This window comes from Giraffa tippelskirchi, chromosome 1 (assembly GCF_054371585.1).
Source record: "Giraffa tippelskirchi isolate mGirTip1 chromosome 1, T2T-mGirTip1v1.2.pri, whole genome shotgun sequence".
Lineage (NCBI taxonomy): Eukaryota > Metazoa > Chordata > Mammalia > Artiodactyla > Giraffidae > Giraffa > Giraffa tippelskirchi.
In genome coordinates this window covers 188,459,299-188,563,682 of record NC_137275.1, presented here as the reverse complement: position 1 = coordinate 188,563,682, position 104,384 = coordinate 188,459,299, and the positions used below count along the sequence as shown (strand labels likewise).

Sequence of the window (104,384 nt, the reverse complement as noted above, 5' to 3'; positions counted from 1 at the left end):
TCAAGTGGGCCTTAGGAAGCATCGCTACAAACAAAGATAGTGGAGGTGATGGAATTCCAGTTGAGCTATTTTAAATTGTAAAAGATGATGCTGTGAAAGTACTACCTAGACTTACACTGTCTAAAAAATAGTCACTAGCCACATGTGGCTATTAAGGTTAATACTAATTAGACTAAATATAATTTAAACATTCCGTTCCACTGTCACAGAAGTCATATTTCAAGTACTCAATAACTATGTTGCTGGTGACTCCCATGTTGCAGGGTGATGATATAGAAGACGTCCATCAAACAGAAAGTTTTCTAGGATAGAAATAAATCATAGTTCTAAGTTCTTTTCCTTCAATATTTTAGAATTGCTATTGTATTTTCTTCTTGCATCTATTACAGCCTTTGGAAAATGTGGTATCAATATAATCTTGGTTGTTTCTATGTGATATACTATTTCTCTTGGAATCATTGGATTTTTTTTCTTTGTTTTAATGTTCCTAAATTTTCTATAACCAGCTAGGGGCACAATTTTTTTTAAATGTTTTGTTTCTCTTCTCCTTTTGACTCTCCATGGTTTTTCTCATACCATGCTCTTTTCTCTTTCTTAAGTCTGGAAAATTCATTTCCATTATTCAAGTTATTTCCTTATCTCTACTTTTTTGAATTTCTGCCATTTGGGGATTTCTATTATTTGGATTTTAACATTTCTACTTCTGCCCTCCATAATTTTTGGCTCTTACTTTTTAAAAAAATATCCTTTGTTATTTTTTAGTTCTTTCTGGAAAAATTCTTTATTGATCTCTGCAATTTACTGATTTGTTTCTCAATTCTATCTATTATTTATTCTATGTTATTCAGCATTTCAACCATTAAGTTTCCCTATGTTTCATATTTTCCCCTGATCCATTTCTTTATGTTTTCCTGTTCTAGTTTCATATTTGAACTATCTTCCCTTCTGCCTACTATTAATAATATGTTTATTATTATTTTTGTCCCCTCTCTTTTAATATTTCTGCCTAGGTTGGAATCTCTAGTCCAACATATCATTTATCTTTTGAAATGTTTGCTTCCTTAATGTGTTATTTGGGGATCAGCTACCTCATTTTTACACTGTTGCTTATTCTACTAAGCAATACATGTAGAGATGGACAGCCTCAGATGTTGTCAGCTAGAAAAGCTAGAAAGTGGGAAGTTGATGAGTCTCCCACAGGCTGAAAAACCTCAAAGACCAGGAAACAAATCAATTACTCAACACTCACAGACAGTTCTCAGATCTTCACCTTTTGCACATAGAGAAATAGCATTAGTAAGAAAAAGTCCTTAGTTGTTAACTTCCTCTGTCAGTTTAGAGCTGGTGGGGTGAGAAAGCAACTTTCGGGGATTAGTCTCATTTCCTCTGAATTCTTACTGCTCAGGGTTTCTCTTTTGCCCTGATTTTATCCCTAAGTCTGCCAGGACTTATCCCAGTTGTATAGTAGACAACACTGCGTAGTCAAGGCAAAGCTGGCAAACAGCCAGAGGAGCACAATACATCCTGTTCCTCTCTTGCTTACCCTCTCACAGACTTGCCCAAGCTGCCTCCTGATCCAAGCCAAAACCACACACAGAAATCTAAAAACAAGCCCACAGTCACTCCCACATTATCCAGGGAAGTCTTCCAGTTGTCTTAAGTTCTTCTTGGACTAAAGAAATAGTCAGCTGAGCCACATCAGCTCTTTGCTCCAAATCCCTGGATGATTTTTAAATATAAGTAAGATACGTACGTTTTCTTCCCTCACTAAATTTGCTTAGAATTAGATCATTCTGTTGAATGAGTCCCTCAAAACCCCTTTCTAGTTATAAAACTGATTCGTATTAGTGTTGCTTCTTTTTTCCTATTTGCTTCTCTGTTTAGTGTTTCAAGAAAAAAGCAGAAGCCTAAACCAAACAGCTCATGTATCTTTAGTTGTGAGACCCACACATTGCTAATGGAGGTGTTATTTGCGGTCACTTGAGCGCATGTGGAAGATTTACCATCTCAAGAGAAATTAGAAGACTCAAATGTAAGTTTGATTATGGCATTATCTTCAGTTACAAGAAAATAAAAGATGCCTGGATCAGTTCAAAAGACTATGTCTGGCAAATAAGCATATGAAAATACTCAATATCATATATCATTAGGATTTGCAAATTTAACCAACAATAAGTTACCACTTAGTTTTTGAATGTTGAGTTTTAAGCCAGATTTTCCACTCTCCTCTAGACTGTCTAGTCCAAGCTATGGTTTTTCCAGTAGTCATGTATGGATGTGAGAGTTGGACCATAAAGAAGGCTAAGCGCCGAAGAATTGATGCTATTGAACTGTGGTGTTGGAGAAGACTCTTGAGAGTCCCTTGGACTGCAAGGAGATCCAAGCAGTCCATCCTGAAGGAAATCAATCCTGAATATTCTTTGGAAGGACTGATGCTGAAGCTGAAGCGCCAGTACTTTGGCCACCTGATGAGAAGGGCTGACTCATTAGAAAAGACCCTGATACTGGGAAAGATTAAAGGCAGGAAGAGAAGGGGACAGCAGAGGACAAGATGGCTGTGGCATCACCAACCTGATGGACATGAGTTTGAGCTAGCTCTGGAAGTTGGTGATGGACAGGGAAGCCTGGTGCGCTGCAGTCCATGTGGTCGCAAAGGACTGAGTGACTTAATTGAACTTAGCTGGCTGGCTTTGTCCTGTTTATGTAATTTTATTATCCTTGTTGATAGTACATTAATTTTACTTTATGGATGCTATAAATCTCCTATCAATCTTGTTTACTTCTCTTGTTTGTTTGCTTTTTTTTTGTTTTCCAATAGTTTGGAAGAGAACTTGGAGCACACTCTTATCAACCATGTAGAGCTGTATGTTTTATATTTCACTGGTCTCATCTTACCCATGGCTTTATGGTTTCTGGAATCTTCTTGCTTTTTTTCCCTAAGTGAGATTTTTTTTTTAACTTTTTATTTTGTACTGAGATATAACCAAGTAACACAGAATGTTGTGATAGTTTCAGGTAAACAGCAAAAGGACTCAGCCATATACACTCATGTATCCAGTCTCCCCCAAAATCCCCTCCCACCCAGGCTGCCACTTAACATTGAACAGAGTTCCCTGTGCTATACAGTAGTTCCTTTTTAGTTACCCATTCTAAATATAGCGGTGTGTACATGCACATCCCCAAATCCCTAACTATCCCTTCCCTCCATCCTTTCCCCAGGCAACCATTGTAATATCTTGTTTTGCTGTCTAATTTTCTTGTTTCTTTTATGCTTTTTGAAACCCGCTCAATTTGTGTGTGCAATGTATATAAATATATAAAAAGATTCAAAAGTAAGTAAATAAAATGCTTTATTTCAGTTTAACCTTGATAAACCTGCTGAGCCATGACTTTATACATGCTATCGTTGAATCTCATTATCTTCCTAGAATGTCCGTTTCTTTTTATTTCCTTTATAGGCCTGACAAACCTACTATTTTAAGGTTTAAATGGCACCTTCCTGAGAAACTTCTTATTCCCTTCTTTGACAAATATTTCCCATGAGCTCCCTTATGCTGTTATTTTAGCAATGATTATATTTCCATATTTATTTATGTCATTTTTTAAAATGAGGCTGTGAACCCTGGGACAGCATGGGAAGAGGCTAATCTTTCTATCCTCAAGGTCAACATAATATAAATAAACTGGCATTTTTATAAATGTTTTAATTAAAGAACAAAAAACACAGGTAAATTTAAGTTGCATAATGCATAAATCTAGAATCTGGACAGAAGACTTCTGTTAAGGACTTGTTGAGTATATAACATTTTCCAGACTCTTTGCTAATCACTAGTGGCCAGAATGGAGAGAAAAAATAAAAGGTACTTTCAGAAGTAGTGGACAGCCAAGAGACATAAGATTTGACTTCAACATCAGACAAATTTTCACTAGTAATATTGTAGAAAAGAAATGATAGCTGGAGATAAAATGGAATTTCCATACTTAGTACTGTAGCATTAAATGTGCTTTCCTGTGCAAGATAGTTTTGCTGTAGAGTTTGTGTACCAGGAACTAAAAGCTTAGAGTCAGAAGAGTTGGGTTTGAGTCCCTATTTCAACACTCCCTAGCTGACTAATCTAGAGAAAAATAATCTAGTCTCATTTTATCTTTGTTTTCTCATCTGTAAAATGCATGCTTGCATGCTTAGTTGCTTGGTCTTGTCTGGTTCTTTGTGACCCCATGGACTATAGTCCACCAGGCTCTTCTGTCCATGGGGTTCTACAGGAAAGAATACTGGGATGGGTCACCATTTCCTTCTCCAGGGATTATTCCGACCCAGTGATTGAACCCAGGTCTCCTGCATTATAGGCAGATTCTTTAAGATCTGAGCTACCAGGGAAGGCCCAATGAAGACAATGTTAGAAGAATTAAATGAAGACATCTGTGCACACATATATACACAGACTTGTATAAATCATGTTGCATTCCACAACTGTAAACTTTTACACTACCCTATGGCATTCTAACCTTTTTAAAATATTGCCAAATTTACGACCAGTTTTAATTTTGTTTTTTTATAAAAGTTTTATGCATTCAGTGCTTGTGGATTTCCCCCAACTATCATTTCAGGGTCGTTTCACATGGCAGCCCCAAATCTAGGACAGTGTTCAGTTTAACCCAGAAGTTTTGGCTGAGATTTAGATGTAATGGAAGAAGAGGAATATGAATGAGGATATGAAGCAAATTCTAAAAGCACTTCATAGGCAGAATAAGCACAATGAAAAATAGAGTTTCACCGATGAAATATCTACAAATAATAAGTAACTCGGCCCTACTTCCTGCTCAAAGACATGTGAAACAGTAGCCTGTACAGAGAAGGCCATCCTTTTGACAAAGACAAGAATGCAATTATCTTATGGGTAGATCCTTGACATATGAACATTATCTGCCCTTCTACACAATGGACATTTGTCTTCTTTTCTATTTTTCTTTTTATGTTTTCATAGAAAAACACATGTCTTAGAAAATCCTATTTAGATATTGGCAAGTTATGAATTGTTCATTGCATTTCATAGGGGTGGAAATTTAAAGATGCCCACAGAGTTCAAGTGATTTACTAAATCTAAAAGGTTACTTAATGGTAGAACCGGGGGAACTGTCTCTGCTTTTATCCCTGTGTGTTGTATAGTTCCCCCATATAGCATTTTTGTTGTTGTTGTTGTTCAGTCACTAAGTTGTGTCTGACTTTTTGTGACCCCATGGACTGCAGCATGCCAGGCTTCCCTGTCCTTCACCATCTCCTGGAATGTGCTCAAACTCATGTTCATTGAGTTGGTGATGCCATCCAACCATCTCATCCTCTGTCATCCCCTTCTCCTTCTGCCTTCAATCTTTCCTAGCATCAGGATCTTTTCCAATGAGTCAGTTCTTTACATCAGGTGGCCAAAGTATTGGAGTTTCAGCATCAGTCCTTCCAATGAATATTCAGGGTTGATTTTCTTAGGATTAACTGAGTTTGATCTCCTTGCTGTCCAAGGGACTCTCAACAGTCTATGCCAGCACCACAATTCAAAAGCATAAATTCATTTTTTTTAACTTTTCCTTCTTCTTTTCTGTACATTTTCATTCAATTTTCTCTTGACTTTCTCCGGTTCCCCATATGACACTTCAGCTTTCCACTAGATCTGCTCAGCCTGCTATTGGAAAATAGGACCAAAGGAATGTCTGCCTAGAACTGACTCTTGTAGACTCCATTCCAGTTATAGTTACAACGAGTCCCCAGAGACACACAAATCACAGTGAGCTACTTCTCAGCAGTTGAAGAGTTTACAAAGCCAGACTGGTGATGGCGCTTTGACTTAGAAGGGAAAATGTCATGAGCAGAGTTGTAACACTTGGCCTGTGACTCAGGGTCCTTGTCTATGAAAGTGTTAGTCACTCAGTCACGTCCAACTCTTTGCAACCCCATGGACTGTAGCCCTCCTGCCAAGCTCCTCTGTTCACAGAATTTTCCAGGCAAGAATAGTGGAGTGGGTGGCCATTCCCTTCTCCGGGGATCTTCTCAACCCAGGAATCAAACCCAGGTTTCCTATATTGCAGGCAGATTCTATAACATCTGAGCCACCAGGGAAGCCCTTTCTCTATGAGAGATGCAACATTTTTTTTGCAGTCGAGGGGCTGAGATCCCATTCCTCAGAAGTTACTAGGATGACCAGATGGAGACCATTATCTATAGTCAGATTATCATCACCCTCTTTTTCATTTAGACAGACTTATGGGCTTTCTTTCGTTCCCCATTAGGGCTGTACAATAAGGATTTCAACACTAAATTCACGTGGATGCTTGGTAAGGCTAAGAAAACAACCTGAGTTATGGTTCTTTCTAAGAAAAGAATAGCAAGAACTTTGCTTTGAAACAAGGTTCTAAAATACTAAGACTAATGTGAGTAAAATTATCACTTAAAAGTACACTCACCAAGAAGCAAAGTGTAAAAAGCATGACTGGGTTAGGAAACGAGAAAGTCTGAACACAATGGTAGTGTGCATGAGGATGTGGACACCCAGAAATTGTCTCCAGCGGTTTTAAACAGAAAATACATTAAAATGATATTAGGGGACTTCCCTGGCAGTCCAGTGGTTAAGACTTCACTTTTCAAGTCAGGCAGCTGAGATCCCACATGCTTCATGGCCGAAAAACCAAAACATAAAACAGAAACAATGTTGTAACAAATTGAATAAAGACTTAAAAAATACTTTATAAAAAATGATATGAAAAATGATGTCAGATTTTAAAAGGAATGATATTCTGAAATATTCTACAGCATGGATGAGCTTTGAAAGCATTGTGTTAAGTGAAATAAATAAGTTACATGAAAGAAAAAAAAATACTGTATAATCCCACCTATTGTGGTACCTAGAATCAGCACATTTATATGGACAGAAGGTAGAAGAAAGGTTATCAGGGCCTGGGGGAAGTAATAATGGGAAGTTATTTAATGGATACAGAACTTCCGTTTGAGGTAATGAATGAGTTCTGAAAATAGATAGTGGTGATGGGTACACAGCATTGTGAATGTACTTAATGCCACTGAATTGTAAAGTTGTAACTGGTTAAAATGGTAAAAATTTTATATATATTTTCAAGAGAACAACTAGGTTTTAAAAAACAGACAAAGGAACCAAATAAACATTTATCCAAAGAAGACAGACAAATGACTAACAGGTATATAAAAAGGTGCTCAACTTCACTGATCATCAGGGAAATGCAAATCAAAATCACAATGAAATATCACCTCATACCTGTTAGGATGGCTAGTATTGAAAAGGCCAGAGACAACCTGAGTTGGCAAGGGTGTGGAGAAAAGGGAAAGTTTGTGCACTGTTAGTGGGATTGTAAATTGGGACGCTGCTATGGAAAACAGCACAAAGATTTCTCAGAAAAATTAAAAATGTAACTACCATATGTTTCAGCACTTCCATCTCTGGCTATTTATATAAAAGAAGTGAAATCAGGATCTCAAAGAGTTATCTGCAATCCCTTGTTCATTGCAACATGCTTCATAATACCCAAAATGTGAAACAATGTAAATGCCCATCAATAAATGAATGAATTTTTAAAAATATGGTATATACATACAATGGAATATTACTTAATCTTTAAAAAGGAAGGAAATCCTGTCATAGGCAACAGCATGGGTGAACCTGAAGGACATTATGCTAAATAAAATAAATGAATCACAGAAGGACAAATAGGCATGATTCCATTTATATGGGGTATATAAAATAGGCAAACTCATGGAAGCAAAGCACAAAATTGTGGTTGCCAGAGACTAGGGGTAGATGGGGAATGGGGAATTGCTAATCAATAGGTATAAAATTTCTATTTTGAAAGATGAATAAGAATAGAGAGTTACTATATAATATTGTACTTATATTAATAGATAACAATATTTTATTGTACATTTAAATATCTGTCAAGAGGACAGATGTTATGTCAAATGTTGTTACCACAATACATTTTTTAAAATTTATTTTTAAAAAAGAGTATGGACTTCAACACTAGGTGTGACAGAGAAAAGAGTTAAATTGTTTTTAAGATTTTGTTTCATAAAGTCTTTATCGAATTTGTTACAATATTACTTCTGTTTTATGTTTTAGCTTTTTAGCCATAGGGAATGTGGAATTTTAGCTACCAGACCAGGGATTGAACCTGCACCTCCTCCATTGCAAGGTGAAATCTTAACCACTGGACCCAGGGAAGTCTCAAGAGTTAAATTTTAACAAGGAGATGCTTTCATAGTAAATTGCATACCATAATTTTCTCCTGCTTAGGAATTTAGTGGAAACTAAATCCAGGGCTAATTGCTAAGCAATGTCTAAAGTTGTCGTTGGCAAAGCAAGGTCTTTTTCTGAAAGCAGTGTGTGGCAGTGATGATGAAGAGGGAAGCATGTATCCTAATAAGAGAAGCAGTTACTTTATTAATCAGGATGGCTTTCATGGCAAGTAAGAGCAAATCTAACTTGACAAATTTTATTGGTCATAAACAGAAGTCCCAAGAAAGTACACAATGACTCAGGCAGTTATTAATCTACCAATTTATGACAGCTTTAAAAGACCAGGTTGTATTCTTTTCATCTTTCTGCTCCATCTTATTCAGTCTATCATATCCAGAAGGAACTAGGATACCTTTCTTAGAAATTCCCTAACATATCTCTAGACTTGTCCCATCAGCAAAAAAGGTGCTGTGTTTGTTTTGTTTTTAATATTCCTCAGTCCAAAGCCTACTTCAGTTACCTCAAAAAGAATGATAAGAAGACAATAATAAAAAAAGAGTAAATGACTAAATGGAATTAAATCACTAAGAAAAACAGTTTTTGTTTTAGGAAACTCTGCATATAAAACTCCTTAATAAATGCTTTTCAAGAGTGATGTCAGCATCATGACAATGTGAGATGTTCCCTTTGTCTCTTTCCTTCAATCTACAAACAGTAAAACATCCATAACTCAAAGGTGTCTTTGTCCAACACTCCTGGGCAGCAGAGCATTCCGCATAGCTGTCCCTCTAAAAGGTGGGTGGACTAGAAGACAGAGGAGGCGAAACTAGGGGAAGAGCAGATGCAGTGCCTGCCATCCTGGATCCTTCCAGCTGAGCCTACAGGTCCAGAGAACCAGGAAGCATCAAGGGAGGCAGTCTATACAATGCTGGCCTCCTGGCTGCAGCAGATGTTTGTGGCCAGGGGAACCAGATAGCAGTGGGACATGCAATCTCAGCTCTCCACTGTGGATGCACCTGTAACTCTACCTCCTCTGTCTGCAGTAACTGGACCCACACCCCCAAATCAATCAACCACTGGTAAGGAAATGAGATTATTGTGATTGATTTAGTGTGACAAAAATTTATTCAGAAGGAGTTAGGATTGCCATTAATTTTTTTAAAAATTTATATTGGAATATAGTTGATTTACAATGTTGTGTTAATTTTAGGTATACAGTATAAGTGATTTAATTATACACACTCATGTATCTACAGAGGACGAGATGGTTGGATAGCATCACTGACTCAACTGACATGAGTTTGAGCAAGCTCTGGAAGATGGTAAAAGACAAGGAAGCCCGGCGTGCTGCAGTCCATGTTGCAAAGAGTTGGACACAACTGAGTGACTGAACAACAACATGTATCTATTCCTTTTCAGATCCTTTTCCCATAGAGGTTATTACAGAGATTATTTTTTAATATGAAAAACTGAAAAAAAATTTGAGTTCTGAAAGGGAAGAAAGTTTTAGTAGGCAATCTACCAACTCTGTTCCATTACTAGTCAACTAAGCCAATGGTTATTGTTGGCAATGTGATTGCACTGTTGACAAACCATTTGATTACTTTTAAAATGCTAGTGATCTGGATGTTTATGCAAAATCTCACAATTTTTAAATATTGGCAATACATTCAAAACATTTGAAAATATTTTTTTGGCCAAAATCATTCAGGCCAAATAAAATAAATCTGCAGTCCAAAAACATCCTGCAAATCACCAATTTACAACCTCTGGTTTATGTTAGTAATTTATTTCTGGTTTATGTTATTAATTTATTTAGCTAAAACTTTTCTACTTAGTAATGTTCACTATGCTTGCCAGTAACTGAATTATACAAATTTCTATAAAAATTTAATTAATAACATCTTAATCAATTGTAGTGAACTTCCAATTACACAGCTAATAAGGACTGCAGAAGATAATGTAGGAAAAAGATATTATATAAGCCAGAGAAGGTTTATATAATTTTTTTGTAACTAAGGGTTCTAATTTGACAGTTTCATGGTTCAAACAGTTAAGATGTTGCTAATTATCTAATGATGAGTGTGCAATTTTCTCCTAGTTTCCTGTGGTTTCTTATTTTTTATCTTCATTAGAGGGTTAATTAATTCCTAGCGAGTGAGAAAATAAAGGTGTACAAGTCCTGTACCAAATATTAGCCAGCATCATGGTCAAAAATGGGGTGTGGGAAAGATTAGGAAATTCACCTAATTAGAGATATCAGCTGCATAGCTCATCCTTTAGAATCATCCTCTTTCCCATAAGTATGGAGAACAGAAAATTTTAATTCATACAAAGATTATCAAGAGTATGTCTCTCTTGAAACTTTGTCATTAAAGTATAATCAAGAAACAGTAGCCTTGCTGGGTATTGATGGCAAAAAATAGTGAGGAAGTAAGTACATTTCTCTTCCATCCAGATTGTTCAGTCTTCCAAGTTCATCATTTACCCGGCAACACTTGCTTAGGTGTTACTTCAGATTTTTGGATTGGAGTCCTAAAGAAAGACAAAACTCTTAAATAATGAATTTTTCCTAAAAATATAGATATTCTATAACCTTTAACTATTAAGAAGTTAAAGTGAATTCTTTGTAGTCACACGTCCTTTTCTATAGATTCTGTGATACTCCACAAGGAAGGAGTGGAGACATGGGAGGGTAGAGAAAGAAAAAGAGAAAAACATCACACTGGGATCCAACTATCCATCTGGGTACCTACAGGAAAGAAGGTGGGGATCAGGAGAACAGGGATGTCATGCTGAGTGTTTTTCTGTGGGAAATTTTCTCCATCTCACTATCCCTGGGTAATATTTCTGAGAAAACAAAGAATATTGGGGTCATCACTTTCTAGTAAAGACCCTTACATTTTCTTTCTCTTGGTTATTGTCCAAACTAGAGGGCACACAGATACTAAAGCCTGTTGCACAGTTATAGAGATACTGTCCTCAGTGAACATCTTCTTGGAAGACATGGTTAGAATTTCTGTCCTTGATTCTAGGAGTGCTACAAGATTGTAACAGTTTGACTATGTATCACTAATCTTAGGTTTAGACACTGGATTATCCTTGAAAACAGTAGAAGAAAGTCCTTTTATGTTTCTATGCTATAATAGAAACAAAAATAATGGTCAGCATTAAAAATGCTATTAATTCTTGTCTTTACTGTACTCATTTCCTTATATCAGTCATTTCTTACCTCCTTGTCACTTACTTTTTTTAAAAGATTTTTTTAATGTGGACCGTTTTTAGAGACTACTTAATTTTTTACAATATTGCTTCTGCGTTTTTTTATGTTTTGGATCTTTGGTCATGAGGCATGTAGGCTCCTAGGACCCCAATCAGGGGCTGAACCTGTACCCCCGCGTTGGAAGGTGAAGTCCTAACCACTGGACCACTAGGGAAGTCTCAGCCACTTATTATAATTTCTGCCTGACTCTCGGGGTCCAGTACAGATTCCAACCACTTAGTCAGTGGATTTTCCTCTTACTGTACCATTTGTACCCCATTCCTTATCCCTTCACCATACTTTTCTCTGTAGTATCATCTACTTTGGCACCCATCACATATGAGGAGCTAGGTGTTCCATGGGCTTCTCTAGTGGCTCAGATGGTAACGAATCTGCCTGCAATGTGGGAGACCTGGGTTCAGTCTCTGCGTCAGGAAGATACCCTGGAGGAGGGCATGGTAACCCAGCTCAGTATTCTTGCCTGGAGAATCCCTATGGACAGAGGGTCACAAAGAGTCAGACATGACCGAGCAACTAAGCACACACAGGTGCTCCATATGTATATGGAGCTTTCCCAACAAAAATGTAAAAATCATTGAAAAAATGACCTTAAAATTTAGTTCCTTCTCATTTACTCACAATAGAGTACCAAGAAGGAGGCAAGATTCTCAGGATCCAGTTGAGGGAATGACTCTACCTCTTCCTTAGTGTTGGCTTTTATTGTGGATTTGCCTTTACGGACTCTTTTTCATACACTTCCTCCTCTAGAAAACTGTGACTAGTAGAGGCCTTATTCTATCTAGAATAAGGAAGTAAAATCTAATTTATAACACAGTTTTATGCCCTTCAAACTAAGCATCTAGAGACTATCCTTTGAAGGAGACAATTCATCTTCTACAGCAGAAGCATGTATCCCTTTTTAACAATTACATAACAGAACTATTTTTAACAGTTAAAAATAATAGCATACTAATTTATAGATAGTGAGGAGGCCTTGCTTTCTCCAATATTCCTTTGGGCTACAATCTCTCAAGTTAGCTTAGTGTATCCTAAAATGGAACCCAGAGTTTGGAAGACATCATTCACATTGGGCACAAGAGTTCTTTCAAATATTTCCAGTGACCATCTGATACAAAAAAAGAGGATGATACAGATATAGAAATCAGTGGTGGACAAAAACTTGGATTTGTAGGTAGCTAGCAAGAAGGTAAAAAATAAAATTAATTTAAAAATGGGGCCTTGAAAATAGGTGTGCTTAAAAGAAAGGCTTATGTGGCTCAGCTGGTAAAGAATCCACCTGCAATGTAGGAGACCTTGGTTTGATCCCTGGGTTGGAAAGATTCCCTGGGAAAGGGAAAGGCTACCCACTCTAGTGTTCTGGACTGGAGAATTCCATGGACTGTATAGTCCATAGGGTTGCAAAGAGTCGGACACAACTGAGCGACTTTCACTAAATCATTTTCAGATATGGAAAACTAGGGATAATCTAAACCTGTATATTTACCTTTGGGCTTCCCAAGTCTTCTCAGGTGGTGCTAAGGGTAAAGAACCTGCCTGCCAATGCAGGAGATGCAAGAGATGCAGGTTCAGCCCCTGGGTTGGGAAGATCCCCTAGAGGAGGGCATGGCAACCCCTTCCAGTATTCTTGCCTGGAGAATCCCATGGACAGAGGAGCCTGACAGGCATTGGTCCATGGAGTTGCAAAGAGTCAGACATGACAAAAGTGACTTAGTATGCATGCACATATGTTTACTGCTTTCATTTAGGTGTATATATACAGTTCAGAAATAAACTCAATGCCAACAGACATAGAAAGCTATGTTCATCATATGTCCATAAAATAGTTATATTAAACTTTGAAAATTGTAAAGCACTAGAGTTTAAGGAATCCTTTATTTGATAAAAATATGTAAATTTTTTAAAAATGAAATAATCAGTTTCCTAATTTCAGCTTTCAAATAAGCACCCTTTCTGATAATGTGAGCTCAGAACTAAGATGGCACCAAGAGACTGGAGGGACAATCATAGTGACCCAGTCTCTGCACTCTGCTGTGTACAGAGTGATCAGAGATGGTTATGTTTCCATCAAAAACATTATTATCAATGTCATTATCATTAAGCAATTGCTATCTAAATTTCTAAACTTGCAGGACACAACTAGGGCATTAAGGATTATACATATTACATGTATTGTCATACAAGTGTACATGTTGTTGCTGTTACAGTCGCTAAGTCGTGTCCAACTCTTTGAACTGTTGCCTGCCAGGCTCTTCTGTCCATGGGATTCTCCAGGCAAGAATACTAGAGTGGGTTGCCATGCCCTCTTCTAGGGGATCTTCCTGACCCAGGGATCGAGAACTTGTCTGTTGTCTCCTGCATTGGCAGGCAGATTCTTTACCACTAGCACCACCTGGGAAGCGCACAAGTATACATATTATTGTCATTATCGGGAAATTGCAAAAGGAATAAGGAATCGACCTAGAATCACACAGAGAGAGACAAAGAGAGGGAGAGGAAGCTGGCATCTAACTTCCTTTTTTTTCTTTATTCTCTACCTTTTATAAACCACAGCAAAGCGGCCTCTACATTTTAGAGATTCTTTTGCATTTAACAAAAGGCAAAGGTGAACTTTCTGAATGTGTAGTTACAAAGCCTGCAGTCCTTGCTTGGAGAAGGCAATGGCACCCCACTCCAGTACTCTTGCCTGGAAAATCCCATGGATGGAGGAGCCTGGTAGGCCACAGTCCATGGGGCCTCTAAGAGTCGGACACAACTGAGCGACTTCACTTTCACTTTTCCCTTTCATGCCCTGGAGAAGGAAATGGCAACCTACTCCAGTATTCTTGCCTGGAGAATCCCAGGGACGGCGGAGCCTGGTGGGCTGCCGTCTATGGCGTCGCACAGAGTCGAACACGACTGAAGCAACTTAGCAGCAGCAGTAGTCCTTGCTACATACTAGTACTACATACTAGTGAGATAGATTTGTACAACATTGCTGAGTAGAAATGACAACTAAAGAGAAAGAGAGGATCATAAGCTGGGGATGCACAGCAAACACACTACAGACTATGATTCACCTCTTGGGGTTGAACAGTCTTCACCATCTGTGGTTCCCCCTCCTGACTGTGTGGGCCGACATCAATGGTAGACAGTGGCCTGTATGTAAAAGCATAGCATTTACAGTGACTTAGCAGTGTCTTTACCACAAGAGGGAGATTTGAGAGAAGTCTGCTAGTTTCCTTTGCCCTTTTGTGTTCTTGGTAACTGACGGGCTTTTCATCTGCTCCCTAGGACATCCTCTGGGTTTCCCTTTTCTGTAATTCATAATCATCACCACTGATTTTCTTTTTGATTCTCTACCAAGCCATGATATCTAATAATGATGGTCTTGAGTCCAACTTTTATCTAAATTATCTTTTAAATAAGTAAAGATTTATTTTATTCATTCAGTATTTATCAGAAGCCCATTCTGAGTGAATAGGTCAGTCTTATAAAAATGCTAGAAAGATACTGTAGTGTCAAGATTACATTTGAAAGACTGACTGATGTAGGTGCAAATCTAGAATCCATTACTTAGGTTGTAAGACTTTAAACATGCTTGCTTACCTCCCTGAGCTTCTGTTTCCACATCAGTAAAAATGTGAAGTCCCTAACCTTGCAGGATAGTTGTGAGGATAAATATATAATACCTTTTCATCTATAAAGTGGAAATACTAATAAGTAAATCTTATTTCCTTGTGAAGATTAAATGTTCTTATGAAGATTAAATGACATAATATATGCGAAAGGGCTAAGCAAGGTACTTGCCATAAAGCTGTCATCAATACATTTTAAAGACTATATTTGTATAATGAGTGTTAAAATCTTTAATAATGAGAGTTCTTCTTATTATGAATTATAAACAGTGATGAACAGAAGAAAAAAAGCAGGTCTTCCTGTGAAAAATGTCCCAATAAACAGAATATCAAGCATCTGGTCTGAGAAAAATGTATCTGTATTTATTTCTGAGTATTTGAAGCAAACTAAAATGAGATTAAATTTGATAACTTGGGTCCTTACATTTATAGTGAATTAGCTGTCCCCAAAGCAGGGCCTACCTCTGGACTAACTTCTGCTTTTCTCTGGAGCTTCGGCATCGGATTACTATAGCAACCACCACAAATATGACAGCCACAGGGAACAGCACCCCAACCACAATGGAGAAGTCTGCAACAAAGAGAACAAGGGCCTCATGAAAATATGAGTAATTCGCAAATACACATCACACTGGTCCTAATTTCTTTATCACAAACATCATCGATCCTTTTTCCAAAGAACATGTGTTCCCTGGAAAATCTCTCATAGCCAGTAAAATGAAAATGTATCTTGATAAAGATTATCATAATGTTATTTACATAAAGGGGCTAAAGAGGATATCTATGCAGAACATTTTACATGAGATTGGTAAAGCATCAGAATAACTGAGAATTCTTAGAAGGAATAAATTGAAAACAAAAGGTTGGAAAATCAGAAAGTATATGAAGTAAGGGGGATGGCAGAAGAGGAGGGAAACATTTTCTAAAATTCAACCTTGGAATAAAGCAAGTAAAAATAACCTGAAGTCTTGAAATCCTAGTCCTCTCAGGAGCAAATAAGAAGCTGAGACATAAAAAAGAGAACAGATGGATAATTGATAACTGATAAATAGATAGGACATAAGTGAGTGTTCTATTGACATTTGCTCTATATTAGAATTATATTTGGGGGGTTATAAGATGTTTTCTATTTTATATACAGTCTCGTTAATGAGTGAAACTTTAATCTTTTGTTATCTCATATATTAATTTCTCATGATAATATGAAACCATAAAGACCAGGGGGTACAAGTTTAAAGAGCAATGCCAATGGCTACTGACAGCTTTCTTATTACAGACATCACTAAATCAATGATAAGAATGCTTTTTTTCTGCATAAAAATTCTAAGGAATTTGTGTTAAAAATAGTATAGATATGTTCAGAACTTTTTTACTGTACTTGCACTAACAACAAAATTGTAGCTAATTTCAAAAGAGTGACATGGTCCAGAGGAAATAAAGACGAACTCAGCAATACTTCACAGACACCCATAATTTGAAAGGTTGTGGTCTAGGGATAAAGCTGGGGCATGACAGATGGAGAGTATTATAACAGGAAGCAGCTTTATAGTTGAAGATGGCAGTGCCTGAACAGAAAACACAACCTTTTCTATTTCTGGAAATGTAGGTCTAGGAAATTTGAACCAGCTCTCTCACTAAAAACAGCAAATTGAACTAAAAAAAAAAAAAAGCTTCCTAAAAACACAGAAGTGCTAAAGAATAGAGGGAAATTACTCTGGAGTGAGAGAAAATTAGTTTGGAGTGAGAGAGCAGGAACCCAGAAATACAGAAAGGAAAATGATTCTGGATGGAAGCCCAGAAATGCACAAAAGAATGAAGAGTAAATAAACCAAGATTGAACCTTAATGTAAACTGTAGACTTTGGGTGATAATCATGCCTCCATGTTGGTTCATTAACTGTAACAAACATTCCACTCTAGTGGGGGATGTTAGTGGCGGGGATGACTGTGCACGTGTGGGGCAGGATATATGGGAAACCTTTGTACTTTCTACTCAGTTTTCCTGTGGAGTTAAAAACTGCTCTAAAAATAAAGTCTATATTAAAAATAATAAAGTGGAAATTTTTATGTTAAACCAAAACAATATAGACCAAAATAAATATAGTACAGGTATATTTTTCTCCAGGATCTGTAGACTTTAAAAGGCAAGAAAACTAGAGATATACACAAGTATTTCATAATGACAGGAGAGTTAATTCACTGGGAAGACATACAATTCTAAGTCTTTTTGTAGCAGATATCGAGGTCTCAAAATATATAGGCATTAATAGACTCAGAATTTCTTGGGCTGCAAAATCACTGCAGATGGTGACTGCAGCCATGAAATTAAAAGATGCTTGCTCTTTGCAAGAAAAGCTGTGACAAACCTAGACAGCATACTAAAAAGCAGAGACATTACTTTACTGACAAAGGTCTGTCTAGTCAAAGCTATGATTGTTCCAGTAGTCATGTATGAATGTGAGAGTTGGACCATAAAGAAAGTGGAGTGCTGACGAATTGATGCTTTTGAACTGTGGTGTTGGAGAAGACTCTTGAGAGTCCCTTGGACTGCAAGGAGATCAAATCAGTCAATCCTAAAGCAAATGAGTCCTAAATATTCATTGGAAGGACTGATGCTGAAGCTGAAGCTCCAATACTTTGGTCATCTGATGCAAAGTGCTGACTCATTGGAAAAGATCCTGATGCTGGGAAAGATTGAAGGCAGGAGGAAAAGGGAACGACAGAGGGTGAGATGGTTGGATGGCATCACCAACTCGATGGACATGAGTTTGAGCAAGCTCTGGGATTTGGTGATAAACAGAGAAGCCTTCAGTCCATGGGGTCGCAAAAAATCGGACACGACTGAGTGACTGGACTGAACTGAATAGAACCAGAAGTGATAGCCAAGTTCACAATTATAGTGGGGATTTTAACACTCATGGCTCTGTAATTGGTACAACAAACAAACAAGATATCAGTAAGGATTAATATATTACCCACAACTAACAAACATGGATTAAAAAACATGGAAAACATTGCACAGAACTGCATAATACGTATTTTTTTGTGCACAGACAGAACACCTACAATATGGGCATATGCTGAGTCATAGAAAGTGTCAATAAATTTCAACACATTTTCAACACTGTAGATTTTCTGATCCCTATGGAATTATGCTGCATATAACATTAACAATAGCTAGATAATCTGTATATGCATATAAGTTAAGAAATATACATCTAAACATTTCAAGGGCCAAAGAAGAAAGCAAATGGAAAATTGAAAATAATTTTAATCAAATGATAATGAAAATATCAGTTACCATATGGGCTACAAACTGAAAAGTAATGAGGCCAAGATTTCTTTCAAGAATTTTTTTTAAGACAAAATAAACTTAAGGAAAGGGAATTGTATAAAGCAGAAATTGAAATAACAACAAAAAAAAAGTTTGAAAAAGAAAAAACAAACCATAAAAAATAATTAAAGTTTTAAAATTTTGTTAGGCTAATACAAAAAAAGATAAAAAACCATGCTACAGATCTTATAGATATTGAAAAGATAAGTAAGTATTATGAGGAATTTTAAAACATTGAAATTCAAGTGAATGAGGAAAATGTCTAGTAAAATATTCTAAAACTTGTATAAGAAGATATAAAAAACTTGGAGGTTCTTATAACTACTAAAGACACTGGATCTTTAATTAAAATATTGTTCAGAACCTAGGCCTGCTTGGCTTACTGACAAGTTCTAACCAGATGTTTAAAGTATTCTTATACAGATTCTTCCAGGGAATTTAAATAAATGAAAACACTCCACTGTATTTAACATGACTAGCATAATCCTGTATTCAGATTTAGCAAGGACACTATAAGAAAATTACAGGCATCACCCATGAACATAAAGTAATAGCAAAGATCACCCATCAGTATCTATAAGAGCTATTAAATATTTCCATGTTGGGTTTATGCAAGGAATGCAAAGTTAGATAAATGTTCAAATATCAATCAGTTTATTTTGCAATACCAACAGAGTAAAGAGTTAAAAATCTTAACCAACAAATAAAAATTATTTGATACGATTCTTAGCAAACTAGGAATAGAAGTAAATTTTCTTAGTCAGATGAAGAGGATCTAATATGAAAGAATACCTGTAGATAACAGGGCAAAATACTGAAAGTCTTTCCTAAGATTGGGAAAGAAATAAAGAGGCTTGCTATCTCTTGCTACTTCTGTTCAACATTGCACAAGGAAAAAAAGTACAAGAAATTTAAATTGTGAATATTAGAGAGGCAGTAGCAAAACTGTCATTTTTCTCAAACAGTGTGATTGAATATGTGGAAAATGTAAAAGAATTTATAAGTTACTAAAATTATTGACAGGTTAGCAGAGGTGCTTCATATAAGAATAAATATACAAAAATTAGTTAAAGTTCTATATTCTAGTTATAGTTGAAAATATTTTTTCAAAAAATACCATTCAAAATATACAATATAAATTAATTTCTTATAAATCCAATTAAACAATATATATTATATATAAAAATTCTATGGTGAAAACCATTGAATATTATTTGGCAAAATTAAAGAACGCTAAGTAAATGGATATTTATTTCATGTAATGGGTTTGGAATTCAATATTTTATATATGCTCATTCTTCCCCGAGTGAATCTATAGATACAGTTTACACTAACTTTAAATTCCAATAGGAATTGTGTGAGTAACTTGAGAATCTGACTGTAAAATATATGTGGAAGCACAAAAGCTAATAGCCAACACATTCTTGAAGAACAAAATCAAAGGACTGCCTCTAAGATAACAAACTTATCTTAAAGATACAATAATAAAAGAATATTATACTGGCATGTGTGTGGTCAGTCGTGTCAGACTCTTTGTGACCCCATGGACTATAGCCTGCCAGTCTCCTCTGTCCGTGGGATTCTCCAGGCAAGAATACTGGAGTGAGTTGTCATTTCCTCCTCGAGGGGATCTTCTCAATCCAGGGACTGAACCTGCATCTCCTGCAATGGCAGGAGGATTCTTTATTACTGAGTCACCTAGGAAGGCCTTATACTGGCATATGGATAGTCAAATAGAACCCTCAGAAAAGTAGAAATATCCCAGAAAGACACACATGCAGACACATGTGCTTTATTAGAAAATTGGCATTATAAAGCATTAAGGAAGGATGATCTATTACACGGGCTTCCCAGGTGGTGCTAGTGTAAAGAACCCACTTGCCAGTTCAGGAGACACAAGAGATAAGGGATTGATCCCTGGGTCAGGAAAATCCTCTGGAGAAGGGCATGGCAACCCACTCCAGTATTCTTGCATGGAGAATCCCATGGACAGAGGAGCCTGGTGGGTTACAGTCCATGGGGTTGCAAAGAGTTGGACACTACTGAAACGATTTAGCACAGCACAGATCTATTACATAAATGATGGTGTGACAATTGAGTATCTATCTGGGATAAAAGTGAAATTGAACACTTGCATCATACACAAAATAATTCCAGATACATTATAGATTTAAGTTTGGAAAAGCAAATCCTTTTCAGAAGATCATATGTGGATATACATTCATAACTTCAGGATAGAAAAAATTTCCTTAAAAAGGACACAAAAAGGAAAAAAAAACTAATCATTAAGGAAATGATAAACAATTGACTATATTACAATTAAAAGCTTCTTTAATCACATGACATCACAAAGAGAGTGAGAAAACACAGAATGAAGGGAGTTATTTGCAGCACATATAACTGAAAAATAGCTTTTATCGAGTATATTAAAACTTAAACAAGTTAATAGGGGGTCGGGGAGACACCCAATAGAAAAATACACAAAACGGCATGAACAAATATCTCATAAAAGAGAAAATACCAATGGCCAAAAAAAATTAAGAAAAGATTCTATCATTATTACTAGCTATAAAAAGAATTTAAATGAAAATTTCAATGTGTTATCACTACTGACCCACAAGAGCTGCTAAAATGTAACAATTCTATTTATGCCAAATGGCTTAAAGGTTGTAAAGCAAAAGGAAGGGGTCCTGAGGAAGAGCACCTGTTTCTAAAAGTAAATGTAATGAAGAGCTCTGTCCTCAGGGCAAGGTATTGATCACCATGGCAACTGGAGGTGAGGCTCTCTACTCTGGCTGCTTCTACACTGAAGGTCTGAGGTCTATAATGAGATCTGCCTACTGATAGACCTCTCAGCCATATCTCCTATCAGGAGAGGTAAGGTCCAACAAGCATGCACACAAGCCAAGAAAACCCCTGTGAGCTAATCCAAGTCAACCTAATCCCACATTCAATGAAGGATCATATATCCTGAAGAAAAACAGCACAGTGCAATGAAAGAGAAGAGAGGGTGAAAACAAACAAACAAACAAACAAACAACTCAACTCAAAAGAAATAGAGGTAATCTGGAGAAGGGACTGAACCTGCAAAAATAATGTCATATTCTTAGAGAGTTTTATGAAGATATTATACCTAGTATACATTCAGTCAAGGCGGTTAGGAAAACGGGATAATTGTAAAGCAAGAAAACTCAGAAAATTAAAATGAAATGACATATAAAATTTCAAGAAGTTTTTTTGGTAAAATATAAAAACATAAGAAAGTGGGAAATATTTAAAAGTTGCTGGAGAGACTTTGGAGATTAATATTGTGGATTCATTACCTACAGAACAGGAATTCCAAGAAGAGAGAGAAAAAGGCATGGAATCTTACATAATAGGAAATAAACACTTGGAAGAGGTGAGCAATTTTCTCAAGTTAGACATGTAATGTTACATACTGAAGACCATGGAAGAACTAGAGCAGTCAGGAGGGGCCCATCCTTCTTCACACTGACACTGGAGCTCATGGTCACACACCTAGAGGAGCAATGGTTCTGTTAGTTTTCTCACTGGACTAATGCTCAACACAAGGGCTTATTCATAATTAAGTACATTAAAAAAAAAAAGAATAACCCCCTGCTCTGCAGCCTTTCAACTACCTACATATTTTAAGCATCAATAATAGGAATTTCATAATGTCATCTGCAGCAACATGGATGAACTTAGAGAAATGTCATCCTGAGTGAAGTAAGTCAGGCAGAGAAGGAGAAATATCATATGACATGCTTATATGTGGAATCTTAAAGAACTGATACAAATGAACCTACAAAACAAAAAGAGACTCACAGACTTAGAGAATGAAATTATGGTTGTTGGGGGGAAGGGATAGTTAGGGAGTTTGGGATGGACATGTATACACTGCTATATTTAAGATGGATAACCAACAAAGACCTACCTACAGCATAGGAAACTCGGCTCAGTGTTATGTGGTAGGCTGAATGGGAAGGGAGTTTGGGGGAGAATGGATACGTGTGTGTGTGTGTGTGTGTGTGTGTGTGTGTGTGTGCATGTGACCAAATCCCTTTGATATTTGCCTGAAACTATCATATCATTTGTTAATTGGCTATATGCCAATACAAAACAAAAAGCTAAAAAAAAAAACAACAACAACAACAGAAAACAGGAATTTCAGTACCAGGTTCTTTGAAGGAAGTTTTCATTGAATCAAAGTACTGAAGAGTTAGATAAACTTGTTTTAATCATTCAACACTGAAACACTACATTAACATCACCCCACTGTCTGACCTAAAGTGACATAAGATTCAGCAAGCTTTGGGAAACACTGTCAAGACTTACAGCGTGTCCTTTGCACTTAGAGGAGCAATTTGTTGATTTGTAAGTTCTTTCCATATCCACACATTCTGCATTAATGCAAACCTGAAAGTGATGTGAAAAACACAAAGCTGACATGAATGTCCAAAGATATCACTTATGCAAACTGTTGACTCTTCAGGAGTTAGTATTGTATTTTTAGCTACTATTAATGCTATCAAGAGCTTCCCAGGTGGCTCAGTGGATAAAGAATCTGGCTGCAATGCAGGAGATGCAGGAGACGTGAGTTCAATCCCTGGATCTGGAAGATATGCTGGAGGAGGAAATGGCAACCAACTCCAGTATTCTTGCCTGGGAAATCCCATGGACAGAGGAGCCTGGTGGGCTACTGTCCACAGGGTCACAAAGAGTCAGAAAAGACTGAAGTGACTAAGCATGCACACATGCATTGTTATCAAACTTGTTTTTTATTAGAGAAATCACAGCATCCTTTTGAAAATAGGAAGATGGAATCCAGGTAATTTTTGTAATAAAATATTTAGGAAGTCCTCTCTAAAGAAAATTTCCTTACTTCATTCCTCATGGATTATTCCCTTAATCCACCTCTTTAGTCCAGCTCTGTAGACTGATAGTTAGCACTGAGCTAAGCATTGCACATGATATAAGGTGCTCATTCCAAGCAAAAATACTATGGAAAACATGTTAATATCATATCATCTCTAAGATTAAAACAAAAATTTGTGTAAAAATAAGTAGTATTGTTATGATTATATTTATTATTATCAGTGGCTATCATTTGCTGAGAACCTACCAATTTAGGGGCAATAAAACTTGCCCAAATTTAACATCCTAGTGCTAAGCACATAATAGGTACTTATTAAACAACACTGAAGGGAAGAACACAGTCATGTATGCATGAATGGCATAAACATCACTTTGAAAATTGTGCTCCATGCAACACAGGGAGGCCCTGAGAAGAAAACAAACAAAACAAAAACCAAACAGAAAGAACATTCTGAGTAAAAGCTGGAATTTCAACTCACCTTCTTATCTCCACATTTGGTTCCATTGATTACCATGCCAATTTCTTCACTGCTGTCTTCAGGATCAAATAGTTTACATGTCAGGGTTGTGACTATACGTCCTTTCCAGGGCAGATAATCTGAGCCACCATTACAGAACAACTTCCCACACATGGCATCCCTGAGGAAAAGCCAAAATTTGCTGCAGTTGAAACACCAGGATCCAAACTGCAGTTTTATATAAATATAAATCACCTTCTGGACTATCAATATTTAACTAACAGTATTTTTCCCTAAGGCAGAGACTCCTAGTTCTCCTCTATATCAGTTTTCCCCTTATTCTTAAGTAACAGAACCACCATATTCAATGGTTTGCAAGGCCCGGTGTTGCTAAAAACAAACAAATGAACAACAACAACAACAAAAAAAAAACCCTTGTCTCCCAGATTCCCTAATTTTGGCCAGTTACCTAAATTCTAGCCAGTGGGAAGGATACAGAACCTTAACTTCAGATTCTTGAAGGTGGCCTTATGTGAGGGTATGTGTTGTTGTTGATGTTCAGTCACTAAGTTGTGTCTGACTCTTTGGACCCCATGGACTGCAGCACGCTAAGCTCCCCTCTCCTTCACTATCTCTCACAGTTTGCTCAAATTCATGTCTACTGAGTTGGTGATGCTATTCAACCATCTCACCCTCTGCTTCCCCTTTCCCTTTTGCCTTCCATCTTTCCCAGCATCAGGGTCTTTTCCAGTGAGTCAGTTCTTTGCATCAGGTGACCAAAGTATTGGACCTTCAGCTTCAACATCAGTTCTTAACATCAAGGAGGGCACCTAGGAAGCCAGTTTATGTCTTATTTCAGCTAAGGTTATTTATTGCATGGACTGCAGCAGAATAATTCTCTTGACTATAGTTGTATCAGTATAAGGCTGAGCCTTGGATGACACTCCAAGGCAACACATGGGTTCCTGAAAGAACCCCTGCAAATTCAGATGAAACTCCCAGGGGCTCACTAAAGCCTTGCATTCACTAGCAAGGGGAAGAAAGTCAATGCCAACAAAATTGGAATCAATTGCTTTTATGCAAAATTTAGAGGAAAGTTGTGAAAAAAGTCTTCTGAGAGTGTTAGAATCAGATTCTTCTGATTACTCTGGTGGTTTTTAGAAAAAATACCACTGAGGAGCAGAGAAAGGCATGCATCCTTTCCAGACTCGAGAAGGTGTTTTTCTTGAATCATTTAGGTAGAGCTTTAAGAGGAAGGCTCTAAAAAGGTGAAAGTTGCTCAGTCATATCTGACTCTGTGATCCCATGGACTGTAGCCTAACAAGTTTCTCTATCTGTGGAATTCTCCAGGCAAGAATACTGGAGTGGGTTGCCATTTCCTTCTCCAGGGGATCTTCCCAACCCAGAGACTGAACCCAGATCTCCTGCATCACAGACAGATTCTTTATCCTCTGAGCCACCAAGGAAGCCCTAGGAAGGCTCTAGGACCCAGGGAATTTCAGACTTACTTCTCACTACAAGCAAAAATTATTAAGAAGTGATCAGAAGGCCAGTCTGTGGGAAGAAATGAAATGCTTATGCCTTTGGTTGCAGAAATTATCCAGTATTCACACAAGCATTTATACAGGACAAGGGTGTGTATACACTTTACAGAGGAAAGATGGAATTCCCCTAGCCTCTTTTCTCTATCACAACCTCTCATACTAAATATTGCTACCCACTAACCCTACTCCCACACACATATAGCCTTTTATTAATATATTCTCCCCTGATTTCCTATAAAGGAGAGCCCACAAGGTATGACCACATTTGAGGCTCAGACTCTCCAAGAGATGATCTTCTGTCCAAAATAGTTTGTTTGGTAATAACTATCATTGAGAAAAATTAGTGTTATTTCAACGGAAAAAAACTTGGAGAAATGCTGATCTTTTTCGTTCAGTGTCTTGTTACACATTAGTTGGCACATGCAAAGTTTGGAACAGGCATTTCACCTATTATCATTTAATTCTTAAAAATCATCTTAGAACTGTATAATTCAAGGGAAATATACAGAAAAATCTCAAGTTCATTGATTACAGTGTTTTATCTTTTCTTTTTCCAAACTATCAATTTTTTTATGGAAAACAAATTCTTTAGGTCAGTTGTCAACCTTTTCCCTTACTGTATTTTTTCTTTATGGAATGCCATGGCAAGTTCAAAAAAAAATGTACAATCATTGTGTTGCTTATTCCTTTGAGAAGATACATATTTCTACCATAGAATCATCATGAAATGCAGCAGATGGAAAAGCATCTGAAGCATACTGGAGAATCAGTGTACACATTTCCAACGAGGCCCATTTACTCTTGTATGTTCCTTCTCAAGCATTCATTCTATTTAACAGCAGCTATACTTGGTGTCCTTTGAAGCATGCATTATGAGAGACTGAAAAATGGGGATCATTCCCTATTTACCTTTTTAACTCAGTGCCTAGCCTAAAATAAAGCAAGTAATAGTCACTCAATGAATGTTTATCAAATAAATGATGTCCAAATTACTTTCTCTTTAAATGAGATAAATCAACATGTGTGAAAATGAGCTGGAAGTTCAAATAGCAAGGCCACTTACTTTGCTTTACAAGGAATGTGTGTGTTGTTCACTTTTCGACAGTATCCATGAGTTGACTCATCTTCATTTTGCCTAAAACATGACTTATCTGCAACCTGGGCTCCTGGGATCAAGCAAGGTCAGTAAAGTCATAGATGGAAAGAAGAGAGGTAAGTAGTTCAGTGCTACAAAGGATTCATGAAACAGAAAGCCAGCATGAAGAATACAATTTTAGCATCATACCTCTTCTTGGAAATATAGTTTGCTTTGATATGATATCAAGAGAGATGTCTGGAGTTAAAATAATATTTTGGATGGCCTACTTTCAAATGATGGCTATCTAAATATTTGGAAATATCTGCAAGATTGAAGACTTAGCTAGAAGAGCCATAGTTATCCTAACAGCCCCCCACAGGCAGATACTGGAATGCTGCCCTGTTGGAGGGTACACATGTGACAGGTACACCCTATGCTTAGTCAGACTTCTACTCTGCCAGGAAGTAATATACATCACAAGTTTAATTTCTCATGCAATCTTCATCAGATGGGCAATCACTGGTTAAGAGCTGTGTGATATGGTTAATTGCCTTAAACTTTCAATTTGCTCTGTGTAAAAATGAAGACTCTATGATAGTATGCCCTCGTACTGTTACTACGAGGATAATTTTTTTTAAGTTATTAGGACTATGTCTTTTTTAAAAAACAAACTTTATTTATTTAAATGTTTGACCACACCTGGAGTCATGTGGGATCTTAGTTCCCATACAAGGGATCGAACCCACACCCTCTGCATTGGAAGACAGAGTCTTAACCATTGGACCACCAAGTAAGTCCACCGTGAAGAAGATTAAATGAGTTAATCTATGTGAGCCACTGAGAAGAGTGCCTAGTCAGTAGAACATGGTATATAAATATTACCCATTCGTATTAGCATTCTCATTTTGTTAATAAAGGTACAGAGGGTGGTATTGGTTAAAGCCACAAAGAGAGATGAAAAATCAGACTTCAGATCAAGTTCTATTGAGTCAAATGCCTCTATCTTTCTTTTTCTAATGTCTCTACTCCTTCTCTCTCCCCCACTTTAAAGATCAATAAGGAAGACCTGGAAAATATGAATCCAGCCTTTGAAAAAACAACAATGAAGTTAAAAATAATAAAAAGCTTATGGAGTCTAGGACTAGCAGATACAAACTATTATAGGATGGTTAAACAATAAGGTCCCATCGTATAGCTCAGGGTACTACATTCAATATCCTGTAATAAACCATAATGGAAAGAAATACAAAAAAACTGTCACTGTTTGCAGATGACATGATACTATATAGAAAATCCTAAAGGTGCTACCAGAAAACTACTCATCAATGAATTTGAGCTCATCAATGAATTTGAAAACTACTAGAGCTCATCAATGAATTTGGTAAAGTTGCAGGATACAAAATTAATACACAGAAATCTTGCATACCTATACACTCACAGCAAAAGATCAGAACAAAAGATTAATCAATGGAACAGAATAGAAAGTCCAGAGATAAACTCACGCATGTATGGTCACCTAATCTATGACCAAAGAGGCAAGAATATACAGTGGAGAAAAGACAGTCTCTTCAGTAAGTAGTGCTGGGGAAACTGGACAGCTACATGTAAAAGAATGAAATTAGAACACTTCCTAACACCACACACAAAAATAAACTCAGAATGGATTAAAGACCTAAATGTAAGGCCAGATGCTATAAAACTCTTAAAGGAAAATATAGGCAGTTCACACGTTGACATAAATCACAAGATCTTTTTTGACCCACCTCCTAAAATAAACAAATGAAACATAATTAAACGTAAAAGCTTTTGCACAGCAAAGGAAACCATAAAGGAAGGACAAATGGGACAGAATGCTACTTCAGCCATGATGAAACACTGTCACTTGGAATAATTCGATTTTCCTGTGTGTGGACATGGAGAGAGGCAGACATGCCAGTGACACTGAGCTTGTCCTCGTACCTGGTCCCCAGAGGTCAGTGCACTGCCCCTCCAGGGTGGGGCACGTTCCCATCCGGCAGTAGCCCTTCCCATTCTGGCAAGGGAAGCCATTGATTTGGTATCGATCACTGGGGCAAAGAGTAGATTTGCCATCACACATTTCGGGCAGGTCACACTCATCTTTTGCTGGTCTGCACACCTCACCAGCCTTTTTAAACTGTAGGAAAATAAAAATGTAGACATGGGCTTTTTCCAATTGACCTACCATAATATCTCAAATTGATGCAAATTATATTTTCCCTGTGGCCTTTAATTAGCAATACGTACTTAGAGGCATTGTTTTATTTTAGTTTACATTTGTATTGTATGAACCAAAATCATCTCCTATAATGTCACTTCTATTGACTTTGGCCAAGCCCTGAGTCGTTAAAGCAATCAACACCTCTGAATTTGTAGAGCAACTGCTATAAAAATAACAATGAAAAAATACTTTAGAACACCCAGCAATATTATAGATGCAAAGAAGGAAGTTACCTCTCCCTTTGTTAAAAGCATCATTCTCAAGTTTTTCAAGGAGATTTAAATCTGCAGCTCCAGAAATTTACTGGTGAAGTGAATCTTCTGTAATAAGGAAGATAAGCTTCGAAGCCTAGATCAGCATGCTCTGAGATTTTCCCAGACATCGAGTTTCCTAATACTGAATTCCTTATAATATATGTTTAGATATTTCTTTTTCACTCACATCTTCTATGGAATGATTTTGTTAGTAGGGAGAAACAGACCAAAAACATTCATTTGCTGTGTTAATTCCATTAAAATCTATTACTGCAACTCTTGCTCTTATTTGCTCAGAGAAATGTTAGTCAAAGAAATCCTGCCATTCAGGCAGATCTAAAGAGACCTGTGTGGATGCTGGAAGAACTTCCTTCCTTGGCTGAAGCAACTAGATGTGTTCTCACTCCAGTGTTCTTGCCTGAGAAATCCCAGTGACAGAGGAGTTTTGCAGGCTATAGTCCATGGGGTCACAAAGAGTCAGATATGACTCAGTGACTAAACCACCACCACTTCACATTATCAAGAAACTTTTAATATCTTTACACTGATAACAGCATATAATCAAAATTTTCACTGGGGCCTATGAGACCCTGCAAAGCCCCTCTGCTCCAGTCAGACTAACTTTCTTATCAGATGTCACACAAACCATGCTTTACCTTCTGTTTATTCTTTCCTCATTTGGAAATTTTTTTCTGTTTATATAAAATCTACTCTACTTCCCAAACTATTTGAAAGCCTAATTTTTCCATGAAAACTCCTCTGATCCCTTCAATGTGGATCACTGCTCCTCTTTTCCACATTTAGTAGGAAAACAGCCCAGAATTTGGATATGAAAGATACATACTTGGCTCTGCCAGTGGTTAGATGTGTACCCTTAGCAAATGAGTTTAATCCCTCTGAAATCCATTTCCTGGTCCAGTATTAACTTTATAAGCCGCTATGAAAATTAAGTGAAAATATATGTGGAAAGTAATATTACTCAAAGGTCATATATCATTATAATATCTACCTGGCATTTAATCATGTATTATATTTTCGTCCGTTTCAGGTATGTATGAATATATCCTCACCCTAAGGAAACAGCAAATATCTTGAGGTAAAATACCACTTTGTGTGTGTGTGTGTGTGTGTGTGTGTGTGTGTGCGCAATGCAAGAGACACAGGAGTCATGGGTTTGATCCCTGGGTTAGGAAGATCCCCTGAAGGAGGAAAATGGCAACCCACTCCAGTATTCTTGCCTGAAAAATCCTATGGACATGTTAGGTAGTTAGAATAGGACAAAGGAGTCCAAAATGGTGGTGTCTAAAAGGCAAAGAAAGGGAAAAGCCCGCAAAAATGGATCAAAAGAAAACCCGTGGACTGGAGTGAGAACTTGAGGTAAAAAAAAAAAAGCATACTCCTTTCTTGGCTAGCCCAATTTTCATAGGGCAGGCTCAGTGGGGAGAAAACAAATGTATAAAACGAGGAAGTCAAAACAGATTAAGGCCTCTTCTTTGGGGTCAGCCCACCCTCACGCCTGGAGGGTGTACTATTCTTTGTTTGCCAAATAAAATTCAGCTGTAACCAAACTGTAACACTGTTCCGCCATTTCAAATCTTTGTTGCAGCCAGACAGAACCAAGAAAATTACACAATCCCCCTACATATCTGGTGCTGTGACCCAGATGTAACCTGGCTGAAACAACCTCATCTCATCCCCAGCGAGGCAGAGACCAAGCACAACAGAAGCCCAACTGGGCGAAAGCTCACGTGGTGTAAGATGAACGTGAACGAAGCCCAGCGCAGTGGAAATAACAAGAAGCCCAGTGTGCTGGAAACTGGGACAGCAAAAACAAACTTGGATGAAAGCTCATGCGGCTCAGTCTCAGATTCCAGAAGACCTCCAGTTAAGGTAGGAGGTCCTCACCCCTATGGCTGGAAGGCCATATGGCTAACAGAATCTTAATTCTTTTACAATCTCTTGTTTCTTATTTCCTCGGACCCCCTGTGAACAGGTGAGTGGGCGTGGGTGCAATTGAGGGACTCTGGCAGGGGCTAGTCCCCAGTGTGTACTGAAGGCTCCACTATCTGCTGTTCCCAAGTAGCTGTTGCCCAAATAGGTGAGGGTTCTTCGGTCCTTAACCTCCTTTGTGCCAAGGATCAGGCCAATGAAAATTGTTGGCACAGGTCAGGCATTTAGCAGTTTTTCCAGCAAGTTATGAAAGGGGTTCCTTGGCATGTTTTTCCCACTGCTTTTTCCTCCCGTCCTTTAGCTCCTTTCTCCATTTATGCCTCTATTTACAAAGTATTGGGCAGGTCATCACCTTTCCATTTCTGAAAGTTGTGTTTGAAACTGTTTACCTAAGATTGGGACTCAAATCCATGTGGCAGGGACTCTATGCTGTGCTTAATCATTCAGTCATGTCCAATCAGGATTTGAGCCCAGCCAAAACCCACGGTTCCTGGTTTCAGGGCCTAATGAAGCTCAGGTTCTTGATGTCTCACTACAAAAAAGTTCAGTGAGAGACACAGCAACAAGTAAGAGGTAGATTTGTTTGAATTCACAGAGAAGCACAGTCCACAGAGTGTGTGCCATCACAGAGGGTATATATGGTGGCCATGAAATGTGGTGTGGTTAGTTTTTATGGGCTGGGTGATTTCATATGCTAATAAGTGGGACGATCATTCCAACATTTGGGGAAACACTCACTCCTTGGTCTTTTGATTGTGTCTTGGAACTGTCATGGCGCCTCCAGGTATGTCATTTAGCTTGCAGATTGAAGGCTTTTAGTTGAATTTGACTTGTCTGCATCTTGGACCCATTTGATTTTAATTGGCTTATGTTATGCCCTTGGGCTATGTTAGTCTTTCAAAAGTTGTGCCCTGTCTGCTTCAATCCTGTTTCATGCTCTTTTCATGAGCCCTGTCCGGGCCCACAATGTTGCCTCTACAATCTTCTGGCAGGACAACCAGAAAATAGCTAGCCCTTGGGAGGGAAATACTGTATAATATCCAATCTCTCTAGAGATTCACACCTTCATCTTCCATGTTTCCTACAACATATGCAACAACAGCACCTCTCAGTGAACCTTCTAGGGTGGGTGACAGGCCCACAATGCCTGCTGGAGGTTACTCTATTGGTGGCATCCCTTCAAGGGCAACTGGGTTTCCAGGGACAATGTTTGCCACTTTGGGAGTTAGCCCTGCAGGTTGTTTGGGCCCAAACCCTTACCACCCTTCTCCTAAAGCTACAAACATACCCCTGGATCAAATCTCCACTCCACTTTTATGGAACATCTGATCTGTTGCCTCTTATCATTTTGTCCTTAAGCCACTTACTAACTCTTACAACCATAACCCTGCCTCCACAGTAGGCAACATTGCTCCACCCAGCTTATTATTAAAATATTCTTAAAACCCCTAACAGGACCAGATGACCCACTCCTTTGTCATTACTTCTATTATTATCTAAAGTGGGTCTATGACAATGGAATGTTTACCACTGGAAATACCCTAAACTGCTCTGGAAGACTAAGGGAGGAAATCAGTGACTTACATTCCCTCAGAGCAATAAGAAGATAAGGTTTATGGCTATTTCCTCAGGTTCCCAGTCTCAGGGAACAGGCTTGGATTGCTTTACATCATGGTATCTATTCCCATCTGTGGTAGACAAACCAGCAATGAGTTAAGATTACAACCCCTTAATACTACCTAGCACTAGTCACACTGGAGTCATTGGGAATGCCCAACTCCAGCCTGGGGGTCCCAGGAGGTCGACCTGCCTCAACCTGCCTAGGGATCTGTCCCCAGGAGGTTGTCATGCCTCAGCCTGCTTGGGGATCCACCAGCCCTGGGTCCCAGGAGGTCAACATGCCTTGACCTGCTGAGGGACCCAATTCTTGGGAGGTAGACATGCCTCAACCTGCCCGAGGATTCAATCTCCAGGAGACTATCAAGCCTCAACCTGCCTGGGGATCTGCACCCTGACCCAGGTATGCCCAGCTCTCAGGTTGCAACAGTACTGGGTAGGATAAGTTTCAGATAGACTCACCCCTAAGGAAGTCCACCCAAGGAAGTAGAAGGAAGCCTATTAGTTGTGGGACTGTGCCCAGTCTCAGCAATAATTCAGGAGTCCAACGAGAACCCTATTGCTTTTCTGGAAAGTCTAAAAGAGGCCCTCCACAAGTTTACCAATCTGGACTTAGACTCTTACGAGGAACAGGTGACGTTAAAGGACAAATTCCTGTCCCAGTGTACAGCAGACATCTGGATACAGTTGCAACAGCTACAGCAGCAGGACCCTGCTGCCTCTTTAGATGAGATGGTCCAGACAGCCACCAATACCTTTTATAACAGAGAACAGGAGAGGGAGGCCAAGGCTCAGGAAAGGGAAAGAAGGAAAGAAATAAGGCATGCCCAGATTCTGGCCGCCTTCCAGGGAAGCTCTATGGCAAACTCCGAGTCCTTGAAGGACAAGGCACGAGACAAATGCCTAATCTGTAGACAGGTGGGACATTGGGCCAAAGAGTGTCCAAACTGTGACGAGTCTCCTAAAATGGCTTGCTACAAACGCCATCAACTGGGACACTGGGCGGCACTCTGCCCTTGGGACCCAAGAGCCTCAAGGTCAAGTGCCAAGCTTTCCCTCTCGATGGTTCAACAGGACTGAAGTGGCCTGCTTCAGCCAGCCCACCTGTCACAGATAACCATCATGGAGCCAGAGCCAAGGGTGCAACTGGATGTGGTAGGTAGGTCCAAGAATTTCTTGGTTGATACAGGGGCTACCTACTCTGTTCTGACCTCCTACTCTGGAGCATTCTCCTCCCAAACCTGTGCCATTTTGACTTCTACAGGAAAAGCAGTAACAAAAAGATTCACCCAAACGCTTCTTTGTTGCTAGGATGGACAGATATATTTCCACCAGTTTCTGGTGGTCCCTGAGTGTCCTACTCCTTTATTGGGAAGAGATCTTTCCCTGCTTTTGAATTCTTGCAGCTATTGCAGTCCTGATAGAAGATGCTTTAAAACTCTTTTTTGGGGGCAAATTAGCTATTTTTACCAGCCACCAAGTGAAACAACTCCTGAATGGGAGAGGCCCTTTATGGATGCCTGATCAAAGGATCCTCAAATATCAAGTAGTGCTGATGGAAAATCCAGGCCTGACTATATCCCCTTGTGAAGTTCTTAACCCAACTATGCTCCTGCCTAGCCCCGAGGACTCTCTCCCCTTTTATTCTTGTCTAGACACTTTGGACCACTGGACAAAACCCCAAGAGAGACTGTCAGGAGATCCTCTGACCAATCCTGAGGATATCTTGTACACTGATGGAAGCAGCTTTGTCTTGGATGGAAAAAGAAGGCTGGATATGCAGTAGTCTCCAATTTTGAGACCATAGAGGCTAAACCTTTGCCACCAGGTACTCAGCCCGATTGGCTGAGCTCATAGCCCTGACTCAAGCTCTAGAGATGGGAAAAGGAAAAAGAGTAGCCATTTACACTGACTCCAAGTATGCCTTTCTGATGCTACATGCACATGCTGCTATTTTAGGAAGAAACAGGGCACTAGACCACACAAGGGTTCCCAGTCAAATATGGTGATCAAATTCTTAGGCTCTTGGAGGCAGTCCATCTGCCTGCTGAGGTTTCAGTCTCCCATTGTAAAGGACACCAAAAAGAGAGCAGCATTATAAAACAATGACCTAATAGGAGCTGCCACCTTAGTTCCACAGACTAATTTGCCAGAAACTCCTTCATATTCTTAAAGTGAGACTCTTACAGCTAAGAGTGAGGACTTTCAAGAAGATCATATGGGCTGGTTCCAAAAGGAGGGGCTCCTTTTCCTGACTGGGAACCTCCTGGTAGTTGGTTAACTCCTTATATGCCGCCACTCATTTTGGGGAGAAGGCCCTCCAAATATTACTAGAAAGGGCCTTCAGAGGAACAGGCCTCCAAACGACTATAAGGCAAGTGGTCTCTTGTCCCACTTTCCAATTAAATAACCCCCAAGGAGCTCGAGGACCCCAGCTGGCCCAGGCTGTCCAATGGCGTGGGACCTACCCAGGAGAGGACTGGCAGATGGACTTCCCCCAGATGCCAATTTCTCAAGGGTGTAAATACATACTAGTCATGATAGATACATTCACAGGATGGATTGAAGGCTTTGCCACCTGTGCTGAGAAGGCTGAGGAGGTGGTAAAAAAAAAAAACTGTTCCATGAAATCATTCCAAGATTTGGTCTGCCCAGGTCATTACAAAGTGACAATGGGACATCATTTACTTCTAAGGTCATCCAAGGGGTCTCTAAAGCATTGGGCATTACTTATTACCTTCACTGTGCCTGGAGCCCTCAGTCTTCAGGAAAAGTAGAAAGAGCAAGCCAATTCTTAAAATCAATGATAAAAAAGATCACAAGACAACTCCTTAGAAATAACATTCCTTCTTGAGAGGGGCCATGATGGCGCTTAGATCTGGATTGTGTAAATTATCGATAATACATTATTTAATGTACTTGTCTTGAAAAACTTACACAACTGTGCTCTGACTCCTAATGAGCTCACTGGTTTCTAGAGCATTCTGAGGTGCTCTTCCCCAGTTATGATCCTCAATTTGATAGAATAAAATTTTCCATTTCTTTCTGAGATCAACTGATTCATTTTTTGTTGACAAAGGGTATATGCAAACAGTTACTGGACTTGGTCTAAGAAGATCCCATGGCATCAGAAGAAACAGTAGGTAGGAGTAACCAAGCATTGGCTTTAGAACTGGTCATATTTGGAGTCTGCTATTTAGTGGCTGTATTATTTTGTACATTTTCCGTTCTGACACTCTGTCCCCTCAAAAACAAAATTAAATAATAATATCTACCTCAAAGGGCTGTCAGAGAATTAAAGAGTCCAAATTTGCAAAGTGTTCAGTGAGGACTTGATAGATGGTAGCTAACATTATTTTACAGACAGAAAAATATTACTTTGCCTATTTCATTTAACATAATCTCTATGATAAGATTTTAATACAGAAAAAAACAAAGAGCAAACATAATTATTAAGGTAGAAATAAATAATAATCTTACCTGGCATTTTTCACAGCATTCTCCTAATGCACATTGAACATTTTCTTTAACTTTACATGTTTTTGCATCACAGCAAATGTTGGTACAATCCTAAGAAATCCAGAAACGAATGTAAATGCCAGATTAGCTTTTGGTCTCATTTTTGCACTATTCATAATATAATTTATTCATCACACAGATATTCCTTTGATATGGTCTGAAAATAATTTGTGGAAAAAAAACCAGAAGCTTAACATTAGAAATACTGAGTTTATCTGAATTCTACTTAAGTCTTTTTTTTTTTTAGTATCTTTTCTAGTTTCTCCATCTACCAGATTAATACTGAACATGGTCTATTTTTGGTGAAATATGAAAGAAAACAAAAGAAAGGGATAGTTTTTGAAAATCAAATTTTTCTAACTAATGAACATAATTAGTTCAGCTAATCAGTTTTGTATCTATCCACCAGTAAGTTTAATCTCTAGAGCATGTACAGAAAATCTAAAAAATATAGTTCTTTATTCAAGTTTGACATTTAACTCAATTCTCTGTAAGGCAATATACCTTGTCTTCTTCTCTCCTTCTTGTTGCTGGGAAATCAGGCACCTACAAGAGGCATGGGGGAAAACCCTACCGGGGAACCTCATCTTGCATCTATTTCAGTCAATCAGTTCAGTCACACAGTCGTGTCCAACCCTTTGCGACCCCTTGAACCCCAGCATACCAGGCCTCCTTGTCCATCACCAACTCCTGGAGTTTACCCAAACTCATGTCCATTGAGTCGGTGATGTCATCCAACCATCTCATTCTCTGTCGTCCCCTTCTCCTCCCACCCTCAATCTTTCCCAGCATCAGGGTCTTTTCCAATGAGTCAGCTCTTCGTGTCAGGTGGCCAAAGTATTGGAGTTTCAGCTTCAACATCACTCCTTCCAATGAACACCCAGGACTGATCTCCTTCAGGATGGACTGGTTGGATCTCCTTGCAATACAAGGGACTCTTAAGAGTCTTCTCTAACACCACAGTTCAAAAGCATCAATTCTTCGGCGCTCAGCTTTCTTTATACACCAACTCTCACATCTATACATGACTACTGGAAAAACCATAGCCTTGACTAGATGGACCTTTGTTGGCAAAGTAATGTCTCTGCTTTTTAATATGCTGTCTAGGTTGGTCATAACTTTCCTTCCAAGGAGTAAGTGTCTTTTCATCTCATGGCTGCAGTCACCATCTGCAGTGATTTTGGAGCCCCAAAAATAAAGTGAGCCACTGTTTACACTGCTTCACCATCTATTTCACATGAAGTGATGGGACCAGATGCCATGATCTTAGTTTTTTGAATGTTGAGTTTTAAGCCAACTTTTTCACTCTCCTCTTTCACTTTCATCAAGAGGCTCTTTGGTTCTTCTTCACTTTCTGCCATAAGGGTGGTGTCATCTGCATATCTGGGGTTATTGATATTTCTCCCAGCAATCTTGATTCCAGCTTGTGCTCCTTCCAGCCTAGTGTTTCTCATGATGTACTCTGCATAAAAGTCAAATAAGCGAGGTGACAATATATAGCCTTGACATACTCCTTTTCCTATTTGAAACCAGTCTGTTGTTCTATGTCCAGTTCTAACTGTTGCTTCCTGACCTGCATACAGGTTTCTCAGGAGGCAGGTCAGGTGGTCTGGTATTCCCATCTCTTTCAGAATTTTCCATAGTTTATTTTGATCCACACAGTCAAAGGCTTTGGCATAGTCAATAAAGCAGAAATAGATGCTTTTCTGGAGCTCTCTTGCTTTTTCGATGATCCAGCAGATGTTGGCAATTTGATCTCTGGTTCCTCTGCCTCTTCTAAAACCAGCTTGAACATCTGGAAGTTCACAGTTCACGTATTGCTGAAGCCTGCTTGGAGAATTTTGAGCATTACTTTACTAGCATGTGAGATGAGTGCAATTGTGCAGTAGTTTGGACAATCTTTGGCATTGCCTTTCTTTGGGATTGGAATGAAAACTGACATTTTCCAGTCCTGTGGCCACTGCTGAGTTTTCCAAATTTGCTGACATATTGAGTGCAGCACTTTTACAGCATCATCTTTTAGGATTTGAAATAGCTCAACTGGAATTCCATCACCACCACTAGCTTTGTTCATAGTGATGCTTTCTAAGGCCCACTTGACTTCACATTCCAGGATGTCTGGCTCTAGGTGAGTGATCACATCATCATGACTATCTAGGTCATGAAGATCTTTTTTGTACAGTTCTTCTGTGTATTCTTGCCACCTCTTCTTAATATCATGTGCTTCTGTTAGGTCTCTACCATTTCTGTCCTTTATTGAGCCATCTTTGCATGAAATGTTTCCTTGGTATCTCTAATTTTCTTGAAGAGATCCCTAGTCTTTCCCATTCCAGTGTTTTCCTCTATTTTTTTGCACTGATCGCTGAGGAAGGCTTTCTTATCTCTCCTTGCTATTCTTTGGAACTCTGCATTCAAATGGCTGTATCTTTCCTTTATTCCTTTGCTTTTTACTTTTCTTCTTTTCACAGCTATTTTTAAGGCCTCCTCTGACAGCCATTTTGCCTTTTTACATTTCTTTTCCATGGGGATGGTCTTGATCCATCTCCTGTACAATGTCATGAACCTCCATCCATAGTTCATCAGGCAATCTGTCTGTCAGATCTAGTCCCTTAAATCTATTTCTCACTTCCACAATCATAATGGATTTGATTTAGGTCATATCTGAATGGTCTAGTGGTTTTCCCCACTTTCTTCAATTTAAGTCTGAATTTGGCAATAAGGAGTTCATGATCTGAGCCACATTCAGCTCTTGGTCTTGTTTTTGCTGACTATATACAGCTTCTCCATCTTTGACTGCAAAGAATATAATCAATCTGATTTCGGTGTTGACCATCTGATGATGTCCTTGTGTAGCTATTTAGAATCGGCCAAAAGGAGTGTTGTATTTAGAGTCACAAATTTTTACTGTTGAAACTCTTGCCCTTATTTCAAACAAACATCATCTAGGAAAGTTTCCTTTTTCCCACAGAAAAGATAAACATGTAATCCTATTTTGAAGTTAGGCTTCTTCGTGGTAAAGAATCCACCTGCCAGTGCAGGAGACACAGGAGATAGAATTGGATCCCTGGGTTGGGAAGATCCCCTGGAAGAGGAAATGGCAACCCAGTCCAGTATTCTTGCCTGGAGAATCCCAAGGACAGAGAAGCCTGGTGGGCTACAGTCCATGGGGCTGAAGAGTTGGACACTGAGCAAGCAAGCAGGATTTTCAAGTTACTGAAAGGCTCACACTCCAAGAGCTTGGCATGGTACTCACTTGAATGTTAATAAGATAGGGGCAAAAGTTCCATTCAGAGTCCTGGCTGCCCTGTCAAGAGGGTGGGACCAAGCCAGGCACTTCTAGCGAAAACAATTTCTGAGTCCCAAAGCAGTAAGAAAAAATTGAATCCCAGGGCAAGGAGACTCCAGGGTTGCTAAAACAAAAACACCTACCACCTGAATGCAGATCTTGGCTCCTTCATTTACCAGCCCTATTTCCACTCTCTGAGATCTATCATAGGGCTGGGTCTAAAGTAACTGCCCAGTAAGTCTCAGGCACGTAAGAAATGTGAGGTAGTTCTCCCAAAAAAGGAGAGTTGAGGATATGAAACCCAAGCTGGTGGGTGGAATTTATATAACAGAAGATGGGGAAGGAATCTTGAGAAGGAAACAAGGAAGATCTTAAGCAATTCAAGGTTTTCTGTGAGAAAGGTTGACCTGACCACTGTCTACAAACAAAAATCTACAAAATTACAGGAAACACAAGGTTCATCTGGGCTTCCCAGGCAGGGCCAGTGGTAAAGAACCAGCTGCCAACGCAGGAGATGTAAGTGACTCTGGTTCAATCCCTGGATGGGGAAGAGCCCCTGGAGGAGGGCATGGCAATCCACTCCAGTATTCTTGCCTGGAGACTCCTATGGACAGAGACATCTGGCAGGCTACGGTCCATGGGGTCCCATAGAGTCAGACATGACTGAAGTGACTTAGCATGCACACACATGTTCTTTTATAGTTCATCTCTTAAGCAATTGAAAAACAAACTAGATCATTTTAAAAAGAGCTGGTGGTACCTCAGGGGTCCCACAATCACAGTCTTCTCCCATTTCTACCAACTGGTTCCCACAGATGGGGGTGGATATGATATCTGTAGGCAGCGGAACATTAAAGAGGCAATTGGATAATTTATCTTCAAAGAATTTTTCAAAGCTGGCCCGGCTGCAGGAACTGAAGTCTGTAGGTATATTGTTGCTGTAAAGGTAAGGAAAGAGAAAACAATACAATCACACTGAGTAGATAGGGAGAAATATCAGATGCGGAGTGTGATGTACTCAAAACATAAACCAAAAGAGTGAATGGAATTCACTCAGCAGCTGCTAAATCATGAGCTCATTTTTTCTGTGCCTGAATTAGCTCACGTGGGCAAGTATAGACACCTCCAGCTTAATGACCAAGTATGGCCACATCTCAAAATAGAGCATCCAGGCTGCTGTTTAATAAACTGAAAATTCTTCTAATTTATTCTGATAATCTCATCCATTCAGCCTTAGGTCATTTTGGTTGTGAAATCCTAAAGGCACTAAAGTTATGTTTACTTACATGTTTAAGAATTCACTTTCCTTCAGAGGAAGTTAAATTGATAGCCTCTTTTCATTCCACAAATAAGGATGAGATTTAAAAAGGCAGTGGTGGGAGGAGAGGAGGGAAGGAATGGGGGTTTGGGATTAACAGAGGCAAACTCTCATATATAGAATGGATAAACAACAAGGTCTTACTCTATGGCACAGGAAACTATATTCAATATTCTGTGATAAACCATAATGGAAAAGAATATGAAAAATAATATATACATTCATATGTATATACATACATATATATATACATGAGTCATTTTGCTGTATGGAAGAATACAGCATTGTAAATCAACTGTACTTGAATAAAATTTTAATTTTTTCTTTAAATAAAAATGCAGTGATATCTGGAAGAGATAGCATAAGATATGTAACTGGCCTGCAAGCCATATTCTATTTTGTGGAAGGGCATGGGAGACTTAACTTTAGCTTAGGTGAACTGAAAGAGGGAAATACAAGAGAAAATGAACACATCAAAGGAATTGTGGGGTTTTTAAAGATAAAATTCCAGAGCAGTTTTGCCTCAGATGAGGCAGGAGTATGTAATTTCTTTCAAAGACTTTCTCTTCATCTTCATGTGAGAACATTTTTTTAAAAATTTCTATTAGAGTATGGTTGATGCATAATGCTGTGTTATAGAGTTCCCTGTGCTATACAGTAGGTCCTTACTAGTTATCTATTTTATATATAGTACAGTGTATATGTCAATCTCAATCTCCCAATATGTTCCCCACCTAAACCTCTGGTAACATAAGTTTGTTTTCTACATCTGTAACTTTATTTCTGTTTTATAGATAAGTTCATTTATACCCTACTTTTAGATTCCACGTATAAGTGATATCATATATTTGTCTTTGTCTGACTTCACTCAATATGACAATTTCTAGATCCCTCTGTTACTGCATATATCATTATTTCATTCTTTTTTTGGTTGAGTAATATTTCATATGAACCACATCTTCTTTATCCACTCCTCTGTCAATGGACATTTGAGTTGGTTCCATGTCCTGGCTATTGTAAATAATGCTGCAATAAACATTGGGGTGCATGTATCTTTCTGAATTATGGTTTTCTCCATATATATACCCAAGAGAGGGATTGCTGAATGGTATGGTAGCTCTAATTTTATTGTTTTAAGGAACCTCCTTGCTGTTCTCCATAGTGACTGGACCAATTTACGTTCCCACCAACAGTGTAGGAGGGTTCCCTTTTCTCCACACTCTCTCCAGCATTTACTGTTTGTAAGTTGTTTTTTTTTTAATAAATGTATTCTTTTTTATAATTATTTTACTTATTTATCTTTGGTTGTGCTGTGTTTTCATTGCTGGACGTGGATTTTCTCTAGTTATGGCATGTGGGGGCTACTCTTTATTGCTGTGGCTTCTCTTGCTGTGGAGCACAGTCTCTAGGTGCACAGGCTTCAGTAGTTGCAGCTTGCAGGCTCTCGAGGGGCTTAGTATTTGTGGCACACCGGTAGTTGCTCCATAGTGTATGGGATTTTCCCGGACCAGTGATAGAACTGCTGTTGCCTGCATTACAAAGCAGACTTCTAGCCACTGGACCACCAGGGAAGAAGCCCTATTTGTAGATTTTTTGATGTTGGCCATTCTGAGCAGTGTGAGGTGACACCTCATTGTATTTGCTTTTCTCTTATAATGAGTGAGTTGAGCACCTTTCCATATGCTTTTTAGCTGTCTGTATGTCTTTGGAAAAATATCTATTTAGATCTTCTGCCCATTTTTTTATTGGATTGTCTGTTTTTTTGATGTTGAGCTACATGAGCTGTTTGTATATTTTTGGAGGTTAATCCCTTGTCAGTTGTTTCATTTGCAAATATTTTTTCCCATTCTGAGGGTTGTCTTTTCATTTTATGGTTTCCTTTGCTGTGCAAAAGCTTCTAAGTTTAATTAGATCCCATTTATTTATTTTTGTTTTTATTTTCAATACTCTAGGAGGTGGATAGAAAAAGATCCTGCTGTGATTTATGTCAGGAGTGTTCTACCTATAGTTTCCTCTAAGAGTTTTATAGTATTACACCTTACATTTAGGTCTTTAGTCCAGTTTGAGTTTATTTTTGTGTATGGTATTAGGAAGTATTCTAACTTCCTTCTTCTTTAATTAGATTTTTCTTCTAAAACTTTTCCCTCATGAGCAACCAATCTGAATTCATTGAAACTGTGGTAAATGCTAATGATCTTCTGAACCCAGATCTTGTGCAGCAAAAATGAGGATACAGTGACGTGTCACCCCAAAAGCAAAGAGACAATATGTTTAAATTATGTCTCAGTTAATGAAAAACATTACATGATATAGATAGTACCATGTGATGGTATGGGCTTCCCTGATGGCTCAGATGGCAAAGAGTCTGCCTGCAATGCAGGAGACCTGGGTACGATACCTGGGTTGGGAAGATCCCCTGGAGAAGGAAATGGCAATTCACTCCAGTATTCTTGCCTTGAGAATTCCAAGGACAGAGGAGCCTGGTGGGCTACAGTCCTTGGCATCACAAAGAGTGTGACGGTATAAGTAGATTGGTATAGACCCACATCCACGATCATGTCCTGATGCTGCTATTTAATAATTTGAAAGTTTGAACAGGTTACTGAAGGTAACAGAACAGAGTAGCATAGTCCAGAATGAACCCAAAACAAGAGTAAGTATCATCTTCCCAGAAAGGCTCACCTTAATGATCTGTCCATCACACATTCTATAGAAGGGCACTTGCAATTGTAGCTGTCATGAAACATTCCAAAGCTGTGGCCCATTTCATGGGCCATGGTTCCTGCAACCTGAAGTGCGTTGTGACTGTGATCCTGAGGATAAGAATAGAGAGACAGATCCTCTGGGTTGCAAACTGAATTATCATTCAGAACATAATTAAATATTTTTACTGTAGCCAAGTGGAGTAGAGAGTTTGATTTTAGCTTCAGCTTCCTCACCTTGTCAACGTGGTCTACTGGAGAAGGAAATGACAAACCACTTGAATATTCTTGCCTTGAGAACCCCATGAACAGTATGAACAGGCAAAAAGATATGATGCCAGAAGATGAGCCCCCCACCTCATCTTCTGTAGGTGTCCAATATGCTACTGGGGAAGAGCAGAGAAATAGCTCCAGAAAGAATGAAGAGGCTGGGCCAAAGCAGAAATGCATCTTGCACTTGTGCAGATGCAGTTGTGCATGCATCTGGTCATGAAAGTGAAGTCCAATGCTGTAAAGAACAAAATTGCGTAGGAACCTGGAATGCTGTGTCCGTGAATCCAGGTAAACCGGAAGTGGTTAAATAGGAGATGGCAGAGTGAACATCAACATTTTAGGAATCAGTGAACTAAATTGGATGGGAATAGGCGAATTTAATTCAGATGATCATTGTATCTACTACTGTGGGTGAGAATCCTTTAGAAGAATGGAGTAGCCTTCACAGTCAACAAAAGAATCTGAAATGCAGTACTTGGGTACAGTCTCAAAAATGACAGAATGATCTTTGTTCGTTTCCAAGGCAAACCATTCAACATCACAGTAATCCAAATCTATGCCCCTAATGCCAAAGAAGCTGAAGTCAAACAGTTCTATGAAGACCTACAAGACCTTTTAGAACTAACACCAAAAAAAGATGTATTTTTCACCATAGGGGATTGGAATACAAAATTAGGAAGTCAAGAGATACCTGGAGTAACAGGCAAGTTTGGCCTTGAAGTACAAAATGAAGTAGTGTGTGTGTGTGTGTGTGTGTGTGTGTGTGTGTGAGTTGCTCAGTCATGTCTGACTCTGTAACCCCATGGACTGTAGCCTGCCAGGTTCCTCTGTCCAAGGGATTCTCCAGGCAAGAGTACTGGAATGGATTGCCATTTCCTTCTCCAAAATGAAGCAGAGCAAAGGCTAACAGAGTTTTGCCAAGATAATGCACTGGTCATAGAATACCCTCTGCCAACAACACAAGAGATGACTCTACACATGGACTTCATCAGATGGTGGAATATGAAAATCAGATTGATTATATTCTTTGCAAAGATGGAGAGGCTTTACACAGTCAGCAAAAATGGGACCTGGAGCTGACTGTGACTCAGATCATGAGCTCCTTATTGCAAAATTCAGACTTAAGTTGAAGAAAGTAGGGAAAACCACTAAGCCATTCAGGTATGACCTAAATCAAATCCCTTAAGATTATACAGTGGATAGGACAAATAGATTTAAGGGATTAGATCTGATAGACAGAATGCCTGAAGAACTATGGAGAGGGGTTCATAAGATTGTACAGGAGGCAGTGATTAAAACCATCCCAAAGAAAAAGAAATGCAAGAAGCAAAATGGTTGCCTGAGGAGGCCTTACAAATAGCTGAGAAAAGAAGAGAAGTGAAAGGCAAAGGAGAAAGGGAAAGATATACCCAAATGAATGTAGACTTCCAGCGAATAGCAAGGAGAGATAATAAAGCCTTCTTAAGTGAACAATGCAAGGAAATAGAGGAAAAATAGAGGGAAGCCTGGTGTGCTACAGTCCTTGGGATTGGAAAGAGTCAGACACAACTGAGTGACTGAACAACAGCAACAACAAAGGTAAAACAGATAAGCAGAGATATATAATAAATCCCAACAACCATTAAAAATAAAAATCAATAAAAAGCTAATAATGGAGGTAAATTAAATTATTTTTTGAATACTCAATTCTAAAAAGGCAGAAAAAATGGAATAGATGGTATAGGAACCATTTAGCAAGATGACAGATTTTAGTTCAACAATTTCAGTAATATATTACATATAAATTACTTAAGCATACAATGTAAAATACAGATGGTCAGACTGGATTAAAAAAAACTCAGGTGTATACTGTCTAGCAGAAATCTTCTTTAAATGGAAAGAAGTCCATATGTTAAAAATTAAAGGAAGGAAAACATATTAAGTAAACCATCCACAAAGTATTATACTGATACTGGATAAAGTAGACTTTACAGCAGAAATAATTCAGGAAAAAGAGGACCATAATATGATAAATGGATCAAATCTAAATTGACCTAAATGTCTAAATAATACATGAGTCCAAAAAGAAATCAAAATGAAGATTAGAAAAAATTTTAACTTAGTAAAAATGAAAACACACATATCCAAATATCTTGGATGCAGCTAAAGCAGTGCATGGTAAGAAATTAATAGCATTAAATGATCATATTTGAAAAGAAAAATCTCAAGTTCATGATTAAAATTCTTCCTCACTTAACTAAAAAAAGAACAAATTAAATACAGAGAAAGCAAGGAAAAAATCTATAGTCAAGACAAGAACTGAAATCAATGAAATTGAAACCAGGAAACCCATAGGAACATCAGTAAAGCTAAAACTTTTTCTCTGAGATCAGTAAAATTGATATACCCTAGCCAAACTGATGGAGAAGGAAATGGCAACCCACTCCAGTGTTCTTGCCTGGAGAATCCCAGAGACTGCGGAGCCTGGTGGGCTGCCGTCTATGGGGTCGCACAGAGTCGGACACGACTGAAGCAACTTAGCAGCAGCAGCAGCAGCCAAACTGATCATGGGGAAACTGTCCCCCCTTCCACACACACACAAATTACTAATATCATGAATGACAGAAGGGAAATCACTATAAATTCTACATATATTAAAAAGATAGTAAGGGAATATCATCAACAAATTTATGCCAACTTAAATGAAATGGACAGCTTTCCTTGAAACACAAACTACCATGGCTTACTTAAGAAGAGATAAATAACCTGAATAGCTCTATATCTATTGAAGAATTGATTGCATGCTTAAAAATCTTGCAACAAAAAATATCGGGCCCATATGGTTTTACTGGTGAATTGTACTGAACATTTTACTATGGAATAGTACTGATTTGGGGCTTCCCTGGTGGCTCAGTGGTAAAGAATCTGCCTGCCAATGCAGGAGACATAAGAGATGTAGGTTTGATCCCTGGGTCATCAACATCCCCTGGAGGAGGAAATGGCAACCCTCTCCATTGTTCTTGCCTGGGAAATCCCATGGACAAAGAAGCCTGGTAGGGTATAGTCTATGGTGTGGCAAAAGAGTCAGACATGACTTAGCAACTAAATAACAACAATACTGATTTTACTCAAATATTCCAGAAAAAAATAAAATGATTTTACTCAAATATTCCAGAAAATCGAAAATTGAACATCATTGTATATGGTCAAGTTTATACTGATATTTACCCTAAGAGTAAAACCTGAAAAATACACATTATAGGAAAAGACAACTACAGACTAATATCCCTTCTGAATATAGATGCAAAAATCCTCATGATATGTTAACATGTTGAATTTAGCAATACATACAAGATATAATACATTATGACCATGCTGGATTTATGGTGAATGTGCAAGACTGTGTCAATATTTGAAATTCAATCAATATTTCCCACATCAACAGATTAAAGGAGAAAAATAATATTTTCTCCATAGATTCAGCACGATAGCCCTTGACAGACTTGAACTGTAGAACCAACAATTTTATCTTTAAACAAACCTTAATGACGCCAGCAGAAAAATCAGGAGAGCACATTGTAGACATGTAAGCAAGGCCCACAGTTGTTCCAGAAAATGCTACTGTCCTGTGAAAGAGAAAGAAATTGATACAACTTATGATTCTAATTGAGCTTCCCAGGTGGGGCTAGTGGTAAATAATTTGGTTGCCAATACAGGATACATAAGAGATTCCGATTCCTGGGTGGAAAAGATCCCCTGGAGGAGGAAATGGCAACCAATTCTTGTATTCTTGCCTGGAGAATCCCACAAATGGAGAATCCCATGGAACCAGCTATGGTCCACAGGGTTGCAAAAAGTCAGACACAACTGTAACAACTTAGCAGGCACTCATGTCTAATAATAGACATTTTTTCTATAGACAATTCCTCTAGAATGCTGATTAGCAGAGAAACTCACGATGATCTTTTTATATGATGGCTTTCATATCATCTAAATCCAGGCATCTGGAGGTAATCACTCTTAATATTTTTGCTTTATAAATATAAACTAAATTATAAATGTATATAAATATATATATTAAAGTGAAATATATTTCATTTTAATTTATATTTTTCTCATATATTTTTTATATGTTTACTTTGATTTTCTTTTAGCACTGCTATAGCTGTAGCTGGATTTGGAATTTGGGCCCATTCTGAAAGCTTTTGTATTATTGAAGAACTTATGCAATTGAAATATCTGTCCTGTTTAAGAGCTATTTTAACTACTTGCATTTGTTCACATAGATAATATATTTGGTCTTTAATCACTTTAATTTCTTTTTTTAAATTTTATTCTATTTTGTTTTCCTTTCAATTTGTAATTATTCCATGTGCTTTTTTGGTTATTACTATTGCGCTGTTCAAGATGGTCACTCTGGTCTGTCTCTAGAAATTGCAAAGTATGCATTATTTTTCAAATTCCCTTAGAAGATGCATTTACATAAAAAGTTGAACCTATATTTTCCCACTTACCAACATCAACAATGGAAAGTGTATATTTTGCCACGAAAAATAAGGAAATTAGAGAACTTCCTTCCACTTTCCATTTCTTATGGAGTTATCTGTTATTTTGAAATGATACTTTGTGTCATACATGATACTTTAAAGATTTATGGTATTTGCATTCTCTTTTAAAATTATATTAGAAAATTTTTATATTCAAGTCTACATTTTTGTGGATTTAATTCTTGCTCCTAGCTCATTTATAAAAAATAAAATCCTCCTTCATTATGGAGTTCACTGTTTTGCTTTCTCTTTCCAGTGGAGAGAGTTTATTTGGAGAAGGCAATGGCACCCCGCTCCAGTACTCTTGCCTGGAAAATCCCATGGACAGAGGAGCCTGATAGGCTGCAGTCCATGGGGTCGCTAAGAGTCGGACACGACTGAGCGACTTGACTTTCACTTTTCCCTTTCATGCACTGGAGAAGGAAATGGCAACCCGCTCCAATATTCTTGCCTGGAGAATCCTACGGACGGCAGAGCCTGGTGGGCTGCCGTCTGTGGGGTCGCACAGAGTCGGACACGACTGAAGTGACTTAGCAGCAGAGTCCATATTAGATTCCTACCTGATGATGCCCAGGTATAGGTGTATTTTGTTAATTTGTCAGAGAAATGGTAAGACTTTCAATTTACACATGATAGCACAGTTATTTCCTCTACCATTATCTTTTTAGTCCTTTTATCCTGTTTGTTCTGGTCTGTTCAGGAAATCTACTCTTGATATTGGATTACCATGCCTTATCTGTACAATCTGTCATCCTGGCCATGATTTACATCTCTCTATCTTAATTATTTCACAACACTAGATTCTACTACAGTTTGAGCTTGGTCCTGGAGCCAGTCTAGTTAAAGTTTAATTCCCATATTGTTACGTTTGTAGCTCAGTCATTAAGTTTAATTCCTATACTGCTGTTGTGTTAGTAGCTCCAAAAAATGAGCTATGTCTTGTGCTGAGTCCTTGAGTCTGGAACTCATCTTTCTAAATTAAGAAACTGTGGTGGCTATCCTTCGAAGATAACCCCAGTGAACCAGCTTTGCAGTATTCATATCCTGTGTAGTTGCTGCTGATGTTCAGTTGCTAAGAAGTATCCAACTCTTTGCAACCCTAAGGACTATAGCCCACCAGGCTCCTCTATCCTTGGGATTTTCCAAGCAAGAACACTGGAGTTGGTTGCCATTTCCTCCTCCAGGGGATCTTCCCAACCCAGGGATCAAAACTGTGTCTCCTGCATTGGCAGGCAGGTTCTTTACTGCTGAGCCACCAGGGAAGCCCACATTATCTAAACTCTGTCCTTCTGTTCTGTTATAGACCAAATAACAATCAAAAATGTTTCTGATGAATCATAGCTCCTGTATAGCTTCTCTCTCTTTAAAAAAAAAAAGAAAATAAGACCATATGCAACATAAGATCCAAAAGAATATTTTTTAAACTTTTAGCACCCTATGTGTAAATCTATAATGCTCTGAGATACCATTTGCTTTGCCAAGACTTTGAAGATGTCTATGCCAAATACCACAGAATGTAAAAAGGGGAAAAAATCTATACATACGTGAGTAGCTGAGCAACATCATGGTGCTTTCTCTTCAGGAGGACACCTGTCCTCCACTTAGAAAAATTTTCTAAAGTGAGGCTTGCATTGGAAGATATATCTATCTTATCCTTATCATTCCAGATCTCCATCCCAATTAAGGCCACATAAGTATTGAGCTTTTTATAAAGCTGTTAAAAAAGAAAAAAATAGCAAAGCAACTATTCATAATGGTGCTATTATCTTTTAATATTTTCTATGGACTCCAGATTTTCAAACTTATTTACAACTACACTGTAAAAACGTTATTTCCACACATACTTGTGTAATGGAAGTTACCATCTCTTTTGGCAGATGCTAGCATCCCTGTTTGTTGGCAAGACAGACACTCTTAGTTCAGGTCGATAAACTCCTTTTTTGTGTGTGTGTGTAACAAAGGGTCTATTGAAACAAACTTTTCCTGCTTGAAATCTCAAGAAATATTATAATATCCTGCTAGTAGTTCATGACTATGACTTCACTATAAATGTATTTCCTCAGTTGCTATGTAACTTTATCAGAGTCATAATTTTTCAGAATTAATAAGCTTGGCTTATTTAAAATGGATAACCAACAAGGACCTACTGTATAGCACAGAGAACTCTGTTCAGTATTATGTAGCAGCCTGAATGGGAGAGGAGTTTGGAGGAGAATGGATAAATATATATGTATGGCTGAGTCCTTTCACTGTCCACCCGAAACTATCACAATATTGTTCATCGGCTATACTCCAATACAAGATAAAAAGTTAAAAAAAATCTTGCTATGGAAAATAAATAAATTTTTAAAAAGAATTAGCAAGCTTGATTTGGTGCTGATTTGAACATCAGAAAAGGAAAAGGCTACATGAAAAAGTCCTGCATATATGAGTTACAATAAAGTAAGGGACCTCTGTTGCCGAAACTGGATTGAACCAAAGAATCTACAGCACATATAGGATGCCTTTAGAAATAACCAGTTAAGCTTATGAGATAATACACTTACTCTACAGATAAAAACTTATATTGCTACTATAGATTTTTAAACTGCACAGTGTTGGTCAAAGAGTACAAACTGGCAGTTATAAGATAAGTAAGTTCTGGGGATCTAATGTAAGACATGGGGATTACAGTTAATGATACTATATTCTATGCTTCAAAATTGCAAAAGGGGTAGATCTCTGAATGTTCTCATCAAAAATAAAAGAAAAAAAAACTGGTGGAATCATGTGACATGATGGAGGTGTTAGCCAACCTATCAGGTTAGCCAAACTAATCATTTTGCAATATATAAGTATATCAAATCAACATATTGAATGCCTTAAATCTGTCCAATATAATATGTCAAATATATCTCAATAAAGCTAGGGGGAAAACTGCAGTTAAGACTTTCTCTTGGGGGAAACTTCCTGCTAAGAAATTTGAGAAGACATTTTTTAAAAAAGAAAACAAGAAAAGTGTTGAGGTATGCAGTTATCATCAAAAGGGAAGTAAAAATCTAACCAGATTAAAATCTTGCTTTGATTGTTTTCCAACTTTCTTATTTCTCTCTTCCTTTTATTTCATCCACCTGACAAAACTTCAGCCCTGGTTAAAACAAGCTGTCCTTTCTGTTTCTCCTCCATCAAGCTCTGATTTCAGACAGGGGAAAGAAAATGATGCTGACTGCTTTCACTCAGAAGACATGACCACTAACCTCAAGTGGTCTGAACCACCCTCCAGCAAACCTGCTATATTTCCAAAGTCCATTCATTCTCACAGCCTTCTGCACATGCCTCTCTTTCTTAAACATTCTGGCACTTTCTTTCAAGTCCTCACTTTGAGCAGATTCCCTGCTTCCAAATTCATTGAAGAGTACAGATGCAACCAGAAGAGAATTTCCACAAGCTCCACCCATCTACCCACACTGGTCTACACCTGTTCAAACAATCTGTACTTCCCCTTCTTCACTGTATGAATTATAGGTCTGTGAGCCCAAGGTCAACTTCCTTACTTATGCACCGGACCCGCCATCTCACCCCATATCAAAGAGATTCCTCTAGAAATTCTTCCATCTTCTTTGCATTGTCAGTGTTTAGCCTTCTGTGCAATGATTCTCATCAGCATCAAAAGGATGCCTCATCGTGGCTGGGGGAATTTCTCTTTGTGATTTTTCCTCCTTTGAGTTATGCCCCATTTCTCTGCTCCCATTTATAGCAAAAACTTCCAGAAAAAAAAAAAATCTGTATTTGCTGTTTCTAAGTTCACTTCTCTTATTGTCTCTGGACTCCCTAAAATCATGATCGATCTGTTGCTTCATCCAGGAGACCAATAATTTCTCCTTTGTTAAATCCAATGGCCAGTCCCTGGTCCTCAGAAGCATCTCACATCATTGGTCATTTCTTCCTTTGATAGATGTTTGTTTCAAGTAGCTTCCACAACAACAACTTTTTCTTTTCTTTTCTTTTCTTTACTGTCTACTCCTTGTCTCACCTCCACTCTCACTTCCTCCCCTCTTACTCCTCCTCAAAGAAGTATTTCAAGGATATATCTTTGTGTCCTTTTCCTGCTTACCTACACCCGTTTCCCTGGTGATTTTACAAATATTTTCTGTAAAGGTCCAGATAGAAAATATTTTAGGCTTTGAGGCCACATGGTCTTGGCTGAAATTAGTCACCACCTTTGGTATTGTAACAGGAAAGCAACCACAGACAATGTAAACAAATGGACATGGCTATGTTTGAATAAAACTTTATTTTATAAAGAGGCAACAGGACACAGTTGGTCCACATGCCACAGTTTGCTGACCCATCTTATGCCACCTATGTGTGTTATACATACAGCTAATTCACACTATTGTAGAAACTAATACAGTGTTGTAAAGCAATTAGAATCCAATTAAAAAATAAATTAAAAATAAATAAATAATGACCAAGTTTAAAAAAGGTATAGATTTATATCTCCACCCAGACCTTGCCCTGAGCTCCAATCTTGTGTCTCCAGGATTTCCACCTAGAAGTCTTTGTACAAAAAGATACCTCAAAGTTGATGTGTTCGAAATGGAAAACCTAATCTCTTCTCTGAAAGTTTCCCATTGTCCTCAACGATTGCTTCGCATTCTTGAAGTTGCTCAAGTCAAAACCCTTGATGTCACCTGACTTCTCTCTTTTTTTATGCTTCTCATATCCCATCCACCTTATAAACTCAAGTCACTCTATCCAGAGATCAGACCTTCTTAATAGGTCACCCATCACTGGTTTCTCTCAAGCCACCACCATCTCTTAGCCTGAATTATGACACAGTTCCCCTTCCTGGCCTCGTTTCTGCTCTTGCGCTCCTTCAGTTTATCTTCAACAGAACAGCCAAAGTCATCTTTTAAGAACACAGATCTAAACATGTCACATCTCAGTTCAGTCTTTCTAATGTCTTCCTCACTCATTAAGAATAACAAAGTTCTAAATACTGTCTTATTAAGTGTGATCACTTATCTGTGGAATCTAAAATATAACATAAATGAACTTACTCATGAAACAGAAACAGACTCTCAGACGTTGAGAACCGACTTGGGGTTACCAAGGGGGAGAGGGTGGAGTGGGTGAAAGGATTAGGAGTTTGAGATTAGCTGATGCAAGCTATTATTTATAGGATGGATAAACAACAAGGTCCTACTGTATAGCACAGGGAACTATACTCAGTATAAACCATACATACTTTGAAATGGTTTATCCTGTGATAAACCATAATGAAAAAGAATATAAAAAAGAATGCACATAAATGTTTACCTGAATCACTTTTCTGTACAGCAGAAATTAATACAACATTGTAAATCAACTATGTCTTAATTAAAAAAAAATAACAAAGTCCTCACACAGGCTCACTAGGGCCTTCAAGTTTTGGCCACCACTACCTTGAGATGTCATCTCCCTCTCTTGGCCCTGGCCTTCCACTTATTCCTCAAGCAAGGCAATCTAGGTTCTGCACTCAGGTCATTTGCTTTTCCTAGGGTTAGATCTGTCTTTCTCCTGCAAGTCTCTTCTCAAATGCTACCCTATTAGAGATGACTTCCCTATTTAACACAGCACCCAAGATATCTTATCTCAGGACTTCACTGGTGGTTCTCTGGTAAAGAAACCATCTTCCAATGCTGGGGGATTGGGGTTTGATCCCTGATCAGGGAAATAAGATCCCACATGCTGCAGGGCAACTAAGCCCTCACACCATAACCAGAGGGCCCATGCTTTGCAACTAGAGTAGTGTGCATGACACGACGAAGAACCTGAGTGCTGCAACAAAGAATTAACATAGCCAAAAAAGAAGAAGAAGAAAAAAAAAAACCCATCAAACCACAATGCATACATCTAAATCTTTCTCTTTCTTTCTCTTTCTCTCTCTTTTTTAAAACTGTTTTATTATTCTTTATAGTACATATCATCATCTTACACACTCTTTATTTGACTTGTTTGCCTCTTTGAACAAAAATTCTAACTTCATGAAGGGAAGAATAATGCCTTGAAGAAAGAGATATTTGTCAGTTTTGTTCTCCTTTTTATTTCCATAATCTAGAAAAATACTTGGCACAAAGTAAGTGCTCAATAAACATGGTCACTTCTTGAGGTCTCTTAAGAGGAGTCAGCATACTCTTTGTGGTGAGAAAATGAGATATGACCTTGGTCACTGAGTCCACCTTCATTTCATTTCTATTGTTACAGTATTTGTAGGATCACAGGTGACTCAGCCATTTCAACTAAGTAGGCTAACCATATGTTCAACTAACAAGGTTTGAATAGAAGGGATATAAAAATAATTTTAATGGAAATTAGATGATAAAATCATGTTTAAAGAATTGAATCAACAGTTGTACAATGAAAATAGGCTTGGAAATCTAACCAATCTAAGTTCAAATCTTCTCTCTTTTGTTTTCTAACTTTGTGATTTTAGGCAAGTTATTTTGTGTCTTAGAAGCTAATTCCTTAGCTACAAATTAGGTTTAATAATATGTTAGGGTTGTTCAAGGTTTAAATGAGATAATGCATTGAAAGCTGCTATGGTACCAGAGTTTGGCTTATCTCATTGGTTGGTTAGTTGGTTTTTCCATTTGGTTTTCTATTGGGATTTGTGTGTCAGCATTTTCTTACTGGGCTTTAGAAAAACAAAGACCATGAAACAAAACCACCTTCTAAATCTTGATGGACCTGAGAATAATGTGGCAAGTAGGTGAGATACTTCTCTATCATGTAATATTAATATTCAATGAAGTAGCCAAAGTCATGGTCACCTTTCAAGAGCCAGTCAGCCATATTCTTAGAAGTATTGGTTTTTCTTTCCTGTCTCATGAAACAACCAATGACACCACCTGGCAAATTGTTAAAACAACACTCAATAAAATACATCATACCATGTTGATGTAATTGACCATCTCAAATACCCTCTTTCTCATTTCCTCTTGATCTTGACTGTATCTTTTAAACTAGAAAACAACACAGACAAAATATAAACATTGAGAGAAATGAATGTAATTGGAAGATTAAAAATAGCAATTTCACTTATTTTACTTATTATAATTAATGATCAATCATAAAAGCTAACACTTAGACATTAAAAACAAAACACTTCCTTATTTCTCTAGCAAAATGAAAGCACTTTAAAAGATGACGTTTCATCCCATAAAGTACTAGTGTAAAGCTCTAAGGAACTATTTCTGAAGTATTTTCAGTTAAATACCATGGCTTCCTAAACTGTGTAAAACTACTGCAAGGAAGAGTCTATTCATTTAAAGAAATATGAGCAGTAAATGAATTTAGTATAATAAGAAAGGTCAAAACTTTATATATATAACTTTATATAATAAGAGGTCAAAACTTTATACAATAAGAGATGTCAAAAATGAATTAACTTACTCATATTATCATAACATAAATTTTCCTTTGTGATTACATATGTGGAATTCAGGTTTATAACAATCACCATATTAAAATGCATTCAAAACTGTAACCAAAGCTCCATGTGTTATGTAACTAAATGAAAAGTTCTTTACAGAGTTTTCTATCAGAGTCCTTGTCTTCTTTTCTTTGTGATGAACATTTTTCCAAGTTAAGAATCTAGCCGTTTATCAGTCACACATGCTACAAATGATTTTTCTCAGTTTGTGGTCCTAATTCTTTTATAGGCTGGTATTCCCAGGGATGGTGGAGCCTGGTGGGCTGCCATCTATGGAGTCGCACAGAGTCAGACATGACTGAAACAACTTAGCAGCAGCAGCAGCAGCATGGCCAGAGGAATAGTTTTAACTTTCACTTTGGATTCTGGCTTTTAGGTCAGGCATCTGCAAACTATGAACCCAATCTGGCCCACGACATGCTTTTGTAAGTAAAGCTTTATTTCAAATTAAAAAAAAAAGATTAACAATGAATATTACCAAAAAGTGGCTTTTTCAGAAAATTCTATTAGCTTTTTTTTTAATTTATCACTCCCTGATAAACATAAACTTTAATTTACCAATGATTTAACTACTTAACATAAGACAAAGTGACTAAAGAATTTAATTAGAAAATAAGTTTGGAGGTCTTGAGACAATAAGAAAGGAGCATTATAGTGCAAAAAAAAAATCAGTTTATGCATATTATATTAGGTACTCATTCCGTACAAGGTAAAATCACATCAGCCTAAATGCATGTCAAATTTCTAAATTTGTGAAAAGGAAGAGTTCATATTCATTATTTTAAGAACATATCCATTATTTAATATCTTGCATAATAAACTTATGCAGTATAGCATTTTAAAAGATTCATTTGTCAGATATAATTACCTCACCATGGTCCAAGACCAAATAATATTCTACGTATTTCTTTTTTTCCCAAGCCTTCTGGTCTTTGGATGTCTGTAATAAACATAAAAAGGAAAATTACTAAGGCAATGTCTCTCTCTGCAAGAATCATTCTTAAATTTGAAATGTGTAATTTTAGAAGAGTTGGGTGGTATCTGGGAAGGAAGGAAGACAATACTACCATTTTGACTCTAACTAACCACCAGAATCATCTTATAGACTAGACTCAGAATGTCAGAGGTAGAAGAGACATTGGTGATATTCTAGTCTGGGCCTTTCATTTTTACCAGACTGTAAAGGATTGCATAACTAATTCATCAGTTCAGTTCAGTCACTCAGTCATGTCTGACTCTGTGACCCCATGGACTGCTGCATGCGAGGCTTCCCTGTCCATCACCAACTCCCAGAGCTTGCTCAAACTCATGTCCATCAAGCCAGTGATACCATCTAACCATCTCATCCTCTGTCGTTCCCTTCTCCTCCTGCCTTCAATCTTTCCCAGCATCAGGGTCTTTGCAAATGAGTCAGTTCTTCCCATCAAGTGGCCAAGGTATTGGAGCTTCAGCTACAGCATCAGTCCTTCCAATGAATATTCAGGACTGATTTCCTTTAGGATGGACTGGTTGGATCTCCTTGCAGTCCAAGGGACTCTCAAGAGTCTTCTCCAACACCACAGTTCAAAAGCATCAATTCTTCAGCAGTCCGCTTTCTTTATAGTTCAACTCTCACATCTATACATGACTCCTGGAAAAACCATAGCTTTGACTAGACGGACTTTTGTTGGTAAAGTAATGTCTCTGTTTTTTAATATGCTGTCCAGGTTGGTCATAGCTTTTCTTCCAAGGAGCAAATGTCTTTTGATTTCATGGCTACAGTCACGACCTGCAGTGATTTTGCAGCCCAAGAAAATAGTCTGTCACTGTTTCCATTATTTCTCCATCTATTTACCATGAAGTGAAGGGACCAGATGCCATGATCTTAGTTATCTGAATGTTGAGTTTTAAGCCAACTTTTTCACTCTCCTCTTTCACTTTCATCAAGAGGCTCTTTAGTTCTTCTTTGCTTTCTTCCATAAAGGTGGTGTTATCTGCATATTTGAGGTTATTGATATTGCTCCTGGCAATCTTGATTCCAGCTTGTGCTTCATCCAGCCCTGTGTTTCTCATGATGTACTCTGCATATAAGTTAAATAAGCAGGGTGACAATATACAGCCTTGACGTACTCCTTTTCCTATTTGGAACTAGTCTGTTGTTCCATGTCCAGTTCTAACTGTTGCTTCCTTACCTGCATACAGGTTTCTCAAGAGACAGGTCAGATGGTCTGGTATTCCCATCTCTTTCAGAATTTTCCACAGTTTGTTGTGATCCACACAGTCAAAGGCTTTGGCATAGTCAGTAAACCAGAAGTAGATGTTTTTCTGGAACTCTCTTGCTTTTTCGATGATCCAGTGGATGTTGGCAATTTGATCTCTGGTTCCTCTGCCTTTTCTAAAACCAGCTTGAACAGCTAGAAGTTCATGGTTCACGTACTGCTGAAGCCTGACTTGGAGAATTTTGAGCATTACTTGACTAGCATGTGAGATAAGTGCAATTGTGCGGTCGTTTGAGCATTCTTTGGCATTGCCTTTCTTAGGGATTGGAACGAAAACTGACCTTTTCCAGTCCTGTGGCCACTGCTGAGTTTTCCAAATTTGCTGGCATATTGAGTGCAGCAGTTTCACAGCATCATCTTTTAGGAATTGAAATAGCTCAACTGGAATTCCATCACCTCCACTAGCTTTGTTCATAGTTATGCTTCCTAAAGCCTACTTGACTTCCCATTCCAGAATGTCTGGCTCTAGGTTGGTGATCACACCATCGTGATTATCTGGGTTGTAAAGATCTTTTTTATATAGTTCTTCCATGTAGTCTTGCCACCTCTTCTTAATATCTTCTATTTCTGTTAGGTCCATACCATTTCTGTCCTTTATTGTGCCCATCTTTGCATGAAATATTCTGGTTCCTCTGCCTTTTCTAAAACCAGACTTCCCTTGTGGCTCATCTGGTAAAGAATCTACCTGCAATGCTGGAGACCTGGATTCATCCCTAGGTTGGGAAGATCCCCCAGAAAAGGGAAAGGCTACCCACTCCAGTATTCTGGCCTGGAAAATTCCATGGACTCTATAGTCCATGGGGTCGCAAAAAATCAGACACGACTGAGCGACTTTCACTTATCACTTATATACACACACACAACTAATTAATAGGAATGCTAAAAATAAAACCAATGTCTTCAGGTTTTTTGAACAGTGGACTTTCTCCACTAGTCTGCCATGAAATAGGCACGTTAACTTCAGTATCCTCTTTGGGTCTGGTTTTGTTTTGGTTTCCTTGTATTCCTATCCCAGTAAGTAGCCCCTCCTTTACCAAGGGTTCAAAGCCAGAAGTCACCACAGCACCTAGTCTGTCCTTTGCTTCTCAAACAGAGCTGCATCTCCTTTGCACATTTCAAACTTCCAAGCTTCCCTCATTTCAGTTTCTTTCTCTCCACAAAACAAAGCAAAAACCATGTTTCATGGTAGATTTGTTATTGACCTGAGTTCTTGAACTCTTTGTGTGTGTGTGTGTGTGTGTGTGTGTGTGTGTGTGTGGTATGCAGTATGTAGTATCTTAGTTCTCTGACCAGGGGTTGAATCCATGCCCCTTGTCTTGGGAGCAGGGAGTCTTAACCACTGACCACCAGGGAACACCAGGGAAGTCTTTAACTCTTTAATCAGTAGTAATTGATAAGAAGCCAGATGAAAAATTCAGACAAGAGTTAGATGCATGAAGTAGGTAGTTATTTGTAACAGTCTGGCCTCTTAAGAACAAAGCTGGAGATATGCATTTGATGGTAATTAGTGCAAAGTTCCCATTTAATTTGGAGAAGGAAATGGCAACCCACTCCAGTACTCTTGCCTGGAAAATCCCATGGACAGAGGAGCCTGGTAGGCTACAGTCCACGGGGTCGCAAAGAGTCGGACATGACTGAGCGACTTCACTTTCACTTTCCTATTTAAATAAGACGTAGCACTGGATGAGATTATCTAGGAAGGATATGTAGACAAAGCAAAAAATGGGATACAGAATTGAGCTACATGAGGCCTCTAATATTTAGTGGTCCAGCAGACGTGGGATAACAGTGAGAGGACCTAAGGAGGAGTACCAAAACGAAACAGTAAGATGTCATGAGAGTGAGGTTATATTTGCACATGATTACCAAGGAATTGAGACAGAAAGACTAGGGACCTGTATCAAGCTTAACCAGGAGATCAATATTCATGGAAATTTATGGCTCAGAGTGATTCTCCTGGGCTCTTAGATATCATAGCACTGGTAAAACTTAGTGCTCAGTACCCAGTCTCTCAGTCGTGTCCTTTTCGTGACTTCATGGACTGCAGCCCGACAGGCTCTTCTGTCAATGGGGTTTTTCAAGCAAGAATACTGCAGTGGGTTGCCATTTTCTTCTCCAGGGGATCTTCCCAACCCAGGGATTAAACCCATGTCTCTTGCAATGGCAGGTGGATTCTTTACTGCTGAACCACCTGGGAAGCCTGGTAGAATTTAAACCCACAGAAAATTGAATCCAACAGAGATTCTATTTTATTCAGACCTCTTCTGTCCAGGTCTCATGGGTTCTGAGAACATGTATAAGAGATGATTTGATGTGAAGTGTATCCTGAAGAAAATGAAGGTAATTATGACAAAGTTTTTGTGTATATATTTTATAGTTTCCATGCTGGCTTCATGGTGACTCAGAAGGTAAAGAATCTGCCTGAAAAGTGGGAGACCCAGGTTCATTCCTTGGGTTGGAATCATCCTCTGGTACTGACTACCCACTCCAGTATTTTTGCCTGGAGAATTCTATGGACAGAAGAGCATGGCAGACAATAGTATATAGCGTCAAATAAAGTTGGACACAATTGAGTGACTAACACTAACACTTCCAACACAAGCCACGTTTTTTCTTGTGTGACCAGAAGCTGAATTCCAGGTATAACAGAATATTTTAAGTTGCAGATCCCATGTTCATTTTGCTCACTGCCATATTCCCAAGACTTACAGCAGTAGTTTAAGAAAGATTTGTTGAATAAATTCATTCATGGAGACAACAGGGTATTTTATCTCAAAACAATAATAATACTTTATCCCCTTGTTGTGTGATGTAGCATTGTGAAAGTTGTCTGCTTCTAGGAGACCAGCAGTATATCTATGCATCTTTTTAACCCTTGAACACAACAGATTGTTAATAATAGTCATTGTTGTTGTTGTTTATTCGCCAAGTCATGTCCAACTCTTTGAGACCCCATGAACTGTAGCCCACCAGGCTCTTCTGTCCATGGGATTTCCCAGGCAACAATACTGGAGTGGGTTGCCATTTCCTTCTCCAGATCCATATGTGCTTATTAAATAAATCATCAATGTACAATGAGGTTTTAATGTCTCTGTAATCTACTAGTTTTAACAATGATTGCAAAGTTTCAGTCAATTGGATTTAATAGGACTGGAACCAAGAACAACCAGGATGAGATATATAAGAACACTGAAAATAAAAAATAAAAGTAGGCATACAGTCAGACTGGTAGATGGGACTGCCTTCAGATGAATTCCAGGTGCCCATATTGTGTCATTCATCCCACAGGAGCTGTTAGTCTTCTGTTCTTTAGGATCATCCTTGAAGAGTGCATGTTCCTGTTCATCCTGGTTTGTGAGGCTTAAAGGCTCGATGAAATACTTTTGATCTCCCTGACTGAAGTAACCCCTGAAAAACAGAAGAGTCTAAGCTTCCTAAAAATATTCCAGTTTTGAGTGTTAAAGACTTGTAGACTCTAAAAAGTGACTATCACCAAAGGATTCCAAACTCAGGGCAGTAGAATATAGTATAACATTATAGCTGAAGACACCCTTAGAGATCACCTAAACTTGTTTTCTCTATGAGGAAACTGGACCTAATGGGGAGAAGTGACTACTGCAGTCAGACTGCTATATCAGAGCTGGTGCTGTAACGAAATTTTGTGACCCTCAGCCCAATGGCTTTCCAATTCCCATGCATTGTCTGCTCTAGAGGTACACTGACAATGAAAGAGACTTTGGAGTCTTGTAGACAAGGGTTAAAATTCTGGGTCTATGACTTAAAGTCACATAACCTCAGTTTCTCCATCTACAAAATGGGAATAATAATATCTACTGAACAGTATAGTTGCAAAGGCTGAAGGAGATAAGATGCAAAGCACACAGTCAATGAATATTATCAATTTCTTCTCACTTCACTCTACTGAAATCCTGAGCTAAGATTCACTTAACCATTATTTAGGGAGCACCTATTATTCACTAGACATTGGAGCAAGGGCAAAAGGTGAAAGGAAAAGAGTCCTGCTCTCTCACCTCATAGAGCTTATATTAAAATAAGGAAGATGGAAGTGAATCAAATGATCACATTGGATCTGCAAATACACATAATTATATGATGTATATGTAATATATACAATTACAGCAGATAATTGCTAGGAAGGAAAAGTCAAAGAACATATAGTAGTAAGGAGACTGGACTAAGTGTACATGGAATTAGAAGAGAGGATGTAGACAGATAAGTTAGATGATTTCAATATTTATTTATTTTGTTGATTTGCCTGTGCCAGAACTTAGTTGTGGCATGTGGGATCTAGTTTACTGACCAAGGACTAAAACTTGGGTCCCCTGCATTAGAATCAGGAAATCTGAGCCATTGGACCACCAGGGAAGTTCCACTTAGGTGATTTATTGCAGTGGTCTGCAGAAAGGATCATGGCAGTTTGGACTAGGATGTGGCAGTAGAGAGAGACTATAGTGAATAATCTCAGGGAATATTTAAAACATATAATCAACAAAGTTCATTAAATGAATTGAAAATGTATATTTGAAAGGCAAGAAGTCATCAAAGAACCTAGTTTTCAGGATTAGGAAAGTGGTTGGTTGACTATAACATTCACAGAGATGGAAATCACTGGAAAAATACCACATTAGGGAGAAAATCATTTGTGGTATATTAAGATTGAGATTTCCTTGAAATCTCCAGATGTGGAGAGATATATAACTATGGAAGAGGAAATGAGATAATCTAGTCTGGGCATCAGAAGAGATATCTTATTGTAGACAGATACATGGCAAATCATAAACATCCAGAAAGAAATGGATGTCATAGGAATGGATAGGACACACTAGAGTGAGTTTAGAGTGAAGAGAGAAGGTTTCATTCCCTAAAGGTTCTGACTGTAAAACTAGGACTCAATAACCTATATTTTGAAAACAAGCAGACAAACAAAAAAACTCTGCAAGCAATTCAGGGATGTGATTTATAAACTGCTATCAAGAAAAGCCATGTTTCCTTCAAATTTCAAAATTTTTGAGCCATTAGAATTCAAACTCAACTATAGTACAATTAATTATATTTGAGATTCTTTAGATTATTCACACATATCATCATTATCATCATCACAAGAACATACAAACCATCATGAAGCCTTTCTTACCTTAGACCTCTACATGTGCTGATGCTAGCATCAGAAACTTTTTCATTAACAATGTGTCCTTGGTAATAACAGTTATCCTAGGAAAAAGAGAAAAGGGGGTTGACAAAGGACAAGTGTGCATGTATTTTAGACCAGCAACTAAATTTGAATTTGAAATATTGAAATGGGATCAAAAATGTTTTCAAACCATTTTATGCTAAACAACAGTCAATTAGAGCTGTAAAAAAATTTTTTAACCAGCCTTCTGTGGATAAAATTTTCATCCTTTAGTTGATGATCTCAAATGTCTAGGGGGTATTAACTATACCTTGTTGCAAATTTTATTGTTGCAGAAGAAGAATGCCAGGGATGAAGAGAGTCTGGGAAAAAACCAACTCATAGATGTAAGTTTAAAACCTGAGTGCCTGAAATACCAGACATTCATTCTTTCCCTGGATAATTGTTCATTAAATTTTCCTAACACCAACAAGATCTTTCCAATGAATGGATTGTTCAGATCATGTTCTTATTTCTTGATTTATCCAAAGAGTGCCACCAGGCTAACTGGATTAATATTAATATAACAACTCTGTCTCCACTCAAAGCAAAATGCTCGACCTTAATGCTTTTTCATGTGGATGTCCTTCAGTCAAATTCACCTTTCTACTTTGGGACAGGCAGCGTGTTGGCCAACATAAACCTCTGCATTTCTATGGAAGAGAATGCTTGAAGACCTTTCTCAGAAAACTCGGCAAAGATAAAACACCCCTCGTACCTCTTCATCCTGTCTTCTCTGAATAAGAGTCCAAAGTGGAAATTATTTAGGGAAAACACAGAAATCTACAATTCTAATGTTGAGGATATAGGGTTGAGTTTGAGAGACTATGTGACACTGAGAGGTTATTAGCACTAAGTGAAAACACCAGATGCACGTAATTCTTTATTTTTCTAATGAAAACAAGAAGCTCCTTCTGCCTACTCTCCTATAAGGAGTGCTTGAAGGCTGGAAAGGGTTACCAAGGTGGTCAAGGAATGAGTTTGTTCTTGTCAAACTGTAAAAATGTTGGAGGATCTGTTAAGAGTTACTACTGCTTCTGTTTTGTAAGTTCATTTGAATCATTTTTATTTAGATTCCACAAAGTGATATCATATGATATTTATCTTTGTCTTCCTTACTTCACTTTGTATGATAATCTCTAGGTCCATCCATATCCTGCAATTAACATAATTTCATTCTTTTAATGGTTGAGTAATATTCCATTATATGTATGTACCACATCTTATACATATGACTATAAATATAATAATAATCAACTATAGCACAGGGAACTCTACTTAATAATCTGTAACAACCTATATGTGAAAAGAATCTGGAAAACAACAGATACATGTATATGTATGACTGAATCACTTCTGTTATACACCTGAAAGTTTCTGTACAACTTTACAATGTTCTAAATCAACTCTACTCCAATAAAAAAAATTAAAAAATAATGAATTATTACAGCCGAAAAAAGCAACCTTTCTATAGCACCATTTCACTTTCACTAATTGTCTGGCAAAGACACTGCCCCTGGGTATGTGGGTCACACCCCCAATTAACAGTGAATCTAGGATACTCTGTTTTACCATGATCTGTGGGCTCGTGGTGACTGCCTTTCCACTGGAATTATAATATGTTTCTGTGTAGCCTGGTGCAAGGAGATTCCTGGGGGAGAAAAAGAAATGTCATGTTTATTCATGCTAACTGCGAAGTCCAGTGATTAAACTGAGAGATTTTCCTGGATGTGGTGAGCTTTTCCTCCTAGTCCCCCAAGACGAATCCAACATGAAAGAGATGCTTAAACTGGAGGGAGTGAGAAGGGCAGGGAAATTCCTGAGTGGTGTGCAAAAATGTCTGTTTCCTCATCAAACTTTGCATGCTTGTCAGAGGAGAGATTAGAGGAAGAAATAGAACTGAAATGGGCAAGGTTGATAAAAATGACTGAAAAGAGCAAGGCTCACCCCACCCCCATCTTCGTCCTTGTCAGTTACCAGTAACAGTTAACAATTGCAGCAGTGGAAAGTGTATTGAAAATTGACTCGCACTTGGCAGTTAGGGACCTTTCAGCATTTTCACTGAGCTTCTTAAAATTCTTTCAATGACTCACCGGCAAATAGAAGTCTGAATATATTTTTTAAAGAGGCAGGGCAAGGAGAAAGGGAGTAACTAATATGTATAACATGCTGTCTCTATCCTGGCGGCTGGAATAGATATATTATGTGTAATGTTTAGTCATTTCAACAGTGGAACAAGATAAATGTTACCTTCCTTATATTTCAGATGAGATTAAATAGTGACAAAGAATCTATCCAGGTCTGCCTGAATTCAAAGCCTGTACAATTCCCATTGCATCAAACTATTCCCATACTCTAGTCAGTTGTGACTTTTTGTAAATGGTAATAGTCTATTAGAGGGGGGGGAAGCATCTTGTTGTTCCTATATTGAACAGTTTAAGGATTAAAAAAGCTTGAAGGAGTAGGACTAGGAAAAACTACTTTGGAAATAGAGTAGACATAGGATGATCAAGATCTGGATGGGAGCTGAGGCAGTGAAGTTTGAAAAGCAATGTTGAATTTAGATGAACTGACTGAAGGAATCAGAGACAATGGAGTGTTTGAGAAGATGGAAGGTTGGTGGATGTGGGTAGAAAGCAAATTGGTGTTGCAATTAGGGGACCCCAATTTTTATTTTACCACTGACTTGAATTTTGGCTCTAGAATTTAACACACATATGTCTTTTTTCTAATCAAAATAGTTGCAAATTGTTTTGATAGCTAATCTTTCAGTGTTAAAATAATAAAATGCAATAATGCATGGGAAGATTTAAAACTCTATGCTATTTCATAGAAATCGCTAAAGTATATGTCTGCTTGCATTGCGTTTTATGACTCCAACTATCAGAACGCTAGTCAACTGTGGTTTTACTCAATGTGTCTCTACTACCTCAGTAGGAACAAATATTCAAGGAACCCATTGGGTCAATTGTGAGTAAAAGCTGAATATCCAAGATTTCCAGGAGCCCCTAAATAGTAACAGACTCAATTAGCACACTTTCCATATGTTAACTGGTTGTCGGTGAGGATAACATCAGAAGTAAAAGTACTTACTTGTTTTTTTTCAAGTAAAGCACTGCGATTTTTCCATTAACCGTCATTTCATACTTCAATTCAGTTTCAAAATTTTCCTGCAAAAATACACAAACATTTATTGGTAATCAAAAACATACATACACATATTCATTTGGCTATGTTCATCACTAGAAACAATGCCTGCTTTTTTCCCCCAGTAATTGCTGTAATCCCAAATGTCTACTTCTGTCGCTTTTAACAAATCAAATGACTGCCAACTGAATAGACAAATTATCTGAGATCTTTATGCCAAGACATCTATCCATCCATCCAGTTGCTCATTCTACAAAGACTGAGTGCAGGTTACATGCCAGACACCGTTTGATTCTGGGAATGGGCTTCTAAGCAGGAAAAATTGGTACCTACTACCAGAAAACTTATAGCCTTGTGAAAAAGACACAGTAAAAGTGAGTTGCTTGTGATAAGGGGCATAAATATGGAAGCAGGGTAGGATGTCTGATATCTTAAGGGCAGGAAAGGCTTTCCTGAGGAACTAATAAAAGCTAAGATATGAATTGAACAGGTGATGCAGCATGGGGAAGTGGTTTGAGAGGAAAAACTAGTATGCACACGGGCCCAAAGACCTGCAAGCCTCTCACTAATGTCTTTTCTTGATTGTGCTGTGTCTTTTTTGCTGTGCATGCTTTCTCTATTTGTGGCGAGTGGGGGTTACTCATCATTGCGGTGCACAAGATTCTCATTGGGGTGATTTCTCTTGTTGAGGAGCATGGGCTCCGTGGCACCCAGGCTTCAGTAGTTGCAGCCCAAGGGCTCTGGAGAATGGGATCAGTAGTTGTGGTGCACGCGGCATGTGGAACATCCTAACCAGGGATAGAACCCCTATCTCCTGCATTGGTAGGCAGATTCTTATTACTGTACCACCAAGAAAGTCCTCACTGATGTGGTCTATAGGTCTTCTCAAAGCTAAGTGGAGAGCAGAATATGGGAAAAGTAACACAAAGTTGTACCTGAAGGCAGGAAGAGGTCATTTGGAAGAAAATACAGTCTCGGGTGTTCAGAAAGAGAAGACAATGTCACTTCTAGTACACTGTGTAGAAAAGAACTATTTTAAGTTTAGATTTATATATACAGGAGGAGACAGGTCTCTATTGAAGGATTTTAAAAAGATGTTATCAAGTACTGAATTCTTTGTTCTATAAAGCAGGGTTATAAGCCACGGTGGCACATAATATCTATCAATTCTCTGGGAAGTGCCAGGACATTGTTATTATTAAAGAGATCCAATATGGCAGACCAAATTCGATGGAGCACCACTTGTGAGCTGAGTGCTGTTTCCACTGCTGTGTTGCACTTAAGGTCAAGCTTTCCTGTCTCCTCCCTCTCCTGAGAAAGGGAATAGGACCTGAGCTCATCCAAGGACAACAGAAAGTTAGAGCCATCTAGACTTCCCTGGCGGCGAAGTGGATAAGAATCCACCTACCAATGCAGGGGACGCAGGTTCGATCCCTTCTCCAAGAAGATTCCATATGCCGCAGCTGCAACTAGGCCTGTGAGTCACAGCTACTGAGCCCATGATGTCACAACTACTGAAGCTCACAAGCCTTATAGCCCATGCTCTACAACAAGAGAAGCTATTGCAATGAGAAGCCTGTGCACTGCAAAAGAGACCAGCACAGCCAAAATAATAATAATAAATAAAATAAATAAAACTTTTTTTAAAAAAAGAAAGAGCCATCCATTCAAAATATTGTACAGGGATTTGCCATCTCCAAGGTCAGTTATTTCAGCCCAAATTTCCTTTAAGTGATCAGCTTTTGAAGGCTCATCTGGTGTTAAAAACCCAGGGGTATAAATATCCTACACTGTGGGTCTAAATGAGAGGAAGCTGTTGTAATTCAGTTCATTTTCATGAATAACAGGAGCTGCAAAAAGCCTGAAGGTTGAAAACAAATGTCAAGGGGAATTATTGTCACTACTTTTTGTTCAGGTTTAAGAAAGGTCAGATAGAATGAAAATATCAGGAGAATACTAGATTTGACCTTCCATATAGAAGAGCCTTCCCAATATCTATTTTCCGTCATGAAAGGTTTGTGATGGATAGTGAGCTAAAATATTGGGTTGACCAAAATGTTTGTTTGTTTTTTTCTGATATAAACCCAAAAGAACTTTTTGGTCAGCCCAATGTTAGTTGGAGGTTATTTCAGAAAAGATAATTGTGGAATGGAAGTTTTAGCTGACATTAGCATAAAGGGTATGGATGAAAGGAAACAGCAAAGAAGAAAACCAGAGACTATGTGAAAGAGGGCTTCCCTGGTGGTTCAGTGGTCAAAAATCCCTGCCAATGCAGAAGACACAGTAGACACGGGTTTGATCCCTGGGTCAGGAAGATCCCCTAGAGAAGGAAATAGCACCCACTCCATTTTCTTGCCTGGAAAATCCCGTGGACAAAGGAGCCTGATGGGCTACCAACCATGGGGTCGCGAAGAGTTGGACATGACTGAGTGACTGGACTGAGCACTATAGAGTGAGGACTGGGTAACGTTACAACTGCACTTCTCAAGTAGAAGTTCATGGTGAAGGGCAATGCCTGCTAGTAAGAAGTATGTCTTATTTCTCGTCTATCTAGGTTTGGAATTAGGGGTTGGGAGAGGAAATTGGCACCTTGATTTGGAGAGATTCCACTAGAAGGAAATGACTTGGAGCCCATTGAGTAAGGTTAGCTGGGCACAGAGATATAGAAACAAAATTTCCCTCTAGGAAACACCATGGGTAAGGACTACCGGGTGAATTGGGAAGGTCATGGTTCTGGATGCTTCTGGGATGGAAGCAGAACTGGATAATGGCAAGCGATCACACCAAGGAAACCCCAGAAGTCCAGGGAGTTTCTTAATTCTAGTAGCACAACTGTGATCATAACATATGGTAATCTAAGCTCTAAAAACCCTGTTGGACTGAGTTAAGGTCTGAAATTGTTTGCACTATAGGGGAGGCATTGTGGTGCCCAGCTTCCCAGGTGGCTCAGTTTGTGAAGAATCTACCTGGGAGACCTGGATTCAATCCCGGTAGGGAACCCTGGAGGAGGGCATGGCAACCCACTCCAGTACCCTTGACTGGAGAATCCCCATGGACAGAAGAGCCTGGCTGGCTACAGGCTATGGGGTCACAAAGAGTCAGACACGACTGAATGACTAAGCACAGCACACATTGTGGTGCTAGATATTCTACTTTGTGTCATAGGCCGACAGCAAGATGGTTTTGGCCTCTAAGAAAGTGTGTGATCTGAAGGCAGAATCCTAGGAAGAATAGTGATCAACTTTAGAATGTAAGTTTCAACATCAGGGACCTTGACTAAGTATTTGCTGAATATACATCTATGCAGGTACATAGGAAATGTATTCTACTTATACTCATTCATTCATCTATTTGTTTACTTATTTGCTCACTTATCCCACAAAAGCTTATTCACGCCTCTTTATGCCATGTATGTAACATACAATCAAGAATACAATCATGAATAAAATCTTCAAAATTCTATCTATGCTATTAGTGCCTCCTCCAGAAAAGTTTTCAAAGGATTACTTCACTCCAGCTCCAATCTTAAGTGACTTGGACAAGTGTGATGAAGTCAGAGAGATGGGGCCATGTTCTCGGCACACCTGACAGGTAATGTTGGTGCCTTAGTGCTCTGGTCCAGCAGGGGGCACAGTTGTATAATAATAAGTACAAGAGTCCTCTATCTTGCCTTGAGTGAGTGCTCAGTGGTGTCTTTGCAAAGCCACAGACCGTAGCCCATGAGGCCCCTCTGTCTGTGAGACTTTCCTGGCAAGAATACTGTAATTGGGTTGCCATCTCCTCCTCCGGGGGATCTTTTCGACACAGGGATCAAGCCCATGTCTCCTGCATCTCCTGCAGTGCCGGCAGATTTCCTTGAGGAGTGATCAGTTCAGACTGAGATCTATGTAGGTCCCCTAGGTCAGGTATTAGAAATTCTCAATGTTTCAAGTAATTGCTAATTAATTATTTGCACAAGGAAGACCAAAAGTCTCAAAACAGAAATCACCGAGATCATTTCCAAGAACTTGGTTTCCACCTCGAAATACTCAGTAAGAAAGGTAGCTGGCATTTTTAAGATACTGCCAGAGAGCTTTTGAAGAAAATCATATTGACACAGAAGCCAATACATATGGGTCCTATAAAAATTTAGCAGAAACATTTTGTTGAGAGACTATTATTTTGGGAAACAGAGTCTTCTCTGACTTGAGTTGTTATACATGTGTTTGCTTCAGAAAGAACAACCTGTGAGGAACTTTGTCCAGTTGGGGAATATGAGCTTCCAGTGAGTTTCATCTTACAGTAGGTAGATGTAAAAGTTATTTCCATCTCATATATTTGTATTTTCCTGGCTCTCAGCAGAATAATTACAGGTGTAGGTAATTAGAAAATTGCTGTGGAGTGAATCATCATGTTTCAGCTTCCATTTTTTGACTGAGAATGTGTGTTTTGTCAAGTGGTAAGAATTCTGCAAACTTTAATAACCACTTCTTTTGAAAAAAGCAGGGTAAATTTTGTGTTTAGTTACAGTAATTAATCCTAATTTGCTACACATCTATGCATGCATTCACCCACAATATTTTATTTTTTTACTTCAATTTTAGTGTTCAGTTTTGTTTGTATGCAGAGCCTGGCAGGGGTCCATGGGGTCTCAAGATTTGGACATGACTTATTGACTAAACCACCACCACCATGTATCTAAAGATGATGATCGATAGGTAGACATAAAAATACTGTATAATATTCTTTAAAAGTAACAGAATGAATTATGAATTGCCATAAGTAATTAAAGTTTACTCTCTGTGTGACCTTGGATAGTTTATTTCAACTGTCAGAATTTTAGCATCAAAATAAAGCTAATGTTGGGTTGTCATGAAGATTAATAAAGATAATATTGGTCAAAAACATACACAAATGTGTACATATCTATCTACAAAAATATGTATATACTTATATATGGAATATATTTATATATATGTGAAAGTGAAGTCACTCAGTCGTGTCCAACTCTTTGTGACCCATAGACTATAGCCTACCAGGTTTCTGCGTCCATGGGATTTTCCAGGCAAGAGTACTGAGTGGGTTGCCATTTCCTTCTCCAGGGGATCTTCCCAACACAGGGCTCAAACCCGGGTCTTCCGCATTGCAGACAGATGCTTTATCCTCTGAGCCACCAGGGAAATGGTAAGTGTGTGTATATACATATATAGAAATGTGTGTGTATATATATATAGAGAGAGAGAGAGAGAGAAAGAGAAAAAGAGAGAGAGATACATGTGCATGCTCAGTTGCTAAGTCATATCTGACTATTTGCAACCCCATGGACTAAAGCCCACAAGGCTCTTCTGTCCATGGAATTTCCCAGGCAAAAATACTAGAGTGGGATGCCATTTCCTCCTCTGGGGATCTTCCCAACCCAGGGCAGGAACCAGAATCTCCTGCATTGGCAGGTGGATTCTTTACCTCTGAAACACCTGGGAAGCCCATATATTTGTGTGTGCATATATATATATATATATACATATTCAAAATTCTTTATTAAATCAAAAGGTGTACCTGTTGACCTGGATCCTTGACCTCTCTTTTACGTAGAGGATGAAGTCTTCTGGGATAAACCACTTTATAGTTTTTCACTCCTGGAAGCTCTTTTATAGAATTTACTGAGAAAAAAAATAGTTGGAGAAGATTCAGCTAAGCAGAACTAACATAGGCTGCTAGGTAATGGCATTCCTGATGGCATTGCTGATGAATGATGCCACACACAGGGGCTTTAACTGAGTTATATGAGAGAGTTATACAAGTGCCAACCTCAGAAACAAACAACAAAATCAGAAACCCGCTCTTTCTTCACATCTTTAACCTATATGTTCAGATATTTTTTCCACTGAAAGTTTACCAGAGTTTCTCAGCTTAGTGAATATATTTCTTTGGAATTTCCCCCACTTCTCTTTGCCTCTAGGATCCCCTAGAGGAATGGAGCAAACAGTACAGACAAAAACCAGGACAGGAGAGAAGGAATCAAACTAATCCTCCAGAAAGCTAATTAGTGTCAGAATAATCAAATTGAAGCACTCTGAAACTACACAGTGTTATAAAAATTAAATAATGAATGGATGCCATTTCAGATTCAAGTATATTTCTGTTGGGTTTTCCAACAGCAATATTTTTTACTAGTGAAAGAAACTGAATCAGTAAGGAAAAGTCTCCAGTACCAGCTCCATAGATTGGGCTGGCTTTTGCAGTACAGACAAACCTTCATGTTTTTGCATACAAATACCAAAAAAGAAAATTGGAGAAGCAAACAATTAGAACACTAGGACTGGTCAGGAAGGAAAATTTTTGAGCCTGCAGTTATGCTGAAAGAGAATTGGAAAGCTTCAACTTTCTATCTGCATCTTGAGATCTCATATCAATGTTGCTTCTAGAAGTTTTCTTTCTTTATTTTTTTTTTTTTTTAGAGAATTTCAGATTTCCTAAAGCTAACGCAAAATTTTCTATTTTCTTTTTTATCTGCCCACATGGTTCAGCACAGAATGTAGGTACAGGGAAACCAAGGTGCACAACTTGGTTTGAAACTTCTGGCCAACCCAGAAGGTAGGTCCTAACTGTGACTGCAAAGGCTTTAAATGACTAGAAGGTATTCTGAGCTTATTAAAATAGGTAAGCATAGGGCCTTCCCTGGGGATCCAGTGGTTAAGAATCAACCTGCCAATGCAGGAGACAAGGGTTAGATCCCTGGCCTGGGAACTAAGATCACATGTGCTGGGAGCCTGTGAACTAGGAAAAAGACCCAAGGCAGCCAAAAATTTAAAAATTATAATAATATAAATAAATAAATAAAATAGGCAAACCTAAATTCTATGATAATACAAATTTTATGTGACTGTGGTTGATCTTATAGCAAAGAAAACAGTGTTTTTCATTAATCAACTTGCATGAATGTACACCTATCCCAATGATGCTCCAGAGAAGAAAAGTGTTTATTTTTTCAAAGTTTCTTCAGAAACTAAAGTAGAAACTTTCCAAAATTGCCTAGTGATGTTGATTTTGTTCTATCATTTTAGGATGGTTTTCATTCATCTGACCATTCATTCTAGAGCCATGTGCATTTAAGTCTGAAGGATAGAAAAAGTGATTAAATTGGCAAAGAGCTCGTTGGGTTCAAAATAGAGTGCTTAAGTAATGAAATGGCTTTTCTTTCACTGACTCAAGATTTACCCTTAAAAATATTCCCAAAACACTTAAAGCCATGACATCAATACTTACCTTAACTTTGGGTTTAGTTTGGGTTTTTTTAATTGTTCAGAAAAAGAGGTCAGATTAAATGATCTCAAGGGACAGTTCAAGCAGTCTGGACATCTTTTATTTTTATTTAGTTAATTTTTGGTTAAGGAAAATAACAGCATTAGTTTTAAAACTTCATAGCTGAAGTTCAAAATCTTAAAGAAATATTCAGTTCAGTTCAGTGGCTCAGTTGTGTCCGACTCTTTGCAACCCCATGAATCGCAGCACGCCAGGCCTCTCTGTCCATCACCAACTCCTGGAGTTTACCCAAACCCATGTCTATCGAGTCGGTGATGCCATCCAACCATCTCATCCTCTGTCGTCCCCTTCTCCTCCTGCCCCCAATCCTTCCCAGCATTAGGGTCTTTTCCAATGAGTCAACTCTTCGCATGAGGTGGCCAAAGTATGAGAGTTTCAGCTTCAACATCAGTCCTTCCAATGAACACCCAGGACTGATCTCCTTTCAGTCATTTTCTTTCCATCTGGTGAAAATTGTCGTTGTTGTTGTTGTTCAGTCGCTCAGTCGCTAAGTTGTATCTGAATTTTTGTAACCCCATGGACTGCAGCACACCAGGCTTCCTTGTTCTTCACCATCTCCCAGAGCTTGCTCAAGTTCATGTCCATTGAGTCAGTGATGCCATCCAACCATCTTGTCCTCTGTCGTCCCCTTCTCCTCCTGCCTTCAATCTTTCCCAGCATCAGGGTCATTTCTAATGAGTCGGCTTCACATCAGGTGGCCAAAGTATTGGCCACTTCAGCATCAGCGCTTCCAATGAAAATTCAGGACTTATTTCCTTTAGGATTGATATCCTTGAAGGTTCGATTTCCTTGCAGTCCAAGGGACTCTCCAGAGTCATCTCCAACACCACAGTTCAAAAGCATCAATTCTCTGGTGCTCATCCTTCTTTATGGTCCAGTTCTCACATCCATACATGACTACTGGAAAAACCATAGCTTTTACTATATGGACCTTTGTCAGCAAAGTAATGTCTTTGCTTTTTAATATGCTTGTTCCTTGGAAGAAAATCTATGACAAATCTAGACAACTTATTAAAAATCAGAGGCATTACTCTATCCAGAAATTAACTGATGGTAGCAACACAATTCCCTACAGTCTCCCATTACTCTATGTATAAATACACCAAAGGCACCCACGTGCTGTCTGGTGATTGTGTCCAATCAACACAATTAGTCCCATTAATATGGAGCTCATGAAGCCACACATTCCACCAACTATGCAACCAGAGTAACTCTTCTAAAAATGCTGCATGAAAAATGGCTTTCATCCGTAATACACATTATTCTGATAGGGAATATTAGTCCAAGATGCCCTCAGGTCATAAAAAAAATAACTATTCAACTAATTCTTTTTATAAAAGCAGAGGGTGATAACACTCACATGGTCTCCACCAGAGGTGGAGACTGCAAACAGGCAAATTCACCCAACACAAGTTTTCTGTGATGTCCACATTGATCTCCATGCACCCAGTTTGTAATCCAAATTCTAACATTTCATGAAATCAGAAATCACCAACTGAGTCTCAAATGTGGAGTCTAAATATGTAAATCTGTGGAGAAATGTCTTTCCAGCTCTTTGTTTGATGGCCAAACGCTTCCAATCGACAACCAAATTAAATCAACGAATAAACTAAACTAGCAGAGTTTTTCAAAAGCTTCCAGCAACCTCTCGTATTTTCTTCAGTTTGAAGTGAACAGATTTCTAGCTCTTTATGCTCTTACAACATAAGATCCCTCTAAGGAAAACAGATAGAATTTCCCTTAATGGCCCTTTTTCTGAAACCAAGAAGGCCCCTAAAAGAATGAGACTTGAGATACCACTAATTATGCAGCAGGAAAAGAGAGGCAATGGACCCAAATGTTATTTGGCTCATTCATCCTTAAGTGTGATGGAGACACTGCAGTCTCCTCCCAGCTGAAGAACATCAAACTAATTACTCTGAAGCCTGTGGAATGAACACAACTAACTGCCATCCAGGATTCCACAAATTTGAGACAAAACACAGTATGTTTCCACCAATTCATTCCAACACTTGCTTTTCTCTCTCCCACAGAACTCATGAATTAGATTAGTTCTGACTAGCAGAACTGGATCAAAAAAGAATATTGATATTTGGGTTTGGGTTGGATCATTATTTTCACTGTTTAATAGTTTTAGAAAAGTTAAATCTTTTATTTTTGAACTGTTAAACACTTTTTATTTGGAAATAAATTCAAATGTGCTTGAGAGTTGCAAAAATAGGAATAGTACAAACAAAATCTTTATATCCTTTGCCCAGATTTACCTGATTCACAGATTCACTCACCCTTTTCAAAACATGCTGATGAGTAAGAAGTAAAGTATTCTTGTAAGCCACCAATATTTTGAGGTTGTTCTTACTGAAATTTTGCATATTCTCAGTCTCTCACATATATACATATGTTATATACATGGGTGTATATATACCTATAGACACAATTTTTTCTAACCATTTGAGGATGAGTAGTTGCATTAGATACACCATGATTCTTTACTCCTACAAACTTCAATATTTCCTAAGTATAAGAATATTCTCTTATACCACCATAGCCCAGCACTCAAATTTAAGAAATTTAACACTGACCCAATACTTTATCATCTATATTTCAATTTTGTCAATTGACCCAGTAATATCCTTTTTGGTATTTTATTCATTCCATTGCAGGGTCCAGTCTAGGATCAGGTATTTAGTTTTCATGTCTCTCTACCTTTTTTAAATCTAGAATCTTCCCTCCCTTCCTTCTTCCTTCCTGTTTCTGTCTCTCTTTCACTCCCTTTCTCTGTCTTTACTTGTGTGCGTGCTAAGTCACTTCAGTCGTGTCTGACTCTTTTCCACACTATAGACCGTAGCCCGCCAGGCTCCTCTATCCATGGGATTCTCCAGCAAGAATACTGAGGTAGACTGCCACACCCTCCTCCAGGGGATCTTCCCAACCCAGGGATCGAAGCTTTGTCTTGTCTCCTACATTGGCAGGTTGGTTCTTTACCACTGGCTCCACCCGGGAAGCTCTTCTCTGTCTCTAGAAAAAGTTAAGTCTTGTTTACAAGATTAATAAAACAGATATTAATCTGGAAGGCTACTTTATCTTTTAATATGCTTGGAGCATTTTGGAGTTTAGCCCTCTTGTATGTAATACTGATATTTTAATTTTTTTTCAAAGATGCTGTTTAAAGAAGTATCTTTCCAAACTAAACACATGATGTTAAGCCCTGAATCAGGATTCATGCAATGACACTGACTTAAGTTCTGGAATTCTCTGTATCCCATCATACTATCTGATGATTTTAAACTTTATGTAATAAAAAATAAGTACAGACAGTAAGGGAAAAAACACATCCTAATTAAGTCTATCATTTTGGTTATTAAGATTAAATTATAGATATTCTTTTTGGTCTTCTAGTTACCTGATGAAAGCAATAAGAAATTGCTAATTTGAAGTAAAATGATTTCAAAAGGTACTGTATTCCCTGGGTATTCTGCTGAAATAAAGACCTTTCTCCTTGGTCTCAGTTCTTCACCCTCAAGCACCTGCCACATTCTTTAAATTTTTCCCCCTTTCCACAAGGAAATCTCATAAGTTACTTTTCTTGAGGGATTGTAAAGCTCATTGCAAACAGTTGACCTGATTTAATCTCATCTTTTAAATTTCACATATTTAAGAACTGGGCAAAGTATGCTGGGAGTGGCTCTTGTTTATTCTCTGGGTGATGAGGGGAGAGAAACAAACAAACAGAAAAAAAGGAGATGGGAAAATGAAAATTGTTTTACTTCTTACATTTGGCTGGAAAAGAAATTAATATGGGAATGATATCAGCGTATTTCAGTGACCATAGAAACACTCTTGAAAATACACAATGGAAGGTAAGAAGAGAGGGAGCTTTCTGTCCCAGATGGAAGACGGGGAACAGGGGAAATTTCTGTAAGGACTCTCCTCCCCATCATCACAAAAGCCACTTCAGAACCTTGGTCTCCCACCACCAAGCATTCAAAGATATCATACTTTTAGACACAGCTTCTAAAAATATTGTGTCTCTTTGGGCAATTGTTGTGAATACAAAGACAGGGGAACAGAACCAGTTGGTATGCCCAATTTCATTAAAAAGGCTATAATGTGGGTGGCACCCAGTGTCAGCTATGCTATTCTGCTAATGGATCCAGCTTCATCTTTATGCTGTTGGATAAGGCTAGTACACAAACAATTCTTATGTTTCAACCAAGCAAAGGACCCCAGAGAATTTTTAGTGATTGTATTTTCAGAGAATGTGGAAAAAGAAGGTGTCTAATAGGTTTGATTTTTAAAAAATAGGAATTTTAAGTCAATAATTGAAATATCTAGCACAATTCATTTTTTAAATTAATTTTTATTGGAGCAGAGTTACTTTATAATGTGTTAGCTTCTGCTTCACAGCAAGGTGAAAGCTATATGCATACATATGTGTCCTCTTTCGTAAATTTTTTTTCCTTTTTTTCTTTCTTGCCTAGTACTGTTCTATACTGAAAGATATAATGTAAAACCTTCCCAGGTCTAGAAAAGAAATCAGAAACCATGGTAAAAGGAAAATAATTTTTAGTGACAAGTACTGAGTGGGTGCAAGGGGTAGGAGAGTCTTTCCCTTCCTAACCTCATCCTTCTCGTTGGTAAGTTAGTCTCATTTCTAGGTCCCAACAAACATTCTAAAACCCAAGAAAACATTTACCAGGGAAGGAGTCCCAGGTGCTGAAGCTAATGTGCTGACTTCAATAAGCTCTAGAAGTAGAAATAAACAAAGGAAATGTGTTATCCGATCTAACATACAAGGGCTTTCCAGGTGGCTCTAGTGGAATCTGCCTGCCAATGCCGGAGATATAAGAGACTTGGGCTCGAGCCCTGAGTCGGGCAGATCCCCTGGAAGAGGGCATGGCAACTCATTCCAGTATTCTTGCCTGGAGAATCTCATGGACTGAAGCATCTTAACATGCATGCACATATATTTATAAATATATTTATTTGGCTGTGCTAGGTCCTAATTGCAGCACTCAGGATCTCTAGTTGTAGCATCCCAACTTCTTACTTTTAGATTCAGTTCCCTGACCAGGGTCCCCTGTGTGGAGAGTGCAGAGTTTCAGCCATTGTACCAGCAGGGAAGTCCCTACTTTTGAATTCTTAAACTAAAAATTGTTGCTTGCCATCTGACACTACAAGAATGAAGTCGCTAGCCACTGTAGTAACTGATCTTCAATACACACCCTGAAACAAGAGTTCAGGGCAAAGAAGAGAATTGAGACACTTGGCTCTGGGAGAAACTAGCAGAACAGACCTTCAGATGGATACTTTTAGGAGAAGATATTATAAGTCTAATTTCTTGCATTTTCCCATATCGAGAAAAGCATTAAACTCATTAATGGAGACATCCAGCAGCAACTTTCTTGTGATCAACCTTCTGCCCAAATGTATGGTTGATTGCATGCATCCTCCTCAACAAGATCACTTATATACTGATCTCCCTGCCCCACCTCTTGAGAGCAATTCCTCAGTTATCTGAGAGGCTGTCTCCAGGCTATAGTCCTCATTTTGTCCCAAATAAAGCTTCATTCACAATTTCATATTGTGCCTTTTTTTCAGTCAACAAATGTTTGATCTAACCAGAAAATGGAAGTGAATGATCAACTTAAGCTTAATGGCAGCATTGTTTTGATCAAGTAATATCACAATGCTTTATAAATATTAAATGTTTATTTCTAATGCATCATATTTATTTCTAATTCAATGTATTTATTATCACCAGTAATGAAAGGACTAAATATTAAAAGGGGCAAGAAGGCAAGAGGAGAAGGGGCAACAGAGAATAAGATGGTTGGATGCCATCACTGACTCAATGGTCATGAGTTGGAGCAAACGCTGGGAGATGGTGAAGGACAGGAAAGCCTGACCTGCTGCAGCCCATGTGGTCACAAACAGTCAGGGACATGACTGAGCAACTGAACAACAAATACAAAAATGTGATCAAAATGAATAGAGTCAAATTGGCCCCAACAATAATAACAGATACTTTCTGAAACCTCCTGCACTGTAATAGCCAGTCAAATCTGCCTCACCTTAACTACTCTAAAAATGACAAGGTTGATTTTGAGGCCTTCCATTCTTTGACTCAAAGATCATATTCATTGGTTAAATGATGGTGAATGAAATCTCCCCTCTGACTTCCCTATTCTCAGATCAGATGTGTAAATAGTGATCAAGAAGTCTCCTTGCTTCTCCTTTATACTATTTACATCAGTCAGAGCCCCCCAAAACAACAGATTAAGCTTGCCAAACTGGTTAGTAAAGCTGGTGAAAAGAAAACTATTGGGAGAAGATGAAAAGCAAGCAGGTATTTAACAGAACCTGTAAAGGAGTTAAACGCCTACCTGGAAGTGCAGCAAGGAGTAAGGTGGCCGTCAGAAGAAGCCGTTGCCACATGCTGGGTGCTCCCAGGAGCCTGGTAGCCACTCTTCTCATTCAAGCAGACTGCCCTCCTGGTCTGCCCCTTCCTCCTCTCAAGTGAGACAGACTGAAACCCCAGGGTTCATTCTTGTCTCTGCTTCAGGAAGTGTTTACTAAAGGTGTTGCACAACCCTGGCGCTGTGGTCCTGTGACAATGGCACAGCAGGCGGAAGTTCTGGCTGCTGCCTGGCTCCAAGATCCCTCTATCCTATGCTATTGTTTCTCTGTCCTTCCCCACATTCCCCACTTAAAAGTAGTCCATGTCCAATAAAATTCTATATTCTCAGAAGCCACCAGGATCACAGCTTCAATGTAGCTTGATAAATATGTGTATTTATTATCTGTATAAGAAATATATGTGTATGTACACTCTACTATATATAGAATAGATAACCAGCAATGACCTACTGTACAGCACAGAGAACTTCCTCAATATTTTGTAGTAACCTATAAGGGAAAAGAATATGAAAAAGAAGTAGGTCATGATATAGTAGTTTCCTTCCCATTTAGGTCACCAAATGGAGCACCTACAGTGTGAATTTATGTAAAATTCTCTTTTCCATTATCTTGTATCCTTAGCCTCTTCTTCCACAATAGTGATCTTGGGGAACTTAAACCATCATGAAATAAGAATGTATGACTCTATAAGCTCAAGGCTTTTGAGCTCCCCAAGGGTATTCATATCATCAAAAACAACCAGGAAGGAGAGGTTAGGGGAAGCCTTTAAGACTCAAGGAATGTAATTTCCAGAAAAATATCAGGAGTTGTCACAGGTGGTAGTGAGTCCAAGTTGGCGTGTCCAGCTCTCACTCTGTATAGCTAATTAATTAAACAGCTAAGATTTATTAGAGCCACTTACCAAATTCTAAGTCCTTTATGTTTATTATCATATTGCTTCTTATAATACTCCTGTTTAATAAATATCTTACATCTATTTTGTAGAAAAAAAAATCAGAGATTAAAAGTTCAAAAATTCAAGAGAGTGAGACTCAGTTTTCCTTGTTTTATAGAATAAAAAGATTAAGCAGCTTGCCCAAAGTCACCTATCTAGTAAGTGGCAGAAGTGGGATTTTAACTTGTGTTGAAATATCAGTAACCTCAGATATGCAGATGACACCACCCTTATGGCAGAAAGTGAAGAACTAAAGAGCCTCTTGATGAAAGTGAAAGAGGAGAGTGAAAAAGTTGGCTTAAAACTCAACATTCAGAAAACTAAGATCATGGCATCTGGTCCCATCACTTCATGGGAAATAGATGGGGAAACAGTGGAAACAGTGTCAGACTTTATTTTTTGGGGCTCCAAAATCACTGCTGATGGTGATTGCAGCCATGAAATTAAAAGATGCTTACTCCTTGGAAGGAAGGTTATGACCAACCTAGATAGCATATTTAAAAGCAGAGACATTACTTTGCCAACAAATGTCCATCTAGTCATGGCTATGGTTTTTCTAGTGGTCATGTATGGATGTGAGCGTTGGATGGTGAAGAAAGCTGAGCACCGAAGAATTGATGCTTTTGAACTGTGGTGTTGGAGAAGACTCTTGAGAGTCCCTTGGACTGCAAGGAGATCTAACCAGTCCATTCTAAAGGAGATCAGTCCTGGGTGTTCATTGGAAGGACTGATGTTGAAGCTGAAACTCCAATACTTTGGCCACCTGATGCGAAGAGCTGACTCATTGGAAAAGACCCTGATGCTGGGAAGGATTGGGGTCAGGAGGAGAAGGGGACGACAGAGGATGAGATGGGTGGATGGTACCACCGACTCGATGGACATGGGTTTGGGTAAGCTCTGGGAGTTGGTGATGGACAGGGAGTCGGTGTGCTGCGATTCACGGGGTCGCAAAGAGTCGGACACGACTGAGCGACTGAACTGAACTGAACTGTCTGATCACTTACTTACATGCTTTCTGACTTATACTGATTTATACACCCAGTTATATTTCTGTTGAGAAATAAATATACAATTCCTATTTTTTAAAAATCCTGAAGTATTATTACAAAACCCATTTCTGGTCCACTAACAATATGCATTATTTTGTGGATTCTGGAGCACATGCTTATACTAGTGATTACAATGTAAAAAGACATCTCCAAATGATCATACACATATTGGCTAACAACCATAAGGGAATTTTCTTTTTTTAACTTACTTGACTGTGCTGCATCTTAGTTGCAGCACGTGGAAACTTCCTTGTGTCATGTGAGATCTTTCAGAGCCCTTGCACTCAGTAGTTGCAGTCCCCAGGCTTGGTTGCTCTGCAGCATGTGGGATCCTAGTTCTCCAACCAGTGATCGAACCCATGTCCCCTGCATTGTAAGGTGGGTTCTTAACCATCAGGCCATCAGGGAAGCCCCCCATAAGGGAATTTTTGAATCTAGTTATTGAATATGTCAGCCATCAGGATTAGGATTCTCTGTTCTCAACACATCCAGTGTACGGGTGCTGTGCAGATGAGTCCTCCTGTGGGTCAGAAGATGCTTGCCCTGTGGAATGTCTAGGACAGGTAGGTGAGTCTTCTGAATCCTAAGGATAAGCACTGGCAAAGATGCTTATTCCACAGTTATAAGTCATCTTTACCTTCAGGGCTTCCCTGGTGGCCCAGACAGTAAAGAATCTGCCTGCAGCGGAGGAGATGTGGGTTCAGTCCCTAGGTCAGGAAGAGCCTATGAAGAAGGGAATGGCTACACACTCAAGTATTCTTGCCTAGAAAATTCCATGGAAAGAGGAGCCTAGCGGTCTAGAGTTCATGGGGTCACAAGAGTCAGACATGACTGAATGACTAACACTTTCATTTTCTTTCACTTTACCTTATTCACTTTAATCAATTATAAAGAAGCTATTTTAGTTAATACATGCCTTAGCTTTACCTTCTTTCTCAGATGGCTCAGAAGTCTCACTGGTCTATTTTAAAGTCCAGCCTACAGGGATGGATTCAGGAAGTAACATAATGATGAGAACACAGGCATGGAAAAATATGAGGGAAGAACATTTTGGCAGAAGGAAGAGACAATGCAAAAGGATCAAACTGAAGCACAGCTGACATATTCAAGAAACAAAGTGAGCTGACGTAGCTGGAGGAACCGAAAGAGAGGAAAAGAGGAAATTGGGTATGTGGGCCAAGGGCCAGATAATGTTGGGTTTTTAAGTATCTTATTTCAAGTGCAACGGGAAGATCTTGGTGGTGTTTGAGCAGAGGGCAATATATGTTACTTCACGTTTCTAAAAGATTATTCATACAGCAAAGAGAGTAATAAAATCACAAAGAGATCAGGAAATGGAAGAAGAAATAATTAGGAAGCAACTAAGACATGTTAGTGAAAGTGAACTAGCTCAGTCATGTCCAACACTTTGTGACCCCATGGACTGTAGCCTGCCAGAACCAGCTCAGTCATGTCCAACACTTTGTGACCCCATGGACTGTAGCCTGCCAGGCTCCTCCATCCATGGGATTTTTCCAGGCAAGAATACTGGAATCAGTTGCCATTTCCTTCTCCAGGGGATCTTCCTGGCCCAGGGATCGAACCTGGGTTTCCTGCATTGCAGGCAGATACTTTACTGTCTGAGCCACCAGGGAAGCTCAGAGGCAAAATATCCAGTTGTTAGTTAGAAAAATAGATTCAGATTTCAGACTAGAGATCTATTTCAGAAAATAATAGATTACATATATTGAGCTTTCACATGTGAATCAACACTTTTTATCTTCACATCGTTCCTATGGACTAGGTAATAGTTTCATTATCATTTTAAAGAATAGTTGTGTGCCCCTCAGGAGCACAGTTCACTGGGAGATGATTGCCAGAAAAAGAAAATCCTTTAGGCATGCCGGCTGGGAACAGATTGATAGTGAAAAGATCTAGCACCAAGCAGGAAACAATAAAGATGAACGCACCAGGGAGCATCTGTCATGAGCTCTGGCATTTCATTGGTGCTTTGGGTGTGTATTTTGGAGCAGAGTATCTGTATCATAGTAGGATACCGTTTCTTCTTATTCTCCACCCTGCCGCACACCTTAAAAAAGAAATTCCTGGAACAGACACAGATAAATGGGTTGGAGAGGTGTTCAAGATTTACAACATCTTATCCTTACCTCTTAGGAGTAGATGGACCTAAAACTGGGAGTGGAATGATAGGGAAAATAAGGACCCAATTATTGGTAGGTTACTAAGACTCTTAGATCGTATCTGATTAAATAATCATAATAGTTCTGCTGCATTCTCTGTATGCTTATGTCATTCAAGGCCTTCAAAATATCTTCAAAAATAATTATTTAGAACCATCAAGGTTAGTCCACCAGGCTTCTCCTTCCATGGGATTCTCCAGGCAAAAACACTGGAATAGATTGCTATGCCCTCCTCCAAGGGATCTCCCCTACCCAAGGATGGAACCACGTCTCCTGCATCTCCTGCATTGGCAGTTGGATTCTTTACCACCAACGCCACCTAGGAAGCCCATCAAGATATGTGAATGAGAAATCATGTCCTGAACTCTGTCCCCTTGGGTAGAGTTGAGGTGGGCGTGTTCTCACTGAAGCTCTAGGAGGACCATCACAGTTTCATCTCTCCGGACCCTGATAGCTCTGTTCCTGTTCACTTGGGGGTGAAAGAGAAATAATACACACAGAAGACTGTATTTTTCCTCAAAACAACTTCACAAAAATCCCTTCGGTCCAGAATTCTCACTATTCTTTCTGCTTTCCATACTCATTATTTCAAAGAACACACATCAAAAGAAAAGCAAACGATGTTTTGCCATACATTGACATGAATCCACCATGGATGTACATGTTTTCCCCCTCCAGACAAATACAATACTGTAAAGTTAAAAAATAGAAAATAAACTAATTTAAAAAAATAAAAATAAATAAATAAATAAAAGAAAAAAAAAAGAAAAGCAAACGATGTTAGTATTGGAACTGGGAAAAAAGGATGATTCAGTTACCACCTACTTGACCCCACTCAAGGGAATGCAAAGTCTTCTTAGTAGGAAGAGAGAAGGGAGCAAAAACTTCCTGGGTGATTAGAATGCACCAGTTGCTTTATATTAAAATGTATCGTCTTCACCACAACTTCTGCATTCTTACAGTTAGTTGCTTTTGGAACAGACAGAAAAGTACCATTCCTTTAACCCAGAGACAGACTATAGGGTCATCAAACACTGAGGCACGTTTGTTTTCCCTGTGCCCAGAACTGAACTACACAGATTTGGCACTGAGTAAATAAATAGCTTCCAGAGATGCTATTAAAGATATGTTGTAGGGCATAAGGAACTCAGGTTTTAACATGGCTGAATACATTCCTTTTGTCTGCTCTATAGACATGCTGTGTGTATGTGTGCTCAGTCACTCAGTCGTGTCTGACTCTTTGTCACCCTTTGGACTGTAGCCTGTCCGGCTCCTCTGTCCATGGGATTTTTCAGGCAAGTATACTGCATACATGTTGAAAATTTATCAAATCACATCTCTAGAAAAGAACAGACAAAAATACAAGCTTAGAGGTTAAGACAGATTGGTTGTCAAATTCAAACTTTTAAAATATTTTCTATATTTTAAACAAATAATTTCTTAGAGTGAGAATCATTCTAAGAAAATTGTCTGAAATATAATTCAGATATGCATCAAGATGCTAATTGCAGTATCTATAAAGGATAAAACTAAAACTAAATATCCAAAAGTAAAAAGATAGGTATATAGTCAATGACATACTTAATTAATGAACTATTAAACCACTTAAAACGACACTTAATATTATGGGAAAGCTTAACATTTATAATATTGGAATAAAAATGAAGCCATTAATGTATATATAAAATGGTTACAGCTAAATAAAAACTTCAAAAACTCATTTGGAGTTTAAAAAAAAAGAAGCAAAAAAATTCTCAAATATTTAGAGAGGCGTTTCTGTATGTGCTGGGAAAGTGAGTGTTTTTCCTACTTTTCTTTTTTGTATTTTTTAATTATTGCTATTTTTTACTATTATTCTTGTAAGTTAAAAATTACATAAAATAAACACAAAAATCAGATTATTTTCCAAAAATCATAGACAGAACTTTTCTCCTCTAAACTGAACTCTCCTTTAGGATACACATTAGTCATTATTGCACCCCCACAACCCCAACACAGTGCTTGGAAAGTAGGAGCTACTGATATCTAATTAGGGATTTGAAGGAGGATCATTCAAAAAACAAGCAGAGCCCCTGAACCACAAGTAAGGAGCAGCTGAGTCTTAGAAGAAAAGAGATAAAAGAGCTGTTAGTCTGTTAAAACCAGAACAAAAGTAAAACCTTAACAGTGTCCTGTTCCTAACTTATCATGTTCCCACTTGTGGTGATGTAGAGTGTGACACAAAGGAAAGAAAGCTATTTGCTTTTAAACTCTGTAAATACGTTTTTACAAAAGAAAGTCAAGAGGTTTTGCTATCTCTTTTCAGGTACTATATTTACAGAAGATTTTATTTTCTTGCTTAGGCTTTACTATTATAATCAGCCAATACCCCTCTCACCTTGAATCAGTTCAGTTCAGTCGCTCAGTCATATCTGACTCTGCGACTCCATGGACTGCAGCATGCCAGGCCTCCCTGTCCATCAGCAACTCCCAGAGTTTGCCCAAACTCATGTTCATTGAATTGGTGATGCCATCTAACCATCTCATCCTCTGTGGTTCCCTTTTTCTCCTGCCTTCAATCTTTCCCAGCATCAGGGTCTTTTCAGATAAGTCAGTTCTTCGCATCAGGTGGCAAAGTATTGGGGTTTCAGCTTCTGCATCAGTCCTTCCAATGAATATTCAGGAATGATTTCCTTTAGGGTGGATTGGTTAGATTTCCATGCATTCCAAGAGGCTCTCAAGAGTCTTCTCCAACACTACAGTTCAAAAGCATCAATTCTTCAGCACTCAGCTTTCTTTATGGTTCAACCCTCACCATGAAGTATTCCCTGAGTTCCCTAATCAAACCAGTCCATCCTAAAGGAAATCAATCCTGAATATTCATTGGAAAGACTGATGCTGAAGCTGAAGCTCCAATAACTCGTACACCTGATACAAAGAGCCGATTCATTGGTAAAGACTCTGATGCTATAAAGATTGAGGCTAGGAGGAGAAGGCTTTTTCATAAGCCTGCTGGCCATATGCTGAACATAGAGATTGTTATTTGACTCTTTCCTTCCAGAGAATCCAGGGCTTTTCATTTAAATTTTATTTATTTATTTCCTTCCAGAAAACCCAGGGCTTTAATCTCTCTACAGAGATATATTTGTGCAAGTCAAGTGGGTGTTGCAGGTTTTTAATTATTTTTTTAAAAAACAGAACTAGCTATACGCTAATCCTCTAATCCCAGAAAAAATGTGTTCCTGCTAGCCCTCTATTTGCATATCAAAGAAGGCTCTCCAAGGAATCCTTTGCCAGGCAAAAAAGATCAACCTAGGATTAGAAATCTTGGACTCCTTGTACATAGAAGGGATACCCACATAAGTAATAACGGCCAAAACTGTGACAGGTTAATTAGAATGAACTTTAAAAACCTGCAAGTGAAAACTGATTGCAAGTTCTGAGTAAATGTCTTCTGAGTATGTTCTCAGACTTGTTCATCTTTTAACCTGGTATAAACCAGAACCAAAAAATACCCCTGAGGCTGAAGGTATTGACCTTACTTTCATACAAACTATATGGAAAAACATTGTTCCAGGAATGTGTATGTGCTCAGTCGCTCAGTCGTGTCCGACTCTTGCAACCCCATGAACTATAGCCTGCCAGGCTCCTCTGTCCATGGGATTTTCCAGGCAGAATACTAGAGTGGGTTGCTATTTCCTTCTCCAGGAGTAACATTCAACAAATTTATTTATAACTGAGTCATTCTACAAACTCAAGTTCTGTGTCACATGTTTCTGGGTTGATAAGAAGTGCTCTGTAAGGTCGATAGAATAACAATGTATGATTGAGTGATCCTTTTGAATTTCTCTCTATACTTGACCAAGCAAAGCTGCTAACCCATGCTCTTATTAATGTGTGATCACTTAGGTACTACATGTATGAATGAAAATCACCTAATTATTCACATATTAAATTAATATTGTACTAAACAGATCTGCTTAATAGGTAAAGAATAAAGCCATTTCTGAGAGTGGTTTAAGAAAAGATAAATGCAACTGAATGTTAAAGAAATGAGAAAAGAGAGCTTGAAGAAATTAAGATTTAGAATTTAACTGTCAACTACAAATTGGCACTTGCCAAGAGCACTTGCCAGGGACTGAGCAACAAGGGCATTTGTCATCTCCCCCTGCAGAGATTGAACCCTGTGCTATTGCAGCCGCAGACCTTCAACATCCCCTGAGTGGAATTCAGGGCCAACAGTGAGGCACTCTGTGCTCTAGGGAAAGCGGTGGAACAGGTCTTTAGATAGTTAGATATTTTCAGGAACCAGTTTTATGGTCCCAATTTTTGCATCTCCTCATATCTAGAAAAGCACTGAGTCCCTTCATGGTGACATCAGTTCCTCATGACTAGCAGAAAACCTTTTGTAAAGTGAGTACTTGATTGCATGAGCTCCCCCTTCACTGAAATCTTATATATTGACCTTCCGCCACTGCATCTTTGGAGCAGTCTCTCAGAGCTATCTGAGGTGCTGTCTCCCGGACTGCAGTCCTCACTTTGCCCCAAATAAAACTTAACTTGCAACTCTCACATTGACCATCTTTTTAGTCGACATAACTTATGAATATATGATGATTAATATTATGTGGCAACCTGACTAAGCCATGATTCCCTACCCAGATATTTGATCAAATATTATTCTAGATGTTTCTATGATGGTTTTTTGATGAGATTAACATTTAAATCATCAAAGTCTTTTTTAAAACCATTTTGTTAAGGTACAATTGACATGTAAAAGGCTGTACAAATTCACTGTATATAAGCTGATGAGTGTGGGAGCAAGAAGCCATCACCACTATCAAGGCCATAGATATACCTAAGTTCTCCTAAGGTTTCCTCCCACTTCTTTTTAATTTATTGTTTTACTTTCACTATCATTATTATTTTGTGTGGTAAAACCACTTAACCTAAGACCTACTCTCTTAGTAAATTTTAAGCTTATAATACAGTATTATTAACTCTAGGCACTGCTCTGTACAGTAGATTTCTAGAACTTATTTACCTCAAATAACTGAAACTTTGGGATTCCCAGGTGGCCCAGTGGTAAAGAATCCACCTGCCGACACAGGAGACATGCGTTTATTTAGGAGTTTATTTAGGAGTCATATGTTTCCCCCAACAAAATACATATATTTTTAATTTCCATATACCAGGTGAAGAAAGCCATGAGAAGGAAGCACACTTAATGTGCAAAGAGAGCTACCTGTAATGAAAAAACAAACAAACAAACAATCATGTAGAAGAATGCCTGTGTCAGATGGCCATGTGAGTTTAGGAATCTAATCTTTCTGCTCCAGGCACTACAAGTCCCCTGGAGATACACAGAACACAGTGAAACCTGCATGTCTTGCAGGACAGTTGCTGCACTATTGTTGGTCACATTATTCATGATTATTTAAGAGCTATAGGGAGTTAAAGAGGTCTTCTGTTCAGACCAGGACAGGCAATAAGGCTGAAACTGTATTGCTTCTTGCTCAAATTTGCTTGAATCACAACATGATGATATTGAGAATTCATCCACACAGCCATATTTTCAGGGCATGTGCATATTCATAGCAGTCTGAGCCAGAGTGGGTTTCACCTGCCACTTCATGAAGACATAGAAAAAAAGATATATATATATATATATATATATATATATATATATATATATATATATATATATATAGTGGAATCGCTCAGTCGTGTCCGACTCTGCGACCCCATGGACTGTAGCCTACCAGGCTTCTCCATTCATGGGATTTTCCAGGCAAGGGTACTGGAGTGGGTTATCATTTCCTTCTCCAGGGGGATCTTCCCGACCCAGGAATCGAACCCGAGTCTCCTGCATTGCAGACAGATGCTTTACCCTCTGTGCCACCAGGGAAGCCAGCAATGTATATATATATATATACATATATATATATATATATATATATATATATATATATACACACACACACACACACTGGCATTAGCTTATGTGTTAAGTGTCACTGTGTGGCTGAGAGTTTGCTTTAATTTTTAAATATTTATTTATTTATTTGACTGCGTGGGATCTTAGCTTTGGCATGTGGGATCTTTGTTGCAGCATGTGGGGTCTTTCATTGAAGTGCACAGTCTTCTCTAGTTTCTGTGCACAGGCTCCTCTCTAGTTGTGGCACTCGGGCTTAGTTACCCCGCAGCATGTGGAATCCTAGTTCCTTGATCAGGGATTGAACTGTGTCCCTCATTGGAAGCTGGACTCTTAGCCACTAGACTACCAGGGAAGTCCCTGGCTAAGGGTTTGAAGAGGGAGAATTATAGATCAATAGCTATCTAGCTAGATGATAACTAGCTAGCTAGATAATGTGCCTATTGTTGTTGTTCAGTTGCTCACTTGTCTCTGACTCTTTGCAACCCTATGGACAGCAGCACGTCAGGCTTCCCTGCCCTTCACTACCTCCCAGAGTCTGCTCAAACTCATGTCCATTGAGTCGGTAATGTCATCCAAACACCTCATCCTCTGTCGACATTCTCCTTCTGCCCTCAATCTTTCCCAGCATCAGGGTCTCTTCTAATGAGTCGGATCTTTGCATCAGGTGCATATGATAGACAAAAAATAGATAGCTGGATGATAGATAGATACGGAGATAGATAGATACAGAGATAGATACATAACATACAAATCACCAATATCATGGTCTTACTGGTGAGTTGTATATTCTTTTATTCTTAAAATCTCTCAAAATTTTTCTAAAGAGAGCATGATTAATTTAATAAAATAAATTAGAAATAAAAAACCTTTTAATGTTTCAAAACCAGAGAATTTTAGAATCATAAACAGGTCGAGGATGAAGCTATCTCTGAGAATGACATAAGGAGAAGATAAACACAACAGAATGTCAAGGAACTGAGAGAGAAGTTGAGATGTTTCTATCAGATCTTATGAGTGTTGTGTTCACTTGGGACGATGGCAGAAACTAGGGTTTGAAAGAGGAAAATCTGTGAAATGTGTACTAACTTCTAGATGAAAATGGAGAAGTAGTTTGGAGGCTAAGCAAATACAGAACTTCATAGGAAAAAAGATGTCACACATGTAGAAGAGGAGAGATGCAAAGAGCAGTGAGAAACTTATGAAAATGAAACACTACTTGCATTCTTAGGAGGTAATTGAATGAAGAATGTCTAATAAAAAGCTACAGATATGCATTATCCTTGCTAGAACTGAATGATGTTAAAAGTGACACAGGTTTTGTAAACAATGAAACGGTCATTCTGGAAGGCACAATGGAAAGTCTTAAAGAGAGAACATTGGTATGGTGACAAGCTGGCAAAAGAAGCACAGAGAAATTCTGAGATAAGACTATAGAAAAAACTCAGCCAGAGTAGTTTTCATTTGGAAGATGTCCAAGGATGGCAGGACTTGAAAAACAAAAGTTACAGTTCTATAATTAACAAAGACCTACTGCATAGCACAGGGAACTCTACTCAATATTCTCTAATTACCTATATGAGAAAAGAATATGAAAAGGAGAGTATATATGTGTGTGTGTAACTGAATCACTTTGCTGTATACCTGAAAGTAACACAACATTCTAAGTCAACTCAACTCCATCATAAAACAAAATTAAATTTTTTAAAAAAGGTACAGTTCTAGGAGAAAACACTTGAAAGGATAAAAAGAATACAGAAATGGGAGATGAGACCTTCATGCACTAGCAGTGTCTTGAACTATCTTCATAGATCACAGAGACTTACAAAAACAGTCTCCAATGTCTCCAGCATAATTGCCTAATGAATCACAGCCAGAGTTGCTTGACCTACCAGAGCTCTTGGGTACAGACCTTAGCAGGTGCCTTACTATACATAGGAAAGGTATCTATCAGGAACAGTGATACCTTGTGAATGGGGTCAGGGGAGTAGGATGAATAGAATGAAATATGACCCACAGAACTCAAGTTGCTGTATGAAGTTTCTACATTGTTATCCCTCATCCCTAGAAAAGAAACTGGGTGGCAAGGAGTAAGAAAATTTATAGTAGAGAAGCTGATTAGAAGTACTGATGGGCACATGAGACCTGTCTACGAGTGTAAACAAGTCATAGTGAAATCACTTACCTAGATACCTAGAGAAATATACCACCAGTTTATCTGTCAAAACTTTGTAAAGGGGGACTTGCCTGCTGGTCCAGTGGTTGGGAATCCATCTTCCAATTCAGGGGACAGGGATTCAATCCCTGGTCAGGGAACTAAGATCCCACATACTGCAAAGCAACTAAAACCTCGAGATGCAACTAGAGAAAGCAGCCTGCTGCAAGGAAGATCCAGCATAACCAAAAAAAAAGCCAAAATAACAAAAACAAAACAAAGCACTTTGTAAAGGGCCCCCAAATAATCCTATGTTCTTGAGTTTCTTGATTAATAGTTCTCTATTTTAGTAAACAAACTTTCATTAAATCGATGACAGGGAGGGGAAAATTTTCACCAGAGTTAAATCATGAAGCTACAATACTTAAAGGTGTTGTCCAGGCAGAGTAATAGACTGTTAAATGAGATAAACTAGGTAGTCCAAAAATAGACAGAAATATATCTATTAAATTTAGTATATAATAAGGTTAAATTTTCATACCAGCTTGTGGTCCTCAATAAATGGTAATAATTAGTATATTTACTAATCAGTAAGTCTAATTAATTAACTACATAGAAAAAATCAACTTAGAATTTCTGTCTGATATATTAATTCCACATTGCCTAAAAATTAATATATAAAATATAAATATAAATAAACACCTCTTATCACCCATCAAATTGGCACAAATTTTTTAAATGATAATGCTTAATATTACAAAAAATACCACTGCTGAAGGGCGGGGAAATTAGTCCAATGTTTTGAATACATTGTATACATTGCTAATCATTTTCATGCGTTATATTCAAAAGTGTAAAAATTTTCTTATGTTGAGGACATGACGATTCTTGGGCTTTAATATATATGGCCAAATAGCCATCCTGAAAGTATTTCTCCTTATTATCATGTTAACTCATGCTGAGTATAGATAAGCAGAAAGTACCAAGAAGCAACAAAGGAAAAAAAAACTAGTTTTAAAGATTCTAACTTCCCCACAAGAGAGACAAGTTCTCACTCCAGGGTATAATCATTTCTACACGTCTGTATGTGTGTTACTTTTTCCAAAATGAGATCATGATACTGAGATTTATAGCTTTCCTTTTCATTCAAAAATTTGCCATGAAAATCCTTTAAATTAATAGGTACAGTTTTGAAGCATTTGCATTGCTGCCCAGCACCCCACTGGATGGATATACAAGAGTTTAACTAACGCACTTTTGTTGGGATTGCTTCCAACATTTCTTCATCAGAGTTATAGAAAATACCCATGCAGAAACATGTGAACACTCTCACAGTTTGCAGATAGACATACAATTTTATTAGAACATCTTTTGGTATTTCAGCCTTTTTTTTTTATACTGGCAAATTGGAATGCATCCTTGAATAACTGGGCTGTTTACTGGGAGAGTATATTGTTGTTTAGTCTCTCAGTTGTGTCTTACACTTTTGCAACCCTGTGGTATGTAGCCCGCCAGGCTCCTCTGTCCATGAGATTTTCCAGGCAAAAATACTGTAGTGGATTGCCATTTCCTTCTCCAGGGGATCTTCCTGACCCAGGGATTGAATCCATCCATGTCTCCTCTATTGCAGGTGGATTCTTTACCACTGAGTCACCCATATGTAAATACATGACAGTAAATTAGTGATTTATTAATTAGTTCTACTTTTGCCAAAATGGGCAACACCTTTCACTGGAAACAAAAATAAACCTGTTGTTGGCAAACCTCAGCCTATTGAGTTTAACGTGCTCACAAAGTCTCTATCAACTAAGAATTAATAGTCATAGTCACTTGAAAATTTGAACAACTAATTGTTAGCACAGGGGCATTTTCCTGGAAGCATGCTTTATTTTATTTACATTTAAAAACCTTAAATACACCTTCTAAGAAAATGTGGAGTTTGGAAATTTCTGAAGTAAATTGGGACTTCTCTGGTGACTCAGACAGTAAATTGTCTGCCTATAACGCGGGAGACCCAGGTTTGAGCTCTGGGTCAGGAAGATCTTCTGGAAAAGGAAATGGCAGCCTACTCCAGTACTCTTGTGTGGAAAATCCCATGGACAGAGGAGCCTTGTAAGCTACAGTCCATGGGGTCGCAAAGAGTCAGACATGAAAAATGGGAGCTACCAAAAAAAATCTCATTGAATTTTTTAAAACTTTGGCTTTTCCTTCTTAAGTATAATGCAGTTAGTGAGTGAATGTGCTTCTCTGTTATATTTATTAATAGAAAATGACAACCCATTGATTTTCATATCTTTTAACTACTTTCATTCATTCATTCCATAAGTGACTAATCATTACTTTCTTTATATATTCACATTCCCACTCACTCTATCTCTGTCACAGAGACACACAGACACACACACAGCAGACTAAAGAAATTACCTGCAGGAGGCTCACATAAGCTCCTAATGGGAGCATTTCTGAGGAAAAAAAAGTAGAGCAAAGAAAGAAAGCAATTCATTTACTGCATGATGACTCACTGAGATCATGAGATAGGTCCTAACATGAATTTGCATATATCACACAGCAGTCCCTTGCCAAGGATCACACAGTAAATAAAATAAGCATGAGAATTTTTTACTCCCATGCCCACTGCTCCAGTAGAGAACATTTTTCTTCTCTGAGAATTTATAATCAAGAACTGGAGACCTGAATATTATAAAATCAATGATTAAATAGCACCCAGCATATGGGAGAAGATGGCAGGGAAGAGGCAGAATTTTCATTGGTCCTGTCTTGTTTATTCTTTCTGTCCAGGCAGAACAACTTCTTGTAAGAATAAACTAGACTTCCCAGGTGGCTCAGTGGGTAAAGAATCCACCTGCAATGCAAGAGACGCAGGAGATGTGGGTTTGATCCCTGGGTTGGGAAAAAAGATCCCCTGGAGGAGAAAATGGCAACCCACTCGAGTATTCTTGCCTGGAGAATTCCATGGACAGAGAAGCCTGGCGGGCTACAGTCCATGGGGTCACAAAGAGGCAGACAGGACTTAGGTGACTGAGTACACGTGCATGCAGAGAGGAAGAAACTGAAACACATAAAGGGAAAAATTGTAATGGTTGCTAATGACTTGGGTGTGAGAGTGAAGGCTGAGAGAGAGGAGTCTGGGAGGAAATGAGGAGAAGACATCTAGAATTTGAACTAATGGAAGGTATAAGGGAGAGGAAGGCTGGGGATGCTATTTGAGGCATCCATTCATTATCAGTGAATGGATAATGTACATGGTGAGAAGATAATTTGAAGAAAAGGGAGAAGACAACCAGACAAAGGAAAGACTGAGCTGTGGAAATCAACCCTGCTTGCACAACACACCATTGTTAACCCTAACACAAAGGAAACTGAATGCATCAGGGATCTGAGCTATAGAAGATCTTGTTAGGTGGGCCTTCTAACCAAACCTACCTCTACTCAAACATTCCATTCCTAATAAGAAAGCTGGGATCAAGACTTCCCTGGTGCTCCAGTGGCTAAGACTCCATGTCCCAATGCAGGGGACTCAGGTTTGACCTCTGGTCAGGGAACCAGATCCCACAAGCTGCAAATAAAAGACCCCATATGCTGCAACAAAGACCCAGCAAAGTCAAATAAATAAATAAACATGAAAAAAAGAAAAACCAACAACAAAAGAAGAAGAAAGCTGGGATCAACAAGGCTAAGTTACTTTTTAAAAACAATCCTAGTATTCTTGCCTGGAGAATCCCAGGGACGGTGGAGGCTGGTGGGCTGCCGTCTATGGGGTTGCACAGAGATGGACACAACTGAAGCGACTTAGCAGCAGTAGCAGTATCACTTAATACCAAAGTGGGAAATAAAGTTAGTTCTCTCTCTCAGTCAAATGTTGTTTTGGCTGCAAACCTTGTCTCCAGTTACAGCATTTCTCATGAATTCATTTAGGCAGAAATGGACCAGCGCCAAGGCAAGAGATTTGTCAGTGTGAACTGAGAGAAGCTGGCATTCTCCACAGCCTGATAAAAAATAAAGGACTTGATGGCCTTGTGTTTGGAGGTAAGGATCTTGAAAAAAAAAAAACAAAAGAACCACACTAGGCCCTTCAGAAACTCATCTTGCAAAACACATTTTTCCAAAGCCATTTTTTTCTACCATTTCTGGAGGGACCTGTTTGCGCAACAGAGGATGTGTTTTGTACCAGATGACAAAGTGAGTCATAATTACTTTCTCCTTCTCTTTATCATGTCTCATTAATACTTGATCCCAGAGTAAATGGTGTAACACTTAAGTCTTCCCCCAAAGCCCTATGCGCATATTAATCTTGGTTCTGTTCTCTTTACTGTTGCGCTAGTTTTTCTCAGCGCATTCATGTTTACTTCAGGAAAACTTCAGATGGAATTTAAGCAAACATGATATTCTAGATCAGAATGAGACACTCAGGAGATACCAGGTAGGTAATTTGAGCTCCTCTTTCATGGATCACAGCCTTGTCGTGGCAAAGGGGCTTGAAACAACTTGACGTTAAAAAAAACTAAATTGTGGCATCCAGTCCCATCATTTTATGGCAAATAGAAGGAGAAAATGTGGAAGCAGTGACAGATTTTACCTTCTTGGGCTCCAAAAACTCACTGCTGATGGTGACTGAGGCTATGAAATTAAAAGACGTTTGCTCCTTGGAAGGAAAGATATGACAAACCTAGACAGTGTATTGAAAAGCAGAGAGACATCACTTTGCAGACAAAGGTCCCTATAGTTAAAGGTATGGTTTTTCCAATAATTACGAATGGATGTGAGAGTTCAACTGTAAAGAAGGCTGAGCACCGAAGAACTGATGCTTTCAAATTGTGGTGCTGGAGAAGACTCTTCAGAGTCCCTTGGACTGCAAGAAGATCAAACTAGTCAATCCTAAAGGAAATCAATCCTGAATATTCACAGGAAGGAGTGATGCTGAAGCTCCAACATTTTGATGATGGGAAAGATTGAAGGCAAGAGAAGGGGACGACAGAAGATAGGATGGTTAAATAACCATCTCCGACTCAATGGACATGAATCTGAGCAAACTCTCAGAGATAGTGGAGAACAGAGGAGCCTGGCATTCTACTATCCATAAAATCACAACAAGTCAGGCACAACTTAGCAACTAAACAACAACAAATTTTAGCTCAGGTTACCAAGGAACCTGAGTTTTATTCCATTCCAGCCTAATAAGCTGTTTTATCATCCCTGGGTTCTGTCTAGCCCATTTGTTTTTATATCAGAGTATAGTTGATTCACACTATTGTGTTAGTTCAGGTGTATAGCAAAGAAGTGTCTATTCTTTTTCAGATTCTTTATGCATATAGGCTATTACAGAGTATTGAGTAGAGTGCCTTGTGCTACACAGTAGGTCTTTATTAGTTATCTATTTTATATATAGTAATGTGCATATGTTAATCTCAACCTCCTAATTTATCCCTCTTTTCCACCTTTCCCTTTTGGTAATCATAAATTTGTTTTCTAAGTCTGTGACTCTGTTTCTGTTCTGTAGACAAGTTCTCAATTATCACTTTCCTTTTTAGATTCCACATAAAAGTGATATCATATGATATTTGTCTTTCTCTGTCTGACTTACTTCACTTAGTATGATAATTTCTAGGCCCATCCATGTTGCTACAGATGACATTATTTCATTCTTTTTTATTGTCTAGCCCATTCTTTAAATGAGGCTTTTTAATGGCCAGAAAAGACACTGGATAGCTTGGAGCAAAAGGTTTTATTCAATTGCACAGAATTCAGTTTAGCAAAATTAGAAAGATAGCGATGCACCTAAAAGCAAAAATTTACCTCCTAGTGAGACACTTCAGCAACAATTTAAAATATCTAGTAAAAATAGACAGTTTTCTAGGTGGTTTTCAATACTGTCAATACAGTCTCTGGTACATTGTGAATATTTTTTAGATATTAAAAGCTATTTCTATCAGAAAATGTAGGGATGCAGGGTTTCCTGGTGGCTCAGTGGTAAAAAATCTGCCTGCCAGTGTAAGTGACATGGGTTCGATCTGTGATCTGGGAAGATCCCATAAGCCATGGACCAACTAAGCCTGTGAGCCAGAACTACAAAGCCTGTGCTTTAGAGCCTGGGAACAGTAGCTACTGAGTCCAAGTGCCAAGGACCAAAGCCCAATTGCTCTAGAGCCAGTGCTTAGCAACAAGAGAAGCCACTTCAATGAGAAGCACACATGCTGAAACCAGAGAGTAGTTGCTACTCCTCACAACCAGTGGAGCAAAGAAGACCCAGCATAGCCAAAAATAAAAATGGATAAATAAATAAAATTATATAAAAAAAGAAGTGGGGTGGGGATGTTCATTGACTTCACGAGTTAGGCAATGACAAACTATCCTTACTGTAAGATGTATCAGAAACTATACTATCCCTGATGACATGATGAGACACTGTAGAATTGCCAGAAGATATTTGATCACTGAAATATTTTTGGTGGAAGAATGATTACTATCTGTTCTAGTAATTTATTTGTTGTTGTTGTTCAGTTGCTAAGTTGTATCTGACTCTTTTGTGACCCCATGGACTTTAACCCGCCAGGATCCTCTCTCCATGGGATTTCCCAGGCGAGATTACTGAAGTGGGTTGCCATTTTCCTCCTCCAGTGGATCCTTCCTACCCAGGGATCGAACACATGTCTCCTGCATCTCCTGCATTGGCAGGCAGGCTTTTTACCACTGAGCCACCTGGGAAGCCCAGTTGATGTATACCTTACCACTCCACACATTTTAGTACTTATAAAACAACCATAGACAAATCTTTTCAAACCATAGACAAATATTTCTCCTATTTCTGGACTTTGCCTGGGGTAGGTTGTTTTTGAGATATCTGAGAGTGGCTGGCTCTTGACACACCTGGAGATACATTTTTTCATGTGTCTGGAGGTGAGCACTGGCTGTTGCATGGGATCCAAACCAGACAGCAACTGACCAGTCATGTGGACTCTCCACATGGCCAGACACCCCTCAGAGCAAGTCATCTCAGCTCCAAAACAGAACAAAAACAAGTGTCCCAAGAGAGCCTCAGGAGGTGGAAGTCCAAAAACCCAGCCTTAAAAATCCTATAGAACCATTTCCACCAACTTCTAATCATTAGAAAAAAGTCACTAAGGGAAGGAAAATTAGATTCCTCTTCATGGAAGGAGTGTCAGAGAATTATCTGAGGACAAGTTTTAAAACCATCATATTATTTCAAGCAATGTTTCTCAGAATATGGTTTGGGAAACTGTCTTTTAGATATTTCCTGAACTAGTTTTAACGCATCCAAAGCCTGGAGCATTACCATACTGAGACTTCACGTATTAGACATACAAATTGTTAAAACAAAATGAGGCTGAAAAAAGAGAAAATAGCATGTACTTAGGAGATTTTGGGGGCTTCTTTGATGGCTCAGTGGTAAAGAAACTGCCTGCAATGCAGAAGACCTGAGTTCAATCTCTGGGTCAGGAAAATCCCCTGGAGAAGAGAACGGCAGCCCCCTCCAGTCTTCTTACCTGGAGAATCCCATAAACAGAGGAATCTGGCAGGCTGCAGTCCATGGGGTCGCAAAGAGTCAGACATGACTTAGTGATTAAACAACTACAACAGAAGATTTATTACATCCTGTAATCTCATATCATACAAAGAGTGAATGAATGCAAAGAGCTACTTCCCTGTAGGCTGAGTGGAAGTTTCCCTTGAGCTGATCAAATCTGAGAATTCACTTGGACTCTTTCTTTTGCCTGGATTCCATACCCAAGGTGACCATCCATCTCAGCTTGCCTGGGACAATCTTAGTTTACTCCTGTTGTCCCTAACTATTGCTCTTTCACTCTCAGATATGTCTTGATTTGGATGATAAATTCCATACTAACTTGCCTATAACCAAGCCCTCAATCTGGTACCTGCTAGACTTTCTATTCACCTGCAGTTTTTATATCATGTTTACCATCCCCTTCTCAATTACCATTACCACATCCAGACTACTGTAATATTTGTTGTTGTTGTTCAGTCACTAAGTTTTGTCTGACTCTTTGAGAGTCTGCAAGGTTCCTCTGTCCATGGGATTTCCCAGGCAAGAATACTGGAGTGGGTTGCTATTTTCTCTGTATCCCTTTTGTTAATGCAGAGCTTTGTAATCCCAGAAAAGAGTTCTGGATACAAGCTCTACAATTGATGTAATTCCTTCTCCAGTCTGACCAAACTGTTGGCCTAGCGTATTATTCTGTGTCTTTGATCTGGGGCTGTGTCCATTCAAGTGTGTGAGTGTGCAAGTGTGTGTATGTGTGTGCACACGTGTGTTTGTAGAGAGAGATCCTGACGTGGCTCATAGTCCCACCTTAAGTTTTGAGCTCTACACTCAACCCAAGTCAGTGTGAAGAACCTCGTCATTCATGAAAATTTTTCACAAATAGCAACTACTTCCTGACCTTCTTGCTGAAATCTGAAAACTAACCTCTGCCTAAATTCCCTACTATTTTGTTCTGTATACCTGATTCACTGGTCACCTGAATTATTTTCCAAATTTTATACTGTCTCCTTTACCCATCTGCACCTGTAGTGTCACTCTTACAGGTAAGTCACTTTCCTGAGCATCTTTTTTTTTTTTTTTGCCATAAGTCCCCACTTAGAGAACATGTTCCTTACTAAATCTGTAAAGATAACACTATTCAAATTCATTATAGAATAGAAAACCCTACATAACTTATCTTCTGGTAGGTGCTCAGCCTTACTTCCTATAATTCCCAAAGCAAATTCTTTCTCTTCAGGCTAGTCCAACAGTCCTTTCTTCATGTATAAATGAAAGCCTTAAAAAAGCAAGTCAAACTCAGAGTAGTAAAGAATAGAATGATAGAAACCAGAGAATGGGGGTGAAAGGGGAGAGGGGAGATATTCATCAAATGGTACTGTCAGTTATAAAATGAATACATTCTGGAGATCTGAGGTAAAACATGGTAGTCAGAGTTAATATTGATGAATGCATGCCTGCATGCTAAGTCGTTTCAGTCATGTCCGACTCTTTGCGACCCTATGGATTGTAGCACATCAGGATTCTCTGCTGTGGGATTCTCCAGGCAAGAATACTGGAGTGAGTTGCCACTTCCTTCTCCAAGGGATCTTCCTGACCCAGGGATTGAACCTGCTTTTCTTATGTCTCCTGCATTTGCAGGCTGGATCTTTATCACTAGCGCCACCTGGGAAGCCTGATGCATTGTATACTTTAAAAAAAAAAAACAAAAAAAAAACCTTTTTGAAATATAGTTGCTTTACAATGCTGTGTTAGTTTCTGCTGTACAGCAAAATGACTCAGCTGGACATATACATATATCCCCTCTGTTTTGGATTTTCTTCCCATTTAGGTCAACACAGAGCATTGAGTAGAGTTCCCTGTGATATGTAGAAGGTTTTCATTAGTTGTCTGTTTTATACATAGTAGTGCATATATGTCAGTCCCAATCTCCCAGTCCATCCCACCCTCCTCTCCCACTCCTCTTTTGGTCCCATATGTTTGTCCTCTACATCTGTGTCTCTGTTTTGGTATTGCAAATCTCCTCAAGAACATGGAGTTTTGTTCTTGAAGTGATTAACAACACATCATTATTGTATACTTTATATTTGCCAAGATAGCAGACCTCACACACGCACAGAATGATAACTATGGGAGGCGATTGGATATATTAATGAGTTTGATTTTGGTAATCATTTCACAAAAAAAACTCCATGTTCTTTGGAAGATTAAATTGATAAACACAGGAAAAGAATTATATCCCACCTAGAACCATTAAACTTGGTCTGACAAAGAGGGTGGCAAATAGCCAAGGAATGTTGAGGACATCCTCTCATTACCAAAGCAGGAAGTGGTTGGACACCCTTAAACCTCCAGCTTAACTAAACAGAAGAGACTGGGTGAATGCTAACCTTATGGATACAACCATCACAGTGGGGAATAAAGAGTTTTGAATTTTTTTTTCCTTGAAGACAGTCTTTGAAAAGGGGGAAAAAACCATAAGAACAGAGTACTGAGACAGCAGAGAATGACTGAAACAGAATATTGTTAATGAAGGCAAAATATTACAGAAAAAAGAGGCTGGAAATATGAAACATAAAACCATCAACTTGGCAATTTTAGAGTGAGATTTAGTTTCTTTGACAATCTAGATCAGTAATTTTTATATCTTCTTTGGTTCACGAAATCCTTAGATGATATGAGGAAATCTCTAGACTTTACCCTTGATAAGTGCAAAAAAAATTAACAAAATTTGACATAGATTTTCAGGAGAGGAACTGAGCTTGTGAAGTCCATTGATAGATTCATTTTCAAAGTCAGTGTTCTAGAACGTACACCAGTTCCTGATATCAAAGGTTAAGCTGTAATAACTTTGGCAAGGAGGTTGTCCCAACTCTGTTATAATTGCCATCATCACCCACTCAAACTCATCAGCCAGGAAAAAGTGAGGTTTAGCCTCTAAGAAGCCACTTATATCTATTTCCTTTGTCAGGATGACACCTCTAGGGAGCTGGCCCTGAAACATTTTACCCATTTCTGAGAACACCACATCCCTAAGCTGTATTTATTGGTCATTTTCAAAGCCTGAGAAATTCACTAAAGATGGTGAGAAAGTGGGGAAAATGAAGTTGACTTGGACTTAAAGATTTGCGTTCTGAACAAAGATTTGCATTTAGAACAACAGATTGTGTGACTTTAGGCAATTCACTTCACCTCTCCCCACCTCAGTCCTCTAGCCTGTAAAATAATACAGTCAAATAAGATGGCTTTTAATTTTCCTCTCTGCAGAGTGGGTGCCTCCAGGAGAAAGTGAGACCTGGGATTAGAGGGTCTGTTAGGATTAATGAACAGACAAAAGTGAAAATGTTAATTGCTCAGTCATGTCTGACTGTTTGTGACCACATAGACACAGGTTCCTCTGCCCCCATCAGGCTCCTCTGTCCATGGGATTTCCCAGGCAAGAATACTAGAGGGGGTTGACATTCCCATTTCCAGGGGATCTTCCTGACCTAGGTCTCCTGCCTTGCAGGCAAATTCTTTACCATCTGGGCCAATTCTATTCTTTAAGTGAATCTTTACTAGTTCTCCAAAGTGTGTTAACAACTGGCTTTATAATTTTCTCTAAAGAAATGGACATATGAAGTTGACTTTATTGAATGAGTCTGGGCGTGTTATTTTGGAGTGAAATACCTTCCATTCACAATACTATGTAGGAACATCTATTGAAAATAGATGAGTCAACAAACTGTTTTCTTCATCCTATTATCTTTGTAGGACCAAATTCTCAGATCAGGCCATCAATCCATAGACATTTCTGTTTTGTAGGAATATTTCTAATGTGTCACATTGGAGAATTCTGGGTTCCTGCTTTCTCTTACTTTCCTGAATTTAACTTTTTATATTTCCATAAAGCAATAGAAACATATACTTGGACTCTGCATCTATATCATATGTGCATATTATATTTTTGCAATATTAATTAAATATTTTATAATATTAAAATATTGGTATATGTTATATACACATATAAAATCCTGTATTAATACAGTCACATGTATATTTTCATTTAAAATATACCACTTTTCTGAATAGATACAAAAATGAAGCAGAATTTCTTTCCTAGCATTGAGGACTTTAAAATCCTTCATAAATTCAAATCTTTCCTAAACTACTCCATATTGTCTAATATTACTTTAAATGATCTGCAATATAATAATGCCTTTCGATTATTTAGTTAATTATCATTTTACAAAGCACTGTTTTTAACTTGTCTTCATTTAATTTGACTTAAACTCGTGGGACAAGTGCTTAGCAGCAAATTCTGAACTTTCTTTTGTCTGTATAGGCTAAAAGAAAAAATGAAAGTCAAAGAAAAGGTTTTTGTGGGTCTTTTTTCTTTCCGTTCCTTATTTCTTTCCTGGTAAATACTCCATACATCATGTGTTAGTCTAAGAAATCAAATATCAATCTAAAAGCTTTCCAAGATTTAAATCACGTCCTCATATTAAGGTTTCTTTGAAAATATGTTTCTAATTTTACATGCTGCTGGTATAAGCAGTAACCCACATCAGCACATTCATTTACAACAAATGACTCTTTCAAAAATAATTCCTATTGCCACAGAGAATGGAGACTATTCCATTTACTCAGTAGGTATTCTGTGAGGATACAGGTAACATGTTGGCAACAAAAACAAAAAACTGAACTTTGTTGACGAGCCCACACTTTTAGGAATAAT

The 104,384-nt window shown here is 38.4% G+C and overlaps 1 protein-coding gene across 1 annotated transcript; it reads right to left on the bottom strand.

Moving 5' to 3' along the window:
• Positions 1-8,494: 8,494 nt before the first annotated feature.
• Positions 8,495-80,036, bottom strand: ADAM28 (ADAM metallopeptidase domain 28). The gene is made up of 21 exons (XM_081513934.1): positions 79,865-80,036; positions 71,712-71,815; positions 66,123-66,199; positions 64,602-64,680; positions 62,994-63,070; positions 61,057-61,246; positions 56,449-56,520; positions 55,039-55,110; positions 49,669-49,838; positions 47,119-47,203; positions 43,306-43,436; positions 40,066-40,243; positions 35,981-36,070; positions 28,400-28,595; positions 26,426-26,528; positions 23,840-23,999; positions 22,821-22,901; positions 21,923-22,001; positions 15,612-15,720; positions 14,592-14,670; positions 8,495-10,787 (listed from the first exon to the last, which is right to left on the bottom strand). Exons 1-21 carry the CDS (start codon positions 79,953-79,955, stop codon positions 10,767-10,769), a joined length of 2,244 nt encoding a protein of 747 aa, XP_081370060.1. The 5' UTR covers positions 79,956-80,036; the 3' UTR covers positions 8,495-10,766.
• Between the last annotated feature and the right edge of the window lie 24,348 nt (positions 80,037-104,384).

Coding starts and splice junctions, on each gene's coding strand:
- ADAM28 (XM_081513934.1), bottom strand. CDS start 79,955: ATGAGAAGAGTGGCTACCAGGCTCCTGGGAGCACCCAGCATGTGGCAA. Junction 40,244..43,305: donor GTGATGGACAGATCATTAAG/GTGAGCCTTTCT, acceptor TTACCTTTACAG/CAACAATATACCTACAGACT. Junction 22,002..22,820: donor CTAAGTGCAAAGGACACGCT/GTAAGTCTTGAC, acceptor TTGCTCCTCTAG/GTGTGTGACCATGAGCTCCA.